The sequence below is a fragment of the Camarhynchus parvulus genome, chromosome 7, assembly GCF_901933205.1.
Source record: "Camarhynchus parvulus chromosome 7, STF_HiC, whole genome shotgun sequence".
NCBI lineage: Eukaryota > Metazoa > Chordata > Aves > Passeriformes > Thraupidae > Camarhynchus > Camarhynchus parvulus.
Window position 1 is genome coordinate 21,958,704 of NC_044577.1, and position 131,564 is coordinate 22,090,267.

General features: G+C 60.1%; 8 protein-coding genes across 12 annotated transcripts; 4 read left to right on the forward strand and 4 right to left on the reverse strand.

Moving 5' to 3' along the window:
* Positions 1–5,626: 5,626 nt before the first annotated feature.
* Positions 5,627–10,776, forward strand: LOC115905989 (gap junction gamma-1 protein-like). Of its 3 annotated transcripts, none has more exons than XM_030952777.1 (3): positions 5,627–5,680; positions 8,485–9,680; positions 9,809–10,776. In XM_030952777.1, exons 2-3 carry the CDS (start codon positions 8,510–8,512, stop codon positions 9,814–9,816), a joined length of 1,179 nt encoding a protein of 392 aa, XP_030808637.1. In that variant the 5' UTR covers positions 5,627–5,680; positions 8,485–8,509; the 3' UTR covers positions 9,817–10,776. The 3 variants fall into 3 exon arrangements, with proteins under 3 accessions (XP_030808637.1, XP_030808634.1, XP_030808636.1); XM_030952774.1 differs by lacking the exon at positions 5,627–5,680 and adding an exon at positions 6,160–6,266; XM_030952776.1 differs by lacking the exon at positions 5,627–5,680 and adding an exon at positions 6,164–6,259.
* A 1,070-nt stretch (positions 10,777–11,846) lies between these two features.
* On the reverse strand, positions 11,847–13,862 carry INHA (inhibin subunit alpha). The gene is given in 3 exon segments (XM_030952621.1): positions 11,847–12,580; positions 13,489–13,762; positions 13,764–13,862. Coding segments are annotated over 3 exon segments (1,107 nt in total).
* A 1,203-nt stretch (positions 13,863–15,065) lies between these two features.
* On the forward strand, positions 15,066–31,598 carry OBSL1 (obscurin like cytoskeletal adaptor 1). The gene is made up of 26 exons (XM_030952657.1): positions 15,066–15,191; positions 16,452–17,548; positions 18,313–18,582; positions 18,774–19,034; positions 19,365–19,670; positions 19,756–20,034; positions 20,131–20,406; positions 20,534–20,806; positions 23,253–23,525; positions 24,257–24,529; positions 24,822–25,097; positions 25,245–25,520; positions 25,603–25,878; positions 26,124–26,405; positions 27,114–27,389; positions 27,526–27,801; positions 27,887–28,153; positions 28,304–28,573; positions 28,656–28,922; positions 29,185–29,451; positions 29,810–29,922; positions 30,069–30,222; positions 30,324–30,485; positions 30,636–30,740; positions 30,869–31,135; positions 31,377–31,598. The coding sequence occupies exons 2-22, from the start codon at positions 16,510–16,512 to the stop codon at positions 30,147–30,149; spliced, it is 6,177 nt and encodes a 2,058-aa protein (XP_030808517.1). The 5' UTR covers positions 15,066–15,191; positions 16,452–16,509; the 3' UTR covers positions 30,150–30,222; positions 30,324–30,485; positions 30,636–30,740; positions 30,869–31,135; positions 31,377–31,598.
* Positions 31,599–31,689: 91 nt separating this feature from the next.
* On the reverse strand, positions 31,690–36,778 carry TMEM198 (transmembrane protein 198). The gene is given in 6 exon segments (XM_030952658.1): positions 31,690–33,048; positions 33,501–33,570; positions 33,572–33,692; positions 33,926–34,501; positions 34,608–34,858; positions 36,732–36,778. Coding segments are annotated over 5 exon segments (1,104 nt in total). The 5' UTR covers positions 34,798–34,858; positions 36,732–36,778; the 3' UTR covers positions 31,690–32,901.
* A 2,960-nt stretch (positions 36,779–39,738) lies between these two features.
* Positions 39,739–44,913, forward strand: CHPF (chondroitin polymerizing factor). Its single transcript, XM_030952817.1, is given in 5 exon segments — positions 39,739–39,974; positions 39,977–40,103; positions 41,275–41,839; positions 42,025–42,207; positions 42,634–44,913. Coding segments are annotated over 5 exon segments (2,313 nt in total). The 5' UTR covers positions 39,739–39,799; the 3' UTR covers positions 43,897–44,913.
* Positions 44,914–48,233: 3,320 nt separating this feature from the next.
* On the reverse strand, positions 48,234–111,799 carry ASIC4 (acid sensing ion channel subunit family member 4). 2 transcript variants are annotated; one of them, XM_030952334.1, is made up of 10 exons: positions 111,090–111,799; positions 53,201–53,345; positions 52,909–53,036; positions 52,659–52,818; positions 52,203–52,259; positions 51,954–52,107; positions 51,466–51,557; positions 51,069–51,148; positions 50,645–50,749; positions 48,234–50,378 (listed from the first exon to the last, which is right to left on the reverse strand). In XM_030952334.1, the coding sequence occupies exons 1-10, from the start codon at positions 111,735–111,737 to the stop codon at positions 50,259–50,261; spliced, it is 1,689 nt and encodes a 562-aa protein (XP_030808194.1). In that variant the 5' UTR covers positions 111,738–111,799; the 3' UTR covers positions 48,234–50,258. The 2 variants fall into 2 exon arrangements, with proteins under 2 accessions (XP_030808194.1, XP_030808196.1); XM_030952336.1 differs by lacking the exon at positions 111,090–111,799 and adding an exon at positions 75,804–77,038.
* A 7,619-nt stretch (positions 111,800–119,418) lies between these two features.
* On the forward strand, positions 119,419–124,396 carry LOC115905721 (rac GTPase-activating protein 1-like). Of its 2 annotated transcripts, none has more exons than XM_030952348.1 (16): positions 119,419–119,665; positions 119,790–119,992; positions 120,076–120,212; positions 120,406–120,484; positions 120,672–120,725; positions 121,353–121,430; positions 121,776–121,896; positions 122,121–122,311; positions 122,521–122,682; positions 122,826–122,921; positions 122,993–123,194; positions 123,270–123,375; positions 123,523–123,655; positions 123,730–123,832; positions 123,940–124,057; positions 124,131–124,396. In XM_030952348.1, the coding sequence occupies exons 1-16, from the start codon at positions 119,581–119,583 to the stop codon at positions 124,180–124,182; spliced, it is 1,920 nt and encodes a 639-aa protein (XP_030808208.1). In that variant the 5' UTR covers positions 119,419–119,580; the 3' UTR covers positions 124,183–124,396. The 2 variants fall into 2 exon arrangements, with proteins under 2 accessions (XP_030808208.1, XP_030808209.1); XM_030952349.1 differs by having other exon boundaries at positions 122,151–122,311.
* A 705-nt stretch (positions 124,397–125,101) lies between these two features.
* On the reverse strand, positions 125,102–129,891 carry GMPPA (GDP-mannose pyrophosphorylase A). Its single transcript, XM_030952318.1, has 12 exons — positions 129,759–129,891; positions 129,593–129,690; positions 129,403–129,506; positions 128,821–129,013; positions 128,594–128,653; positions 128,322–128,452; positions 127,455–127,589; positions 127,168–127,265; positions 127,000–127,046; positions 126,810–126,902; positions 126,557–126,725; positions 125,102–126,468 (listed from the first exon to the last, which is right to left on the reverse strand). The coding sequence occupies exons 1-12, from the start codon at positions 129,799–129,801 to the stop codon at positions 126,368–126,370; spliced, it is 1,272 nt and encodes a 423-aa protein (XP_030808178.1). The 5' UTR covers positions 129,802–129,891; the 3' UTR covers positions 125,102–126,367.
* Between the last annotated feature and the right edge of the window lie 1,673 nt (positions 129,892–131,564).

The following is a 131,564-nucleotide window of genomic DNA, read 5'->3' on the forward strand; positions in this document are numbered from 1 at the left end:
TAAACAGGATTAAACTGACACCAGGTACAGGTCGTGGTGTTCTCCTCTGACTGTTGCCCTTATGTGGGCATCCTGTGGCCTTTCAGCCCCAGCTGCTTACTGGCTGCACAGGCTCTCAGAGGCTTGCCTGTCTCAGGAGCTGTTGTTGGTGTGGCTGTAGAGGTGGGAGTGCCTGCCTCTAGGTTCTTCCCTAAGTAGAGCTTTACCTTGTCTCAACTTCTCCTACAGAGTTAAATGCGGCTCAGAAACTGCTGCTGCTTGGCCAGGGCTTTGCTAATTTCATAGTCTCTGCCCCTGCCCCATGAAGAGCGAAGATAGAACTGTGTGTGATGTTTTCATGCAGTTGAAGCTCCCTGTGGGGGTGGGCAGAAATGGACCTGTTACATTAGGTGCTGATAGTGGGATCTGATACCCTAAGTAGGGACCTTTACTGATGCCAGCTTTTCCCAGAACAGCATCTCTGTTTTCCTATGAATGTTCAGTCTGCAGCTTCAGGGCAAGTTTTCTGACTGTTCAGTCCTTAGTGACAAACCTGCATTTTATGTCAATGTGGTCTTGATTTTTATAAAGATGTGCATTTGATGTTCAGTGACCTGATGCCTGTTTTCTTTGGATGTTGAATATGGCAGCTATTCACAGTAGTCTCTATGACATTTAAACTTTCTACATGCCCAAAGTTGGTGTCAGTGGCATCAGTTTTTGTCATCAAGAAAACAGCAGGGACTTGGCCCCACTGCATCCTGCTGCTTCCCTGAAAAGATGCAATAAAGTTTCCCTTCCTGCTCAAACCCATCTATGCCATTCTTATAGCCTTAGGACAGCATGAAGTTCAGTTTCCATCCTGGGTCTGAAGGCCACTCTTGCTTGGGGTCACTGTACTATTGGACATTCTTCTGTCACTTCCAGAGGCAGTTGAGTTGCTGAAGGCCCACAGTGGCCAATATTTTTATCTAGCCATCTACAGACTTGATAAGATCTGTACTGTCTGGAGGCAGATGTCACAATTCATCCCTTTCTCCCCTCTTCCTCAAGAGGCATATGGCTGCTGCTCTCTGTTCCTTTGGGGATCTCAGACTGAGTGAGCTCAGTCCCCAGCTTTGTCTGGGGCAAGGACTCTGAGAGAGCTGAGCCAGTAAACACCAGTAGGATTTTATGTCTTCATCTTGCCATTTAAGGAGCTTGTGTAATTTCTGCCTTCACCTTCTATAGTTGCGTTTTTCACAAAGCAAGAGTCAAATTTGGAGTTACTGGACCAGCTCATTGACGTCTCTTCTGCTCAAGTTGATTCCCTGAGAAAACTCATCCCTGGAACTTGCTTTTCTGGTCCTAGCCAAACTGCACCTTTGCTCCAGTATCAGGGTTGAGGGGCCTGACAAAGTGTGGACTGCCAGAACCAAAGGTTTTGGTTGTGTGCCTGTCCGCAGCTCTTCTCAAGCTTTTCCTGCTTTTTATTTCAGAGGTGATTACTCATTTGCTTCTCTTCTTTGCCATGTCTCTGGTGGTCTGTGCTCCCAGCTCAGCACCAGACTCTCGGTCTTGTTAACAGCGCCCTGCTTTTCTGCATTCCTTTGGCTGCTGCACTGACAGGAAAGCTCACATGCACTGCTGCAACCTGTCTCCCGTCTCTTCATGAAACTCTTGCTTTGTTTTCACTTAGCATTTTCTCCTGATTATTACAGATTAACCCCTTTTTGGTTACTCCATGATCACAAATGCTTTGCTGTAGGGCCTCCTGCACCTGGTGCAGTGATGACATTAACTGGTCTCCTTGCATCAGCTGGATGTGTGCAAGGGCTCCCCTAACACATTCCACCATCCAGCACTGCAGGCATCCCACTGATGGCTGTGTGGGAACTGGGGCTGTATAGGACAGCTAGGGTTTGCAGAAAGGTGGAATATATATTGAACCAGCTGCAGATATCTTCTGCCTGTCTCAGTTTTGATTATGCCATCCCTGTGGGGCTGTGCTCTTAAACAATCTGGATTTTCCTCCTTCTCCTTTTCTGGGTGCACTCAGCTGCAGCACTCAGCTGCTAGCACAGACCAAGGCTGGTCTGAGGCTCTGTTTCCCTGCCAGTGCTTGCCTGTAGCAGTCTCTTCTCAAGGTGTATGTAGTTGCAAGGATTCCCAGGCTGGGGTGGCCACAGGTCTCTGGAGACAGGCTGCAGGCAGCCGTGGGCTCAGGCAGGCCATTGCCACGAGCCTGAAGCTACCACCACTGCTCCACGGGCACATACCAGCCCTGCTTCACCGTGCTGTTATCAATGAAAATGATGCCTTCAGTCATGGGCTTGGCTATTTCAGTGCTTCTTGCTGCATCTCTCTGCCCTCTAAAGCAGTGCTGCCTTGAGCATACATAGCTTGTGGGTTAGCTGTCAGCCCCCTTGCACTGTGCCAAACTAGCAAAGCCTGGTGACTGGAATGACTGGTCATTTACTTCGAGCAGAATATCCCTGCTGGCCTCATCTCCAGGGGACGTGAGATATAGCAGCAAAGGGCACATGTTCCTCATGGGTCATGGACCCGTCTGGCCAGCTTCATCTCTCCAAGGTGCCAGTGATCCTTACCCAGCACACACAGCAGTGTCCAGGGCCTGTGTAAAGCCCTTCCCTGTGGGCTGCCTTCCAGTTTGGCAGGCAGGGGAAGAGCAGCCAACATAGGCCGGGCTCCAGTGCTGTGCATGGTGCTGGCAGAAGTCACCAGAAGCATTCAGGAACTGTGAAGGACACCATAGCATGAGAGAGGAGAGAGCAGGGGCTGTGCCCCCACTGTGCTGCATAATCAAGTGGGGGGATTAAAGGGAAGGAAACTATTTTAAAGCCATCTCAGCCTTTGCTCAGCCTCTGGTGGAGGGCATGGTCATTGCCCTTTGTGCTGCTGCAATGGAATGTGCCTCTGCCCCTTATCAGGGGAAGGGATATTAAGCTAGTTATGGAGCTGTACTGCATCAGGACAAACAATCCCTAATAGAATTGTCTGCTCCCTGTCCCAGTGCCAGACAAGTTGTTTAATCTGGGAAGAGTGTGTTTGCTGCCAGGGAGGCATGCTGCCTACCTGCAGTGCTACCTACCTCCAGTGCTGCCTGCTCGGCCCTGCTTGGACAGGGTGGAGCTGGCTTTCTCAGCCTGCTGCCAAGCACCAGCCAGGCACTGTCCATGTCACCCCACAGCTCACACACCCAGGGCACCCTGCCCCACCATCTGCCTTACTGCCACTGTCCCCAAAAGCAGAGGCAGTCATAGCAGGGCCCAGCCCATCCTGCTATATTGATCAGAGCAGAAACTGAGGCTGCTATCAAGAGCCAGACTGGGCCCTGCACCTTGTGTCTGGTGGCCAAGGCAGGGGCTGGCATCCCAGAGGGTGCCTCTCTTGCAGCACTGTACCTAAACAGGGGGGAAGGAGTGCTTGCACAAGCTCTTGCCAATGTCCATCCTGAGCTCCAGCACTTGTGCAAGAAGTGGATGTTCTTCTTATCCCTCTGCTTACACTCCCCCTCAGCCACTATCTCCTCTTTTGCCAGCTCCCCTTGCTCTCGCTGAGCTGTGCAGCTGCCCTTCCGTGGCTCTGCCCCACAGACTCATTGGTTTGGGGCTGATCCTGGTTTTTGCGGTTGGTGACAGTGCCCCTGTTTCCTCTGCAAAGCTGGTCTTTGATCAGAGCCCACAAGACTGCTGGTCTGCACATCCTTCCTGCCCACTACGCTGTCAGCCTCAGCTGATGTGGGCAACACCCTTCGTCCCCCGTCTTCCTTTCCCGGATGATGTGGGTTTTCCCTCTGCCCCAAGCTGAAAGAATGATGCCTCTGCAGGCATTTGGATTATGCAAGATTAAGAAAAGGGCAGAGGGCAGGAACACCCAGGGCAACATCACAGGGGAAGCTGGAGGGCTCTGACGCCAGTGGTCGGATGCTGACAAGCACAGTAATGCCTGTCCGCGGGCTGTGTGACACCAGCCCCAGGCCTGGCCTGCCAAGGCCATCCCCACCCTGCAGCCCAGGCTTGAGCTGAGCTGTGCTGTACAAAAATGCTGCAGCCGTGGTGCCTGACCCCAGTGCAACAAGCACCTTCTTTCTGGGCACAAGGGCTTCATTTTGCAGTGCCTTGGAGGTCACACTCCCGGTTTAACGTGAGGCTGGTGAAACAGGGGCTTGTTCTTAATGCACTGAGCACCAGAGTCAAGGGGTCACATAGGTCCCTTAGCCCTGGCAAAGTGCACAGCAGCCTGGGGTTGAAGCCAGGCTGGAGGCAAGCTTTCCAGGCTGGAAACATTAGAAAACAAGTGGTTACTGTGGAGAACGCCACAAGTCGCTTCAACTGCCAGGCAAGAGCAGGAGGTTAAACATGTGCTGCTTGACCTCCCCAGCATGCTGGAATGCTGTCTTCATGCTGGCAGCCCACTGCCCTGTTCCCACCTCTCCATGCTGCACTGCAGGTGTCACTTCCCTGCAGCTCTGGGTTTCATTTCTGGAGCTGAAAACTTCCCCACATCCTTCAAAAAAAAAAAAAAAAAAGCTTGAGTTTCCATGCTCAGCTTGCTGTCTCCTTGCATCCACCTCTTCCTGTTTCTCCTGGCCTGGGATGGACACTGTGACCAGAGTGTGTGTGCTGAATCTGGAACGCACTTTTCCCTTACAGAAATGTTAATGCCACAGTTGCATGCATGAGAATGGGATTCAATGGAAACTATTTCTTCGTGTCCTGGTCAAATTCCCCTCCATTTGCTGCAGCTCTCCCTCCATAGAACTTAATGTGTTACCTGGGACTGACCCATCCATGAGCTGGGGAGAAGGAAGGAGTGAGCAAGAGCCCAAAGCAGGGCCCTTTTCCCCAGCCTGTGGCGCACACACCTGTATCTCTGTCAGGGTACAGAACACTGCTCTGGGAGGTTCCAGTTGCCCTCCCATGTAAGAGCACTAAGCCTGTGTCCAGGCTCTGTGGGTGCTGATGCAATGCCCTGGTGGTTTTGCTGATTTAGGGAAGCGGCATGGCTGCTGCAGAATAACCAAGACCCCACATGTGATGGCCACAGTCCCCATAGCTCTCCTTGCCCCAGCCTCCTGGCCTTAGCCCTGCCCCAGCCAGCCCCAGTGCTGCACCAGACTGCCAGTTCATAGGAACCCTTCAGCAGAAGGAGCAGGTGTTTCAGTAAGGAGAAGCAGTCCTTCATGAGCTTATGCAGACACCAGCTTTGGCATGACGATTCGGGTTGTGCAAGACTTCTCAGTGTTCCTTCTTGTCCCAGCGCAACGGGGCCCAGGACATCAAGGGTGTGGTTGGCCCAGTGTGGAGACTCAGCCCCAACAAAATTCCCACAGAGTCAATTTTAGCAATGCAGAAATTGAGCGGCCAGGGTCCCTTGGCGAAAGGACAGGGCACGGCTCCAGGGTGGTGACTCAAAGCCGCTGCTGCCACTGTGCTGGCCTTGGCGGCGCAGTAGGTGACTCTAAGGACACATCTCGAGGTGCTGCATGCTTAGCCCGGTCCCGCTGCAGGAACTTGGCCCGGGACACCAGAAGCAGCACGGGGTTCAAAAGGCTTGAGGCACATTACCACCACACAGGCACGTCTTGTTCTGCGTTCCCACCACGTGTGGGGCCACCTCTCCTCTGTGCCGCTAGATCTCTCCTTTCTTCCATCGTCGCTCTCCACTGGGTGGGGAAGAACGCTACAAGGAACAGGAGGTTATTGTGCAGAAGACTCTCAGGCCGTAGCGGGGTCTCCTTCCTCTAACCCTGCGGCCGGACTCACCCCTGAAAAGCCCGCGGGCTGAGCCGCACCCGCGGCTCGGAGCGTACAGCGGGCAGGGAGCCTTCGCTTCGCTCCGGGAGGGAGCGGCCTCCCGGGAGCCCGGGGCGGCGCGGGGGCGCGGAGACAGAGCCGGTCAGCGGCGCCGGACGGAACTGCTGGGGCGGGAGGCGCCTCCGGCAGAGTTTTGGCCGGCGCCGGCCCCTGCCCGTAGCCCAGCGCGGCCTCCCGAGCCGCGGGCGGGCAGGACCGAGGGCGGCACCGCCCGACGGGCGCAGGACGCGCGGAGCGGGGCGGAGCGGGCCGGGGCCGCCGCTCGGGCCGCGTGGCGCGGGCGCTGCCGCTGCGGGAGCGGGGCCCGCGGGGCGGGGATGCGAGCGGGGCGGTCGGTGCGCACCGGCGGGCGGGCGGGCGGGAGCGGGGCGGGGCGGCCCCGGGCCCCTTTGTTCGGCGGGAGGCGGCGGCGCGCCGCCCCACCGCTTTGTCCGCCCTGCCGGCGGGAGCCGCTCGTCCCGGTGCGCCGTGAGTGGGGCCGGGGGGCTGCGGGAGGGAGCGGGGCGGCGGGACAGGGCCAGGCAGGTGGGCAGGGGACGGTGCCCCCGGCGGCGGGAGCCCCGGGCGTGGGCTGGGGCCGCGGGCGGGTGGGATCGCGGGCTGGGGGCTCGGACAGGCGGGGCAGCTGGGCTGGAGGCCCTCGGGGCGCTGGAGTCGGTGGGAGCGGGGACCCGGAGGAGGCTGGGCTTGAGGGCTCGTTCCCAGGGTGGCAGGGGTCAGTGGGACAGCGACCCCGGATGGGCAGGGCCGGTGAGCCCCAGGGGCGATGCCCGCTGCTGTGCCCCTGGGCAGGGGAAACTGGGGGTCTCCAACAGGGCACAGGGGACTGCGAGCCCCTCGCGGGGGGACTGGGGTCGGTAGGACTGAGGGGTGGGCGTAGGGCCCAGCCAAGGTATGTGGTGCTAGTCCTGACTCCCAGCGTGGCCGGGAGGCCCTGGGTGGCTGTGCTGCTTTGAGAACTGGCCTCTGGACACCTGCCCCGGCTGGGGGACAGGCTGCAGGTAGCTCTGCCCTGGCTATGCCCACTGCTGCTGCCATCCCACGTGGCCAGCCATTCCCATGCCATACTTCCATAGTGTGCCATTGCCATCACAGCAATGCCACTCTATGTTTTTGCTTTCCTTGGGCTTGGTACCTGTCGTGGTTTGACAAAGCTTGGGTTTTAGTTCCTGGAACTGTCCTCCTGCCTCGTCCTCTCACCTTGTTCTTCACCCCGGTGCCAGGGTGGTGTGCTGCTAGAGACTAGAGTAAGGGCAGACACAAAGCACCCACTTCCAGGGAGGTGCTGGGGGAGAGGGGCTCACAGCTGGGAGACAGAGCAGCACTGAAACCTTGCAGAGCATATGACCACAGGAAGATGGTGACCCTTATGGGCTGAATTTGGGTCCCTGGTGCCACCAGCCTGTGCCACCTCCTGCAGCAAGAGCATGTCCCCAGCATAGATGCTTGTGCTGGAGGGACTGTTCTGCTTAGGTGAGGTTGGTCGGGAGGCTGGCTGAGCTTAGTGTGAAAGATCCTCTCATTCTGGACAATAGTGGAATCAGTGCAGCATCAATCATCATCTGCAGGGACATGCCCTGGCCAGAGGTGATGGGATGGGGCTGGCAGGGGCTGCTGGAGGCAGACGCATACCTTCTGCTCACCCTGGGCCATCCCTGCCACCTGCTGCCCTGGCTTGCATCATCTCATGCACAAGCTGCTGAAACCAGGGGTGGCAGTGGGTGTGGGTGTCTTGTGCCTTCTTTGGTCGGGAGATGTGACATGGTCCTTGTAATTTCCTCTCCAGTCTCTAGTGTCAGCTGTTTTGCCACGGTTTTGTGCAATTCCTTGGCTACCCCACACTGCCCCTTGCTATCACTGTCCTGTTCTCTGTTCCACCCCCCCACCAGCCCTTTCCGTCAAGATGCAGGGTGCTGCGAGCACTGGCCCCTGCAGGCTTTGGGGGCTGGGGTCCTGCAGGAGAGAGGGCACAGCACGGAGGTTTGGTGGGAGAGTGATGCTGCATCTCTACTGGCCCTCGGAGGAGAGCTCTGTGGAGTGAGGGGGACCTGGCTGATTAGCACGTGGTGGGGGAATGAAGCTCTGGGCACCTGGCCCCTTCAGCCAGGGCTCAGGTCTGGCAGCTGCAGTGGGCCAGGGAGCTGCCATGTGTTGCCTTCCTCGAGTGGCCTGTGGACCCCCGTGGGAGGGTGTGAGTGCTTTCACAGGGTGTGATGCTGGTTAGGGACCTGTTCAGTGCCAGGTGATAAATGGACGTTGTGTCACTAGGGGAGAAGGAAGTGATTCTGCTCCTGCTTGTCCCCTCACAGTCCCCAACTGGTGCTGCCCTACACTGGCATGTTTTCTCTGGTTGTGACTGTGCTCACTCTTCCCCTAGATGTGTCCCTGCAAGCAACCAGGATGTCCCAGCCTTTCCCCATCCCTCCACCCACCTGGCTGGCGGCAGGATGGGAGCAGGATGCAGCCGGGAGCACAGGGAGGCGGTGCTGAGCAGGGAATAAAGTTTTGGGGAATAAAGGCAGCTTCCTGGGGAGGGCTGTGTTTATGGATCTGTGGGTAAGGGAAGGGACACTGGTGCTGGAAGAGGGAGCGGGACAGAGCTGGGCTAGCAGCTGGCAGACTTCAGGGTCCCGGTGAGATGCCTGTGAAATTACTCAGTGCCTCTTTGCCTGCCCCTTCCTTGCAGGATTTGAGTCAACTGCCTGGTCAGGATGAGCTGGAGTTTCCTGACGCGGCTCCTGGAGGAGATCAACAACCACTCGACCTTCGTGGGCAAGATCTGGCTGACCGTCCTCATTGTCTTCCGCATCGTGCTGACGGCCGTGGGGGGAGAGTCCATCTACTACGACGAGCAGAGCAAGTTTGTCTGCAACACGCAGCAGCCGGGCTGTGAGAACGTCTGCTACGACGCCTTCGCGCCCCTGTCCCACGTCCGCTTCTGGATCTTCCAGATCATCATGGTGGCGACGCCGTCGGTGCTCTACCTGGGCTTTGCCATGCACCGCATCGCCCGCATGCCCGAGGCCTCGCGCTGCCGGCCGCCGGCAGCCCGGCGGGCACGCATGCCCGTGGTGCGCCGGGGAGCCGGGCGAGACTATGAGGAGGCGGAAGATGACAATGAAGAAGACCCCATGATCTTTGAGGAGATCGAGGTGGAGAAGGAGAAGAGCCCGGAGGGCGGAGAGAAGCACGATGGCCGGCGCCGTATCAAGCAGGACGGGCTGATGCGTGCCTATGTGCTACACTTGCTGTGCCGCTCCGTGCTGGAGATGGTGTTCCTCTTTGGGCAGTACCTGCTGTACCGCTTTGAGGTGAGCCCCTCCTACGTGTGCAGCCGCAGCCCCTGCCCGCACACTGTCGACTGCTTTGTCTCCCGCCCCACTGAGAAGACCATCTTCCTCCTCATCATGTACGCTGTCAGCGGGCTCTGCCTCTTCCTCAACCTCTGCGAGCTCTTGCATCTTGGTGTGGGGCGTATCCGTGATGCCCTGAGCCAGGCCGATGGCTCCCCACTCCCAGCTGGCGACAGCCCTGCACCACAATACCCCAAGAAAGCCCCCAGCGCCCCCCCTACCTACCACTCCCTGAAGAAGGAGCTGCCGCAAGCCCCACTGACCAACAGCAAGCTGGACTACCGGGAGAGCCTGGCCCAGGGGCGCTTCGCCCTGGCTGGAGCTCCCCCGGTGCATGAGCTGGACCGGCTGCGTGAGCACCTGCGCCTGGCCCAGGAGCACCTGGAGGTGGCCTTCCACCTGCAGCCCCCGCCACGGCCCCCCAGCCCTGCCCGCAGCAGCAGCCCCGAGGCCAACGGCATCGCCGCCGAGCAGAACCGCCTCAACCTGGCGCATGAGAAGGGGACCGCCGCCTGCGACAGGACCACGGGTGAGCCGGGACGGGGGATGGATCCCGCCCACTGGGGTGGAGGCATGGGGGGCTGCCCCGAAGCTCCCCTGGAGAGAGGATGCCCTTCCCCCTGGGGTGGATGCTAACCTGCTTTTTGCTCCCCACAGGGCTGTGAGTGTCGCCAGAGATGACAGCGGTGTCTGCCGGAGTGGCTGCCACTGCTGCAGTGGGATAGGCGTCCTGCCAGGAGCACAGGGCAAAGAATGCCACATGCCTGCCCAGCGGGGCAGTCTGGGCAGCCCTGTCCCAGTGGGCAGCAGAAGGGTCAGGGGCCATGGGGTTCATTCCTACTTAATTTTCAAAAAGGGAATATCTTATTTTTGTACATTTTTATAAACTCATCAACATGTGCACCCTGGCATTTTTATACTCCATCTCAATCTCCACTCTGGGCCTGTGCTCCCCCCATCTCTTGTTTCACCCACTTTTCCTCCTCCCGCTCCCATTTTCCCCAGCATGTTGTCTTCACACCTCCCTGTGCCCCCCATGCCCTCTGTGGCAGCACTGGCTGGTGCTGTGCATATGCCAGTGATTTTGGTACTGCTCCCTGAGGTGTGGGGGACTTCGGGGAGCAAGCTGGGGGTCTGGCTGGCCGGGCCAAGCTGTGGGACAGAGAGCTGGGCTGGCATTACTTTTGGAGGGGTTGGGAGAGGTCGTGGTGGCACTGCACTGCCAGAAAGTGACTTTGTAGCCGGGGGGCTGTGCTGCACAGCATCCTGGCACGGGGCTGTGAGTTGCGTGGCTGGCCTGCTTGGAAATGTCTGTGCAGAGGTCAGGGGCTGTTGTTCCCACTGCCTCCGCCCTGTCCTGGCAGGCGGCCCTTGGACCAAACCTTGTCTCCTCCCACTCTGGCTGCAGGGCTGGGACCCCCTGCACGGAGCCAGACCCTGGCCTCACAGTGTGGGGACGTGGTGCCCCAAGCTGGGCTCAGCCAGGAGCCAGTGGAGCATTCCTCATCATCTCAGCCTGGGTCACATGGGGACTTTTGTAGCGTTGTTTTTTACTCGGAAATTATTGTCACTCTGTTTTTCTTTTTTTTTTTTTTATATCTATATTAGTAAAGGCTGAAGACGTTTTGTACTGAACTGCTGCATCCGCTCATTTGGATGGAAGGGGTGGGAAGGGAATCCTGTGTGTCTGGGCTGGCGCTGCCGTGTGTGCATTGGGACCTCCCTGCTGCCCAGGGTGACTCAGTTGTTCCTGCTGTGAGGAGGCGGCTGCGGCCGGCCGGGGCAGCCATCATCATCCTGCTGGAGAGGGATTGCACTGGCCACGTTCCTATTTGGCCCTATCACTGTCAAGGGGCCAGGCGAGGGGCTTTCCTCTGCCTGCCCATCCTCCCACCATTCCCGTGTCTCCCCAGCCCTCCGCTGCCCCCATTCCTGCACAACCTGTTGCCCAGAGCAGAAGGGATGTTGCTCTGCTCTGCACACCCCTGCCTGGGGCAGGATCAAAACCCAGCCACACCGTGCCCATTTTGGCCAGTGTACTCCAGTCCCCTCTCTGGTACCCCAAATAAGAGCTGGATGTCTCTCACAGTATTTGCCCATCCCCTCATTTCTCCATCTAGATAGAAGCTGGCATTTCCAGGCTGCTTTAGTAAAGGGAACAGATTTATTTCAATCATCCCATTAAGCTTTCCAACAAGCTGTGCTGCTAGGAGAGGGCTCTCTTGTGGTGCCATGTGTGCTACCAGCCCTGCCACCAGTGTGAGGTTCATGGGCTCACCCAGGCACCTCCTGATCCTGCTGCAGCAGCCTGGCCCTGCCTGGAGCACAGGGGAAGCTGTTGAACAGCAGGAGGAAGACACCGATCTTTGTGGGGGTGCAGAATTGCAGGAGGGAAGCAGGTGGGGAGAGATGAGGGCTAATCCAGTTGCAGACAGCAGCCTGGCTTTGGCAGGGCAGCGATGCCTTCGCCATAGGCTGTGCCTATCTATGCCCAGCCATGCCCTGATTTGCTCTGAGCTGGGACTGGCCCTAGGGCAAGTCTGGCAGTGTGATGGTACCAGGGCCAGCCCAAAAATCTGGCTTGTGCAGGGGAGGGTGGTACAGCCAAACTGCCCCATCCCAGTGGCCAGGGTTCCACTGGGAAAGCAACTCCTCCTGGGTGGGCTCACGGTCCGGGGCTGGGCTGCAGGATGCCCTAGACACAAGTGCAGTCCTGGGCCAGGATGTTGGGCACCGTCTCGTACTTGAAGGAGTAGCCGCCGTCGGAGGTGGTGCGGACGCGCAGGGAGCGCATGGTGCCGGGCAGGGCAGCGCAGCAGAGCTGCACGCCCAGCCGGTGGCTCAGCCCGTGGCCTGCGGCGCAGCTCCCGTGGCAGTAATGGAAAACAAAGCTGCTGGGATGCACGATCCACTTGTCCCAGCCCAGCTCCTCGAAGGAGATGTTGAGGGAAGCCCGGCGGCAGTTGGTGTGGGCAGCTAGCTCCTCGGATGGACGCTGCAGCAGGCTCAGGGCGGCTGGGGACCAGGGCATGGCAGAGCGACGAGCCCTCTCGCTGCCCTTGGCCCGGGTGGTGGCCACCAGGAAAGGCATCTTGTCCCCCTCAGCCAGGCAGGGGCAGCCAGGGCAGCGCACCAGGAGCACAAAGAGCGGCTCCCAGAGCTGGGGCAGCAGCACTGGGGCCAAGTGAAACACGGTCCAGTGCTCGGGTGTCCGCTCCACCATGGCCGGCACCGACACCCGGCCCTGAGGTGACAGGGTCAGCACGTCAGGGGTGGAGTGGTTGGGGGCAGCCGAGGGGCCCGTGTAAAACCAGAGCTGGGCAGAAGTCACCACACGGTTCAGAGTGTGTGCCGAGGGCTGGAAGAGGTAGGTGAAAATCCCTTCTTCCTCCAGCAGCTTGTCTGGCTGTGTGGGCTCACAGGGAACATCTGTGGGGGGGAAAAGATGATCAGGGTGTGCACCCAAACCTGGGGAGAATCCCCAATGCCAGATGGCAAGTGGGATGTTGCAGAGGTCCCTGGAGTGCTGGCAGGGCACCTGGCTGCTGGCATAGGCTGTGGCAGGGAGCAGGGCAGCTGATGTGCTGTGCAGCAGCTTCTGCGCTGTGCCCCACAGCTGATCCCTGCTATGCCCTAGGCTGGTCCATTACTGTCACCCGTGCCCCCTAGTATCCTGCCCCATAGCTGGCTATCTTGCCCCTTTCCCCCAGAGTCCATATCATGCCCTGTCCCCCAGCATTCAGCCCCCATAGCATTCAGCCCCATTCAGCCCCATAGCTGGTCATCCTGTCCCCTCCTCCTATCCTCTGCATCCTGACCATCTCCCCAGCATGCTGGCTCATCTCCCTGTCCAGGATGTCCCATAATTGGTCATCCTGCTCCTTTCCCCCAGTATGTACATCCCATCCATCCCCCAGCATTCTGCCCCATCTCCTGCTGTTATAGCTGGTCATCCTGCCCCATGCTTCAGCATCCTGCCCTGTCCATTAGTATCCCAACCCACCTTCCAGTATCCTGCCCCATTCCCTAGCATCCCACCCTATTCCACCCTGCTCCTCAGCCTTCCCCATGTCTCTGCATCCTGCCTGGCCAGCTGTTTCCCAGCCTCTCAGCACCCTCTTGTGCTGCCTGTCCCTCTGCTGTCTGTCCTGAACTGTTCTGCGTGTCCCTGCCTGCCATACCTTTTCATCTCCTGGCTCTCCACCATGCCCATGTCCCAGCCTGGCGTACCTTCTTCCCCTTCTCCCACAGAGCACCACATCAGCCTCTCCATCCTTCAGCATCTGCATTGCTCCAACCCCCCACCCTGCTTCACCCTTTCATCAGGATGTTCTCACCTGTGGCAGGGAATAAGATCACCTGGGAGGTGTCCTCCAGCTCCTCTGGCTCCACTTCGGTGCTTTCAAGGACGTCTCTCCGGTGCACCCTCCTTGCTTCCATCTGTGGCTCCTCCGGGAACAGGGGGGGACTCAGGTGTTCCAGCACCCGGGCCCGCACCTTGGCCAGGATGAGCTGCCGGTCGGGGCCGGCCGCGGTGCAGCTGGCCAGGGCGGCGCCGGGCAGCATGGCAGGCAGCAGGTGCAGCAGCAGCAGCATGACCGTGGGGCACACGGGTAGCAGGGTGGCAGCTCGGGGGGCTCCTCTGCCGCGGGCTTCTGCCTGCCTGCCCGGCCCGTCTGCCCGCGGCGCTCCCCCCGGGGCAGGGTGGCATTGAGATCTATCTGACACTGACGCAAACGTCTGCTCGCCGTGAATATTATCTCTGAGCTGTGAAAGCGCTGAGACGTCTGGAATGCGAGGACTGCAAGGACAGTGTGGTCTGGGGGGGGCCGGCGCCCGGGCAGGGGGTGTGTGCGGGGGATGCTGCCGGCAGCAGTGGGTGCGCGGGGCTGGGGTGGTGCCAGCAGCCCAAGCTGGCAGGGATGCAGGGGGGTACCTTGGGTGAGCTTTGCAGCTGCTGATGCTGGGTGCCCCCCATGGCGGAGGAGTTGAAGGTCTAGGGCTTCTGGGGAGCTAGTGGGAAACTAGCTAGTTGTGCACAGCAGGGAAATCGGGGCAAGGACCTGGTGGGGATCAGAGGCCTGTGAGGATCTGGCATGGGGAAGGCACTTTGCAGGTGGCAGTCCCCAGGGCAGCCAAAATGTGAGGATGGGGCCTTGGAAAGGGCAAGGTGAGGGGCATGGTGGTTGTGGCATCTCCATGACAGTCTGGTGGTTGGCAAGGTCCTGGGGGCGTGAAGCAGGAGGGATGGCAAAATGTTCCTGCTCTTCCTGGGGCTGCGGAAGGCTGGCCCAGCTTCAGGGGGAGAAGAACAGATGAGACAGAGGCAGGCCAGCTGGAGACCTTGCAGCAGGTACAGGAGAAGGATCCTAGGGTGCTGTTTGGTCTGTCTAGCCATGGGCTGGCTCACAGGGTGGGAGTTGCAGGAGAGGCATGGGCTGTAAGGAGACCCAGTTCCCTTCCTCTCGCCGCTGCCTGAGGGGACAGTACCAGGCGTTCCCTATCCACTAACCCTGCCTGCCCTGTGGATGGTGGGCAGCATGTGCATGCCCTCTGTGCCTCTGGCAGCTCAGTGTCCTGCACATCCCATCCAGTACAGCCTGGCATCTCATGCAGCACCCAGTGCAGCACATCCCCCCATGCAGCATGTCCCATGTGACACGTCCTGTCTCACTGCAGTCTGGTGTCCAGCTCAGGGTACAGCACACCCTGCACCCCATGCCATGCTCTCCACAGGGCACGCTGGCCCTCGCTGCTGGCTGAGCCAGCACAGAGGCGCGGCCAGGCCTGCAGCACCCCTGCAGCTCTCTGGGGTGGCTGCTATACATAGGTAGGCCAGCCCAGCCTCGGCGAGGCGCTGAACGGAGCAGGCTCACTCTTATCAACCCCGCGTGTCATCAGAGGGTATTTTTGGGGACAGCAGCTGCAGGCATTTGTAACATTTGGTCCCTGCGCACTGACACCCCGGAGGGGAGCTGGGAGAAGCAGCGGGAGCTGGGTGCCGGCACTGAGAGACGCAGGGGAGAGGCAGCACAGCGAGGTACCTGAGTGGGGCAGGGGCTGGGCTGGGGGCTGCCTGGGGCAGGGTGGCTGGGGAAGGGAGGGGTTGAAGGGTGCAATGGTATGGCCGAGCCATCAGAGCTGTCCCTTTGTGTCCAAAGGAGCTGCTGTGGGGTGGCCCACGGGTCAGGGCCGTGTGGATGGAGAGATGGCTCTGGATGGGTGCAGTGTCCCGGGGGTAGGGCTCTGGGAGGAGAAGCTGGCCGCAGTCTCTGTTGCTCCTTGGGGACCAGCCCGCAGTCCCTGTTGCTCCTTGGGGACCAGCCCTCTCCTACCCTCTGGCTCATCCAAGAAGTATTTTTGTTTCCCCTCCCCCTGCCTGAGCCAGTCAGAGACGACCCTGCCCCAGTCCCGGGTGCGGGCAGAGGGTGGGGTGCACTCACCGGGGGGTGGCACAGAGCACCTTGCCCCACTCCTGCCCCTGATGGTGGGCACGGTTACCCACAAAGCCGGGATGGAGGCAGTGCCCTGCAGAAGCAGGACCCACCTCCCTGGCTTTCATTTTTTTCCCCTGGGACTGATGATTTCCAGCTGTAGTTTTGAGTGCACAAGGGCTGGATCCTGCCTGTGGGACTACTCTCTGGAAGGGGACCCCTTCCCCAGAGCCCCATTTTGCCCCAGGGCACTGCCTTGTGGGGGGGTGGCCGCCCGGCACAGGGGGTCCCCTGCCCACCCAGGTCTGGGAGGAACTCCCAGCCCGGGTCCAGCCGGGGCCTCGGGCCGTGACAGCCCTGTGTCAGCACCTGCCCGCTGAGCCGGCCCAGATGCTGCAGGAATGCGGCTCTGCCACCACCCGATACTGCAGGAATGTGAATGCCCGGCGGGTGGGGAAGGGGCGGGCAGGGGCCCTTTTTCCTCTGCTATCCCCCAGCCCCAGCACCCAGCAAGCAGCTGCCCATGCTCCCTGTCTAGGCAGGGGTCCCCCACCTCTGGAACTGGAGTCCCCTCTGCAACCCTGGGATAAGCTCCAAGTGTCTCAGCCCCCTGGGGTACAAAGAGCCACTTTTTGTCACCTCTCCTATTGCCTTGGGCTGGGAAATGCTTGATTTGGGTGACTCGGGGGCAAATCCAGTGGGGCTGTGCTGCTCCGAATGAGGGTGATGCTCCTGAAGCAGGGCAGGGTGTCCGTGCTGGGGACTTGGCTCCAGGTGTGGGTCCCTCCTGATTGGGGGCTCCACACTGGTCCATCTCTTTGATGAAGCCCAAGCCCCCACTCTAGTCTGTCTGTACATCCCCCCAGGCTGATGGTCCCCACTGCTGCTCCAGCCAGCTGCCTGCCGTGACCCTGGGAGCTGGTGATGGAGGGGTTCGGGGGAGCCCCCAGGTTCCTGGCCTATCCACGTGCCTTCACGGTCCAAAGTGGCACTGATGCTGTCCTGAGCTGCCAGATCATGGGTGATCCCCAGCCAAGCATCCTCTGGGAAAAGGACAAGAATGCCATCGAGCCCTCAGGCCGTTTCCATATGGAGTCCAAAGGGGACCTGTACAGCCTGCTGGTGTCCTGTGCCACCCCCAAGGACAGTGGACTCTACGTCTGCAGGGCCAAGAATAGCGTTGGCGAGACTTATGCTGCCACCATGCTCAGGGTGGAGCCAGCGGAGCGGCGAGAGGAGGAGGGATGCTCAGGCAGTGTCGCACCTGCCTTCCTCATTGCCCCCTCATCCATGCGGGTGTGCCGGGGGGAGGATGTGATGTTCACCTGCAGGGTGTCTGGGCAGCCCTGCCCTGTGCTGGAGTGGGAGAAGGACGGGCACAAGCTCTCCGAACTCTTTGAGAGCAGCCACTTTGCAGTGGGGCAGAAACCAGAGGACTGGCACTTCCTGAAGCTATTCAGTGCCCGGCCCCAGGATGGGGGAGTGTATGTCTGCCGGGCACGCAGCGGCTCCCAGGAGGCCCTGGCTGCTGCCGTGCTCCTGGTTGAGCCCCAGGCACTGCCGGACAGGCTCCCCAATGGCTGCCCTGCCGATGGTCCCGAGGCACTGGCGGAGCGGCAGCGGTGGCGGCGGCACGGAGCGGGACGGCGCATGGCATCGGAGACCTGGGTGCCCAATGGCGTAGTGCCGGCCAGGGTGCCAGGGGCCAAGGCATTTGCCGTGAGCGCAGGGAAGCACGCCAAGTTTCGCTGTTACGTTACTGGCAAGCCCAAGCCAGAGATCATCTGGCAGAAAGATGGTGAACCCCTCGCCCCCGGCCGCAGGCATCTCATCTACGAGGACCGGGAGGGCTACTTCATCCTCAAGGTGCTGTACTGCAAACCTCAGGACCAGGGGCTGTACATGTGCACCGCTTCCAACACTGCTGGCCAGACCCTCAGCGCAGTGCAGCTCCAGGTGAAAGGTAGGAACACGTCCAAGGAGTGTCAGAGGTAGCCGGGCCCTGGGGGGCTCAGGGAAGTTTGTCTGGCAGGGGTGTGTCTGTGTGGGAACCCAGCATCTCTGGGCTCCTTCCTGCCCTGTGCAGCCAGGGTCACCCCAGGCTCCTTGGGACAGAGCTGTGGGCTGGAAGCAGGGAATGCTGGGCTTCTCCAGGAGCTGTGTCCTGCTCCATGTCTCTCTCCTTGCAAACAGAGGTGTGGCTTCTCGGGATGACTGCAGGTGTCCAGCCACAAACAGGGAAGAGGGACAGTGCCTTGGTGACAAATTCCCCTGGAAGTGCTGAGTGATTTTGGCAGCCAGCCCTGCAGGGCACGGCTCCAAGAGTCTGCGCTGGCGGCTGCCCACTTCCCCCCGAGCCATCCAGCCAGCTGGGGACAGCCCATGGCTGGGGTTACCCAGGAACTGGTGAAGCCCCTGCCTACACCCCACTGCTCCCCTCTACTGAGACGCCTGCTGCAGCATACTGGCTTCCATGCTCCTGCATCCCCCAGAACTCCCTGCTGAGATACTGGAGGCATCCCTATGTCTCCCCAGGCTGTGCCCTGGTCCTCCCTGCTCTGGGGGATGTCCTTGTCAGGGCAATGTCTGTCTCATGCAAGCCAAAGCAGAGGGCAAAGCAGGGACAAGGGTTTGCAGCTCTTTGTGAGCTGGGAGCACCTTGAGCGAAGGGCTGAGAGTGGATGCTGTACCCCACATGCCCTAAGCTCCTGTCTCTTCCTGTGGCAGAGCACCGGCTGCGGTTCCAGGTGCAGCTGGCAGATGTGGAGGTAGCAGAGCGGGAGGATGCAGTGCTGGAGTGTCAGGTGCCATTGGAGACCATCCCCACCTCCTGGTACCTGGAGGACAGGGAGCTGCAGCCCAGCCACAAGTATGTGATGGAGGAGCAGGGGGTGGTGCGGCGCCTGACCATCCGCGATGCCCGCATCGATGACGACGGCATCTACCTCTGCCAGATGAAGGACAAAGGACGCAGCATCGCCGAGGTCTCTGTCCGAGGTGGGCTCAGGTCTCCGGTAGCACAGCTTTGCCTTCCTATTCTCCTCCTTGCCCGGGTCCCCACTGCCCCCTGCATTTGCTTTCCCTCCATTTGGCTGGTGCCTGCTGCTGCCCCTCCTCCTCCTCCTCTCCCACCTCAAAGAGCCCATCCTAGTCCCCAGAATTCCTGCCTCATATATCTCTGCCCATAGGGGTGATTGCGAAGCGGCTGCCACGGAAGCTGGATGTGATGGAGGGGGAGAATGCAGTTTTCTGTGTGGAGACACGGGATGTGGTGGAGGGCAGCTGCTGGAGCCGGGACGCGCTGCAGCTGCGGGAGTCACCCCGTACGGTGCTCAAGAGCTTCGGCAGGACACACCTCCTGGTGCTGGTGCACGTCACCCGCCAGGATGCGGGCATCATCTCCTTCACTGTCGGGGAGTCGCAGACATCCTCCCAGCTCCGAGTCAAGTGTAAGCTCCAGCCTTGAAGGGGTCCTGTGTCCTCTCTCCTGCCTGTTCAAGAGGGGTGATACAGAAGGGGGGATGGAATAGGCACCCAATATGCTGGGAGTGTGATGCTGCAATATGTTTTCTGGGAAGGGGGCTTTGAGCAGGGCTCCAGGATCCCAGCTTCACGGGCACTCACAAACCCCTGTAGCCAGCAGCATGCTACATGGGAGCAAGATCATCCTCTCCATCAGAGAGAGAATCCCCAAAGAACTAGGCTGTGTATCCCCACTTAGCCCTTCTGCCACCCCACCTAGAGCCTCCCCATCAGGCAACCTGGGCTGTGACTTGCAGGTGTGAAGCACGACCCTCCGAGCGCACCGGTGGCAGCTGAGATGAGCGTGGTGGAGACTAACACGGCTCTGCTGACTTGGTGTCCCGCGCCTGACTCCCACCTCCGCCCCGTCAGCCACTACCTGCTGGAGCGTCGGGAGGCAGCGGGAGGGGACTGGGTGCAGTGCCTTGCCACCGACCTGCCCAGCTGTGTGCGGGTGCTGGGCGACAGCGTGCCCCGCGAGGCCGACTACTGCTTCCGCATCTCTGCCGCCAACAAGCACGGCAGGAGCAGCCCCGTGGAGTTCCCTGGATCTGTGCATCTTGGTGAGGAGACAGGCTAAAGCTGGGATGTCGTGCCACAGCGTGCTGGCGGTCAGTGCCGCTGGGGCTGAGTCCCACTGTGCTCCAGCCCCAGCAGCTCGTCTGGAGAGGGGTCTGCAGGATTCATGGGTGAGGGATGGTGAGGATGCACAGTTCTCCCTGGAGCTGTCGGCTGCGGTGCATGGGTCCTGGTTCCTCAACGGCGTCAGGCTGGCTGAGGAGGAGGAGGCAGGCGGCCGGTGCAGTGTACAGCGCCGTGGGACGGAGCACTTGCTGCTGATCCGAGGAGCACGACTGGTTGACAGTGGGGCCCAGGTCACCTTTGTGTCCGGTGATGTGCGGGACTCAGCTATCCTGCATGTGCAAGGTGATCAGGGCACTCACCCTGGGGTCCTACTGGGACCCCAGCAGCAGGGGCTGTCATGCTGGAGGATGCTTCTCACCACTTCTCAATGTCTCTCAGCCCCACAGGTCCTCATTGGCCCAGTGTCTGAGGCTGAACGGCTCCGAAAAGTGCCAGCAGGGATGCCTGTGCTGCTGGAATGCCAGGTGTCCAGCCCGGATGCCCCTGTCTGCTGGCTGAAGGATGGCAAGGCTGTGCCCCTGGATGATGTTATCGCAGTGCAGGCAGAAGGCTGCGTGCGGAGGCTGCTGCTCCGCTCAGCATGTCCCTCAGACACTGGGGTGTACACCTGTGACACTGGGGATGACGCCGTGAGCTTTGTGGTGACAGTGACCGGTGAGCTGGGGACTGTGTGCGGGAGCCTGGCCCCTACCTCCTGATAGTGCTCCTGCCCTGCTTCTTGCCCCATCATGCGGCTGAAAGCTGCAGCCAGTCATGCTGAGGCCCACATTATCCCTGGCAGAGGTGCCGGTGAGGATCATCAGCTCCAACGAGGAAGCCCCCCACACCTACATGGCCGGACAGCGTGTGGAGCTGTGGTGCCAGCTGTCCCGCCCAGCAGCCCCCGTGCGCTGGTACAAGGATGGAGAGGAGGTGGAGGTGGGTGAGAGCCTGGTGCTGGAGCAGGAGGGGCCACGGTGCAAGCTGGTGCTGCCCTGCGCTCAGACACAGGACACGGGGGAGTTCGTCTGTGATGCTGGTGGGGACTCTGCCTTCTACACCATCACTGTGGCAGGTGAGTGTGATGCAGGAGGGCTGGTAGGGTCTCAGGGGGCTTTCTTTGCCAGTGCAGGATGCCACAATGCATGTGCTGGTGTCAGTATTGCTGTCACCTGCTGCGATGGGATACTTGTCAGACATGCTCTTGCCAGGTGCTCACCAGCAGTTTGGTTGGTTGCTTAGTTGGGGTCCTTGTGGGACTCAGACCAGCTGCCAGAGGGAACAGCTCACTCAGCCTGTCTGAAACACTAGAGCACACGAGAGCACCCAGCACCTGCAGGCCAGGGTGTTTTCCGGACTTCTTCCATGCCTAGTAACCAAGCCATCCTCCAAGGTCCTAAAAATAGTGGTCCTGGCACCTGGCATGGGGTGACTCATGGTTGGTCATTGCTCTGATGGACAGTGTTAATTGCTGACCTGAAAATTAGCAGTTGCCTGGGGACCGATGGCTGGGAGGTGTTTGCTGGATGGGAGCAGGGCTCAGCACCCTGGGGCGGCTGCCCCGGCTGCGGAGCGGCTGCTGGCATCACCGGCTGGCAGAGCATAATGAAAGCTGAAAGCAAGTGAGAGGCTTCCCCTTGCTGGCCCCAAAACCCACAGCCCACAACCACAGGAAGGCAAGTAGGGGCAGAGCTCAAGCCCAGCTGAAAGGTGATGTGACCACAGTGATAAAGCCTCGCTGTGGTGTTAACACACGGCAAAGGGCCAAAGTTGATGGCCAAGGACGTAGGAGTGAAGATAGGATGAGTGATAAGAGATGCTGAAGAGTCAATGGAGTGGTGGCTGCTGGGAGGGTGAGGAAGGGAGGGGTTTTTAGTGAGATAAAGGCAAAACTGCCAGTGGGAAGGACAGGCAGCATGGGCTTTGGGAAGAGGCAGGAGTCGTGTGCTGTGTGGGAGTGTGGGGCATGGAGAGCTCTGCTTCCATAGGCTGGGAGAGGGAACACCATCTGCCGAAGCTCAGCCTTTTGGCTGAGCAGCTTTGCATAACTTTGACAGAAGGGTCTTAGGGAGGCTGTCTTGGTTCAATCAGGATTTGGACATCAATGTCACCGGCAGGGCTGGGGGTGGGTGCCTGGAGGCTCAGGCTGACACCTCGCTGGCACAAGTGCCAGGCTGGCTGCTGTGGCATGCTTGGGTTTCCCTGAGGCATCTCAGCTATCCTCCATCGGGCTGTTGTGGCATGTAGCCTGCCTGCCTCAAGCTCAGCCATCCCCAGCATCTTCTGAGTTTTCTGTCAGCTGTTGAGCACTGGAGCTCCCTCAGAACTAGTGAGAGGCTGAGGCCAGAGCAATGCTGCCCGCTGAGGGCTGGCACATTATCCATCCCCTCACTTCAGTGCTGCTCAACATCTCCAGGTGCACTTCAGCAATGTGATTGCTTTTAGCAGGTCCAGGGAGAGAGGCGGCCGGCAGTCCTTTGATCGGGGGTTGTGCGGATGCAGGCTCAGCGTGCGGCAGGTTAATCGCTGCAAACCGGCGCCGCACCGCTCTGCACGCTGCGGGGCAGCGCTGTGCTGCTGCGCCTGGGCAGCACAGCTGGGAGCTGTCTGGGAAGCTTCCACCCGGACACTCGGCACGGAGCAGCTGCGGGCTGTGGAAGGGCAGGTTGTGCTTGTCCACCATTGCGGCCCAGAGCTGGCTGTGCCTTGCGCCCGCATGGAGCCGCGGGCTCTGTGAGCACCAGAGTTCAGGCCAACTATGGCTGGCTGCAATGTGCACAGCCAGGCAGGCAGTGTTGGCTCTAGGTGGCATCCTGAACTTTCCCAGGAGAGAGGAGGGTTGGTCAGCTAAAATTTGTGCTGGGAGCCCCTCTGTCTTTAGAGCTGTGACTCAATTCAGAGGGGCGGTGTGAGCAGTGGCACTATTTTCTGTAGCAAATTAATGGTGATTTTAGTGATGACTGCAATCTGGAATTGGCTCCTGGGTCCTGGTAAGCTGGAGGAATGGGCCTCTGGCTGCAAGAAAACCACATGCCTGCACCACAGTATAAGCAAATGTCAAGGCTGAGCCAGGACAGAAGCGCTGGCTGGCACCTGGTGGCATCTGAAACGGGGAGATAGGCAGAGGGGAGGGCACCCACTGGAAGAGCAGCTGCAGGGGCTGGTGCTGGCACCACAGACGGTGGTTATCAACGCTGGGGCTTGCCTATATGCATCTTCCCTCCAAACCCTTCAGCTTCACCACAGGGCAAAGCAGGGCAGGTACCATGGGAGCAAGGGCACTGCAGCAATTCCCAGCCATTTCAAAGCCTGGTGCTCCTCCTGGTTGTAATGTGTGAGAAGAGGGAGACCCAGGCACGATGGTCCAGAAGCTTGTGCTATGTAGAATGTGGATGATGTGGTGCCTTCCAGCCTTAAAGCCAACAAGTGGTGAAGCCATCACTCCACACAGGGCTGTGATGGCCACCATCACTGGCTCTGGTCCTTATGTCCTGGCTGAGCCCCATGTCTCTCCATGACAGAGGAGCCGGTGAGGATTGTCAGCTCCAACGAGGGGGCCTCCCACGCCTACATGGCCGGACAGCGTGTGGAGCTGTGGTGCCAGCTGTCCCGCCTGGCAGCCCCCGTGCGCTGGTACAAGGACGGGGAGGAGGTGGAGGCAGGTGAGAGCCTGGTGCTGGAGCAGGAGGGGCTGCAGTGCCGGCTGGTGCTGCCCTGTGCCCAGCCACAGGACACAGGGGAATTCGTCTGTGATGCTGGTGGGGACTCTGTCTTCTACACAGTCACCGTGGCAGGTGGGTACAACAGACACCTACATCTCTCTCCCCCTTCTCCCTCTGCCCTAGCTCCTTGCTCACACTGTGGCTTCAGCGCCTCTGCTGCTTCTCGCCTCCTTGAGAGCAGTTCCTTGCCCATGCCCTTGGCTTGGAAGGGGATGTGGGCAGGAGCATACAAGCTGGTCTGTCTCCTCCCAGAGCTCTGTGTCACACTGCCCCCTTACACTCCAGAGCACAACCAGCTGCCTGCCTCTGGGTGATGCCACCTCACACCCCAGCCCTGCTGTTCCCTCAGCTTGCAGCTACCAGCACTGCAGGGCTGGGATACCCACGGCCACTGCTGCCAGGGCAGGTAGGATGGGAGGCCAAGTGACACAAGGTCTTGGTCCTCTCAGCCCTGAAGGTCTGCCTCACCCCAGTGCTGGAGGCAGAGCAGCTCTAGGAAGTGCTGGCAGGGCTGCCCTTGGTGTAGGAGTGCCAGGTGTCCTCTGCAGATGCCCCTGTCCACTGGCTGAAGGACAGGGAGGCTGTAGTCCCAACGCAGGTCCTGGCCATCTGCTCAGAGGGACGCTCACAGAGGCTGCACATTGCTGCAGCTGCACTGCCTGACTCAGGGGTGTACATGTGCCATGCCGGGGATGGTGCTGCCAGCTTCAGGGTGACCGTGAGCAGTGAGCTGCCCAGGGGATTCCTGTCCTCACATGGGACTCACCCAGCAACACAGCTGAGCCCTGCCATGTCCCCAGCAGAGGTACCAGTGAGGATTGTCAGTTCCAACAAGGAGGCCTCTCACTCCTACGTGGTCGGGCAGCGTGTGGAGCTGTGGTGCCAGCTGTCCCGCCCAGTGTCCCCAGTGCGCTGGTACAAGGATGGCGAAGAAGTGGAGGTGGGCGAGAGCCTGGTGCTGGAGCAGGAAGGGCTGCAGTACCGCCTGGTGCTGCCCTGTGCCCGGACACAGGACACAGGGGAGTTCCTCTGCAATGCCAGCGATGCATCTGTCTCCTACTCCATCTTGGTGGCAGGTTGGTGGCACAGCAGGGACATCCTGGAAAGGGTAGCACTATTGCACCTCTGTACTCTGGGGTCCCCAGCCCTGCTCCCTACCCTCAGCATTGTGGAGGAGGATGTGCAGTTGTACCTCTGTGCCTGCTGCCCCTGCCCTGAGCAGTTCTGACCTCTTTGCCCTGGGGTGAGAGGACGTAGCTTCTATATAGCCCCATGGGGACAGGGACACAGGTGACAGTAAATAGACACAGCAGAGCCAGGAGCAGAGAACTGAACGGGTCTCACACTCTTCCTCTACATCCCCAACAGAGCCACCAGTGAGGATCCTGCAGCCTCCACAGCGCTCACTGGAGCTGCTGGTTCAGGCACCGGGGTGTGTGGAACTGCGGTGCCAGCTCTCCGTGCCAGATGCTCCGGTGCACTGGTTCAAGGATGGGTTGGAGGTGGATGAGACTGATAACCTGCAGCTGCTGGTCGAGGGGGCCTGGCGCTGCCTCATCATCCCCAAGAGCAGTGCAGAGGATGCAGGCGAGTACATCTGCGAGACCAAGGATGAGGCCGTCTCCTTCGATGTCAAGGTGTCAGGTCAGTGCTGATGTGGTTCTGGCCACAGTGGGTGCCCATCCTCTGGGCCACCCAGCACAGGAGCTTACCCGGGGCTGGCAGCAGAGGAGTGCCCAGGGCTGCATTGTCCCTGCGCTGCTTTGTATCTCAGATATGCCATACCTGCAGAGCCTCCGGTGAGGATCCTGCAGCCCTGCAGACCTGTCCCTGTCATGATGGTGTCCCCGGGGGAGACGGTGACACTGTGCTGTGAGCTGTCCCGTGCGGATACACCCGTGTGCTGGGCAAAGGAGGGTGTCAGGCTCGAGGCTGGGGGCGGCCTGGTCCTGGAGGAGGAGGGTGTCCATCGCCGGCTGCTCATCCCCGCTGCCCAAGCTGAGCACTCTGGAAAATACACCTGTGACACTGCCAGTGACACGGTGACTTTCACCATCCAAGTGTTGGGTGAGCATGAGGGTAGGGAAGAGCCTGGTGTGGGGTGTTGGGTGCACAAACCCCAGAGACCTCAGCTCTGTTGGTGCTGCAGATCCGCTGGTCAGGATCCTGGAGAAAGATGTCCTGCCGACCCACCAGCGTTGCCAGGCCATGGAGGACCTGGTGCTGGAAGTGCAGCTCTCACATACCCATGGGGAAGTGAAGTGGTACAAGGACGGGGAGAAGCTGCAGGACACGGGGCGTGTGCGGCTGGAGGAGGACGGGGTGCGCCGATCCCTTGTGATCCTGGGTGCTACAGGCAAGGATGCTGGGGAGTATCTCTGTGATACTGGTGATGACAGCATCGTCTTCTTCATCACTGTAGAAGGTGAGCAGAAGGTCCTGGTGGGGATGACCAGAGGAACAGGAGTAAGGGAGTGAGGTGGGTCTGTGGCTGCTGCCAGGGTGGTGTGAGGCTGGGCTGGGTGGCAGTGAGCACAGGGAACCTGGTGGGGGGCACATGGGGAGTGGGCTGCATCTGTGTGGTGGCTGCAGCCAGAGGAGTCTGGACAGGGTCTGGCCATTGTGCTACCCAGCACAGGCTGCTTTTGTGGTGACAGCCCATCTCTCCAGTCCCAGAGCCACCGGTGACCATTGTGGGCAGCACGGGCGCCATGGCACATCGCTGCCTGGTGGCTGGGGAAGACCTGGTGCTGGCTTGTGAGCTCTCTCGGCCCGATGCCATTGTGCACTGGCTCCGGAACGGCCAGGAGGTGCATCCGGGTGAGCGGGTGCAGGTGGAGGCACGTGGGGTGCTGCGGCAGCTCACCATCACTGGGGCACAGCCCAGCGACGCGGGGTGCTACATCTGTGACGCTGCCAGCGATCGCATGGTGACAAATGTGGAGGTGTCGGGTGAGCTGGCTCAGAACCCAGGGACCCCCAGAATGGTGGGGTTGTGCCACAGACACAAGGGGAGGGGAAGCCTCTGTGACCCTGCTGATGCAGAGGCCAGGGTGGCAGCTTGGCAGGGAGGGTGGGAGCCCTGTCCCCAACTCTACAGGAGCCGTTGGTTAGAAAGAGACACGTCAGGGTCGTGGCGAGACATGTCCCTGCTGCCTCCCCCAGCCAGGGGCTGTTTAAATTTAGCCTTGGCTGGCTCCCAGGCGCCGCTCCTCCTGCTTCGGCTGCCAAAGGCTGAGCTCAGCCTGGACCCTTATCAGCTGGAGATGGAGGGCTGTGCAGGGTGGGAGGGAGCCTGTTGCAGGCGGGTGTCCTGGCTCCCCAGCAAGGTGTTCTGGGTGGGGGGGTACAATGAAATTAATGGTCTCAACATGGCAGCTGTGCTGCCTGTACAGGGAGCGATGGGGGAGTGATGGGCTCTGCTGCCGTCCCTTCCCTGAGTGAACCCTGAGCTGCCAGACCTCTCCATCCTGCATGTCTGGGCTCTTCCTCTTCGGACCCTTGTCTAGTCCCACCATGACCCCCAGACAACCTCACAGCCCTTCTGCCCCATGGTGACTCACTGAGGGATCTCCTCTCCACTTGAAGCAGTCCTATCCCTGCACTGCCCCACAGTGTGGGGACATCCCTGAACCCTGCCTTGTCCCCTGCACCCCTCAGCCCGGCCTGTGTGCATTGTCAACAAGGAGGAGGCGCAGAGCCCGCTGGAGGTGCAGGAGGGGGACAGTGTGACACTGGTGGCTCGGCTGTCCCCGGAGACAGCGGCAGTGCAGTGGCAGAAGGATGGACAGACGCTGTGCTCAGGTGGGCGGCTGCTGGTGTGCAGCGAGGGTCCCACACGCAGCCTCACCATCAAGCAAGCAGAGCTGGGTGACGGTGGCATCTTCCTCTGCGACGCCGGTGATGATGAGGTGCATTTCACACTGCATGTGAAAGGTGAGCCTGGAGGTGTCCCTCGCCCATGCCAGGGGCAGGAGCAGTCTCATCCTGCCTCACACCGGGACGCTTGGCACCCCCATGCCACGCTGTGCCGCTGGCAGGGCCACAGCTGAGCGCAGTGCTCCTCCGGCAGAGGCACCCGTGCTGTTCGTGAACAAACGAGAGGAGCAGGAGAAGCTGCTGGTGCTGGAGGGCGGCAGTGCCGTGCTCTCTGCCATCACCTCCACGGAGCGCTCCGATGTCACCTGGCTGGGCCCGCGGCAGGCGGCAGTGGCCGGCGAGCGCTGCGAGCTGCGCCGGGACGGCCGCGTGCACAGCCTCATCATCCACAACGTGGCCATGGAGGACGCCGGCACCTACACCTGCCTCTCCCCCCACGACCAGATGCAGTTCGACGTGAACGTCCGAGGTGGGCGCCAGGGGGGCAGTGGGCGTGCCCGGGGATCCCCCTGCAGTGGCAGCGAGTGCTGATTTGGGGGGGTTTGACTGCGCAGAGCTGCGGGTGAAGTTCCTGCGCGGGCTGTCGGACGTGCGAGCGCGGCAGGGCGAGCGGGTGGTGCTGTGGTGCGAGCTTTGCAAGGCGCGGGGCGACGTGGTGTGGCGGAAGGACGGGCGGGTGCTGGCGCCTGGCCCCCGCCGGCAGATGACGGCAGAGGGACGGGAGCGGTCGCTGGTGCTGAGCCGCGTGGAGCCCGGGGATGCCGGCGAGTACTGCTGCGAGTCCAACGACGACCAGACCCTGGCGACGCTGACGGTACAGGGTGAGCCCAAGGCATCCCCACCACCTGGGGGACGCCTATTCCATGGGGGTGGTGGGGATGCTGGCACAGTGATGTCAGGATTGCAGGAATGCTCAGCATCTCTACATGACAGGGGGTCCCTTATGCTGTGCCCTGACAATCTGGCTGTAGTCCCCAGGGTGGTGGAGATCATAATGGAGCTGCAGAACCTGACAGTGCTGGAGGGCGAGGATGCCACCTTCAAGTGCCTGGTATCCCCCGAAGATGTGGCTGTGACATGGCAGCTGAATGGCCAGCCCGTGGTCCCCAATGAGCGTCTGCTGATGACAAGGAGTGGGCTGTGCCACAGCCTCACCCTACGGCAGTGCCAGACAGGTGATGCAGGCACTGTGACAGCCAATGCCGAGGGGCTGGTGAGCACAGCTCGGCTGAGTGTACAAGGTGAGGGGGAAGGACAAAGCTGGGGCTCAGCCCAAGACACAGCCCTGGGGCTGGCTGCTGACCCAGCACATGGGCCATGCAGAGGCACAGGTGCTGTTTGTGCGGAAGCTGCAGGATATGGTAGCAGAGGAGCAGGGGGACGTGTGCCTGGAGGTGGAGGTGAGCCACGAGGCTGCCGAGGTGCAGTGGCTGAAGCAGGGCATCCTCCTTCAGCCGGGCAGCAAGTACCAGCTGCAGGAGTCGGGGTGCCGGCGCACCCTCACCATCTGCTGCCTTGGCCCTGCTGACCGCGGCACCTACCGCTGCGAGAGCCTGCACGACCGCACGCAGGCCAAGCTCCACGTGGAGCGTGAGTACCAGGCTGGGGATGGGGATGGAAGGCAGCAGGGCACGGGATGGGGACAGGGAGAGCACCCAGCTGCTGCAATGGGAGCACGTGGGCAGAGCTGGTACGTGCTGGAAGGGGTACTCAGAGAGGTGGGTGCATGGGCAGGGGTGGGAGTCTGGTACAAACAACTGGATTTAGATGATCACTCCAGCAAGCACAGACTGGGAAGCCAGGGACTCTGCGGTGGAGCAGACACCTACTCACAGACATGGGTCCCTCACAGCCCGGAAGGTGTCGATCCGGACACCACTGAGAGATGTGGAGACCTTTGAGAAGGAGACAGCCACCTTTCACCTGGAACTGTCTCACCCTGGTGTGACCGGGGTCTGGACACGGGACGGCATCCGGGTGAAGCCCAGCAGTACGTGCCGGATCAGTGCCACAGGCTGCGGGCACAGCCTGACACTGGAGAGGCTTGCACTGGAAGACTCAGGCACCGTCACCTTCACTGCTGACACTCTGCGCTGCAGCGCCCACCTGCGTGTAAGGGGTACGGTCCCTGGGGCAGGCTGGGGGTGGGTGGCACTGGCGCTGTCTGACTGCTGCTGTTCTGTACCAGGAGACACCGAGGCTGAGCTGGGCCACCCTGGGCACATGTGTTCCCCTGTCCTCAGCAGGGGTGATAGAGTGCTGGCAAGTGTCCCCCTGTCCTCAGGGAGGAGATGTGAACTGAGCATTGGGACACCCGGCCAGGGTCTGGGTCCAGAGCCAGCTGGAACACCACTGATGAGTGCTTGCCCATGGGTGGTGCCACTCTCACCCCATGCTGAAATGCCCCAGCCACAGCTACTCTTCCCTGCAGCCCCAAGTCCATGTCTTTGTCCAATCAAGCCTTCCTGCCTCCTCAGAGCCTCCAGTCACCATGGTGAGGGTCCCACGAGACCTGGGAGTCCCAGAGACAGGGGTCGCCAGCTTTGAGTGTGAGCTGTCTCGCCCCAATGCAGAGGTGAAATGGTTCAAGGTGAGGGCTCACCCTTAGCCCCTCCAGCAGCACCTGGCCGTGTCCTCCTCCTTGTTTTGTCCCCTGGCCGCTGCCCTCCCTGCCAGGGCTGCAGACAGAGCAAAGGGGCCAAAGCAGTGGGGTGCTGCCTGTTTGCTTCTGTGCAGGATGGGCAGGAGCTGCGGCCAGGGCCCAACTGCCGCATCTACTCGGCGGGACGGCGCCGCATCCTGCAGCTGAGCCGCTGAGAGCTGACCGACACCGGCAGCTACACCTGCGATGCAGGTGACTGCCAGGCCTCTGCCGTGCTGCACGTACAGGGTACGGTCACCCAGCTCCCAGCAGGCTGTACACCCCCAAACCCTACACTGTCTGCTCCCCCTCATCCTTGGCTGCCCTGGCACCCTGTCAATTACTTGCAGAGCGCCAGGTCCACATTGTGCAGGAGCTGCAGGACGTCCAGGTCCGGGAGGGTGACAACGCAGTCTTCACCTGTGAGGTGTCACATGGGGATGTGAAGGGCGAGTGGTTTCGGGACGGGGAGAAGATCAAGGTCTCCAGCACAGTGAAGATACGGCAAGAAGGTGGGGATGCAGGTGGCTCCACACCCATTTTGGGGCTGGGCTAGGGCAAATTCAAGCAAGGGAAGTTTGTGTAGACAAAGGGGGGTCCCTGCCCCCCCTGCTTACTATGGGTGTGCATTGCTGTCGCCTTGAGCCAGCCTCCCTCCCCAGGGACCCGGCATTTCCTGCTGTTCTGTGGTGTATGCCCTGAGGACAAGGGACTCATCCGCTTCACAGCCAGGACAGTCACCTCAGAGGCCAGTCTGCAGGTGGAAGGTACCAGTGCGGGCTGCGAGGTCTGGCTGGGCTCCAGCACCAGGGCTGGGGTGTACCAGGTCAGCTTGCGGTGTCCCCAAGGAAGCCTGCTCACCCCATGGTGCTGACACCCTGCCCTCACCTACCAGCACTGCCAATCCGGATTGTGAAGCCACTACGGGACAAGACGGTGCTGGCGAGGCACAAGGCGACACTGGAGTGCACCGTGTCCCATGCCCGGGGCCGTGTGCGCTGGCTCCGTGGGGACACCGAGATCTTTGCTGGTGACAAGTATGAGATCTGCAACCTGGACTGCTACCGCACGCTCATCATTCACCGCGTGGGACCCGAGGACGAGGACTCGTACACCTGCGACGCCTTCGATGACCGCTCCACTGCCCGGCTCCTTGTGGAGGGTGAGTGGGCACCTAGAGGGGCACCGCTGGCAGCTGCCAGTGCTGCTGTGCCTTGCAGTAGAGGGACACCAGAACCCATGTCCCTGTTCCCTGTTGCTAGCAAGAGTCTGAGTGCTGGGCTGGAGGCAGCAGGTTGATACAGGGCCAGGGGTCTGTTCTTCCTTGTCTGTGACACAACTTTTGGGTGGCCCAGCTGCTCTGGCAATGCCCCAGCTCACTCTGACTCCTGTTGTTCCCACAGGGAGCTAGAAGCCAGAATGCAGTTCTCAGGGCCTGCATGCAAACTGACAGATGCCACTGCTGAGAGATGGGGTCATGCTCCCCCTGGCACTGACAGACACACGGACACCATCCCCAGCCTGCTCCAGCCTCAGGGCTCTGCATTAAACAGCCTTTTTTTCTGACACGGCTTCTTCCACACCAGCAAGCTGGGGTCTCGTTAAGAGAAAAGCTGGTGGCACCACTCTACATCCTGCTCAGCCCCCCTGGAAGCCCGGCCCTCTGGGCCCCCCTCACCCCTGCCCCCCCACAGTCCTTGGCTTTGCACGCCAGACTCCGAAAGGCTCTTTACTGTGTGGCCGAGGCCTCAACAGCGTTTGGCACATTTACAAAAGAGACTGAAAAGGGGGATGGCAGCACAATGCTGCGGGAAGGGGGTGCCTGGCAGAAACATGCAGTTCCTGGGGCAGCGGGGCCAGCTGGGCTGGGCTGGGGGGGCTCCCAAAGCCGAGGGCTCCCCAGTCCAGTCTCACCACCATCCTGCCTGCCTGGCCATGGGGAAATCCTGGCTCACTCCGTAATAAGTTAATACAAATCACAGCAAGAGAAATATATACAAGGCGTGAGCCTCTGCCAGCAGCAGTGCTCTGGGCAGGGGCTCCTGCCCTGCCCTGCCCCAGGGTCCCCCGGCCACTATAAAAATCCAGTCGCCAGCAAAACAGCGACGGTCTCTGATGCAGGGGTCCCCGCATCCCTGAGGCAGCCCAGCCTTTGCCCAAAGGCTGGAGCCAATGTCCTGTCTCCCATCAAAATATTTTGTGGGGGATGCACCCTGCCAGCGCAGCTCCTGCTGGACAGGCACTGATTGCCAGCATCACCTTGGGAACCACCTGGCCGTGGCAGTCTCTGCCCCAGGACCACCCCGGTCCAGCTTGGGAAAAAGGAGTGGCAAGCTGCTCTGGGGTGTAGGGAGGGTGGCTAGGGCAGGAGGATCTTCTGAGGAGGCAGGTTTTGGGAAGCACTGCCTGGGAGCTGCTCTTGGGAACAGGGTGGGACAGGGCTCACATGCTCAGGGGATTCCCTGCTGGGAAAAGGGCCATGGGACCTGCTCTTTGAGGAAGGGACATTAGGGGACAGGCACTTGGGGAGTTGCTGGGGGTGCAGTGGGGTGGGGAGCTGCTCCTGGGAAGGGGGGGACTCAAATACGGGGAAACGTTAAGATGCAGGATGAGCGTGCCCGGGCCATAGGGTAATGCACAGCAGTGGGGGCTCGGGGACCCACCACCCCAGCAGAGCCACTCGCACTGCACGTCCATGGGTTCTGGTCCTTGGGCTGAGTCCCTGCCAAAGGGCTTCCCCAGCACCTTTGGGCCCCACTGGCAGCTGGGGCTTCCCCAGACAAGTCCCATGTGTCTCCAAGAAGGGTTTCCATCTGCAGCCCCAAGCTGCATGTGGCCACTTGGGGCCAAGGACAAAGCCCTGCCTGTCTCAGGGGTTCTGTCAGAGCAGGCTGGGGTGCTGGTGTTGCTCGAGGTCACTGGGTTGGCTTATACCCTCACAGCAGGGCCAGAGCCCGAGGTGAGGGGCACGGTGGAGCTGCAGTCATAGTCCAGGTCCACCACGGCATGGGAGCTGGCGATGAGGCTGTTCAGCGACGGTCCTGTCTGCCGCTCTCGGAAACTCTGGATGTAGCTCTGTGAGAGAGGAACAGAAAGTGAGGGGGGCTCTGCTCCTGGACCACTCCACCCCATCCTGAATGCTGCTGCAGCCCCTCCCTGCCCCCCCCTCTCAAAAACAGCCCAGTGAAATCCCCAGCACCTGGGCCCTCCAGTGACTGGCCACAGCAGGGAGCACAGCCTTATCCCTCCCCTGGGCATTTTGCACCTTGCCTACTGATTATTTCTGCTATGCCAACAGTGCTCTTGGCCAGCAGTTTTCATTTGCTTGCAAAGGCTGAAGTGCTCCGTGGTAGGAATGACCCATTCCAACTTGAGTTGCTCAGTCCCTGGGACACCCCAGTCTCAGCCCTCAAGAAGCTCAGATGTTAGCTGGTGCCTGGGCGCCTCTCCATGCCCCAGCCCCCCGATGTGGAGAAGGAATGAGTGTGGAGACTGGGGGAGATCTCTACCCTGGCTGCGGGACTCACAGGGGAGAGCACGTCCCCATCGAAGCGGCGCACAGGGTTGGGCTTGCGGCGGTAAGCAGGCTCGGGGGGGTGGGCTTTGTGCTGGTGGGGTGGGGGGGTGGTGGGGTCTCCGCTTCTTCTTCTTCTCCTTTCGGTCTTCCCGCTGCTTGATGCGCATCAGCTGCACGCGGCGCTGCTGCCGGCTGATGATCACTGTGGAGTAAAGCGGCCTGTGAGCACTGGGGAGCACATCCAAACAATTCCCAAAGCCAAACCAGCACCACCTTTGTGCAACCAGGCCTCCCTTGGGTGGTGTGCCACCAGAGAGTCCTGAACCCCGTATCTGATTTTGTGAACCCCATGCTGGAAACATCCACCCCAGTCACCTGGTTCCCAGTTCCTACACTCACCCTGTGCCATGCCCATCTGCCCCACTCCCCACACACCTTCTGTATGCGAGTAGCCCTCGGCTGTGACCTTCCACTGGACCAGGACACCCAGTGTGGTGAGGAGCGGCCAGATGCCCAGGATGACCCAGCTGTACCAGCACACGGGGCGAGCAGGGGCCACCTTGATGCGCTCATAGATGTACTGCACCAGGAGGAAGAGCTCGATGAAGTAGTCGACAGTGACGGTCATGATGGCGCTGCCGAAGACGGCGGTGGAGAGGGTGGTGAAGAAGCGCTGCCACTGCAGTGTGAGGACAGCAAAGAGCATGCCCACACCCAAGAGCAGTGCAATGGGGATCCACACTGTTGGTGGGTGGTAGAATTGCTCCATCACCACCAGCGTGGCCACCGCCAGCAGCAGCCCCAGGAGCAGCCCCACCATGAAGAGGCCAACACTGCGCACCAGCATGGTGACCAGCCCACACAGGACTCCAATGCCCAACCCTATGCCCACTGAGGCCTCCACGCTCAGCTGTGTGTCCAGCACCCGCTCCTTGTAGCACAGCATGAAGATGATGATAGAGCCAAACATCAGCCCTGTCAGGAACATGACAGCCTTGAAGCAGCGGTAGCCTGTGGAGAGACCACCAAAGTCAGGGAGTGCATGGCCAGCACCCCCCAGCTCCCCTCTGTCCTCCTCCCCACTTGCCCCACCAGCAGTTGGGCTGGCCTGGCTCACCAAAGAAGCAGTAGATGATGCCAAAAAGGCAGCACATGGCGCACACCACTGAGGGCACCACCTGGTAGCGACGCTCAATTTCCTGCTGGCAGCTGTGCCCCCACTCCTGGCCTGGCTCATGCGGCAGCAGCTTGAACCGCAGCGTCTGCACAGTTGCAGTCATGGCTCTGGGGATTCCTGGGAGAGGCATCAAAATCTCCACTCCTGCCTCATAGCCCGCCGGCAGAACTGTGTCCTGGCACCCGCCCCACCTGGTGGGAGAGAGACAAGGAGAATGGAGGAACTGATAGCACACGCCCAGCAGCCATCCCACCACTCAGTACTTGGCTACCAGAAATCCTGCTCTGTCTCCCCCCTATGTGCGTAGGAACGGAGGGAATGAGGGAACAGCCTCATCAGTGGGGGTGCAGACAGTCACCCAACCTGTGGCTGAAGGGATGTGCTGTTCCCAGAGAGTCTGCCTGTGTCCCTGGGAGCTTCGTGTCACTTAATAATTTGTCTGTGAGTTCAGTTTCCTGCCCATGCCTCTCCGGCACCCTTTCCCTGTTCAATTAACAGGAGACTTCCACAACTTGGTATTTTCTGCCTGTGAAGTAATTATGCTCAGTAATTAAGTCACCCCTCAGTCTTCTATTTTTATAGGCTAAACAGATTGAGCTCTTTAAGCTTGTACTCCAAGGCATTTTCTCCAATCCTCTAATCATATTTCTGGCTATTTTTCATCTCTGCTCCAGCTCCTACTGTCCTTGTAAAAACAAATCGGGCCTTCCCACTAGATCCAGCCCTCCCATGCCAATTCATGGGGCTGGAAGGGCACCAGCTGTACCTGGCACTGCCCCTTACCCAAGGGCTCACCCGTAACGCTGTGGCTATGCCGGGATGCTGAGCAAACAGTTACTGGCCCCCCTGCAGCGCCTACACAGATGGAGGGGTCATAATCCCCTGCAAAGACTGATCCAGCTTCAGTTTAAACCTAATTACAGTGTCTGTCTGCCTGCTCCCACCTGGAGCCAGTTCCATCACCCCTTCACTCCCCTAGTCCCTTTAGAGGCTCAGTTGGTTTAGAATGGGTTTATTGTCACAAATTGTCCCCAGGCCAGCATCACTCCTTTCAAGTGCCAAGTTTATGCGGCCAGTTCAGGACAGCTCACAAAAACAGCGCTCTGCGAAGGAGCTGGGAAGAGGGCAAAGGCTGCGGGCATGGCTTCTTGTTGCCCAGCATCTTGCTGCTGCCCAGACGGGCTCCACTGGCATCTCATCCCTTGCAGACAACCTCCTTCCTCCCTTTGGCTGGAGAAGGCAACACCAGCCACGGCAAATCCCCGTGGGGAAGCCGAGCACAGAGCCTAATCCCAAGGAAGCAGGCGGGTAGGGAGTGGGCAGCCAAGCGCTGGGCCCCTTCTGGAGCCCGCGGGGGGACGCTAAGCAGGATTGGACTTTACCCGCAGAGCCCAGGCGCGACGCTCCGGCCCTGCTGGGGATGGGCGATGGTGTGAGGAGGGCGAGCAGGGCTCTGCCGGCCCGGGGGCCCGGGGATGCGGCATGGCACGGCTGGCCGGCCGGTGCGGGGATGGCACGGGCCGGCACGGGCTGCGGGGCAGGGCTGCGGGCAGCGGTGCGGGCGGCTCGCGGCGCCCATTGGCGCGGGCACTGTTGCTAGGGGAGCCCAGCGCCTGCTCATTGGCGCCGGGACTTACCCACCTGCTGCCGCCCGCCCCGGGCCCCCGAACCCCCTCCCTTCCCCGCAGGCCACAGCGCGGCGGGGCCCGGGAGCAGCGCCCGGGGCAGAGTCCCGCCGCGGCGCCCCCATCGCCGCCCCCCGGCCGGGCCCCGCTGCACCCGCCGGGCTGCCGGGCCCCGGGCCGGGCGCGGCGTTGCCGAGCGACGGCCGCAAAGGCCGCCGGGGCGCGGAGCCGCTCCGCCCCTCTCTTTGTTCGGGGCGGGGGTCCCGGGGGCGCTACGGCGGGTTCCCCGCGCGCCCATCCTGGGTTCCGCGCTCACTCCGCTGGACGACGGAAAGATCGGGAACCTGGTGCCCCAGCCCTTCCCCCGAGGGGTACGGCGCGTCACCCGCCGGCCGGATCCCCTCGTGCTGCCCCCCTCTGCCGCTCCGCCCGCTCCCACCTGCGCTCCCGGCGCGGCAGCGGCGGCGGCCCCGCGGCGCCCGGCGCTCCCGGCGCTCCCGGCGCTCCCGGCCGCGGACCCCGCGCATGGTGGCGGCGCGGCCGCCGCGCGGTGCTGAGCGGACAGCTCCGCTGACGTCACCGCGCCGTCACCGCGCGCCGGGGGCGGGGCCGCGGGGGCCGGGGCGGGGCCTCTGCATGGGGCGGGGCTGAGGTGGGGTAAATTGGGGGTGCCCCGGGGTGCCATGCCTTGTGCCGAGGCCGCAGCCCGAGGCTGTGTGTGCAGCACACCCCAGGCTGAGCCATGTGTGCCATGTGCTCGGCGTGCAGCGGCTGCCAGGGCTGCAGGCCCCTCGGCACTATGTGCGGGGACAGAGCAGTACAGGGTGCCGGGGTGTGGATGTGGGAATTGCAGGATAATCTTGTGTCAGGTGGGACCTGACAGTGCAGTGTGCCAGGGCCCTGGGGACTGGAGTGCCTGCGTTCAAGAGCGGCAAAGGCACGCGTCAGGGGCATCTAGAGCAGCTGCCCGCGTGTCCCACATGAGTGGATGGGAGATACAGCCATGGCAAGCAGGTGGGGGGACACAGTGCTCTGCAGAGGCAGAGTTCTCTGGAGCTGGCACCTCCTGGCTGTAGCGCCTAGGGACCCCCTGGAAATCCTGGCACACAGAAGACTGTTGGCAGCAGCTGCTGTTCCCTCTGGCAGCCCCTTCTCAGCCCCTGCCAACACTGGGGAAACAAAGGCGGGAGCTGCAGCTGGCAGGGGGCTGAGAAGGGGCTGCTGGAGGAACGGCACTGCTGCCTTCCTGCTGCTTCCCTACAGAACCTTCCAAAGCCGCCAGGCATGGGGGCCCTGGGCTCAGCCACTGCCAGGCAAGCCCTGGGGAGGTGTGTGCTCTGCCCTCAGCTTCCCACGCATGTTTCCTGAGCTCAGACTCTGGAAACTTAATTACTTTCTCTGATCTGCACCTCTATCTGAATATAAGTTCAGATCAACAGGGTCATATTCAGAATGAAACCTCTCATCACTCACATAAAATGATCTGGGTTTGTGTAAGGTGGCTAAAGTTAAATATTCCAACTGATAAAAGAAATCAAGTACATCTATTTCTAATGCATTCTGCTATGTACAGAAAACAGGACACTTTTTTTTATCATCACGACTGTGTTTTGACCTCTGTGTGTGGAAGATCTCTGTTTCTTTCTTAGCTCTGCACCGTTTTTTCCTTGTGGTATCTCCTCATCCCATTGCATTTTCTCTGATTCTACTTTTTATATGTTCTTCATTAAACTGCCATCCACGTGACTGCTTTTGCCTATTGCTTGTCTTGGTCTATTCAAGAGTAAAAAGGCCTATGAAAAGCAGCCGGGCTTGGATGATGGTCTAGTATCTCAGGGGGGTGGGATGCTGCCAACTGCTTTCCGATGAAAACAGGCTGCTTTGTTTTAGAAAATGAAAGAGATCCTGGAGCTGAGCGGGCCCCCACATGCCCTCAGTGCCCTGCAGTGCTCTGTGGCTGCTGGTGCTCCCCAGGGCAAGCGGGCTGTGTTTCATGGGGAGGGTGGAATGGACTGTCCACCCAGAGTAAATCCAGAGGCACTTGAGAGTCCCAACGGCTGAAAGGCTGTGGAAGTGAAGCCATGGGCTGGGAATGGGCAGAAAGGCCAGGTCCTCCTTCTTGCCCTTATTCAGCAATGCCTGGCACTGAGCAGCCGTGTAGGGCTGCTTGCCTTGCAGCTTCTGGGTTGGATCATTCCTGTGCTGGAAGCTCCGTTTGTGCAGTAAACTCTGCCCTGATATGGTTCTTTCAGCTCTGTCTGCCCCGGGTGCTCTTTCTGGCAGCCAGTGCGATGGTGCATCTATGCTGCAAGACAGCTCACAGTGGGATGGTGACCCGACCCCACCTGGAGGAGCTCCCTTTGCTCCCGTTTGAAACACATGATAAAGGCCCCTGCTGCTGGGATCTCCTGGTGTCTGCCTGCCCTCTGACTGCCCGGGATGGTTTGGTTCTGTGCATCCAAAGGTCTTCCAGCCACCGTTTCTCTCCTGCTATGCCTGCTCTCCAGGCACCCGGCGTGCCCAGCTGCCTCCTACAGCCTGCAGCCCACACTGTGCTGCTCTGACCTCAAACACTCAGCCCCCACTAGTCCTCCCAACGACCCAGCCACCAGCCACACCGAGGGGACGACCCTCGGGCAGCGGTTTTGGGGAGCGTGGCGGTTCAAGCCCACCATGAATTCACCAGCGCCGTGGTTTGGGCTGTCCCGGGGAGGGTACACACGGCCCCGCGGAGGTCCTCGTGGCCCGGGCACAAAAGGCCGGGGAAATGCACTCTAAAGCCCTCTCAGGTGCCGGTCCCCGGCAGATGCGCTTTCCGCTCTGTGAGCCGGCAGCCGGGGCCTGAGGCGCTGCCCTGCTGGCCCGCATCGCCGGGGGCGCTCCCGGCGGCCCAGCCGGCGCCGCTGCGGGGCGCGGGGCGCGAGGTGCGGGATGCGGGGTGCGAGGCGTGGGATGCGGGGTACAGGGTGCGGAGTACGGGATGCGGGGTGCGGGGCACGGAGCAGCCCCGCGGGATGTGGGGTGCGGGGCACGGAGCAGCCCTGCGGGGTACGGGGTGCGGGGCACGGGGTGCGGGGCACAGAGCAGCCCCACGGGGTGCGGGGCACGGGGTGCGGGGCACAGAGCAGTCCCGCGGGGTACGGGGCGCGGGGCACGGGGTGCGGGGTGCGGGGAACGGGGTGCGGGGAACGGGGTGCGGGGCACGGGGTGCGGGTGCGGGTGCAGGGTGCGGGTGCAGGGTGCGGGTGCAGGGTGCGGAGCACGGAGCAGCCCCGCGCACCGCCCCCGGCCCGGCCGCTGCCCCGCGGTCTCCCAGCAACCTGACCCCGCCCCCACGCTTGCCCCCTCCCCCGATTGGCCGCCCCGCCCCGTGACGCGTCGGTCGCTGCGCGGGCCATTGGTCGGGGCGGGTGACGCGCGGCAGGGCGGGGCCCGCGGGTGACACGTCGGACGGCGGCGCCGCCAGCGGCAGCGGCAGCCGGCCCCGGTCGCGGTCCCGTCCCGGCCATGCGGCTGTCGCTGGTGTTGTCGGTGCTGCGGCCCGCCGGGCCCGTCGCCATCGGCGTCTCGCTGGGCTTCACCCTCAGCCTGCTCAGCGTCACTTGGGTGGAGGAGCCCTGCGGGCCGCCGCCGCGCCCCGCCACCCGCCCGCACCCCGACGGCGGCCCCGCGCCGCCCCCGGCCCCGCCAATGGCAACGCGGCGCGCAGGCCCAACGCCGTGCCCGCCGCGCTGGGCGCTGACAACTGGGAGCCCCGCGTCGTGCCCTACCGGCCGCCCAGCCCCGGCAGGGCCGCCAAGAAGGCCGTCAGGTGCGGGGGGGCCGGGCCGGGCTGGGGGACTTGGGCCGCCGCTCACCGGGGTTTATCTGGGGGTAACTGCGGGCGAGCCACCTGCCTTGGCGGGGCTGGGCGGCTTCAAAGGGGGCTTTACAGAAGGCTTAGTGGTATGCTGTGCCCTCCATTCAGCGACCTAGGGCTGCAGACGGGTTTTTCTCACTGAGAGTGCCTTTCCCAGCTGCTTCCTTTCCTCCCCTGTATCCGACTTCACGTTAACCCCAGCCCGCAGCGAAGAGCCTCCTGCCCGTGCTGGTGCCCGCTGTGCGAAGGTTGCCTGCTGCAGCACGTGCTGCCGCGCACCCTGCGACGGTCCCCTCCTGTCTGAGCAGGGACCCCTGCCGTGGTGGCGCGTCCCCACCTAGTGCTGCAAACGCCAGCCCGCTCCGGAGTCGGCTGCAGCCCCATCCCAGCGTCCCCTGGATGACAGGGAGCAGGCAGTGAAAGGGCCTCCTTGTCCTGGCGAGGTGGTGGGCGGATGAAGGGGGCTGAATGGGGCCACTATGTACCAGGCGGCGGTGGGGGGATGTGCTGGGGGGGGGTCGCTTCCTGCTACTGCACCAGACTGGGAGAATTAAACCTGAAAGTCATTGTGAGCGCGACAGCTGGGGGCCGTGCTGGGGAGGGGCACCCAACCGGCCCCCTTGCTGGCTCCAGCAGCCTGTGTGGGGCCTGGCTTCCCCAGGGAGGGCAGCACAGGATCTCCTGCCTCCTTTTGAGTAGTATGACTGGCAGGGGTGGCAGGAAGGTGCTTCCCAGTTCAGACCTGTCTGGGGCTAGCCTCATGGTTGGGGTGTCTGGTGGGTCATGTCTATGCTACAGCTGGGTTGTACAGTCCTGTTTCCTGCTTTTAGCTGTGCTCAGCCTTTTGAGAGCATCTGTTTTGAGCTGGACTGGCCAGCTTATGGGAAAGTAGGGTCCCCTTTGATGTCATGTTGACGGGGGACCTCAGCAAAGTGCTCTGCAGTGCCTCTGAGACAGGTGTAGTGGCAGCTGGTGACACTGGGTGATGTCTTTTGTGCATTTCTGAAGCCTGGGAGCAGTTCCTGCAGAGGAACCGAGGTCAGTGCCATTGGTTACAAGAGCGAGGTGCAGGCTGGGGTGGGTTGCAGTGCCCTAGGGGCCATACATTGTCTTCTTCTTGCAGGACCCGGTACATTAGCACCGAGCTGGGGATGCGGCAGCGGCTCTTTGTGGGCGTGCTGACCTCCAAGAGCACACTGAACACGCTGGGGGTGGCTGTCAACCGCACGCTGGCCCACCGCCTGGAGCGCCTGGTGTACTTCACCGGGACACGGGGCCGCAAGGTGCCCCATGGCATGACGGTGGTGACGCACAGCGACGAGCGGCCCATCTGGAACATGTACCAGACCATCAGGTACCTTCTGGACCACTACGTGAACGATTTCGACTGGTTCTTCCTGGTGCAGGATGATACGTACACGGAGGCGCACCGCATCAGCCGCCTGGTTGCCCACCTCAGCATTGACACCCACCTCTACCTGGGTCGTCCTGAGGAGTTCATCGGTGGGGACACTGAGGGACGTTATTGCTATGGAGGGTTTGGCTACTTGCTGTCCCACAGCCTCCTCCTGCTCCTGCAGCAGCACCTGGAGAGCTGCCGCAATGACATCCTCAGTGCCCGGCCTGATGAGTGGCTGGGCCGCTGCATCATTGACTACACAGGTGTCAACTGTGTTGAGGAACACGAGGTAGGTCCTGAAGCAGAGATGTCTGAATCCATTCCCAGTGTTTTCCCTCTTCCCTGTGGGCTCTCTCAATCCTGGGAGGACTAGCTGTTGCACCCTGACATCCTTTGAGCTTGCTGTGCTGGCATCTGGTGGTGTGGGAGTACATGTTGGGGCTGGCTGTGACCTATCTTTCCTGGCTGGCACAGGGTCTGCATTACCACTATTTCGAGCTGGGGAAGAACGCAGACCCTGAACGGGAGACTGACCTCCGCTTCCAGAGCGCCTTCACTGTCCACCCTGTGCTGGATCCCCTCCAGATGTACCGGCTGCACAAGTACTTTGCACAGGTGGAGCTCGAGAGAACCTATCAGGAGATCCAGCAGCTCCAGGTGAGACCTGAGTTGGCTGGGAGGGTCTTGGTTCTGTTTGTCATCCCTGTGGGCTTTCTGGTTTCTCTGTGTGTTTCTCACCTGATCCTGCTGTTGGACAGGATCTTCTGAGCTCATGTGGCTGCAGAGGCAGTGGTGCTGTCTGGAAAGCAGCTTTGGACCTAGATGGGTCCTGGAGATGTAGTGGTGGTTCAGGGTGATGAAGACAGAAGGGTGCAGAGGTCTGTCACAAAGGCCAGGTAGGGTAGAGGAGAAAACCTGAGGTGCTGGACTGGAGTCCGGTTGAGGGCAGAGTTTTTCTGGCACTGCTTTTTGAGCCAGCTCTGGTTAATCTCTGTGTATCAGAAATCAGCTTGAATGCTGCCCCAGCTGGAAGACCTACTTGTGCCTGTCTTGGCTTTCACTTGTCCATCTCTTGTCTTGCAGATGGAGATCCAGAATGCCAGCAGCCTGTCTGCGGATGGGGACCACATCGCCACATGGCCCATTGGCATCCCACCCCCATTCCAGCCCAAAACTCGCTTTGAGGTGCTGCGCTGGGACTACTTCACAGAGGAGCAGGTCTATGCCTGTGTGGATGGCTCCCCCAAGTGTGAGCTGCATGGTGCAGATCTGGCGGACGTGGCCGATGTGGTGGCCACGGCCATGGAGGAGCTGAACCGCAAGTACCAGCCAGTGCTCCATGTCCGCAAGCAGCAGCTGGTGAACGGCTACCGGCGCTTCGACCCCACACGTGGCATGGAGTACACGCTGGACCTTCAGGTGGAGGTGGTCACCCAGAAGGGACACAGCCGGTCTGTCACTAAGCGAGTGCACCTGGTGCGGCCCCTCAGCGAGGTGGAGATCATCCCCATGCCCTATGTGACAGAGGCCAGTCGCATCAATGTCATCCTGCCGCTGACGGCCCATGACCGGGACTACGCCGCCCGCTTTCTGGAGGCTTATGCAGCAGCCGCTTTTGAGAGCAGTGAGAATGCAGTGCTCACCTTCCTCTTCATCTATGACCCCTTTGAGGCCCAGCAGGTCACCCAGAATGATATCTTTGCCTCTGTGAAGTCCCAGATCACCGAGTATGAGCGCAAGTATGCAGAGGTAAAGATCCCCTGGATCAGTGTTAAGACAGACGCGCCCTCCCAAATCAAGGTCATGGACATTATCTCCAAGAAGCATCCTGTGGACACACTTTTCTTTGTGGCTGGCGTGGGGACAGAGGTCACCATTGACTTCCTTAACCGCTGCCGGATGAACACCATAAACAACTGGCAGGTTTTCTTCCCCATCCACTTCCAGGGCTACAACCCAGCTATTGCTTACCACAACCAGGTGCCGCCCACCACACTGGACCTGCTGAGGGACATGGGGCACTTTGACCGTGACGTCTTCCATGAAGCCTGCTTCTACAACGCTGACTACATGGCAGCACGCACCCGCATGGCGGGGGACGTGCAGGAGAATGAGGACATCCTGGAGACCCTGGACATCTACGACATGTTCATCAAGTACTCCAACCTCCACGTCTTCCGGGCTGTGGAGCCTGCCCTGCTGCAGCGCTACCGGCACCAGGCCTGCAACCCCCGGCTCAGCGAGGACATCTACCACCGCTGTGTGCAAAGCAGCCTGGAGGGCGTAGGCTCTCGCTCCCAGCTGGCCATGGTCCTTTTTGAGCAGGAGCAGGGGAACAGCACCTGAACCCTGGATGGTGGAGGGGCTGGCCCTGCCATGTTATGCCTGCCTGCCCATTCCACTTCTTCTTCTGCCCTAATCTGTCTTCCTTCTGCAGCGGCTGCAGAGATTGCTGGTGTCCAAGTTCATGACTTGCCCCACTGGGGCTCCCCAGGCCGGGGTCTGCCAGCCCAGGGTGCCTGGGTCTTTCTCAAGCAGCCATGGCTGTGCAGACCCCAGGCAAGATGGGGTCAGAGTCACTGAGCTGCAAGCTGGAACATCTGGCTCCTCACTCAGAGCTGGTGGCTGCTGGCCCCATCCTTCTGTCCTGGCCCTGCTGCTGAGCACTGGGGAGATGGGCTACTGTGTCTCTTGCTGTCCCCTCTTAACTGGGGGAATGTAGAGCCCAAAGTCCCCCTTCTGCAGGGCTGTGACTGCCACAGGGCCTGGAGTGATCCCTCGTAGTTCTCCCAGTGTCCTAGGACAGGAATGTGCTCCTTGCTCCTTTGGAGCATTGGCCTGGTTGTACAGGGAGGATCATGTCCCTGTGCCCGCCACAAGCTTGGACAGTGGAATGGGGCACATCCCATCCCAAAAGAGCAATAAGGATGTTGGTTTTGGGGTTTTGCCCCTTGGCAATGAGCTGGAGTGCTCCTGGCTGGTTGGGGTGTGAGGAACGTGGGCCCCTGAGGCCTGTGGGTGTAGGGGGTGCCGGAGGGGATCCTGCTGATTTCATGTACCGTGAACTGCTCCCCATGGGAACCATGACCCAGGCCGCTTCGGCCTTCGCAGTATTGATAGGACGTCGGAGGTCACAGCCCTCAGACGAGAGCCTCCTGACAGAGGTGGGATCCCTCCCCGCTGTGGGGCTGCCCTCAGGGTCGAGGGACATTGTGCCTGACACTGATGGGCATGGCAGAGGGTTTGGCTGTGCATCTCCTAAGGAGAAAGCGACTGAGGAGCCGCTCACTGCTCCTGGTTTGTATTTAATAGGGGGAAAGAAGGGGGGATGGGGTGCATTTACACTAATAAAATGGAGAGATGTACTTGTGGGTCTGGCTGATTCTCTCACGAGGCAACTATGGGGAGTCTTTGTGGTGGTAGATGCTAGCTGCTTGTATAAGTTCTGTCTGCAGCTGGCTGGACAGATTCCTTACAGAGATGCTTCTTTCCCCGAGCACCTGCAACATCCTTTACGTGGGCAGGGAGATGCCTGCTTCTTAAGGAGGCTGTGGGAGCCCATTGCCTTATGGACAGGCTGGCAGATGTGCCAAGCAGACACTTGGAAATACCTGCTTGAACCCCTGCAGCTTGCAGCAGGAGTCCTGCACTTCCTCTGATGCTCATGGTCTCTAGTGCTGTCCTGCTGTAGCTGCCTGTTGCCATCACTGGTGGTGTGGCAGGATGCTGAGCCCCTTGTGGGAAGTCCAGTGCAATGTCCAATGCCCTGTCTTTCCTGTTGCTGTAAACCTTGTGGTCCCACTGACCAGTCCTCCTCAGCCCTGTCTGTGGGTGGAAAAGCACCAGTAAAGGGCGGGTGGAGCTGTGTGTCCTCCCATATCTGCTATCTCTGTAACAGCCTTCATGGTCTGTATGTGAGTCATGGGGGACTCCTGGCCCATGTCAGAGCAGACTGAGCTGGCTGCTCAAGTGAGGTGAACTCTGCCCTCCAGGATCTGGGATCAGCTCTGAAGGAAGCTCCCAGGCTAGAAACTTGATCTGAGCACTGTGTTGGATTACTGGTGCTGAATCTGCTCTCTCTGCATCATTCTCACTCTTTTTTGAGCTGTTTTACATCTCAGGGCTTCTCAGCACTTGTGTTTTCCAGTTCTTAGTTGGGTAGAGCACTGTGGTGCTGTCCTGGACTTTTTCATCACCTAACACTCCTGTTTGCATTATGAGGTGTGGGGACTGTGTCCCCTGCCTGTGCTTCCTGCTCCTGGCATGATTTTCATAACTCCGTGTGCCCTTCCCACCAGCCCTTTACTCATCATGTTTTACTGCTTCATGAAACACACGTATCAAAGAGACACCCTCAAGAAAATTAACTGAACCTACTCACTATTACTTATCAAGGCTGCTAATGCTCAGCAAAACTCATGGAGGCCCCTGGGCTGTGTGGTATGCCTTTTCCAAGGATACCTCATTCATCTCTTCCTGCTCCAGTCTCTGTATCCATGGTGTAGGAGGGTATATGTTTAAATATAATTTTATTATATTTCAGACAGTAACTGTTAGCTTGTTCTGAGTATTTCTATTTTTGATCTTCCCTGAGCACATCCTTAATTCCCTTCAAGTGGAAATCTGGGGCAGAGGGAGCGAGGCAGATGCAGGTGTGTTAGAGATACATTTATCCTTTGAAAAGTGGACCGAGTAGTAAGATGTGATTAGGCATTAGAAGAGTATCCAAATGGTAATAAAGCAGCTTCAAATCAAGTTGTCTGTGAAAAGAAACCCAGAATTGTCATTTAATTATCATGAGACTGTCAAGATAAAGTTGCTGTTGCCTCACTGCTGTTTGCCCAGACGAGTTAGAGGTGTTTGCATACTTAACACTGATTGGCACCACTAGTCCATTTTTCCAGCAAGGGGGTCATGGGCAAATGATCAAAGAGCGAAGCAGTGAGCTTGGCATTTGCACGTCATACAGACATGCTGAGAGTCACTCCTTTCTCCAGGTGCTGCCTGTCACCATCAGCATCTCCATGCTTGGGGAGGAGGTGACAGCAGTGAGGCCACATGTCCCATTGCATTTCAGGGCTTACTTTCAAACCCTCTCCTCCCAAGCTGCATGTTTTTTCTTTCATTGAAATGCAGCTGTTCTATGAGAACAGCTGTAATTACTGCTTGTGGCAGTGGAGGCATGTTGGAAAGTGCCCAGAGGAGATGCCTGCCCCATAGACAGAGGAGATCCTTGCTGCCTGCTCCATCCTGGTGCCTACTCCCTACTGCCACTCCTGCTGTGTCTTCTGGAGTTGTCACCTCTACGGTGACAGAAGCTGTTGCCAGTACAGCCGGTCCTGCTGTGATCAGGTACTTGGCATTTGTCCAGAGCACTGTGCTCATTAAAATTAAGGGCCTGTTTCACTGTAGTGGATCTCCTTCTAATTATGCCCCAGCTATTTCATGTGGTTCATTACAGGTGTTTCAAGCAGTGCTGTGCTGGGTGAGCCCCAGGTGGCAACATCTCCATCTCTGGGCAGGACTAAGCCCCTGCTGGCCCTTGAACAGGCACAGCATGGGAGGGGTTACCCAGGAGCCAAAGCACTGGGGTTTGTGGTTGACCCTGGGGTACTAAACCTGGCTTGTCTTACTGGCTCTCCTCAGCCCAGTGCCATCTGTGCTGGGACATGAGGCCTATCACAGGTGGGAGGTGGTGCTGGGTTCATGTCGTCTGCCTGTCCTGTTTGGAGAAGTGGAAGTGACAGGAGCTGTCACTTCCAGATAGCACCTGGAAGTTGTCAAATTAAAGAATAAAGGTGCTGAGAGCAACAGAGAAAAATACATGTCAAATCTTCGTTAGGTCATCACTACAGGGCTCCTGGGAATGGTCCTGAGGCTGCTTTGTTGGCATAGAAGCCGGGATGGGCCATGCATGAAGCTCAGCCTTTCCTTCAGCCATGCTTCACTCCTGTGCGTGGTGCTGGACGAGCTGGAGGACATCATGAGGAAGGACCTTGTGGGCCCACCACACAATCCTGCTCTCCTTACTCAGCTCCTGTGACACATCTTCACTGTAGAACAGGAAGCACTATGAGCTCCCAGTTACTGTCTTGGTGCAGGTGAAATGATGGGGCATTGTGGAGGGGCAGATGGGTCAGAATCTGGTGGCAGGGACAGTCTCATCCCAAAGGGATCCAGTCTTCTTACTTGATGATAACAAGATGTGGAACATGTAGCTATTTCCCTGCTTTTCCCTCTAGCACCCAAGCTCAATGCTTTTCTCACAGGGCATGGTGTGATCTGTGGGATGTGGCCCTGTGTACCAGCTGCACCCAGTTAACTCAGGCTTATTCAACCCTCACTGCTTTAGAGGGAGACCTGTGGTGCTTGGTGCTGGCAGCCTTCTCCAAGAGGTCAGCTTCTGTTTCCTCCTGTGTCCCCTTTGTGCTGCAGGGTAGCTGGGGCAGATGCATAAAGTTTTGGAGAAGGCAGGAACTGGAAGAGCATTTCTGCCAGGGAAAGCCCCAGCAGGGCCCCCCCTTCCCCTCCACCCATCCTCTGTCTCCCCTGTTTCGGTTTCACCCTGCACCCCTTGTACATGAGCACAAGACTGTGAAGTGTTCCCTGGGTCCCCCCACCACGTCTCCTCTAGGATGGTGTCTCACCCATCTCTCTGCCCCATTAGCCCTCACAGGCATCTCTGGACCTACTTGTGCCTCTTTATTAGGGAGCATTTGTACATTTATAAAACAGTGACGCACATCTCTCACGTTCACCAGCACAAGCACGCTTTGTGCTGGCCTTCCCACCATGGTGTCCGTGCCCACCCCGCTCAGGGCCTGCTGCTCCCACTGGCAAGAAGGGGACACATCCTGCACCCCCCCTTTTCGTAGGAGACCTTGGTGTAAGGCTGGCTGGCATGGCCGTGGCACATTCCTGGGATAACACGTGGCACCCCTGTGGGAACCCTCCTGCTTGCAGGTTTGTGTATGGGAACCCCACAGGGAGCTGGCACGGGGTGCTCTGGAGGGCTCCCTGGGGAGCACCAGTGTGGCTGGCCTGCTGGGAGGCTCGCTGTGGATCCCCCACACAGGGAAACGTGGAACACCACACAGCTGGGTGCTTGCACCCATGGGACCATGCTTACTGTGGGTGCATACTTCAGGGCAGCTGTTGGACCATGCAGACCCAGAGCCAGGGCTGCTGGTGCCCTGGTCCCTGCCCTGCACCTCCCATCTGTGGGGCCTTGAGGGCTGCAGGGATGATGGCTCCTCCTGCATCTATGGCTTTGGGCATGGCACAACATGGCCGTGATCCATCTAATGGGCACCAGGGATGGGGACCAAACCAGCAGGGCCAGAGGCTGCCTGGCTCAGCCCCAGCCTTCCCCCAGAGGTCCCAAATTCCTGCCCTGGGGTCCCCCTCTGCCAAGTATGTGTGTTGAGGGGGCTTTGCCAGCTCGCCCCCCCTCCTGAGATATTTTGGGGCAGTTTGCCCTGCGCTGGTGTCTGCTGCTACAGTGGAGGGGGTGGAGGCAATGTAGAACAGGACAGAGGAAGTGCTGCGGGTCCTGCCGTGTGTCCTGCCGTGCATCCTGCCATCTCAGGGCAGGCAGGAGGACTGTGGGTGCCAGTTTTGGCCAAGGCTCTGGCCAGTGGGCTGGACTGTGGCTGTCTGGAAAGGGCTGGGCACGGAGCACCCTCCTAACCATGTGCAGTCTGGGGGAGGCACAGAGGGTGCTCAGCACCTGGGGCTGGGAGCGTGGCAAGGGGTACGTGCACGGTGCAAAAGAGCAGTGACAGGCAGGGGAGTGAGGGCAGGACCCGCCACGCTGCCTGGGCTGTGCCAGGCAGCTACACCAAGGGATGAGCCACTCTGGGCAATAGCTGGGCAAGGAGAGGATGGGTTCACAACAGATTGGGGCAGGAGACAGGGGAGGCAGTAGGTTTGCAGTGCTGAAATGACTGGGGTATATTGGGGGCCAACACTGGAGTGGCAGGGGGAGTCACAGTGCAGGGGTCTGGCTGGGAACAGTGATGGAGGGGCTGCAGCCCTGAGAGACTGCATGAGGTTGGGCAAGGGTGGGCAGATGTTTAGGGGTGTTTCACAGTGGTGGTGGTGGTGCCAGGGGTCAGGGTGGTGCCATGCAGGTCTGGCTGCAGCTGGGGTCTCCCTGGGCTGGCCACGGGGGCTATGCTGCTCAGAGGGATGCCCTGCAATGCTGCCCTGCCCTGCAGCAGGAAGGGGAGGAGGTGGTTCCCGGGCAGAGGAAAGCTGTTCCAGGCATGTCTCTCTCCTAGGGAAAACCATGCAGGGCAGAGACCACCATCCAGGAGGGGTAAGCAAGGGAGGGCTTGGAGGGGCTCACAGGAACCTCAGCTTACCCCCTTCATGCTCTGCAGCACCAGGGCCTCTCTGGCCCACATCTGCTGCTCCCCCAAACCCCCTGGCATGCCCATCCCCCTCCACGCTGTGTGCTTGAAACTGGGCTGAGCCCACGTGCTAGGGGCAAGCAGAGGGGACAGGCAAAAGGGCCAGGGGGCTGCTCCAGTGCCGGTGCTGAGGCAGCTCCAGTGGCATCACTGGGGGCGAACGGTGTGGCTGGTCCTGGCAGCGGGGTGGGGGAGGCAGGGGCCTGTGCCCACCGCACCCAGTGCCACAGTCCCTCTCCATGAGAATGCTGGGGAGGGGGGTGACAGGGGGCTGCCCCCCAAACCCAGTCTTGCCTAGCAGGCGAAGTCCTCGAAGACTCCCTGGTGAGGGTAGTGGTGGCGGTGGTGGTGGTTGGGCAGGATGCTCGTGTTGTAGGCGCCCTCCACATGCCGGCCCAGTGTCTCACAGGGGCTCTGTGGGGATGGCAGTCAATAGGGTGGGCACAGATTCCATGCATCCTGCCACCTCCCTAGTCCTCCCACCCATCACAGCCTGTCTGCAGGAGCTCCCCAGGGGACACCCAGCTCCCTGCCACCCTGGGACTGCCCTGACTCTGCTGCCTGAAGGCACCAAATGCAGAACCACACAGACCCTCGATCTTGGGATAATGTCCCCTCCCTGTGGAGTGGGGGCAGACACAGCCTCACAGCCTCCAGGCAGCCAAGCCCTGCAGGGTTACCTGGTCCTTCATCTCCTCCAATCCCAGTGTGGCGATGCTGCCCGAGGGCTTCTTCAGAGGTGGCTTGGAGCGGCGCAGGACCCGGCTCACCTTATCTCGGATCACCTAGGTGCAGATGGGGGGTCAGACCTAGACCCGCACACAGGTAGCACCCTGTGTGTGCACACCCCAGTCTACACAGAACTGCTGCCTGCTCCCCTTCTCACCCAGGGATAGTGGGACAGTACCTTGGCCCACCACCCTCCCTGTCCTCGGATCACTGAGGAATGCAGGGAAACCCATTCTCCTCCCACTGCCTTCCTCTGGGTGTTCCTTAATTTGGGGGCTCCTATAGCCCTCTGGGGTGGCCACACATTTTATGCCCTCCCCAGGAAGCCTGTCTCTGTACCCACTGCCAAGACACATCCCTGAAGGCTAAACACACCTCATAGATGTAGTCCAGGATCTCCAAGATGGTGAGGATGCTGGCACCGATGAACAGGCCCATTTGCCCCCCGATGTCCCCTGGGGAGGAGGAGGGGAAGAGGGTCACCAGGAGATGCTGTGCAGCCCACTGAAAGCCTGGGGTGGGCCAGCAGGGCAGTGGGCAGTGCCAAGGCTGCCAGATGGTGGGGCACAAAGCAGTCATGGGGGCAAGGTCAGCAGACCAAGGGCGTGAGGGACATGCAGGACAGGGGACAGTCAGCAGCGTTCCACCCTTCATCCAGCCTGTGTCTGGCTGCTGCTCTGTGTGATCCCCTCCCCTCCAGACCGTCATCTTCCCAGGGCTGGGACCCCAAGCTCCACGCCTTAGGGCCCCAGAGGAAGGTGAGGGGAGTCACCGAGAAGCCCAGCAAGGTCATAGGCTTTCTTCTGCTCAATGGCTTCGTAGTTGAGTGCCTCAAAGAAGATGTCCAGCACCAGGAAGTTCTCCCTGTGGAAACACCATTGTGCTGAGCAAAAAGGGCTGTTCTGGACCCTCCTGCACCACTTCCCACAAACCTCCTGTGTCCCCCAGCCCTCCAGCTCTCAGGTGCCTCCCAGATGCTCCCAGGGCCCTCGTGAATATTTGGGCTGGTGCAGTGGGGACATGGATGGGGCATGTCCCAGGCCAAGAGAGACAGTGGGGTGGACAAGTGCTGGCAGGAAGGCTGGGAAGGTTGGACAAGTTGGGTAGAAGCTCTAGTGAAAACACTCATGCACAGAGGATGCTGCAGAAACCAAGTATGCCAGGACCCTTTCTCTGCATGCTGCCAGGAGTGGAGTGGAAGTTCCCCAGGTCCCCAGCCCCCTGCCCACCCCCTGGAATACCCCAGTGCTGGCAACTCACCGAATGTAGGTCTCGTTCTTGTTGTACTTGCGGGCAAGGTAGCGCGCTGAGCCCTTGTTGGGGATGCGGACCATGGAGATCTCCTTGCCATAGCGTGTCAGGTTGCACGGTGTGGGGCAGCTGCAGCGCTCCTGGCTGTCCTCCACTGCTGCGTCTGGGGGCAGACACCCATTGGCACAGGCAAAATCTCCAGCCCCCTCCCTGGGGCACTCGGCCGGCCCCTAGATGCCCAGCCATGGCCGCACCTACCCAGCGTGTGGTCAGCACACTCGATGTACACATTAGGGGAGCAGATGGACTCATTGCCTGTGGAGAAGCAGGTGGTTGGGAGGGGGGGAGTCTGGCCAGATTCTGCCCCCCACTCTTAACTCACTCCCTTGGAGGTAGTGCAGAGGGCAGGGTGCAGAGAGAATGGGGATGAGTGACCATTGGGTGCAGGTTGGTTGGGGCAGATGTGGCCCAGGTACAAGGCAAACAGGGAAGGTGCTGACCTGGGGTGTAAGGAGGGTAGGACAGGGGCTGACCTAGCATGTGGAGAGGATGGGGTTGTCCCTGGGTGGAGAGAGATGGGGCCAGAGGAATCCTTGGGTACAGAGTGTTGGGGCAGAGGTGATCTTTGGGTGCAGACTGCAGGGAGTTGGAGCAATCCCAGCAGGACTGTTAGGGCAGTGGGGCGCCCCTCACACCATCATGCACACCCCTCACCTGGCATATGGACCATGCGGCAGTGGCAGCTCTGCACCACGGCCTCCTTCTCACACTGGAGGCGGCAGGCAGCGATGCTGTAGGTGTCATAGCCAGGCAGCAGCTGCTCCCCCTGCATGCTGGCCCGGCAGTTCCCCCACGGCTGTGGCAGGTAGGTGAGCTGTTGGGGTGAGAATGGCATTGCTATAGGGCTGTGCTGGGCTGAGTGCCAGCAGGCACTTCCCCGGGGCTGTGGGGCATCCCGCCTTACCCGCTGCTCCTGGCAGGACACAAAGGTCTGGAAGCCAGGTGAGACACCAAATCCCAGCTGATGGATATAGGGTGGCTCGTCCTGGCTGTGGATCTGGACCCGGATGCCAGCTTCAAATGATGTCTCATCTGTGGGAGTACAGAGGTGTTGCATGCCTGCACTGACCCAGCCCCTGCACCCCTCTGATGCCCTGCTTCATCCATAGTCCCCTCACAGGGTGCTCTGCTTGCCCAGCAACCCTGAATCCTAGCACCCATCATCTGTGCCCTGCCTGAGCCATAGCTCCACTTACTGGTCTCTCTCCAGATGGGCAGGTACTCTTCCTGCTGGATGTCCAGCATGATCTCCAGCCCGTTGCCCATGCCACCTTGGCGGGTCACACGTGGATTCCTCCGATCCCCATTGAAGGTGTAGCACTTCCCATAGCGTGTGTAGACCTGGGGATGGAGAGAGCAGTGGTAAGGGAGCAGGCAGGGATCTGGTCGAGTATTCTGCAAGCAGGATGAGGTCCAGAAACTGCTTTTTGATTCCATGGAGGTATTGGAAGGAAGGTACAGTCTTTCATGACCTTTGGAAAGGCTCATCTCAGCCTGACTCCCTACTGTACCACTCCTCCACCCTTGCTGGGGTGGGGGTGAAGCATCATTCCCAGTACCCATGGGGCAGCCCAGCTGTCTTGCTCCTTCCAGGAGGGAACTCACGGGAGTGAAGTGCTGGGGGCCACAGCGCTCTCCCTGAAAGCGACACTCCACCAGCATGTCCTCGATCTGGTGGCCCAGGCGGTGAAAGAAGCTCTGCATGGTGCGTTCAGAGCGGCGCGGTGGCAGGAAGCGCGAGTAGTTGGCCAGACGCGTCAGCCAGGCACGCTGGTCCTCCCCCAGCACGGCCAGCATCTCGGGCACCAGCGAGTGGTTCTCTCGGGCCAGCCCCAGCCACTCTCCCACGGAGTAGAGGTCGGGTTTGGTGAGGTGCAGGAAGCGTGCCCGGTTGGGGTTGCAGAGGGTGACAGCCGGGAAGCGGAGCTGGGGTGCCCAGGCGAGGCGTGCGCGGGTGTGCACGGGGCGCGAGAGCAGGTGGTGCAGGCGGTCGGCGGTGCCGGTGGCCAGCAGCCCGGCGGAGGCCAGGAAGGCCAGGCTCCAGAGCAGGCGGCGCAGGCGGGACTGGGGCCGGGTACACATGTAGTGCAGCCCGGGGATCCGGGTGGCTCGCAGGATGCCAACAACGAGCTGGGGCGCGCTGCTGTCCTGGGGTCGGGTCAGAACTTCCCCGTCCTGGCAGCAGGCAAGGGGCAGCGGCATGGCTGCATTCAGGGTGGCTCCTCTGGAAAGTTGGCTGCAGGCTGCCCCTGAAGCTGCCCAGGGTCCTTGCTCCCCTCCAGGGATCTCTCTCCTGGGAGGCTTTTGCTCTGCACCTTCCTGGAGATGAACAAGGCAGGCGCCTTCCCGAGCTGCTTTGGTGATGGGTGAGGGGAGGGAGAGGAGGGGGTTGCTGCAAACACGCCTTTCCCCAACCTGCATTCAGGAATGGAAAATTCCTTCTCGAGCTGGGCTGGGACAGGGGTGTGTGTTGTCTTACCCCAGGCAAGCTGAACTGGCAGCCCCCAGTGTCCCGGCATGGTGGGCATCTGTGTCTGGATAGCGATGACCTGTCTCAGGCACAGCGTGTGAACCCTGTGCCTAGGAATGTCATGCTTCAGCTCTTCCTCCTTGTCCCTTGCCACGCATTTCACTGCAGTCACCACAAAACATTGCCTGGACCTCAAGGGTTCCCAGTTGTGTCTGCTCTGCAGCTGGGGACTCTGCCCCACAGAGGCAGGACAGTGACAGCACTGGGAGGCCATCACCTACTGCCAGTGCTGCCTGGGACCTTGACTACCTTGTACCTTGGTATCCCTGTCCCTGGAGTTGGGTACCTCAGTGCATCTGGGCCACATGGGGTGGGAGAAGCGAGACTGTGGGTCAGGAGGAGTGGAACCATGGGGTGGGAGGCTGCATGACAACCCACCTGAGCCTGGCGGGTGCTTTGAAGTGACGGCGAGGCTGTGATCAGAGTGCAGCAGTGGAGGGGGGTGGGTGTCTGTACCTGGCTGTCAGCGTGGCTGGCAGCACCCCGACAGCCTGTCAGATGCCTTCAAAGCTCAGCACTGTACTCTCCTCAGCCTCTCATCTCCTGCTGCTGCTGCTTCCAGGCACCCAGCTTTGGTGCTCACCCAGTGTGGGCTGGCATGGGGAGGGGGTGTCCCTCATGCTCCACAGCTCCAGGACAAGTCAGCCTTCTGGGCCCAGTGAAAAGCAGCATCAGGGCAGGAAAAGGCCAGTGGTGGCAGAAGAGATTGGAACAAAGGGAACTCCTGATGACCTCAGCAGTGACTCCCCAGCACCATCCCTGCCGCAGGCCTTGATGCCTGAGCAACACGTAACTATAGCCACGATGGGGACACGGCCAGGATCCCATCTGGCAGCTTGGTTACAGGTGCAGGAGGACTTCAGGCCAGTCAGAAGCAGGACAGGCCCCGAGGGGGGCCAGCGGAGGCAGCGGGCAGGACCCAAGGGCGGCAGGGCCGTGCCCGCCGTCCCTCGCAGGCCGTGCCGGCCGTCCCTCGCAAGCCGTGCCCGCCGTCCCTCGCACGCCGTGCCCGCCGTCCCTCGCACGCCGTGCCCGCCGTCCCTCGCAGGCCGCGCCCGCGGCGCCGGGTTCTCGGCGGGCGCTGCCCGGCAGGGGGCAGCAGCGCCCCGCGCTCCGCGGCCTCGCGCCCCCGTCGCCTCAGGCCCGGCCTGTGAGGGCAGCCCCTGAGCCGCACCGGGCGGCCGCTGAGCTCTCCGGCTCCTGCTGTAGCCCCGCCGCCGCCCAGTCCAGCGCTGGCACCATCCCCGGCGCGGACTCCCCGCTCCCTGCATGCTCGGAACCCTGTGGGTCACCCCACGGTACCCGCCCTGAGCTGTCCCCTCAGCGCTGTATCGCCGCAGCAGCGCCAGGACACGGCTCAGCCCCTCTCTGTGGGGCGGCTGCAGCCGGCTCGGCTATTCTCTGAGATTTATCGCGGCTGTGAGCGCCGGCGGCTGCCAGCCTGATACCATCAGCCACGGCACACCAGGGCAGCTTCTATATTAGTTTTCTTTAAACGGAGGATAAGCTCCCCAGGCTGGAGAAAATGTCATTTCTGTGAACGCTTCCATCTCGTGTCAGTTCAGACATCTCCGGGCGGCATGGCAATCACCCTGGAGGGGGGTGAGGGATGGGGATGGGATGCAGAGGCTGGGGCATATGGGGACAGATCTTAGGACACGGACCAGCGTTGGGCAGGATTGGAGGCCCAGGTCCAGCTGTGGTGGTGGCTGTGTTCCAGGCAGGTGGGCACGGCTGTGGGGGAGCATGGGGAGCAGGGTGCCCATGGTGTCCAGCTGAGTTACTCACTTGTCGGCTACTGGGGTGCTGAGGCCAGCTGTGAAATCACACTGGCGAGAGCACAGCGCAGTCCTGAAGGGCTTTGCCTTTCCAGCATGACAAATCCAATTAGATAACAGGGAGCGCATGAGGAGGAGGAGGAGGAAGAAGAGCAGAGGAGAGCCTGCCTGCACCAGGAACAGGATTTTCTCCCCGCAGCTGACCCAGAAAAATACCTTGCAGGACTGAAGCGCACATGTCCAGCCAAGGATAGCAACTGAGATACGGGCCCTTGGGCACCCAGCTCTGCCTGCTGGGCACCCATGCATGTTGCAGTCTTAGGGCCAGAGACACAGCATTCCTGTGTTATGTGCCAGTCTCCTTGCTCAGCCAGTGCATACCGGCATCCCCACGCCATGCTCTCATGCAGGGGAGACCCCATTAGGGAGGTAATTTCTTGACGTGATTCCTCATTTTCTTCTCTTTCCCATGGAGACACGCTGACCTTGACAGAAATAGCTGCCTGCGCCTTGGCAGGCAGATCTCAGTCAGATAATGTTGGGGCCCTCGGCATCTTCTTCTCCAACCCACACAATTCTGGGGCCCCCCCAAGTGCCCCCCATGCTCCCAAGACTTGCCTCCCAGCCCCCCTGCTGTGGGGAGCCTTTTGGGAGCAAGATGCTGACCGCCAGCATCCTCATCCTGGCTCATGTCAGCCCACCTGTGAGCACTGGGGGCACAAAGACCAACATCAGGCATTCCCAGTCCCCCATCCCCAGTGCTGCCAGCCCATTGTGCCAGCCTCGGGCTGATCCCAGCTCATGCAGGTATTTCCACGGCTTACACGGCTCCCCATGGTATTTAGCCTCTGGAAGACGACGTTAAACATTGCAGGCAGTGACAAATCCTGATTGCTCTGAGGAGACAAGAGGCCGCACTAAGCTTCCAGCCAAACGTTTTCATGCAAGGGGAATGAGCTGCAACATGTGTGGTGCCAGCGGGGCCTGCTGCTGCGTGCCTGGGCCACCCAGCCCTGCTCCCACATCCCCACTGGGACAGCCAGCCCTGTTCCCACACACCTGCAGGGGCATCCGGCCCTGCTCCCACATCCCCACAGGGACATGCAGCTCATGGGCAGGCCCTGGGCAGGGGCACACCACACAGGAGTGATCACCCCAGCATAGAAGCACCCTTGAGAACAGTCATCACTGGGGCATAGTGGGGATGGGAACAGGAATGGGAAGACACCAGAGTGCTGCCCACCTGGACTTGGTGGGGGTGCCAGCCCAGGGGCAACCTTGAGGATCATGTCCAGGTACCTAAGCCCAGAGAGCAAATTAGCATGAGCAAGGCTGTGGCACAAAGGAAAGCAGCCTCCAGAACTGGAAATGCTGTTTCCTGCATGCGTGCAGGCAGCTGGAGCACAGGGATGTTCCTGGACAGGAGACATGGCACAGGAGCTAGGGCCAAACTGGGATGACACTGGTAGAGCTGGGGCAATGTCACACTCACGCACCCTGCCTCCTGCTCTGCTCCTGCCCCACACTGTGGCCATCCCAGCTCTGCTGGAGCCCCTCCCCATGCCAGAGGGTCCCCCCGAGGCAGCCCCCCATCCCCACCAGCCCGCTCCCCCCGCACAGCACAGCCAGCCCCGCCTGGGTGCCCCGGGAGGGAAGCCGCAGCGCTGACGCCAGCATTACAACTGCCCGGGATATGAGATCCGCTTGGATTCAGCAATTTCAACTCATTTCAAGCCCGATTCTGCAGCAATTTTCTGAGCCAGTGGGATGTTTTTGCCACTGCAAACGTCCCTTCTCATGCATGGTCGCACCATTTCCTTTCCCCGCTCCCAGGAGGATTTGGGGAACGGTGCCAGTTTGGCTCAACCCCAGCTCTGGCAGTAGCACAACCATCTCCCACACTAGCAGCCCCTCAGTGCAGCCTCCTGCCCCACACGGAGCTGCTGGGGTGCCTCCTGCAGGACACACAGCCCTGCATATGGGGTCTGGGGCTGCTGCCTCCATGGGGCACCAGGCTCTGCATCCTCAGCCCAAACAGAGTGGGGCACCTTAGGCACAGCACACACAACTGATGGTTTTGGCTTCTTGTTTCCCCCATCCTGTGATGGACTAAGCTCTGGAATATCTCCTGCAGCTCCCTGATCTACCTCCAAAGGAAGAGGGAAAACAGTGGGGGGCAAGGGGGCCAGAGGCTGCTGCAGGCATATCCCAGAAAGGCCAGGACCCCTCCTGGCACTGCAGCTGTGCCTCTCTCTGTGCTACAGGACAGCTCTTGCCAGCTGAGTCTCCTTGGCTAGGCCTGAGCCAGCAGTGGAGATGTGGGCGTGTGGGGCTGGCAGAGCCCCTTTCATGCCAAGCAGGCTCGCTGCTGGAATACCAATAGCTCAGCTGTGCTGCAGGCTGTGCTGCTGGCCAGCCAGAGCAGGGGGAGACACCCGAGCCCCGGCACTGGGCAGGGCAAGCATGCCACAACCAGGCTGCTGCATCAGGGACAGCGTGTAACCCATGTCCCCAGGAACAGGTAGGATCTAGACCAGGGCTTCCTGTTCCTGGTGGCTCAGGAGCACAGGGATGCAATGCAAGGCAGAGGGGTGCACCATGCACATGGGCAAGGACACCCTCCCAGAATATCTGCCCATTACTGCCAGTGGCTGTTAAAGCAGGGGGACGTTGGCACCATCCAGCTTTCAGGATCAGCATCTGTGACAGCATGCCTAAACTCGTGTGCCAGAGAAAGACTTTTCCCTGCAAACCATTGCCCCAGGAGTCCTGCACTGGCCAAGCCGGAAGCTGGAGAAAGCTGTGCTCTTCGTGGCACTTGGAGCCAGGGTGGCTGTGACACAGAGGGGAGTAGCTGGGGACCCCAGCTCCTCACCTTTGGACTTCACTGCACAGGCATGGCAGCACACTGCACACACATGAGAGCCTGTTGTAGCAGAGAAAAGTGCCATCATGTGGTTGTGCTTTCTACTCCTGCTGCTCCTGGGGGGAATTTGTCCCAGAATCTCACTAATTTCCAACTTAAATTTATTCACGGCCAGTTTTTACCATTTGTTCTCATGCCAGCATTGTCCCTTAGCTTAAATAGCTCTCTTTCCTCCCTTGTGTTTACTCCCTTGATGTATTTATAAACAGCAATCCTATCCCCTCGCAGTCTGCAGCCTGCCAGCCTTCACGTGCCAATTGCTTCTGGTTTCCTCTCCTGATTCAGCCTCTGCCTGCCTGCACAGCCCGGCTGCCCAGCACAGCATCAGCTCCAGCTCCTCAGCCCTGCCTGCCCAGGGCTCACACACAGCTCTGCCCCTCATTCCACAGCAGCCACGGGGCACCATCCCAAGCCATTCAGGACTGCTCCTCCAGCCAGGGGTAACCTGCTCCGTGCAGATCTCCTGGCAGCTTGTGCTTTCATACAGCTTGTTTTCATTTTTAAGAATCCACCAAAAGCAACACCTGGGCAGGTGAAGGAGCCAACATCAAGGGAATTGCAGAAGATGAAGTGCCAGTAGCCAAGGCATGCTGCAGTGCAGGGCAGGGATACGAGGAGGAGCAGGAGCAGTGAAATGAGGGGGCAGGAGCTGGGGAAGTCCAGTTCATCCTGTTGGCAGCCAGAAAACCCCTCTGAGTTGCTGAGCATGCTGCCCACCTACCCTGGTCTCTCCCTTAGTATGAGTGGGGTGCTGGAGCTGCAGAAGGTTTCTGCCACATGTTTCTGCCTCCTGCTTCAGGAGGGGCTCAGGGTCCCCACGGGAAAGACTGCACGAAAGCTGCACCCCCAAAAATGCCACAACGAGTTTGTCGAGCTGCCAAGATACTCCCTAGCTTGGGTTTGGAGTGTGCTGAGCAGCAATCCTGCCATCCCTCTGTGCACCCTCTGGCGCTCTCCAACCGGCTTCCCACCCTCAGACACCCCCGCGCCGGGCACGCCGCTCCCGGGCACACAGCACAGCACAGCACGCTAGGGATAAGCACTGGGATGGGCTGCAGCTCAGCCTCCCTGCTGCAAACCCAACAAAACACTCACATACACGGACAGCAATAATGATGGGTTTGGGTAGCGGGCTCCCCTTAGCAGTTGGAGGAAATCAGCACCATGCACGGTACTGTGCAGACACAGCTGGCCCGTGCCACTTGTCCTCAGGACCAGAGAAGGATCCCCATCCCTGGGGTTTCACAGAAGTGTAGCACTGAGCCCACACGTCTTGCAGGCTGGAGGAAGCAGGGAACATCAAGGCTACCCGAAAGCGGGGTATGCAATGTCCCCGGGGCTCCTTTGTGGAGCTTAGGCAGCCTCTGTTCTTCGACTGTCGTCACCCTGCAGGAACCCCAGTGCCTCTGCACGGTGCTGGTTGGGCGCTTGTGGCTTTTGCCTGCAGATCCTGGGCACCCCCGGCCCTGTCTTGCTCTCCTTCGCATGCGGGGCCCTGCGGGGATGTGGCCCCGCATCCCCCCTTGGCTCCGCGGGCAGCGCATCCCCCAGGGACCGCTTCTCTTTGAAAGCAGCCGTACAGGGAGCTCTGCCGCCCGTCCCCAAAGGGTTAACAAGCAATTTCCTTTGCTGACAGCTCGGAGACCGTTCTCTATCGACTGCGGGAGAATAAGAGGGGAGAAGCAGCGAGATAAAAAGGCAGCAGAGCTGGCACCGCCTGCTTAATCCCAGCGTTTAATCTGCTGGGGCAGCGCAGGCAGCCTTATCTCGCCGTCCTTCTGCTGCTCCATCTCATTACTGCTCCCACGGCTGCCGGGAGATGGGGGAGCTGAGCCGAGGAGCGGGGCCCGGGGCAGGGATGCCGCCTGCCGTCCCGCTCAGCAGCCCCCGCTCCTGGCACCGCCGCGCCCCTCGGAGCCCGGCCGGAGCGGGGGGAGCACACGCGGTGATGGGCACACAGCCTGCACCCACAAAGCATGCTGCTCGCGCCAGGCGCTGTCACACGGCCTCGGGGACACACTGCCGGTGTCACACGCTCAATCACACGTTTCCCAATCCCTGAGCTCCGGTGGTCCAGCCAGCACGATGCTCAAGCCCCCATGGGCCCATGAAGGATGCAGGGCTCCATGGGACAGTGCGTGTAGAGCACCCTAGGGTTAGGACAGCAGCCAGGGCAATGCCATCTTGTTCTGCATGTGCTCTTCCCTCCACCCTCACCTATCCAGGTATCCCCCTGCCGAGTCCCAGACCAGGCCTGCTCTTCCCACCAGGCACAGCGTGGCCATTGTCCCTGGGACACACCGGCCTGGACCTGGCAGCTCCCGCAGCCTCAGGGCAGGTTTAGGCGGGAGGGGAGAGGGTCCCTCCAGCCGTGGCATTTATCTGTAAATCCACAGCACTGACACGGTGAAGATGAAGCTTCTGCTCTTGCCGGGTTGTCACGGGGGTTATCCTCCTGCCTACGGATGGGTTTGCACTGATAAGATTTATTGTCACCCTGGCGGAGGTGCCAGCACCTCACTGCCTGCTGCTCTCACAAGGCTGTGCTGCCTGCCGGGGGGTGTTGTGAGGGGCATGAGCAGCACCTCAGTGAGCAGCTGCCAGTAGAGTGGGTCCCCAAACAAAAGGAGAGCCAGACATGACCCTCTGCTCCCTGCTGCCAGGGCTGATGGGCTCCCTGCCCACCTGTCGCAAGGTGCCTCACACATTCTCTGACCATTTCAGCAGGATACAGGGGATACTGGTCCCTGAGCTGGACCATGCAGAGCAGAGTACACATCTGTGCTGCCACAGATCTGCTGACAGTGCTGGCATTGCAGCTCCTGTCACAGCTCAGCAGCTTCGCGGCGCTCCTGCATACTGTGGGGTGACCGGGACTCGTGGGGCTGCTGGGGCAGCCATGTGTGCAGCCACCATAGGCAATATGGCCTGGGTGTGGAGTGGGGGACAGAAAGCATCCTGCAGCCTGAATTCAGCACCAGAGGCTGGCAGGGTGGCGATAGGAACAAGGGCTTCATGCACCCCCGTGCTCCAGGGTGACGTGGGACAAGCAGGAATACCCTCAAAAGGGGAAATTGGCTCCAAAACATTCTGCTGTGCCATGACCCCTCACCTGCTCCCTGCTGCCTGCCCCCAGGCCACGGTCCCCACCACTGATTTCCCTGGGGCCAGCAGGGATTGCCCTGAGCCACCTGGTGCAACCAGGCAGGGGCTGAACCAGGCTAAATCCTCAAGCAGCAGGAGGGGTAGCCGCCTGCCAGCATCTTCCCCATCTCTGAAGGCACCACATAAGCCCTGCACAGCTCTCCCACCACCCTGCCCCATCCAAACTCCCACCTCTTCCCTTTCTCCTCCCCTCCAGCTGCTGACCCCGACACTGCTGTGGGCTTTGCTCTCTCTGACAACACGAATTTGACTCCAATATGTCAGAACTGAAGGAAACAACATGCATGCAAACAGCCTGAGTGAGCCCTGGATGCACCCTCCTCCTCCTCAGGGCCAGGGATGCACCCTCTCCTGGGGCCAGGAGGCCAGTCGGGATGATGGTGCAACCCGACAGCACACAGGGAGTCCTAGTGAAGTGGGGTGATCACAGCTCAGTGGGAAAGGGCTCCTTAATAGCTGAGCCCTTTTAGCAGAGATTAGGGAGCTGCACGGCTTTGATCTTTGATTGCCAATTTGCATCTTGAAGGCGCTGGGACCTCATCCAGCCTCAGCACAGCCCTTTGTGGTTATCTCGTGGCTAATGGATTTGTTCTTAATGCCGGAGCGTGCAGGCTAAAGGCTGATTAAACCCTCTCCGCGGTGCTAAATCAATGGAACAAACATGATAGGGGTTGGCTTTCCCCAGCCTGGGCGCTCCCGGACAGAGGGGCTGATGGAGAGAGCCCCTGCACCCGGGCACTGACAGGGCATCCCTCCTTGGGGCTGCCGGGAAGGGGAAGTGCTGTGGGTACTGGCAGGCAGGGACAGCCCTGCAGCCCATGTCCTTCTGTCCCTATTGTGCCCATTGTCTGCTCTCCATGGAGGTGATGGGCTGGGTGTCTCAGGACTCCCAAGGCATCTGCTTCTCCTGCATGTTTGGGCCACATTGCCCGTGTGCTGGTCCTTGGCACCTGCAGGAGCTCCTCGGTTGTCCTCTTCAGCTCCTCCTAGCTCCCAGGTACTGCTGTGGGAGCAGGGACAGGAATGGGGTAAGGCAACCTGCCCCTGCAGCTGGGGACCTCCTTCTCCCCTCTTTATACCCCTTTGCCTCCCACACAAAGGGGAGCAGCACAGGCAGCTCCCACCTCCTCTCTTCAGACCATTTCCCCTTGCTCCTGCTTGGATCCAGTGCCTCATTCCCCGGACTGTATGCATCTCCCAGCATTCCATATATCACAGGCTGGGAGCAGGTATATCTGTGCACATTTTCCATAATGCCTGAGGTGTCCACTGCACGGCCAGCTTCAGAAAAATACAATTCCCATTGTGTATGCAGGCAGCATGAACAGAGGGGTCAAAATGCACCCTGCTCACTCATGCCCCAGGAACAGTTGGTCCTTCCTCCTAATCGCTGCCTGGGCTGTGGGCCTGGGGATGGGAGCTGAGCACCTGAGACAGGCAGGACTAAAGTTTTAGGGACTAGGAGCTATGGGGAATAGGAGTGAAGATGAGGGTTGTGTGGCTGCAAGCTGGGAGGAGACTGAGAGCATTTTCTAACTTTTGCTTTTTGCAGGGCTCATTGCATTGGCCCGGCTGCTACCAGGTCAAAGCTACCTGCAGGTGACAGGAGCCCTGATCAGGGACCTTACTCCAGGGCCCTGCTCCCATGCTGGATGATGACACATGATCTGCAACACAGGTAAGCTCAGAACAGCACCCTGCTGGCAACCAGTCCATGGGGAAAAGGCGTTGGAAGCCCCCCATGGGCCCCAGACTGTGCCCATGCCAGACTCAGTCCTGGTGACCAGCTGCCTCAGAGGCAGCTGAGTACAGCATGGAGCTAGTGGGATCACACACTGAGATTCCCATTGGCAAAGCTCACTATTGAAACATCTCCTCTTTGCCAATATTTGCCAAGTACGGGAGATAAAGTGGCTACAAGTCATCAATGCCGGCATTTCAGTCCACTAAGGCTGGCAGTGGAGGGGCAGCCGAGCAGTCAGGGAGCTCCCAGAGTGGGGGGTCCTGCCAGCTCAGCCCCCAAGTCCCCTGCAGCAGTGCAAGGAGAGCCAGGATCCCTCAACACTGGTGCACAGCAGCTCTGGAGCCTGGGATGGATGCTGCTGCCATGGGCACCACTGCCTCTGCCACCCTGCCCTGGGCATCAGCACAGCTCCTCCTCCTGCCAGAACCCCCACCTCTGCACCATGGCAGCCATCTCCACCAAGTCAGCATCTCCCTGAAAGTCTCTCTGCAGCACCCATGCCCTGGCTCCAGAGCTGGGCATCCACTCCATGTAATCCCAGTGACCCCAGTATCACTGCCCTGCCCTGCCTGCACCACACATCCTTTCTCCCCCTTGCTCCAGGCTGCCTGTGCAGTCTCTGCAGTGGTCCATAAGAGGATGAGACAGGACACAATGCTGAGATACAGCTCCTGGAGGAGAAGCCCAGAGCATTATCAGCACAGGGAGTTAATTAAGGTCATATCAAGCGATAAGGAAACAGGATGTCAGAGCAGCAGCAGCAGCACAGGGGGGTCAGAGCCTGAAAAACTCCTTCTGAAAAGCAGCTCCACTGAGATGTGATCAGCCAGGTGCCTGGGGACAGAGCAGCTGTCATGGCCACACAGGCAGGGCTCCATGTATGGCACTGTACATGCTGTACCATGCCTAGTACAGGATAGAATGGGATGGGCTGAAATGGTATGGGGATGAGGATGGAGTGGAGTGGGGTGGGAATGGGGATGAGGATGGGCAGGAGACCTGGTAATACACCATTTCCTGGGCCAGGAGAGCCTGCTGAACAGTCCTGGTTACTTCCACCTGTCCTTATAAAGAAGCAATGCATCTTGGTGTGACCAGTGTCATGCCAGCAGGGCAGGAATTACTGTGAACCCCTGCCCATAATTAGCACATGTAATTGCAGACACTCTCTAATTAGCAGGATCTCAGAGCTGGGTATGGCAGACTGCTTGACAGTGCTTGCATTGCTCCCGCCTCAGACTGTTCACCCTCCTGCTCAGTGATGACTTCACCCCCGAGCCAGGCAGTGCCATGGGGCTGGGAGAGCCAGGCTGAACTGGCATGGCACACCACAGTCACAGCAGGGTGGTGGGAGCAGGCTGTGGACAGGGGGACAGGCATGGGGGACACACTGCCAGTGCAAATCCATCTTTCCTGCACAAATTGCAGCACGACCTGTTGCCCTGCCTTGCTGGGCAAGAGCTGAGCTGATGGGACATAATTAATACTTGCATCAATCTCAGCTGGATTTGCATAGTGCCCTCAGTCCTGTGCTGCTCAGTAGGGCAGGCTGCTCCCAGCCTTTCCTAGGGGCAGCAGCATCAGATGCTGGGCTGGTCCTGCCTCCTCTGCAGGAGTCACAGCCCCGCATGTCCCCTGACTTGCCCCCACAGGTACCTTAGCCCTCCTTGCCCCACTGCAGTGGGGACACCTGCAGGCCCCTTCCCTGCCCTGCTCCAGCCACTGGAGCATTGAAGACAGATGGAGAGGCTTCTCTCTTCTGTGGTCTCTCCCTCACTCCTTGTGCTATGAAGAAATTGTGGAGACAGCAGCTTGGGAGTGAAGGACACAGCAAGCTTTGGAGGACAAAGGGATAAGGCTGAGTTGCAAACACCCCCAGGCAGCTGGGAGGCACGGCAGTGCCCACCTCTGCATGCCCAGATGGAGTTTAAGGTCCATGAGAGAAAGGCAGCATCCACAGACAGTGCCTCTTTCCTGGAACACTCAGTTCCCTCCTGCCCCAGTGCTGCTCCCATGGCCCAGGTGAATCCCCCCATCCCATCAGTAAAGGGGTCTGGGAGGAAGAAGATCCAGGGGAGAAAAGAACCTGGGGTGGTGGCAGGAACACCAGGATGCAGGCAGGGACCACAGCCCTCACCTTGCTGCCCTGTGGGTGCACATGCAGGGGGGTAGAGGGATGGGGCAGTACAGGGATGTGCAGGGTGTCACTGACCCCAGAGATGACAGGCTGGTGACATGTCCTCGTGCAGCTGAGCACAGTGCCTCTGCATGGCTGCTGACACCACTGACAGCTGCTCCCAGCCCCGTGACACCGCAGGGACCGCCACACTCCAGGCACAGCCAGACTATCGATGGATACAGGGCGAGACACGGGCACATCTCCAGCCCCTGGCCCTGCTCACAAGCTCTCTGCAGCCCCTGCCACCGATGTGCTCCACCCCTGCCTGACCAGAGGACCCACAGCATCGGCAGCACCTGCAGCACCTGCAGCACCTGCAGCACCTGCAGCACCTGCATCACCTGCAGCACCTGCTATCCAGCCCACCCTGGACATGGGGGACGTGGCCACTGACTGTGACTGTGACCAGAGTGGGGGTCACACTGATTGCAGCTGCCCAGATGAGTGCATCCAGCTCAATCAGAGCTGCACAGCCCTCCTGCATGCCGGGCACTGGGAATTAAACTGCTAATGAGCTGCTGGCTGGAGGGCTGGCAGTTAGTCATTAATCAGAGGCTCTACTCTGACAAGGCTGTGCCTCTTCTCCCTTCCTGCCCTGCACATCCAAGAGCAAGTGGCCAGCAGTGACCAGTGTGTCCCTCAGACCCTGCTCCCTGCCTGACTCAGCTCTCCAACACAAAGAGGGGTCCCCAACCCCCGTGCCACTGGTACACAGGTCCTTCCAGCCACTGGCTTTCCTGTTCCCCAGCTCCTCCTGCACTCACCTCCCCCAGGCTGCTATCAGGTGAGAACCTTTTGTTCTGCTGGAAGAAAACCTGTTGAGCCCAGCTGAGCTCAGCTGATGCTCGTCATGTGCAGAGTGTGCTCAGGCTTCTGTCTGAGAGCCCAGAGATGAGCCAAGTGATCTGGAGAGCATCTGCAGAGGGGCTTCACGAGGGTGGCAGGGGAGGAGCAGCCATGCAGCCAGTGACATCTCCTGGGGACAGAGCAGGCACATGCCGCAGCCCTGAGTCCCAGTGCACCAGGGTGGAGGTCCAGTCCCCTGACCCAACCCAGCAGGGCCATTTGCCACCCTCACCTCCTGCCTTCTGCTGGGACAATGGTGGCATGGTGGGTGATGGGGCTGGCAGAGCCCAGCCTGTGCCTGGCACAGCACACTGGGGCATGGGGGAAGGCTTTGCAGTATGAGCAGGGGACAGCCATCCACAGAACAGTGCAGGGAGCTGCAGGGAAGCTACTTGACCTTGAGCTTGCCTGCTCCCTGCTGGAGCCCTTCATGGTCATGGCAGAGTCAGGACAGGGCAGGACATGGAAGAGGTGTCAGCACCCTCCTCTCCTCGCACCCTCCCTTGGCTGCATGTCGGGGCAGTGCCTGGGAGAAAAGGCCAGGAACTGGCAAGGAGCAGGTTAGAGATGCACGTTTTCCTCTATTGCACAATTAATCATGAGAAGTTTTTCCTCCTTTCATGCATGAAACAGAATTTGGCAAGGCGCTCTGACCACAGGGACTGGCTGCATGCTCTCCAGTAAAAACCCAGACACATCTGGCTAAGAAATAACCTCAGAGCATCCCTGTGTGTGCAGGTAGAGAGAGACAACGCTGGCCCAGGCAGAAAAATCCAGCAGGGTTTGGTTCACAGCCCCTCATGTAGTAAGCATCTTCAGCTCCTGGTGTTTGTCCCCTCTCCTCGTCCCCCAGCACACGCATGGCCATGTTGAGTTGTTGGTGCCTTCATCCCTGCCTGCAGGCCCTGTTATTCCAGTCGTGGACATAAAAATGCCTAGGCAGGGACATCCACCCTGTGGCAGCATCCCCTGTCTGAGCTCTCATCCCACCCTGTCTGCCTCCCCCTGCCCACTCCATCCACTAGCCCGACTGGAGCCTCAGCCCATCCTTTCCCAGAGGGAAAGCGAGCTGAAGCCTCCCCAACAGCGTTCCAGTTATTTGTTATTGGAAAAAGGGGGAAATACGTTTTTCTACAATTATTGTTTTTTCCACCTGACTGGCTGCAAACTTGTTAATTTTTTTCTTTAATGTGTGAACAGTGTCGACAGCAGCTGCATGTCAAATGACTCTACGCCCTATCTGCGGGTCCCTGGCTGGCTTTCAGCACTCGCACCGCAAACATTGCCTTCTATAAATAAAGGCCTATATCTCATCAATGGCAGAACAGCAGAGCTTTATATAGTCGTCTTACATAAAACCGTCTCTCTTTATGGGCTTCAAACCATTTGCGTCACTTAGTGCAGCTCCGTAAACCTCCTTCTCCAGACACTCCCTCATGGAGGGAGACCCAGCAGGCTGCCCCATGCCCCAGGGAGGTGCTGGGATCCCCTCTGTGCCTGGGGCTGTCCCCTGGTGCCTTCGCAGGGCCAGGTGGCAGCTGGGTCCTTGTTCCCCTGCCCCACAGCCTTGGCATGTGCCTCCCTCCAGCCCGCCCAGCCTTGGCACCAAGTGCCAGGATGGCAGCTGGCACTGCCAGGCACTCCAGAGCTTGGGGATGGTTGGCCAAGGGCCAACATCACTCACCCTGCCCTTGTGACCCTGTCCCTGACACCTGTCCTGGGGCAGCACAGTCATGGATGCTGGGAGGTGCTGTTCTGCCCTCCACCACTTGGGAATCAGGGACCTGAGGGAGCAGGGTGACTGGGGACACGGTGCCAGGCTGGGGGGACAGACCAGCTCACAGCAGCTCTAACTCTGACATGCAGAGAGCCCAAGTCTGGCCAGGGGCTTTCAACCCCACTGCCCAGTGAGCGTCTGTAGTGCAGGATCCTGGGGGCTGCCCCCATGGCCACAGGTCCCAGCCCCAGGCTCCTGCAGTCCCCAGGGTCCCTGGCTCCATATGGCAGAGCCTTCCCTCCGGCTCGCCGCAGGCGCCCGTCTGCACGCAGCGATGGATCATGGCGGAGTGGCAAGGGGGGTGGCCGTGCAGAGACTTCTACTGGGGCTGCAGCAATGCCGGCCTGCAGGAGGCAGCCCACACCCCTTCTGGGACTCCAGGAGCTGGGGGGTGTACGGGGGGAGTGACAGAGCTGCAGAGACCGTGGTGACAAGCCTTGCTTTACCTCCATGACATCCCAGCTGATTACCCCAGGTGGCTGGAGCCAGGAGACAGGGATCTAACAGCATCATGGCACGGGAGCCTGTGGTGCACTCTGACCCTTGGCTGTCCCCAGTGCTGTTCATGGGGCCCCTGCCACAGCTGGCACTGGCAGAAAGGACGGGGCCACAGCAATACCCTTCAGCAGCGGGGCCACATGGCATCCAGCCATGCCACTGGCACAGGGCACCTGCACCCAGCCAGACCTGCCCCATGCCCAGCCAGCCATGCAGCACCCCATGAATTCCCCTGCCCCATCTGCCACCTGCCCCCTGTCAGCCCCACTGCTCTGTGCTCCCGCTGCCCCATGGTCCCACAGCCCTGTGGCCCCAGGCACCAGCCAGCACCAGCTCCTGGAGCCAATCCCCTCTGCTATCTTGTCCCCATTCCTGTCGCAGCCATCCGAGGTGCCCAGCCCCCTCTGCAGCCAGAAGTGCCCCACAGTCACCCCACGGGTGCCCCGGCCCCAGGGGGCGGCAGTGTCCCCCTCCACTCAGCCTGGCACGTGGGCCCAGCCTCACGGCACGCCCCACATCCCTGGGGAGACACACCAGGCGCGGGCGTCCTGGCCGCTGGCTCCCCCCGTATCAGAGACAGGCTTATTAAGTGTGTGATATTAAATTACCCAGATAAGAGCATAAGAGCTTTTAAAGTCAATTCATTAAATATAATTATGAAGAGAGCTTTTTTATGCTCACGGTGATCCGATCTCAATCAGGGAGACGGTGGGAAAGCCGTCGGCTCCTCCAGCATCTCTGCTCCCCCGCTGCGTCGCCTCCGCACCCCCCTGCTCCCCCGCCTCGCCCCCCTCCTGCAGGGAGCTGGCACCCACCACCATGGCCCTTGATGCCTGCCCCACTGCCCTGGCACCCTCTCTGCAGTGCTGCTGCTGGTGTCAGTGCCACCCCACTTGGATGGAGGCATGGGGGGATGATGGCATGGGGGTTTGCTAACCAAAGGGGTGGGGAAGGGGAGGCAATGGGTGGGAGATGGCTGGGGCAGTGGCAGTGGGGTGGAGGGCATCAGGGTGTGGAGATGCTCAAGCACAAGAGGCAGGGGTCTGGGAGCTCAGTATGGGTTCTCCCAGCCATGGATCCCCTTGTTCCCATGATCCAGCCCCCTCGCTGTCCCCTGCAGACCAGCCTCCTCACAGACCTAATGATGCATCCCCACCCCCCAGGCAGGAGGGGTGCATGCTTGCCTCCCAACCCACATTCATTAATGACACTTTGTTACCAATTAGTACCTGCCAACCAGGTGGCACCTGCCTTGACCCACGGCTGGATCCCTCATGTGCAGCCCAGGTGGCTGCATGCCAGGCCTTTGCACCAGGCACTCCTCTTGCTCCATGCACCCCTAGCCACAGCACAGGGTGCAGCTGCACTTGGGGCTGTTCCTGGATTTATTGGGGGAATCCATGAGGAAGCAGTGGTCCCAAAGACACCTCATGACCCTCACACCAATAACGTTTCCCCAGCCATCTGAAAGAGAGTCAGATTGCCAAGACACCTGCTTGTCCCTCTGCCACCCTGCCCCACTGTCATGAGAGGCTTTGCAGTGACATCCCTAGGTGCAGCCAACCCCTTGTTCTCCCACCAGAGTGTCCCAAAATCCCACTATCCCCAAATCCACACACTTGCTGCCAGAGCCCGAGCACCTGGGACAAGGAGCAGCAGCGTGACTGGCAGGGAGCGAGGTGGGCTCCACACTGGGGTCCCTGCAGAAGGCTTCGGTGGGGGCTGGTGGGAGCAGCTACCCGCTGCTGGGAGCTGCTGGACTGACATTTATTTTTAGACGTGAATTGTATAAATTAGCATTTCTCAGCGGATTAAGCAGCAGGAATTGTGTAAAATTAAATGGCAACTAATTGCATTAAAGTCCCCTGTTTTCTGGCACAAACAGCGCCTCAAGCCGTGCCCAGGCGGTTCATGTGTAACAGCACCGGAGATGGCGCTGCGCTGCTCCGGACAGGAGCACGGCGTGCCTGAGCTGCCCGGGACATAGGGCTGGAAAGGCACAAGCACAGTGGCCAGGCTGCGAGGATGGAGGGCTCCAGATGGGCTGTGAGCCCCTGAGTAGCTGGCTCAGGAGCTGGGCTGGGGCTGCAGGACGTGGATGCAGTGAGTGGAGTGCTGTGACCCAAACGGGCACAGATGGGCTCAGCTGAGCAGCTCATGGGCATGGGATCCGTGAGGGATGCTCCAGCCTCTCCTGGGCACTGACACCACCAGCCCCAGCCCAGCCAGTCCCTGCCAGGCATGGCAGGACACCCATCACAGTTACAGCCATGTCACCCTCCAAAGGAGATGATGCTGTGCTGGAACCCATATAGCACTGCCTGGCCTAAGAGCCACTCTGTTCCACTCTGTATCTGGAGCCCACTGAGCAGCTGGGGGGGACCCAATCCTGCACAGGAGTACAGGGAAAATGGAGTGGCTGAATGCCAGGGGCTGAGCAGGCAGCAGGCAGGGCAGGGCAGGTGAAAAACAATCAGTCCATCTCTTTTACCCAGTAAAAATAGGTCGAAAATGTGACATTTATTAAGTACGATTCTGGTGGAAAGGTCAGAGAGTTCCCATGTCGGGAACAGTGGGAGAGCCTTGCTGGGAGGAGGCGACAGCCTGCTGCCCCCACCCACCCCCTGAACCAGGATCTCCTGTGTGCATGTGGAATGCAGCTGAGGATGTTGCCCATCTCAGCACAGGGCTTCCCCCTCTGGGGTCTGCATGGGGTGCTGGGGAGATCCCTCTCACAGCCCAAATCCTGGGCAGGCAGGAGGCCTAGCATGGAGAGCCGGGGCCGCTGCCAGCTCCGAGAGGCACTGCCAGCTCTCAGCAACCTCCCTGCTCCCCCCCAGCTTCCAGCCCCGGCACAACTGGCTTCGGCAGCCACACATCACAAACAAAAGGCTTTTGACAACGAATGAGGTTTTGAGAAAGGCACTGGGCTCCTTCCCGGCCGCGAGAGCGGAGGCTCCTGCTGCAGCTACTGCCGGCAAACAGGCGGGATGCTGCTGCCAACTGAGGGGGGCCCCTCCATGCGCTTCTTCCCACAGCCCCCAAACTCCTGCACACCCCATCTGGCTGTACCCCCATCTCCAGAGCACTGTCGGGAAGGCTCCCTCTTGCCTCAGTGCCACCTGACATGGCCAGAACTGGCCTCTGGTTGTGTCTGTAGCAGGGTGCCAGGCAGGGAGCTTAGGGGGATGCAAGCCACCCACAGCAGCTCAGCCCCAGCCCCATGGGGACATTTCCCAACCTCCTGCTGAATGGCATGTAAAGAGTACCATGGATTTCCTGCACCAGCACCCTCAGCTCTGCAGCTGCACTGCCCAGCCAGGAGTGCTCCCCACCAAGGCACCCATCAGACAGCGTGCTAGCGGGCACTGGGCAGTGCCCCGAGCACTGCAGGGACTGGGGGTTGTGCAGCACGGTGGGCACAGCTCAGTGGGTCACAAGAGGCTTTGCCAAGGCTCCAGCACGGCCCTCCAGCAGCCGGCACGGGGGCACATTTGTCAGCGGGGCTGCAGGGAGCCTTGCTGCGGCTCAGGGTTGTCCCTGCCGCTGGGGAGATTTACAGCCCAGCCGGGCTTTATTACATGGAAGATGCTTACGCTGGGGATTTTTTTTTTCCCGATAGTTTCTTAATTTGCTGTCCCATAAAGAATGTGGATTTGTGACGTTGAATAGGGGAAGATCATTTAGCACTCACGGCTCTTACTTAAAGGATCCGCACGAGTTATTTATTGCATGAGCACGGGCTGCAAGCAGCAGTGTGAGGGGACATGCTCCAGCCCTGGCGCTGCTCCTGCTCCTGGACAGGCAGTCGGTGGCAGCCCCACAGCTTGGCCACTCTCGTGCTGAAAAACTTCCAGCCTCTGGACAAAGTCCACCTCATGCCCAGAGGGAAGGAAACACTCCAGCACTCCTGCAAGCATGGCTGCAGGGAAAGCTCCTTCCCTTCTCCGGTATCACTGGGGGACAGCCTCTGCTACAGAGGCTGCTCACTGTGGGCTCAGTGCCCTGGGACCCCAAGCCATTTGCCCTACTGGGATGTGCTGCAGTCTGGGAGCCCTCCATCACTGCTAGGACATGCTGTGACTCACACACTCGCCCACAGCAGAGCAGGTACAGAAGCCTTCTGAATATGAAGGTTCACATGGGGACCCAGAAGTGGGACCAACAAAGCTTGGAGCTCCCCACCACATGAGCAGCCTTCACTGGGGCCACAGCTACGAGGCACAGGAGAACCCAAGCCCACACAGCACAGCTGGGACTCAACCTGCCTGCCAAGAAGCCTGTGTTGTGTTTCAGTCATTCCCAGGAGGCACAGGGGACCGATTTGGCTTAGAGAATGGGAGTAGAAGGTTCCAGCTGCAAATGGTGTGATGCCTTGACAGGTCCCACTGTTGCCTGGCAAGGTTTTGGGGCATGTTATGTGGCAGAGAGTTGTATCACATCTTCACCATCCCTCCCCACACCCATCTCAGCAGCGTCTCCTGCCCCAGGTTCACCCCTTTGCTGCAGGCAAATGAGAGGTGACATGTATACCCCTTTCTGCTGACAGCCCCTGATGCCTCAAAGGCCAGAAATGTTGAGCTGTGGACAGGGTGGGTGGAGGCTTTAGGAGCCCTATACTCTCCTCCTTTGGCCATAAGCCCACGGGTCAGCTGGCACTAGCCATTCCCACACCTGAAACCTGCTCCAGTGCAGGGTGCCAGCACACCAGAGCCTGGCTGCCTGGGCATCCCCAGGGCATCCTCATAAGCAGATGAGGTAGGCAGGCCAGCTGGTCCTGCACAGCCACATGCTGAGAAACTGGGTCCCAGTGACTGTCCTGGTGGTCACCCTTCACTGCCACACAGCACAGCACATGTCACACACTGTGTCCATGCTGTGGGAAGCCTGTACCGCTCCATCCACCTGAGCTCTGCCCTGCCAACATCACAGCGCGGCTCAGCACACACCAAATCCCATTGCTACGCTGTGCCTCTGCCCAGCACAAGGCTGGGCTTGCTGCCTCCCCCGCAAACCAAAGCTGTGCAGGATCCTCCAGGAGGATCCCAGGGCTGGAGTCAGCATGGCCAAGCCACGTGCAGGACGGTCCAGCACCAGAGCTTCCTGCTCCAAGCCCTGCTGAACCACACTGCTCCCCGGCAAACTCCAGCAGCTGGCGTAGAGCAGGCACAGAGCCCAGCAAATCCCCAGGAGAAGGAGTGGGGCTGCCCGCCCGCTGTCCCCCGCTCCTTCTTCCCCCTCCTCTGCAGTGTCCCCTGCCACCACCAACCCCCGCACAGGGCAGCCCCCCCCTCCCCCCGCAAAGTCTCTTTCCCAGGGACAGCATCACTCTGCACATTGAGCAGGCATTGTACCGATGGGCACGAAGTGAAACGGAACATGCTGCATCAGCCATTTCCAGCCCCACGGAGCCTCCTCTCTTCCCCAGCATCCTGCACAGCCCATGGCATCACACCCCGCTCCCCGGCACGAGCGGGGTCCGGCTGGCAGCTCAGCTCCTGAGAAGGCGGGAGCCAGCTGAGCAGTAGCCCCTGGCAGCCGTAGGAGAGAGGCGGCTCATTTCCAGAGTCATTAAGGTCTGAAAAGGGTCCCATCAGGTATTCCGCCCGTTCAGCACATTTATTTTCCCAAACCACAGCGGGGATTTATGATTCCAGGCTCAATATTGGTGAGAGCTGCACACTGGCGGCGGTCGGCCAGGGGCTCTGTGCCTGGGCAGACTGGGCGCTGCTTGGAAGAGGCCGTGCTGCCAGTCCCGGGCAGTGAGTGGGCAGCCCCGGGCAGCCCCCGCCCGTGCCTCCGGAGCGGAGCGGCTCGGCATTTGTGCTCGGCATGGGCACACGTGCGTGTGCAATGCCTGCAGTCCCCACATTTACACACATCCCAGTGCTAATCCCGCAAAGGCAGAAAGGTTCCCCTGTGTGCAAAGGGTCTCTGCCTGCCCCCCTGTTCTAGCCCCTCTCGCTGAGTGAAGCACCCCGTGTCAGGGCACTTCGATCCGGGGGAAGAGCAGGCTGGAGCAGGACTCTGTGCCACAGCTTTCCCCCTGGCCGCCGCACACCCACCCTGGGGACCGCTGAACCCTGCTGCTCACCCAGCGCGGCTCCTGCCCGTGAGCCCCTCAGTCACAGACCTGCGACAGCCCAGTCCTGTGGCGCAGAGCCCTGCTGAGAGCTCCCACGGAGGATCCTCTCCCTCTCTCCATGTGAAACTTGGAGGGAAACTCAAACAGAGAGAGATGCAAACTTCAGCAGCCGGAGTGAGCCAGGGAGCCCCGCTCCGGTGCTACGCGGCCGGGTGGGTGCCCCCCGTGCCGGTAGGGGCCCCTAGGGAAGCTGAGCCAGGTGTGCACTCACCACAGTGAAATCGCGGGATGAGCAGTTCTCGCCGCTGAAGTTGCAGCTCTTGAGCATGTCGTCGAGTTGGTGGCCGGTGCGGTTGACAATGTCAGCCATGTCGGGGTCAGGGTAGAGCAAGTCCGTGGCCTTGTGACCATCCCGGTCCTTGGGGGGCAGCCCGGTCATGTTGGCCAAGTGAAAGATGTCGGCGTCAGTGAGTGCCGAGTGGCGGTAGCGGTTGATGTTGCAGATGGTGATGGCCGGGAACACCATCTCACGGATGGCCTCCTCGTCCAGGGCCATGACGTGGGGGTGCTCCAGGTAGAGCAGCGCCGACTTGGCCGCCTGGTAGAGGAAGAAGGCGAGGGAGGCCAGGAAGGCAAATGCCCAGAGGGTCTGGCGCACGCCCAGCCGTCCCGACCGGCAGATGTGTCCCAAGCCGTGCAGCGTGCTGGTGCTGGCAAAGGTGGCCAGATCCCGGGAGCGGGGCCGGGCAGGCTCCTCGATCAGGCTCTCCTTGTCCCCTTCTTCTTTCTCCTTCTGCTTCTCATCCTCTTCAGCAAATTTGATTTTACACACGATCTCAATCGGCATCTGCCCCGTGCAGCTGGTGTGCCCAGCCAGCGAGCTGCCCCCTGGCACAGGCACCGGCCGAGAGCCCGGCCAGGCGCTGGGAGGGGGTTCGGGTCCCCCCCAAGCCCCAGCACGGCACCGGGAGGGCCGAGCCGTCTCGGGAGGGAAGCGCAGCCCCTCTCAGCAGCTCCGAGCCGCCGCTTCCCTCTTGTCTCACTAGTCGATCGTCTCCTTGTGCCTTCGCTTATCAGCACAAATACAGCTGTCAAAAACCCCTCTCTCTCCTCTCTCTCGCTCTGTCTCTCTGCCTCTCTCCTTCGCTCCTCTCTGGTTAAGACCCCAGCAGATACAGGCAGCATTTAGGCATCATGTGCTAATAAAATCCAGGGAATACTTAATAATTCAAGACATGTCAACATTATTTCATCGTCAAATAAAGAGCAAGCGTCAGAGAAAAGAGGCAGTGTGAAGGGCCCGGCGCCTCCGGGGCAGGGAGCCACGCTGCGCCCTCTCCCCAGCTCCGGCCCGAAGTGCTGCCGGAGCCACTTGTTTGAATGGCTCGGGAGCCGCCGAAGCCGAGCCGTGCCGAGCGGAACCGAGCCGTGCCGTGCGATGCCGAGTCGTTCGTGCCGCGCCGCGCCGTGCGATGCCGAGCCGTGCCGAGCCGTGCCGTGGCGGGCGGGGCACGGAGCCTGTCCCCCGCCGTCTCCGCTGCCGCCGCGCTCTCCGCCTGGCCCCGCCGTGCCCCGCCGGCCCGTGCGCCCCGGGGCAGAGCGCGGCGCGGCTCGGCGGGGGCGGGCAGCCTGCGGGCAGCTCGCCCGGCGGCCCCTCCTGCTCGCCCGCCTGCGGACTCCTCCTGCCTCGGCGGCTCCCTGGCCGTTAACCGCCTCCCTGCCGCGGCCCGCCGCGACCCACGGCGGCCAGCGCCGAGTCACGGCCGTCCCGGCCCCGGCCCCGGCTGTCCCGGCGGGATCCGGCCGGCGAGACGCCGCCGGAGCGGGGCCGAACACGGGGCGCCAGGCTGAACACGGGGCGCCAGGGGTGCACTTTCCCGTGCCTCCCCCCGGCCCCGCCGTGCTCCTCGGTGCCCCGGAGCCAGGAGGGCGGCAGTATCGCCTCCCGCGCCCCGTGTCCGCCGGCCCCCTCTCCACTGCACTCGCTGTGCACCCGGGATGGGCTGCTCCGGCTTCATTTCTGCCCCCCTTCCCTCCCTCCCTCGCTGCTCCTCATTGTTCCACGGCAGCGCTCAAGAACTGGGGGGCACCACAGGCAGGGACCAACTCTGCTAGAAAGGCTGAGCCGGGGTAGCCCTCACCCTGTCCTGCCCTGCCGAACCCTTGCTCCTCCCGGGGTCTGCTCCCTCCAGGGCACGCTGCCGTCGACCCTCGCACAGCCCCCAGCAGCACCCAGCCCCGAGGCAGCATGGCCCTGAAGGCAGCGTGACAAGCAGGGTGCCCTCCTGCACCGTCCTGCCCGCGGCAGTGGGGCTCGCTAGCCTGGCTCGGTCATGAGGTGATGGGTTCAGCCTTGAGGCACCAACCACATGGCACCTGGGTCTGTCTCTTCCCAATGTACAACACCTCTGCCAGCAAGTTTTGATTTCTCCCAGCTTCCTGCCTTGGTTTCACCAGCTGGTGATGGAGGGTTTGCTGAACCAACCCACTCACTCACAAGTCAAGCAACCCTCCGTGACACTGCCTTGTGGCACAGTGGTGGGGGAAACACCATCTCCCTGTCCCCAGAGCAAGCCCAGCACTGGGTACCCCCCCCAGCAGACAGGGCTCTGCTGAGAAGGTGCGTGCCTGGCAGGGAATCCAGGGTCTCCGGAGGACAAGTGATGAGACAGCCGACGGGAGGCCTCGCCTCTCCTCGGGGACTGCGCCGCAGGTCAGTGTGACCTTCACTGCGCTGCCAATGCCAACGGCAAAGCTTTCCCCAGCCGTCCGGCAAGCGCACATGCATCTTCAATCTTCCCATCGATCTGTGCATGGCACACATGTTTCTGCCTCTCTGTGGGTCAATACAGCATGATAGGCTGCCTCCGGCAAGGAGCACGCACAGCCCCAGCCGCCTGTTTCTCCCTGCCCAGGGGATGCAGCACGCACGTGCCAGCCCTGCACTTCCAGCTCCGAAGGACGTGGTAGGGGTAGGCTGGGCAGGTGACCCAAGCACTGCTGCCACCACAGGTGTCCCAGCCACATAGCCACCAGAGCCCAGGTGCTTCCTTAGAGACCCTTGGCCCCCTGGGGGATGCTTGGCCCAGCAGGGACCATGGGCGGAAAGAGCCTGATCCTGTGGAAGGAGTTTCCATAGAGCCAGCAATGGCCAGCCCTGCGTCTTTGGTCTGCAGCTCTGGATGTGTAGTCCCTGCCTGCATCTCTCAGGTGCTGTGGTGCTGAGGGACATGAGGGCATGGAGGGTCTGCCAGGCAGGTCACCCCATAAGCACAGACCCTGACGCAGAGGGCAAACTGAGCTGAGTGAGTGTGGGACCAGCTGGAGCCCAGTGTCCTGTGTGCTGGACAGTCATGGCATAAGGGAGCAGGACTGTCCCTTGGCTCCCCACGGGAGCCTGTTCCCCATACCAGGGGGATCACACACCCCTGCTTTCTCTGTTCCCCATACCAAGGGGATCACACACCCCTGCTTTCTCTGTTCCCCATACCAAGGGGATCACACACCTCTGCTTTCTCTGTTCCCCATACCAGGGGGATCACACACCCCTGCTTTCTCTGCCCCCCATACCAGGGGGATCACATACCCTGGCTTTCTCTGCCCCCCACACCAGGGGGATCACATACCCCGGCTTTCTCTGGGTGTATTCAGCTCCATTATTAACTGCCACCTGGACTGGGGATGTGTTTCACCACCATCCCCACAGCATGAACCCCTCCTGTGTGGCCGAAGAGGTAAGTCCTCTCCCATCTCCTTTCCTGGCTCTCCTTTCCTGTCCACCTAGCAAGGGCAAAGAGGTGTTGGGGACTCACCCCCTTGCAGGATTACCCAAGGCTAGAGTGCAGCCAGGGTGGGTTGGGATCAAGCTGTGCCCCAGTGAGTGGTACCCATAGCACGAGCCCCATGCCCAGCTGCAGCTGCAGGCCTTTTACAAGCCATGGAGAGGGGAGGACTGTGGCTTCATAGCCAGGGAGCTCTGGGAGAGAGAGCACGCTGGGAGAGACAGTGGGATGGAGGTGCAGGGAGCGGGGAAGAAGCATGGTTTGGGAAGCTGGGCAGTAGGGCTTAGGGACTGCTTTCTACCCAGACAAGGCAAAGAACAAAGCATGAGCTAGGAATGGCTGGTGCTGTCTGCAGTGTGTCAGTGTTTGCTGATACGTCTGCATGTCCCCAAGGTTCCACACTGGAGCCTCTCACCTGTGACTGAGTGCCTGCACATGGAGGCATGAGGCCACATGGGGGGACTCTGTGGTGTGTAGTGGGGCTCATCTGCCCCTTCACCTGGCCACACGCAGCTACAGAGTCTGTTCACCCCCTGATGGTCCCTCATCCAGTGCTTGGATATGATGCTAACAGTCGGGAGAAGCACAATGCCCTGGGCTCCTGTGCTGACTTCATTAGCCACCGTGCAAGCCAACAGGATGGGAGAGCCAGCCAAGGGCTTGCCAGCAGACTGGGAGAGTGGAGTCTCTCCTGGTTACCCCTGTGCCCCCCAGCCAGGGAAATGCTGATCATCAGGGACTTGGCACAGGGCCCATGTACTACACTCAGATGATGGGGGGAGGCTGCGGGTGCCAGGGAAGACAAGACTGGAATTCGAAATGATGTTGACAAATCGGAGAAATGGCCTGAAAACAATCAGATACAATTCAAAAGGACAAGAGCTGGGCTGGGGTGGGAAGCAAATCTGCCCGGAAAGCAGAGGGCGAGCGGCTGGAGGGCAGGGCTGCCAAGTGGGCAGGAGGGCAGGACAGAGCCTGGCTCAGCAGTGGGCAGCAACATCAGCTTGTCTGAGTTTAACACCAGATCCCAGGACAATCCCAGGTGGATAAACAAGGCATGCAGAGGGGTGGAACCCTCAGGCAGGACATGTTCTGCAGGTGCAGTTATCTGTGTGAGCAGGAGCTGTTTCCAGATGCCCAGCAGCCAGGCAGATGCTTGGAAAAGCAGCTGGGAGTTAGGGGAAAATAGGAGAAACCTCCTTCATTTGGGATATGGGATCTATCAGTTTAATATGGGATCTCTGGCAGCCCTGCAACTGCACTGAGCTCAGTGAAAAGGACAATGTTGCTCAGGGCTGCGTGAGAAGGAGAATCATCGTGAGGCATCTGAGGCATTTGCTGGCAGCAAGGCCTTACTGGGAGCCCTGTGTCAGGTCTGGGACACACATCAAGAAAAATCCAAACTAATTGTAAAGAGTTTAGAGGATGGCAGTAACAGAGAGCAGTGATGGAGACTGGCTGGAGACACTGGAGCTTTGGGTGAGAGCAGAGGAGGTCAAGAGGCTGTATCCATGGACAAAATAACAGCACAGAAGGAGGGGGCTTTCTACAACATCAGGGCTCTGACACACCCGCAGAACACAGCAGGAGACAGGTGAAGCCTACACATAGGAGAAGCTAGCCCCACAGTCTGCAGGGATCCTTGGTGAACCTAACCCTGCTGTGGTGCCCTCCAGCACCCTCATGGTGATTCATCCCCTCCAAGACACAGGCACTGGCTGTTTCTATTCTTAGCCCAGTCCAGATGAGAGTTTGGATGTGATTTCCCTTTCTTGTCACCCAGCCAAGGGATTGACTCTTCCACACCAAGACCCAAACTCCCACTGCACTCCAGCCCTGGTGCTGCGCCACTGCAGGGAGCTCACCCTCCCAGCCAGCCTGCAGGACTGCAGCTCCTCAGGAGGGATGCAGGGGATCAGCTCAGGGCACCAAGAGTGACGAGGCAGGGGCAGCCCTGGAGGTTGGGGGACATGGGTGACTGGACAGTCACAGACCTGGTGGTCAGCAGGCAGGTGTCCAATGAGAGACCCCCATCAGGGAGCTCCCACCTGACACTCTGCTGGCCAAACTGGCCAGGATATGGATGCAGCTTGCTGAGTGCTTTACTGCCAGCCCAAGCCATGAGCTGGCTGCTACATCTTCCTCGCCAGCTTCTCACACTCCAGAGCTGGTGCTGGCCACGGCCCCACGCCCAGAGGGAAGTGGATCTGGGGCAATCATTACTTTTGATCTAATTGAAGGGAACGTGACTGCGGAGCCCAGCTGGCCGCAGCACTCAGCTCTGCCTCATGCAAGTTGCATCCTCTGAGACCCTTGCAAACACGTTGGCTTAACAAGAACAGCCTCCTTCCGTGGCCTCCCCGGCACGCTGCCGGCGCCTGCCCAGCAGGTCAGTCTATGCAGCAAGGACGGCAAGTGCCTCGGCTGTGGGGAGATGTGGGATGACAAGATGTCCACTCCAATTACAGGAGAGCAGGGCTGGCGACAGTGTGATGAGCATGCCAGGCATCAGTGCCTGCTGTGGATCTGGCTGGGGGGAGGCACAGGAGCAGTAATGCAGCCCGCACCCCACTTGCTGAAGCCTCTGCAGCATCCTCCTGCACCCACTGGGAGTGGTGGGAAGGAGCTGGACGCACCAGGGTGGGAGCGGAACCATTGATGTGAGCGCTGTTACCAGCTGCATCGTGCTGGGATGGAGAAGATGGCAGCTCCAGTGCTGCACACCAGCCTCATCGGTGGCCCTGGTCCCCAGTTTGGCCCACTGTGACAGATGAAAGGTATGCCAGGGTCAGCAGACACATGGAAGATGCAACACCCCATTAATGCACTGACCCTATTTATGTAAACTACCCTGGTAGTTAAACACAATACTTTATTAAATGCTTTACCCCAATTAAGTGCAATACCTTAATTAATGCAACACCCCAATTAAAGACAACACTCCCATTCAATTTATTCCTTCATTAAGCACAAAACCTCAATTACAAAGTCTCTTTTGTAAGCTGTGTGCATGAGCTCGCACAAGGTGCCCTGGACACCTTTTGCTGCTGCCAGGAAAGCGACGCTGAGTTTATGTGGCTTTTGAGGTCCTGCCTCTGGAAATTTAAGGAGTGGGTTTCAGTAGGATCTGGGTGTAGGAGCTTCTGTTTGATGGCTGACAGGACAATGCCTACATCAGAGCTGGGTTAAATCCCATGGACACTCAGTGGGATGATGGGTCCAATCCCTGCCTAATCATGGGAAAAAAGGGTTGAGCCCAGGCTGATTCCATGGTATTTAACCCTGGTGAGTGGTGAGATCTCACTTGTCACCCCCCTGAATTCCTCTTCCCAGAAATGCTCACCCAGCCAGCTCTTGCCCCTGTGCCCGGGAAGAGGCAGCAGGCAGTGAACACTGCGGAGTTCCCACCCATGTGCAGCAGCTCCTGCTTCTGGTCTCCACCTGAGATACCCCACATGCCACAGACCCACGCTGCCCTGGCTCTGCCAGGCTGAAAGCCAGCACCCTCTGTCCATGTTTTTATTTGACCCTGTCAGTACAAACCACCCCCAAACTGAGCCAGCCACTTGATCACATTGCACAAATATTCTCACAGAGAGAAAACAAATCTAAAAGTCTCCCAAATGTATGCAGAGGAACAAAACAGAGTATCGTCCCCAGGAGGATGCCCAGATGTCAGCACAGAGGATGTTCAGCTTCCCCAGGAGGATGCTCAACCCGGCACCCATCTCCTGACTCCGGATGTGGCAATGCTCGCTGGCCCGTGACCAGCAGGAGGTGAGGCTCGGCTGACGCTGCCCTCCAATCCTGCGTGGGAGGAGTGAGGAAATGGCCTCACCACCCTCAGAGCAGCCCCCACGGCTGGAAAGGCTGTGGCAGACGTGACCAGCGAGCGGCTGCATGGCAGCAGGAGCCCTGGCTCTGTGCATGGGCAATGGGATGTGCACATTCCCTCCTGCCCTCAGCACTGTTAGGAAGGGGAAGACACCCTGGGAGCCATCACTGCAGTGTGCAGAGACAGCCATTTGGTTTTATAGCCTTTTATTGCTGCAGCTGGTTGGTGCTCCCTTCTCCCTGCCATCTTGAGGAGGGCAGCGGGGCAGGCTGGCACAGGGCCACACTGTGCTCAGCAGCTCAGCAGTGGTGCACCCTCCTGGCGTGCCACTGGGCCTCCACTGCTAGCAAAACCACCAACACAGCCGGGAAACAATCTCAGCACCTTGCTGGGACAGTCCCCAGCACTATTTCCCTCACAGCCCCTCTGTCCACAGCCTGAGACCCCCACCTCCACCACTTGTCACCTGCCTGGTGGTTTATAAAATTTTAAAGTTAATGGTGTAATAAAAGCCAATAATTATATTGCAGCTGCAGCGGGGCATCCTGGGATGAATACATTATGGGAGCTGCAGCAGTTGGGCAGAGAGGGCAGCACTGGGAGATGCTCCAGCCAGGCAGCCAGAGATGGACAAGCTTCACCCAGGTCCTGCTGTGGGCAGGACAACCCCTTGCTTAACTCCCTCCCAAGTGACAGCTGAGCAAGAGTGACTGGAGGCTGGGCAGAGTGGAAGGGTGATCAACACTGCAGGGCTGGAGGCCAACACAGCAGTGTCAGGAAGCCCAGCGCCAGGTTCTTCACTGCAGAAGTGCAGCTTGCAAGTAGCCCCAGGGCAGGGCACAGGAAATGCTGGCACTCCAGGAGCACTCACACTGGGCAGCAGGGCTGGTACCCATACACCCCACTCCTCCATCCCATCTCTGGCCCTGAGGAATGAGAGAAGCTGGATGGGAGCATGCCCAGCCAGCAGAGCATGCGGATCTGCCCTGAGAGACATCATTCAGCTGCTCCCTCACACTCAGCTGTGCCCGCAGGCCCCATCCTGCCCCAGCTCCTGCAGTCATTGGTACTCAGTGCTGGGTCAAGCACCCTGTGGCTCCTCCTGGCCCTGGACTGCTCCTCCTGCACCATCTGCTGTACTTCACCAAGGCAGCTCCTGCTTCCCATTTGGCTTTCCTAAAAACAACAGAGTCATAAACTGCCAGCAGAGCTGCCTCAGCACAGCAATAGGGCTGAGGTTTTAAATGCACCCAAGTCAGGAGGCTGGGAGTTATGGTTCCCCAGACAGCCATAGCTCAGCTGCATGGTGCCCATGACGGTCCTGCGTGTGCACAGCCGTGCGCCACGGGCAAGGGGCAGAGTTAGTGTTACCATGGGAACCATCGCTCCCCATTTTCCAACATTTGTGTGATTAAAACCTCAACCTTAATGCCAGAGCTCCGCTGATGGCATATATGGTGGGAGCACCCTGCCTGCCCTCTCCAGGCTGCTGGGCAAAGGGGATGCGAGCCCAGGAGTGCCCCTGCCCCTGATGGCTGATGGAGATGTGGTGGGCAGACTGGGTCTGCAAGGTGAGTGGGAAGCTGGAGACAGACCCTGGGAAGGGGACCCTGGACTGAGTACAGCATAGGCACAGCACACATGTGGCCACTGAGCACAGTATGTGGGCCCCTACATTGGTCATGAGCGCTGAGGGCAAGGCAAGTGCCCACCTGGCTATAGAGCACATGGCAAACATGGCACAGGCACTGTGCCAGGGACTGAGGAACTGGTGCCTTCATCATCCAGTGTGCTCCAAACCCCAGGCACACTGCTGGCACCAACTGCATGTTGCAAACTCCAAACATCTCACTGGTCTTCATCTACAGCATAATGCAAACAGGAAAAACATCCAACTGTGGAGCATCCTGGAAATATTGACCTCAAAGGTGAGCTGGGCCATTGCAAACATGTCACCATCAGGCACCAAGCGCCATCTCCCTGCAGACTGGCAGCTGGCTCTGACCACAGAGGACATTGCTGGTGCCACACGTGCCACAGACACCAAAACCTGTGCTGTGAGCATGGGATGCGTGACGGACTGTGAGCTCTGAGTGCACTGGAGTGAGTCCCAACAGGGACAGCACAGGCTGCTGGCACTGCTAATGCAAGAGCTGGTGCTAGCAGTGCCCACAGACTGTGCAGCTGCTCCAAAGTGGGCCAGTATCCAGCACCAAGCACAGGCTGGACAGCAGCAGCACTTCTAACACTTGCAGCAAGCTCTGTACATGGCAAAAGCATCAGGAACCTTGTGCTGACCACATCATGGGCTGCACTTACAGAGCACACTGTGAGTGAGCAGTACACTGGGCACTGGGGAGGGATGCAGGGCACGAGCTCACACCTGCTGGAGTGAGTGGGAGTGTGCAGGCAGTGGCATGCTGTGGGCACCCCGCTGCGGGCACCAGGGCTGAGCCCACTGCGGGCACCAGGGCTGAGCCCAGTGCAAGCACTGCACATGCACTGGTGCTGGGCACCAAGCTCAGTGCCAGCAGTGTGCTGTGAGCACTGATTACACCACAGGAACCAAAACACTGAGCACAGCACAGAGAGCTGGCTGGTGTGAGCACGGGCTATGCTGCAAATGCCAAATCGAACAGACGCAGGGCACACCTTGAATGGAGAGATTGCTGAGCGCTTGGCAAACACAAACCACGGCTGACACCAGATACTGAAGGTGCTGCAAACATCATCAGCGGCGGGGTGCACACCCTGAGCACACTGTGTATGCCGAGTGCTGCTGACACTGAGTGCAAGGGCTGTGTAAATAACAATGATGCCACAGGTATTAAGTGCTGAGCACTCTGCAATTATCAAGCAAACTGTGGGCATCAAGCGCTGCACACGCCATGACTGCAAACACACTGCAGGCACCAATTTGACAAATACACTCCTGATAACAAGCATGTGGCTGGTGCTGAGGGCACCGAAGGGCGTGTGAGTGTGGGTACAGAGTGCCATGGGCTATTGCAAACACCAAATCTGGCACAGGCAGAATGCCTGGGAATGCTGCACACATCAGCTCAGGCATTGTGTGCGTTGCAAATACCCAATATAGCACGGGCACTGAATGCCAACCAAATCCTTCACTGGCTCCCAGGCTATAAGAAACATGCCAAGTCACCACCCTCTAAATGCTAATGCAAACACCAAGTGGATGCAGACACCACGCAGTCTCATGCTGACCATCAAGAACTGGTCATGCTGCTGCTAGCCCTCTTCCTGTGCCAGCCTCAATGCCCACTGAAAGGAGCAGCTTCTCCAGGTGCTGCGAACATCAGAGTTGGTGGCACCTAGTGCTGACACAGCACAAGTCACAAACCCACCCCAGGTGAGCCCCAGAAACTACGGTGAGGGCAGCTCAGCCAGCCTCGTGGTTCTCCCACGCCAGGGTGCGTGGGGTCCTGCCTGTCTCTTGGGGAGCGACAGCCATGCATTAGTGCCAACAGTGCGGCGTGTGCCGGTGTGCTCAGGGCCTGTTATTTCATTTTCACTTGTCCCATCCCATTAGCACAGCTGTCTGCCACCAGAGAAGGGAAAATTGATGCTAAACGGGATATCAATTTATCATGGAGTGTGTCACCCGCCGCACGGCTCTGCCAGCCGAGCAGCAGAGACGCGCTGCACCAGCCAAGCAGCACCTGTAATTAACAGCTCGTCAGCCTCCCCCACTCCTGCATCCTGGGCACCAGCTGGCGGGTGTGGTACGGGGAAATCCCAGCTGTGGTGCCACCCTCCAGCCCTGCCAGGACCCTGGCATCACTCCCCAGGGCCACGTGTGCCCACCTCCCAGCCAGGGACAGAGGCAGTCAGCAGGTTGCATGTGGGTGTACCAGGGATGCCAGCCTGAGGAATGGCTTGGAGAGCCGGCTTAGAGAGAGAGGTTTGCCCCTGCCCCAGCCCTGCCCCGGCCGTTTTCACCCCTGCCCTGATCCCTCCCAGCTGAGGTGTCCCAGCACGAGGCAGAGCTGCAACTCAAGCGGTGACAGTGCCCAGTGAGTAACGAGCCGGGAGCCCAGCTCCGCGGCATGAGTTACAGCCGCTGCCTGTGCTCAGTGAGACATCAATCCCGTCGGGTGGCGGGGACAGAAATGGAGAGTTCAGTGTGCCGGGAAGGGGCAGCAGGATGGGCCATCAATCCTGGGCAGGAGGGTGAGATGCCAGCACAGGCAAGGCAGGAGGGCACCCACTGAAACAGCCCCTGCCCACATCCCCATGTTTACCCCTGGTGCCCTTGGGTGCCCCCAGCCCCAGGAGAATGCAGGCTGTTGTGCCTAGTCCACACTGCCCAGCTGAGGGGCCACAGCAGGAGGGATGGGCCAGATGTGGCTTCCCCAAACCCTGGGATGCCAGTGTCATACTGTGAGAACAGAAAGGAGGGACAGCCTAGTATAGAGTCAGAAATAGGTCCCAACCTGGTGCCAGAAAAATCTCTAGGTGTTTTTGTATGAGCAAAACCATCTCCATTCCTGCTACTCCAGGCTGCTCAGCTGTGCTCCCACCTCCCCTCAATGCCCCTGCCATACAGGGGTGCTGCAATCACACAGCCCCTTCCCCACTGGAGATGGCAGGAGCAGGACCGAACCCCACCCATCCTCAGCTGGGCACTACCACCCCTGCCCTGCACCCCTCATGCCCGAGTGGTGCAGCAGTGGCAGTGGCAGTGGCAGTGGCAGTGGCCATGGCAGTGGCTGTGGCCATGGCAGTGGCTGTGGCAGTGGCCGTGGCAGGGGCAGTGGCAGTGGCTGTGGCTGTGGCAGTGGCCGTGGCAGTGGCTGTGGCTGTGGCAGTGGCTGTGGCAGTGGCAGTGGCAGTGGCCATGGCAGGGGCAGTGGCAGTGGCTGTGGCAGTGGCCATGGCAGGGGCAGTGGCAGTGGCAGTGGCAGTGGCTGTGGCAGTGGCTGTGGCAGGGGCAGTGGCTGTGGCAGTGGCAGTGGCCGTGGCAGTGGCTGTGGCAGGGGCAGTGGCAGTGGCATTGGCCATGGCCGTGGCAGGGGCCATGGCTGTGGCAGTGGCAGTGGCAGTGGCAGCGGCAGTGGCACGGTGGGAGGCAGCAGGGGAGCACGGAGGCCAGCTGAGCGGAGGCTGTTTGCAGCTTTGATGTTAAACAGCCAGAGATGAAATGCATGGCCCGGGGCTGGGTCCCATGCAGCCAGCCGCTGGCCAGCCTCTGGCTGCGGAGCCGCGCCAGCAGCGCTGGGGCCGATAATTGGATGCATGTTTCTTCCAATGAGTTTGTATCATTTTTATGTAAATTTGACATTTTCCTGATGTTCTGTAATGTGCACAAAGCAAGTGCCGCTCCTGCCGTCGGCAAAGCCTATTTCCTTCCTGTCTGAAGTGCTGTGTTGATTTAAGGGCCTGCTAATACGCACAGCCAGCCCCCCCCCGCCCCGTGCACACACACGTGCTCACACGTGGCTCGCTGGCTCCGATCTGTCTCCACCAGTCTCACGTGCTGCTCCCAAGTACCTTGTCCAGCCCAGGGCTGTCCTGCACCAGGACACCATGGAGCTGGGCTCCCCAGGAAAGCAAAGCACCTTCTTTATCCATCTCACGTGCCACCAAATGATGCTGCTTGGCATCATGAGCTGCTCAGCTCATCCTGATGGAGGGAAAGAGGTTCCCCCATGCCCTGCATGGAAGGAATGCCACCAGCAGTCCCTCAGGGGTCCTTCATCTCCTCTTGGAAAGTAGGAGGAGTTCAGAGCCCAGGAGCCAGAGCAGGAGGAGAGGAAACAGTGACCAAGAGTCACCTTTCTGGCAGCACAGGAAGGTGCTGCCAATCAACCACTTTCAGGGGACTGTGCAGTGGGAGCTTTGGAATTGTTGCCTGGGAGCTGCCAGAGGGCTGGGTGCATCTGCCCAGGCACCCCGTGGCACTTCTGGGCAGGGCTGCCATGTCCTGGCCACAGACCACGTGCCTATGGACACTGGGGTGCCTTCCTCGGGGTGGGAGCACCCCAGCTCCCACATCCCCGGTTTCTCGCGCCGCACGCCTTTCCCAGGCTCTGTCTGTGGCGCAGGCGAGTGGGTTTCAAAGGCAGTGCTGCTATTTAAAGCCCTTATTGTTCGCGTCCTTGACACCGACAGCTACATCCTGCTGTCGTTCGATGTGAGCGCATCCTGGCCCGGCCAGCCAGAGGAAGGCAGCTAATGAAGAGCAAGTGCAAAGACGCCTCTTCTTTGTCCTGTTCACAAAGCAGCTTCCCAAACAGTCCCCCTCCGCCCTTCACTGAGCAGCTATTTATAGTTCCCCTTCCCCAGGGCATGCTGGGAGTTTCCTCCAGACAGTGATGCCCTGGGATCCCTTCAACGGGCCACAGGGATGAAGGCTTTGTGACCCCTCAGCCCTGAGAGCTGATAGCAAATCCCATCCCATCCTTGCAAGCTCCCCTTCCAGAGGCAGCCATGAGGACAGCTGGGTCAGCCAGGGCCAGGGGGAGAGTGGGCTTCCCACAGGGTCATCTCCCTACCCAGCCCTGGCAGCCAGTGGTCCTGGGGGAGCTTCTCCATCTGGGCAGCATAGCTGCCTCTCTCCTCTTCATTCCTGCAGGCAAGCACACATCTGCTGCTGCTGCTCCCTTGCCTGCCTCGGGCACAGGGCTGCGCAGCTGTGGGACGCAGCGGAGGGCTGAGTGCCCCATCTGAACCCTGCGTGCCCGGGGCAGCCTGTCTCCTGGCCCCCCATCACAGCGGGCATCTGCTGTACCCCCGTGCCAGGTGCTGCTCTCTCCAGCGAGAGGCTCTGACAGGAAATTAAAGATTAATGTTCCCCACGGCACCTGTGCCAGCGGCGCCCATGGTGCTGAGGACGTGCCCAGCATGGCAACCTGGGGGCTGGGGGGGCGGTGGGCAGGCAGGGGTCCCTGGGGCATTTGACCAGAGAGCAGGGGGGCTATGCAGGGGGCAGAGGTGGCATGAGGAGGGAAAGGATGTGCCCTGTGCCCTGTCACTGCATTGGGTATCCAGTGCCAGGCAGGGAAATGCCCCTCTGCAGCCAGGGCAGCATAGGGGTTGAAAGGGCTAAAGAGGCAGCTGCAGAGGATCACAGGTCTGGAAGTTCTGTGCAGAGCCATCAGCTCCTTCCCTACCTCCTTCAGGGTGGGGAGCCACCAGTCCCTTGAGGGGACACCTCAGGGCAGGCCAGGGGATCCAGCATGTGGCTAACTGGCCACCTGGCACAGTGAGCAGGCCATGCAGCTGAGCAGGCAGCACCATGCCAGGAGCATTTCCTCCCTCCCACTGGGAGGGGATTAAGCTCAGCCAAGCTCAGGCTGGCAGTGGCCATGCCCACACAGCTGCATGTGTGGCTGCAGCTGCCTCCTCCACTCCCGGTGCAGCCGGGTATTGCATCCTGCTGCACCCACTGCCTGTTCCTGGGGCAAGCCCCCCTGCTCCCAAGGCACGGGTCTGTGCCAGATCCCATTGCACCCTGTACCAACTCCCATGGGCACATACTGAGGCCCACGAGGGTGGTGGCACCTGGTCCCCCACTGCCTGCCCTGGACAGGCACCCACCACGACCATGGGTCCCTCCCCACAAACACCGGGCACCTTGGTGTGCAGGGCTATGGTTTTGTGAAATATGGCCCCTATAAATCCCATCGTGTGCGTGCCATAATTCTCAATATATTTTCAAATATAGTTCAATTATTTTTCCCATATATCATGGGGAAATTGCATTGGCGAGTGGCGGCACTAAGCAGGGAGCGCGTGGCGGGGCGGCATTAATAGGATTGTGCATGCTATTATGCATGAGGTCGTTCAGGACACAGTGGGGAACCTCCCGTGCTCCAGAGAGACGGGAAGGAATAAATCAGGCTATTAGCCCAGCACCTTGCTCAGGTCTGCAGGGGATTAATCTCTACAGCGTGTAGAGATCCCAGCTGGGCTCTCTCCCTGGGAAGTCTCCCTGGGCTGCTCTCAGAAGCTCTGTCCCACTCTCTGCCCAAAGCACCAGGGAGCAGAGGCAGTGCTGAACGTGCCAGACTCACCAAAGTGGATGTGACATCTCTCTGGGGAGCCGTTTACCATGACCATATGCAGGGCAGTCCCTGGGCTGTGTGTGGAGACACTCTGGGAAAACCCTGGGTATCTTGGGACTTCTCTGGAAAAGCCTCATCCTTGGCTCGAGCTCGCAGCCCTCGTTCCACCCTGTGTGAGGCCCTAGCAGCCTCGTGCCCCACGCTGCAGGTGGGCACCATGGGCACCCTTGCTGTATCTCGCTGTGAGACAGCAGCTGGGCCAGCAGCACCTGAGAGAAGCTGCAGCCCTCAGGACAGGCGCGTATAATCAGCCAGGACAGTCACATTTCCTTCAGCTCGCCATGAATATTTATGCAATTTGTGCAGAGCTGCCAGAGCCGATCTGCTGAGCCAGAGGGGAGATGGCAGCCTGGGTGCCCAGCTTCCCTGGGGAGCTCCCTGGGTCTGGTCCCTCTTGTCTGGGCTGCTGCACACCCCTCCAGGACACCACTGCCAGCAGTGAGATGGGAAGTGAGGGTCCTGGGAGCAGTGACCTTGGGAATGGATGTAAGGGACCTCAGTGTCCAAGGTGGGGCTGGACACTGCTGTGTTGGGTTTGCAGAGGGAACACTGGAACTAGACAACCCCATGAACAGCACCAGAAGCAGGTCCTGGAAACTGGGCTTGTGGACTACTCGCCTCCTGCCTGTTCATCTGGGAGAGCCTGGAAGCATTAGCACCACGCGAGCTGCTGCCAGCTGAGGGGGAGCCCAGCATGCAAGCAGCAGGAGAACTTGGTTCTATCTCTGCAGGGTGTTTCTGTGTGAGGACAGCTGGAATTCCTACAGAGGCCAGACATCCAGGGCTGCTGTACTCTGGTAGCACGCAGCATATTCATTCCCATGCATAGGGCTTGGCCCTCTAAGAGCAATGAAGAGGTTCCTGGTGCTTGGCAGATGCCGCCCTGGCTGGGTCCTGGGGCGTGCCTGGCCCTGCAGTGGTGTCCCAGAGCAGGCAGGGGGGTGAAGGACCTGCAGGGCCAGGGCATGGGTGCTTCCCAGCAGTGGCAGAGCTGGCAGTGCCAGAGCAAGCAGCGAGTGCAGGTGAGGTTTACAGTAAAGGGAAAAACAAATTATTAATCATGAGAGCAGCCCCAGCCGGGCTGTCAGGGCCGCATGGGCTCATGAATATTCAGCATCGGGCTGAGCACTAAATCTCATTTAAATGTCAGGGACCATTAGGCAGACAGTGAGGGGGCTGGGATGGCAGCTCCCCACTCTGTGCCAAGCCCTGCATCAGACAGAGGGGCTGGGACTGGGGTGCTGGCACCCTGCTGGCATGGCTCACACTAGTGCTCTGTGTATCCTTAGTCCAGCACCTGGCTGCTCCTTGGGGGTGTCTGAGACCCCCTGACACCTCTGTTTACCCCAAATATCTTCTGATTTCTGGTGGGGGCTGAAAACCCTCACCAAACACCCTACAGATGCAGACACTGTGAACTGCATGTTCTGCTCCCTTCTGGCAGAGGAACAAACCCTAAAGGATCATCAACCCAGTCAGGTTCAGCCTGGCAGGACAGTTTCCTGGCCTCTGGCATCCCAGCCAATCCTCCTTACTCCTCAAAGCACATACAGGAGCAGTTCCATGTTCTTTCCTGGACACAGAGCTGGAGGGATGCCAGAAGGGCATCCAGAGGGATGTCTGGGAGGACTGAGGCCATGCCAGAGAGGTGCAGGCAGCACACTCAGGGCTCTGCACTCTTGAAATTCCTCTTTGGAGCCCATTCTTGGTCAGTGCCTGGGCACCATGTCTCTCGAGCTGCCTGCCATCCATGCTTAGGGTGGTTGGTGGCCCTCGGGGGTGCCCGCAGCAGGGCAATGGCAGAAGGCAGCAGCAGGCAGCAGGAAGGAGCAAGCACGCCTGGGCACTGCCTCCCCGTGCTGGCACTCACACTCTCTCCAGCTCAGCAGGGGCCTGGCAATTACACGGATACGTTTAAGCTCTTAATCCTACTGAAGATTATTCCAAGGTCGGGGCACCAGACAGGTCCCCATGCACTGCAGGCTGTGGTGCATCCTTGCTGCCATCTGCCGGGACAGCCCAGCTCAGGGCATGCTGGCACCTGGCACACAGCAGCCCTTCCCACGCCTGGGCCACCAGCATCCCTCCATCCATGGAGCTGGCCAAAGCCTTCAGCCTGCTGGCATCTCCTGGAGGCTGGGGTGGGTGACCCTGCTGGCAGGCTCTCCCAGGTACCACTGGTACCTCTCCTGGCTCTCCAGCCTCCCAGCTCCATCAGCTACCTGGTTTTGTCTCATGGTGCTCCATGGGAAGCATGGGTGGCCTGAAGAAGAGATCACTCCATCAGGGCACAGGAAACATCTCGGACTTGTCATGGGTGTGGCTGGGGATCCAGAGCTCCTGTGTGCCCATCCAGGGTAACACTAAAGCTCAGAGCTGCAGAACAGTGCCTTAGCCTGGGTCTGGAGAACCTTGGCAGCCAAAGAAATGGCTCACAAGTTCTAAAACTTTTACAACTGCTGGCATTGGCAGGTGATGATCTGAGAGCAACAAGTGGCTCGAAGATGATGCAAACCAACCTGGGAGTAGATCTGAAGCCCACTGCAGAGCAGGGCCATTAACTGCAGCAGCTCATGCCCTGGGCCATGCTGGGGTCTCCCCCAGACCCCTCCAGATGAGCAGCTATGCTTTATGAGGCCATGGCCCCAGCCCCAGGCAGGTAGTGACTGATTATAACTAAAAGGAGGGAACAGGCCCAAGACAGGCAATAGGTGCTCAGCCTGGGCAGTGGCACACGGGATTCACCCTCCTGCCCTCTGCATTGCTCATTGGAAATCAGCACCCACTCCTCAGCATGGCCTCGGTTCCTCCCTGCCCGCTGCTGACAGCTGATGGAGCCCTGCAGGACCTGGCATTTCCTCCCTGGGAAGATGTGTAAATGCTGCAATCCATCACTGTCCCATCTCCTGTGGCAGGCCAGCTGGCCAAGGACGGGGCTCTGGGATGGGTATGGTGTCTGGCATTACCAGCTGGAGACAGTGGGACTCCCAGGAGACAGGGAGAGAATGATGCACTGTGTCTTTGGGTGCTGTGTGTGACCACACCGCATCATTTGGATCCACAGCTGACATCAGGCTCACCCTGCTGGGCAGGGGCAGAGCCCAGAGCACCATTTTGTCCAATCATCACCTCCAAAATCCCCAAATCCCCTCAGCAAGGCACTTCTCCAGCACGGCACCTGGTCCCTCCCGCTGCGGCGTGTGCTGGTGGCCAGCGCTGGGCTGCCCTGCTCTCCCCTCCCAGCAGTGCAGCCATCCCACAGAGCACACACAGACACAGCATGGCACACACACTGCCCCCCTCCTCCCACACCCCCAGCCCCTGCAGCTGCTGCGCCCCAAACCCCTGCATCTCCTCCTACTGCTGCTTGGGAAGGTAAAAGAAAATATTAATGATTATTAGGAAGAGCTAAAGCAGAATTGCAAATGTTATTTCTCTGGTAGATGGATGATAGCAGGATGGATGATAGATAGCTGGATGGATGGATCTCTTTCCCTCCAAGCTGTAACCCCCTTCCAATCGCTCCCTCCGGAGCGCTGCTGTCACCTTGTCTCTGCTCAGAAGGGCTTTTACTGGCTCACTGGGGGATGCACGAGAACAGGTTATTAATACATGGAGAGGGGGATGGAATCCATTTGACTTGAAAATAGCTGAGAAACTGAACGGCACTTCTAAAATCTGCTTTTAATCAGAAGGAAAAGAAGAGAAGTTTGAACAATTAGGGAGTAATGAAGAGCTTTGGAAAAAAAAAAAAGCAGCTCTCTGAAGATTAGCTAAGATTTTTACAGCACTTCAAGCATTTAAAGAGCTATGCTGGTATTGAGCAAAACGATGTGCAAATATTCCCTGTGAAAATCAGAGGTGGTGGGATTGACAGCGAGTGCCAGAGCCTGGATGTCCACAGGCAGGCACAGCTCTGGTTTGCTGCAAGCAGCGATGTTGTGCTGTCTGCAGGGCACCCAGGGCAGGCCAGCAGCAGGTGACAGCAGCAGGGCTCACCTGTGCCACTGCCCGTGAGAGGATAATGGGAGCCTGGCCAGGAGCCGGCCCCAGCTTGGCCGTGGTGGAGAGCCATGGTGGAGTCTCAAGTAGAAGTGCAGCCACCATGCAAGGCTGGAGCCATCCCAAGCCCTTGGCAAGAGAAGGAGGGGTGATCCCCCTATGGGTTTGGCTTTTGTGAGTCCAAGGATGCCCAGCATGGGCAGGGACTGCTGACAGCACATCCCTGAAGGACAGCACATGGAAAAGCTTCCTCAGATGCTCCCTGAGGCTCAGAGAGGGGATGGGCAGCCGTGACACCGGCATTCCCTGCCCTGAGCCAAGCCTTGGCCTCCGGCAGGCGGGGCAGCCGCCAGGCAGTCCGTCCGTCCATCCCGGCCGAGCTGGCGGCTGCTCCGTGCCAGTACCTGCCAAGGGCCCGTCACCAGGAGGTGAGCGCGGGGGCTGCACAGCCGTGCACAGCAGCAGCTGGGTAATTTTCATGCTAAGTGAAAAGTAAAGTGCACAGACTCTTTATTAGAGCGAGCACGGTGCGGGGAACAATGAAGGCAGTGATGATCGTTAACTTTCTAATCGGAGGAGAAAAGTCCTCAATGCAATTTTTATGGTAATAACATCGACACTAAAGATAATTGCTCCCCGCGTCGCGCTTAGCGCCAGGAAACTGTTTGGGAAAAAAACATTAATTTGCAGGAACTGAGCCAAAGTTTCCTTAAGGCAGCTGTTCCCTGTGCCACCCCGTCCCCAGCCTATGCCGGCACTGGCCGCTGGCCGACCCCTTGCCCTTCCAGCTCTGCCCACCCCTCATCCCTTGCGCCAGGCAGGCTGGGTTTGCACCGTGCCGGGGCCGCCTTTCACAGCATCGGCTCCTGGGGCTCAGCTCAGCAGGAAATGCTGGAGACGGTGCAGCCCACCTCTGCGGTGGTGGAAGAGGGCCAGAAACATTTTGGGTAATGTGATCGAGCAGCGCTCATGCTGCAGTGAAGGGGACGGGCAGGGCTGCCCCGTGCGCCGGGACCACCGCGAGCAAGGAGGAATGGGAGCTCGCCCTCCCTGGGGAATAATAAACACAGGAGAAATTACAGCCAGGTGACATTTTAACGAGCTGGCGTCCTGTGTGGCATTAATATTCCAGGGGCTGCAATTCCCTCGTGGGTGTTTGAGAGATGAAAAAAAAATCCCAGCCCAGTAAAATCAAATAAATAAATCTCTGCCTAAGCGTGGCGTCTCCCCCGCCCCCGGCACGGAGCGGGTGGCACGCGGTGTGATTTCCCCTGTGATCCCCTGCCGCCGAGCAAGCAATCGTCTCATCTTTGAGCGTGGCGGCAGGATGGATGATTTATCCCGGCTCCCGGCGCCCCGGCTGGGGCGAGAGCGCGGGGCCGGGGATGATGCATCGGGCAGGAGCAGAGGTGGCGGCGGGGGGAAGGCAGGGGAGCAGGGTGCGCACACAGGCCACCGCTCAGTTCTAAATTAATTTTAATATTTGACAAATCAAATCTACTTAGGTGAGCCGTGGGCCATGCAAAGGAGATTTATGAGGGTTTGGGGCGGTCGGTTGCACGTGCAGCCCTTATTGGCCGCTGCCTGATGGGGTTCCAGCGCTCACAGCATCACCGGCTCCCCCCTCCCCAGGAGCAGGGATGCACACAGTGAAACAGCACAGCCGTGGCAAGAAAAATGTCCCAGAATCTAAGTCCTGGTTATTAGGCTGGCAAGAGTGACAGACCCTTTGCCTGCCCCAGCTCTAAGCCCACTGGCAGAGCTGGCAGCCAGGGCACAGTGCTGGCTATAGCTCGATGTGGTACCTGATGCCCAGGATGTCCCAGGGAACTCCAGCCACCCTAGAGAAGAGCAGCCAGTTCCAGCCTGCTGGGGACGATGCTGGAGCAGTTTCCCGTGGGTTGGGGGGGATTATAGGTCTGTGGAGGGAAGAGGCATGCAGGGGAGCAGGTGGTGGTGTGCAGGGTGTGCAGAGCCATTTGCCTGCAGGACCATTTCAGTCCCAGCTACATCAGGCCCACAGATTCATGGGCCCTGGGAGGTGACAGGAAACCTGATAGGTTTTAAGACAGCAACATGCCCTGAATCTGCAAGGTGCCTGAGCAGGCGAGGCAGGGAATCCAAAATGTTTACAGCCTCAAGGGACTGCGGAGCAGTGAAGGCAGGCTGGGCTGCCTGGGATGAGATTTCCACGCTGGGGACAGACTGCTGCCATCCCTAATGTGCTGTTGGAAATCTCTCCCTCTGCATGGGCATCCCCTCAGCAGCTCTGCAGAACTGGCACCTGATGTGAGACCAGGGGAGACTCAGAGAAGCCCACTGCCCCTGAGCTGAACCCACTCCTGTGGCAAAGCCCCGGCATGGGGGCTCCCCTGGATTGCAGAGGTCTCTCACAGTGATTCAAGAGAGGGGTCTTTAGTGCTTTCTGCCCCAGTGCCCCTCACACCTGCCCGTGGGTGAGGACCAGCCTATACTTGTTTCTTCTTGCTGATTACTTGGCACAGTCAGGCAGCCATGCCCCAGTGCTCAGGCAGGGAGACCAGGGCTGCCCTCCACCAGCTCTCTCCCGCAGGATGCTATTACAGAGATGCAGCACTGGGCTCTGTGCTGCAGACCAGCCCCATGTCTGGCTGCAGCCTCAAGCTGGGACCTACAGCATATCCCTGTATTGAGGGACACACAGTGGTCCAGAGCCCGTGGCAGGGCAGGCAGCCTTTCCAGCTCCTCCAGCAGCAAAGAGGCATGTGGTGCACAAAGCTCAGGCCAGCCCAGAACCTCGGGTGCCTCCATCTCCTGTTCTGCCTGAGTTTCCCCCAGCTCCCACTCTAACAATGGCAGAGCCCTCCAACTGCCCCAGGTCTGCCAGAGAACAGCCAAGGGCCAGGGCAGAGATGTGAGGTAGAGCAGAGACAGCCTATATGCAGGGATGACATGTACACCTACCCCTTGCAAGCCTTACAATGTAAAACAGAGACCACAAAGGTCTCAGAGGACTTTAAGAAATCTCTGCAAGTTGCCCGGACCAGTAGGGACCAGCTTTCAGAGGTGATGGATGTAAGGAGAAGGCAGTTTCCAGCCCCTGCCTGGCCATGTGCTTGGTCAGGCTCCCAGCTGGGCATGGGTGGCAGCTGCTGCATCCCAGCATATCCCTGCACAGTGGGATGAAGAAGGATGGATGGAGGACCATGCCTCTAGGGCTGTGAGCTTCATCCCCACAATGGCACACAGTTCCTGATCGCCCTCTCCAGCCCACCTCCAGCCCTACAGCTGCCCCATCCACAGCAAACAGTGCCAGCCCTGGTGATGCACAGCCCATGGGAAAATGGGCCCTGTGTTACAGCTCCAGCTCTTACAGAAGCGTATGTTCCCATAAAATATCTACATTTGGATGCAGAGTTTTTCGGGGATTGGAGAATGCTGTGCTGATAATTAAACATCTGCTCTGCATTTGTCTGTCTTCCTGCCACGATGTCGCTCCAGCCCTCATTCTCCCCTCCCTGTCCTCTGGCAATCAGTCTGGACAGCATTCCCTGCTCAGTGCTCTGTGCTGGCCCTGAGCCACAGCATCCTGGGCCATGGGTGCTGGAAGAGAGATGGCAACTCTGGGCACCCTCGGAGCAAACAGCAGCTTCACTGCCAGCACCCACAGCCTTTGAGAGGCTGCAGAGCCAACAGCCTTCTCTGTGGCTTGCACCAGCCCAAACAGTTCCTCCGAGCCCCACCAAGCATTGCCAGCCAGTGCTTGTCCATGCACTGTCCCCTGGGCTGAGCAGGCAGCTGCCACCACCATGCTGCAACAGGAGAGCATCAAAACAAGCTCCAAATTGATCCCAGAGACACTCCTGCAAGCCCCAGTCATGTCCTGCTAGGAGCAAGCGTCTGCTCTAGTTACTGTCTCCTAGGAGAGCACCGAGGCCTTCAGGCTGTCACAGGAGGAGCAGACCCAAACATGACATCTCCATGGAGCCCGGCTATGGCAGGCAGGGCCACAGCACCACGGAGCAGATGGCACCAGGACCTGGATCAATGGGAGCTGGCTGGGGCCCATGGGGGCTCTACCAGCTCCTCCAGGGCTGGGCTGGTGCTAGGATGAGCTCGGGAAAGGGCTGGGTCCCTTTCCTAGCTGTGGTACCTGACCCCAGCTGTGCCCCTGCTGCTGCCCAAATACCCAGCAGGGCTGAGCTGGGGCAGCCGTCCCTGCCCACACTGCCTGCCCTGAGAGCTGCATTCCTGCCTGCCCTGAGAGCTGCATCCTGCCTGCCCTGAGAGCTGCACTCCCTGCCTGCCCTGAGAGCTGCATTCCCTGCCTGCCCTGAGAGCTGCCCTCCCTGCCTGCCCTGAGAGCTGCACTCCCTGCCTGCCCTAAGGAGCTGCACTCCCTGCCTGCCCTGAGAGCTGCCCTCCCTGCCTGCCCTGAGAGCTGCACTCCCTGCCTGCCCTAAGGAGCTGCACTCCCTGCCTGCCCTGAGGAGCTGCACTCCCTGCCTGTCCTGAGAGCTGCCCTCCCTGCCTGCCCTAAGGAGCTGCACTCCCTGCCTGCCCTGAGGAGCTGCACTCCCTGCCTGACCACAGAGGCAAGCTGGGGCACTGTGCCATGTGGGCACTGCCAGCAGCCACACCACCACCTCTGCCCTGGGACCCAGAGCCCCACGGGGTGCCAGCATCCATGGGGACAGCACCCTGCTCAGAGTGGGGTTCCAGAGCAGAGCTGGGCACTAGGATGGGGGAGGCTGTGTGGGGAGCACGGCAGGGCACCAGGTGCAGCACTCCAGCCTGTGCCAGCAACATGCCCCCCTTCACCAGGGCTGCCCTTCCTGCCATCCCTTGTCCCCTGCCTGCTCCCTGCCCTGCCTCCCGGCCCACACGCTGTTTGTCACACTTGTCACCATGGCAAGGGAGAGATTAGCCGTAGACCCTCCGTTCCTGCCCCAAGCCACTGATTCATATTCATGAGACTTCAAAGCATCTCTCTGGCTCTCCTGCACCAAACCTAATCCTCTACTGCAGCACTGTGCCAGCAGCCCCAGCCCTCCTCACTCTCAGCTCCAGGCTGGGAGCTGGCAGCCCCACAGCCCTCCTGCCCTGCCTGGCCATGGCCATGGCCCACACCCACCAGCCACAGTCATGGGGAATGCTCTGCACCATGGGGTGGCTGCCGTGGGAGCCACAAAAACAGGGGTTAGGAGCACAGAGGCGATGGCTTTTGTGTCCTCACCTGCACCTGCCCATCCCTCCAGCCCTCAGGGCTGTCCCTGCAGTACCCTGGCTGGACTGCCAGCCCAGCAGCAGCTGGGCAGCTCCATCAGGAATCCCCAGCCCAATCCCTGCAAGGATTGCAGTCATGTCAACAGTCCTCTGTAGGGGATGGTTGATGCAGGTGCCCCACAGCCCCCTACAAACCTGCCACAATCAGCAGCCAGCAGGCCTTGGAGGGGCAGCGCTGAGGGGCAGCTGGGTATTCAGAGCACAGCATTGCTGGGCAGCCTTCCTGTGCCCACATGTGACAAATCCTGCAGCACTGTACCCGCAGAGGAGTGGCAGGGAACGTGCTGGAAGCATTTGGAGGTGCAGGCAGGACCACAGTGAGTACCTGCTCCCAGCCTGCCCCTGCAGGGCTGTGGGGCAGAGGATGGGAGGAAAAGGCCCCCAGGAGTGCTCTCCTCCACCCCTCTGCAGTGTGGGGGCAAGCAGGGCTGCAGGGCCACCCCAGGGCCACCCGCAGGTACAGCTCAGTGCTCCACAGCAGGATCACATCGGGGTCAAACACAGGCAGCCCCACACAGAGCCAGTGGTACCGTGCCACCTGCAGGTGCTGGCAGCCCCGTGCCAGCCCTGGTGCTGGTGCTGGGAAGGTTCTGGTTCTGCGTGCTGGTCCTGGCCGTGGGCGGGCAGCGGGCGGCAGGTCCCCCACGGAGCCATCTCCTCCAGATGGTGAAGGCCATTAGAGCCGCTCTCATGCGCGTGGAGCCATAAAGTTTATGGGGCTCATCATTTAGCTGTAATGGAAATAGTTAAATCTGTCTCTGTTTAAGCAAACTCTGCCCTCGTGGGAGCGCTCGGCGCAGGCAGGCAGGAGCCTCCAGTGGCCAGCGGGTGCCTCCGCTCGCCATGTGTCACCAACACACCTGGCACATCCAACCATGGCACTCCGACCTGGGACATCCAACCCTGGCACTCCCACCTGGGACATCCAACCCTGGCATTCCCACTCCCACCTGGGACATCTAACCCTGGCACTCCCACCTGGGACATCCAACCCTGGCACTCCCACCTGGCACCTGGGATTTCCCTGCCATGTCAGAATGGGGACAGGCAGTGATCGCTGCACTACCAGCCCCGGTGCCTCAGTTTCTCCTCAGTGCAGACAATGCTAGAACCAAATTTGGGGTGACCAGGCAAGATTTGGGACTGCATAAATTTCCTGAGAGCAGAGGCTGAGAGGTAATGTGCACAGAGGCAGGCAGAGAGGGCGGGGAGCTGCAAGAAGGATGGTGCCTGTCTGCTTCAGGCAGGGCACCTGCAGCTGTGTAGGGGTGAGGATTTGGTCAATGGATTTGGCCAATGCAGAGCTGCCCTACAGGGCTTTGGCCCAGCAGCCCCCAGCAGGACTCAGAGCCTGTCAGAGCACACAGAAGAGCAGGTGACACACCAAAAGCCACTTTTCATTCCTCACAGACACCCGCAGAGTGGGCAAGGAGACATGATCCCAGCACAGCCCAGGTTGTGAGCCTTGCAGCAGGATCTGGTCAGGGAGAAGGGTGAGAGCAGCCCCTCAGTGCCTCACAGCACCCCTCAGCCCTGGCCTGGGGCTGTGGGGCTGGGTGCCCAAATGTAAGCTGCCACTGTGTTTATGGAGGGCCAGATTCCCCCATGGGGTGGGTGGGGGTGCTGACCTGGGATGGGGTGAGACCCTGGGGCTGCTGCCACTGCTGGAGACACCCATACTTAGCCAAGGTGGTGCTGGGAGCTGCCCCCCCCCAGCATGCAAAACATGATTAATTACAGAGTAAGTCATTAATATTCACAGCTAATTAAAGATCCTTATCATGAATAATGGAAATCACTCTCCAAATTATGGGACAAAGATGGAGGAGGGGGGAAAAAGCCCTTTGAGAGGGGTCTACAGAGGGGCAAAGCTCTCGGGCTGGGACATAGAGGGTCCTTCACACCCTCCTTGTGGGATGCGTGGGTCTGGCAGTGCCCTGGTTGGGATGCAGTGGGGGGCAGAAGCCAAGGCAGTGGGCACTGGAGCTGGCAGAGGATGCAGCCACACTGGAAGAGGGCCCAGGAGGCCCCAGGGGCACCAGGCAACCCTGCCTGTGGGTCTCTAACCTGCCGCCCCCAGGACCCAGTCTCGCACACTTCGCGCTGGCCCAGTGCTGCACATCTCCTCCTGGAGCAGGGATTGCCCTAATCCTGTGTCACACAGTCTCCAATCCTGCTGGCCCCAGCAGCCGCCCAGAGTGAAGCTGGGATGGGGCTGCCTGGTCCTGGAGGGGCAGGTGGGAAGGGAGGGCACCAGCACTTTGCCTGAGCTCCTGTTATACAAATGAAAGGTTTTTAGTGGGAAAGTCTCTGGGAGAGTAATACATCTCCCATATTGATCGCAGGCCAGGGACCAAGGCACGGCTTAAACAGTAATTGATTTCTAGCCGCCGAGATGTGTTGGGGAGCATTGATTTAACAGCACTGCAGACACACTGCTACTAATCTGATTAAAGTATTTAGCAGAAATGTTATTCTTTTAAAAAAAAACAGAGGGAGGTGACGGTGCTGCCTGGGGCTGAGGCAGGCCTGTGGAGCAGGGACAGCCCAGCACCCTGCCAGCGGGGAGCTGGGGACAGCTCTGTGCCTGGTGGGGGTGGCACTGCCTCGGCACACATCCCCAGCCAGTTGTGCTTGCAGCCATTCCTGATGGTGCTGCCAAGGATTCCTGTGAGCCTGGCAGGATGCAGGCAAGGCAGAGCCAAGGATGTGTGCTGGGAGTGTGGACAACACGTGGAGGAGTTCCAAGCCAGTGACCCTGCCAGTGCAGCCACCAGCTGTGCTGGGGACAGGGCAGCAGTGGAGGCAGCCTGCAGAGGTAGCCCTGGGTGCAGGCATGCTTGGCTGGTGGAGCAAACACATGGGCCACCCCAGAGCTGCAGCAGCCAGGGAGGTGCAGGAGCCAAGGCCTAGCAGTGCCTGGGCTTGGAGGGAATGCTGAGCAAGGGGGCCCACGCAGGGACCATGTGCACTGCTGGCCTACTGGCCATGCAGCCCCGCCATGTTCAGCCTTTCCCCACAGTATGCCCTGCCACAGCTGGCCAGGCCATCACCAAGAGCTCTGGCACGCTGTCCCCTCCTGCCCCTGTCCTGCCCCACTGCTGAGGGTGGGGATGGATGCTGGGCTACTGAGAATGGAACTCTCCCATGCCATTCCCAGCCCTTGTGGAAAGGTACCAAATGAGCAGGTGGAAGGGTTCCTGCCACTCCCCATCACACTCATCAGCCCAGTTAATTAACAGGCGATGTCAAACAAATAAATTATTCCTGCTTCCTATTGATTCTAATTTACTGGCCCCTGGAGAACCCAGGATCGTTTATCCCACCTGTCACCCCTGCACAGCAGCTGCACTAACATCTGCCCTGCTCCCTTCACCTCTCCTGCCCATCTACCTCCAGGGCAGAGCTGGGCACAGCCATGGGGCCCACAGTGCCCCACATCACTGCCTTTGTACCCCAGAATGCAGCTGAAGCCAGGTCTGCTTCTTCTGCTGGGAATGGCAGATACACTGCTGCCAGCAGCACAGGAGAGAAACTGTCTGCCCATTGTTGTGGCACTCCTGCTTGCCTGGGGTTCAGCTTCATCCAGGGGTTCCCTGGCTCCTGCTAGCCCTTTCCCCTCCCCAGCAGCACCAGAAGAGGTGTGGGTGTGAGTTGTGGCTACCTGAGCATCCAGGCCCCCAGCCCAGGCCATGCCCACCAAGACAAAATCCGGATTTCCCCGTTGTCCCAGAGCAGGGCCCCTGCTGCCCACTCATCAGCCTTTGATGCCTGTCTCCTCTGCAGGAGGCTGATCAAAGCCTGAGCCCCTCCCAGCTGCCACCCCTATGGATGCTGGATCAATAAATCAATGCCAGCTCAGCTGCTGACTGCACAGTAAGCTCGGTTGGGAGATCCTGGTGAGGAACCTCCTGGCATCCACCCCTGCCTGCTCCAGGGCCTCAGCTCATGGCTGATGTCACACTGGGCTAGTGATGCACCACACCAATCCAGGCAGGATGGGGACGGCTGCCAGCCCTCGGCAGCCAATCCTGTCTCCTGCTGGGGTCTGGGCAGCACCCAGTGACACGTCCTGCTCCTGCCCTGGCCAGGGACCGCTGCCCAGTGCTGCCTGCACTGCAGGCTGGAGGCTGCAGGAGCCTCTGGGCTCACAGGCACTGGTGCAGGTGACAGCATATATGCCCTCCTGTGGCCATGGGGTCATCAGCTGGCTCAGCTGAGGGATGCTCCGGGCTGTAGCCTGCCAGCACACAGCAGCCCTGGCCTCACCACAGCTCCCATAAATGACAGACCATGCCGTACTGGGGCAGCTGGAGCCTGGCCAGGGTCATGGAATGGGGCTGTGGGTGCAGCCTGCCTACCTGCCCACCTGCCTGCCTGCTGCTCCAGGCACTGGTGCTTTCCGGATCCGGATGAGCTGGATTTCCTTGGATCGGAGAGATTAAATTGATCCCGGCCAGATGCCAGTAGCAGGCTGCTTGCCACATGCCTGTAGTCCGAGCCTGCCTGGAGCATTTGCTGCTTGGACGGGGGTCACCTGGCATCTGGCTTGGAAGGGGACACACAGGGCACTGGAATCACTATTGGCAACCCTGCCATGTGTCTTGTGCTGCCTGTTCTTCCACAAACCCTCGGACATCTCCTCGCAGCTCCTCCCTTGCAGAAAGGGGAGCAGCAGGAGCCCTGCTGCTGTGCCAAGCGGAGGGTGAGGAAGAGCAGTGGGTGCTGCTGCCAGGCCCTGCTGCCAGCGGGGCCAGCAGGTGACTCACTCGCCCTGGGGGGATTCATCCCAGGTGGCTGGCAGGAGCAGCCAGAGAGCCAGGGTGGCTTCAGCTGTTTCAGGATGTCTGCCCAGAGCCGGTCCATCATCCTGGCCTCCAGCCCTCGTCTGAATCCGCATGCCTGCTCCCACAAAAGTGCTCCTCATGGATGCAACCGGGCTGTGCCGACCCTGGGAGGTGCCAGCCTCCCCACCCTGACCCAGCCCTCACCCTGCGAGGACCGTGGGGTGCCTGGTGGGGCGGGGACGCAGCTCCCACCCGGCCGGCTGTGCTCCCCCGGCAGCCCCGCAGCCAGGAGATGAGCTCCCTGCTCATCCTCATCGCATGTGACGGGAGCGAGATTTATGGCTCCGAGCCGCGATTTGTGCGCGGCTCCAGCACACCGTATTGATCTCTCGTGGTGGCTCCTGCTGCTCCCTCACCTCGCAGCCCCTGCCTGTTAACTCTTGCGGACCTGCGGGCCCCCGGGGCCAGGCACCCTTCTGTGCTGCAGCAGCTGGTGCAGCAAGGAGCACCCCGGCTCCAGGCGGGCTGGGATGCCAGGGCCCATCTCCTGGGAAAAAGGCAGAGTTTTTCCTGTCTGGGCTCCGAGCAGAGCGGGCAGGGGGAGTCTGGCTGGGCTGGCACTTAGGAGCGCCCCTTGGAAAGGAGAAGGGCCAAGGGGGCAGAGAGGGGCTGGAGGAGCCAAGGGCACGAGGATGGCAGTCAGTGATAAGGGAGCAGTGCGGAGGGGATGAGGCATCGTGCCAAGGATTAGTGCTGAGCATAGGGGACGGCAGGTGGTGACAAAGGAGCGGGTCCCAGGGGACAGCGTGCGATGGCCATGGGCAGTGCCAAGGGCACACGGACAGCAGCGTGCAGCAAGCAGTCCCAGGGCCAGCTGGGGGCTGATGCCAAGGGGATGAGGATGGGGGCAGCCGTGGGGGGACGGGGATGGGGCTGCAGGTGGCTCTGCAGCAGCAGCAGGAAATGATGTGTGAAATGAAGAGTTCCTGCCCAGTGCCCAGAGGGAGCGTGCAGCATACTGAGCAGGGCTGGGGCTGGGGAGGGGGCTGCAGGGGGGCGCACGGCTGAGGGGGTCCCCAGCCTTGTGGGGACAGAGAGGACTGACAAGGGGGCTGCTCTGCAGCACGGGGCTGCGTCCTTCCTCCAGGAGAAGCGGGAAGGGGGCTCCTGGCACGGGGCTGCAGAGAAGCTGCTGTGGGGCTGGAGGCTGCGTGGGGCACAGCCCGGCTAGATCGAGCCCTCACTGCTCCCCTGCTGCGGCGCCCCAGCGCCGTGTCCCCGCCACCCCTTCCCTGCTCGCTGGTTTCCCGCTGCTCCGCGGAGATAATTAAATCCGCTATTTCGGCAGGTTCCGCATCCCCTGCCAGGCGGATCTGCAATCAGCCTCGAGAGGGCCGGGGGCCACCACCTGCGCCCCTCCACCTCACCGCCCCCACGCTGGGGCACCTTGGCTGGCCCTGACACCTCTGCCTGCCCCGGATCCCTGTCTGCGCCCTTGGGGACAATCCTGGGTGCTGCGGGAGGGGTAACACATGCCTCTCCTGTGTTGTCATATGTCCTCTCCAGCTCCAGGGTCGCAGTCCCATGCCAGCTGCTCTCGAGGGGTGAGTCCTGTCCCCAAGGCCAGCCTGGCTGCAGAGGGACGCTTCCAGGGCTGCCACCAGCTGCCCAATGCCTCCAGCTTTCCATTCTTCCCCAGTTCCGATGTTATCATCTTCCTGCAGCACCCGGAGAAGCTGTAAATAATTCACGGAGGTGAGCTGGGGCACAGGTGCTCCCGCAGGCACGGCTGGGTGGCAGAGATAGCGGTGCTGTCCCCGCCGACTGCCCAGGGCCTGCTGGCACCTGCCAGCTGGGAGGGAAGGGCTTGGGCTGCTCACAGAGGAGAAGCACTGAGCACATCATTCTGAGAGAGTTTAGCAGAGTCAGGAGGTGAGCAGGGCTCCCAGGCGGCCCCACACCGTGCTGCCCCCCTGCCCAGCCCCACGCCATGCCCCCTGCCTGCCCAGCTGTCCCTTCTGCCTCCCTTCTGCCCCCAATCCACTCTGCAGGATGCCACATTGATCCCTGAAGTGGGCAGCTCTGGCTGTAAATTTTGATCAATAATTTAAGGGGGTAAAACTATTAATAGAATATTAAACTATCTGCTCTTGTGTGATGCATAAAGGTGGGAGGGAAGCTGAGGCTACCTGATGACCCGCACAGCTACCTCTGCTCCAGCCAAAACCCCGCCAGTACCTTTCCAGTGCAGAGGGGAGAGTGGCAAGCATTGCTGTAGCTAATTGTGGGCTGTGCCAGGAGAGGAGAGGGCGGCATCCATCAGAGAGTGCAGTTATTGATGGACTCCTAGGCTGCTATTACCTGCCAGCCCTGCTATTACACACGCCATCACTCAGAGCGGGGCTCGGCCGCCACGCCCGCCCCTTGGTGGTGCCTTGCACCGTGCTGGCCGGGAAAACCACGGGAAGCAGCTATAATTACACAGACAGTGCCCACCAGGAGTGTTCCAGCTGCAGCTCCACTACCTGTGCTGCTGGCTACACGATGCATTGATGCCGTTCAGTGCTGCCCGAGTTTTCCTCTAGGCCTTTTGTGCCCAGCCCCACAACAAACCGGCGCTGTGCAAATCTCATGGCACATATCTGCCCCACCCCAGTGCCTTCTCCACCTTTTGCAACCAGGTTGGCCCCACACAGGCTGGCTGAGCCGCGGAAAGGAGGCAGCCCTGCCATCCTGGAGCGGGGAGCTGGCCGGCACCACCAGCAGGTGATGCCCTTGGGAGCCACCGTGCTGTGATGCCGAGAGCCCACCGCAGCCTGACTCATTCCGGGAGGATTAGTCCCTGATCCCCCGCTGCCCAGACCCAGGGAGGGCAGCTCCAGGAAGCGTGGAACTGAAATGAGGGAGATAACCTTGTTCCCCGTGGGATGGAAAATGGAGCCACATCTGCTCATCTGGATGGAAGGAACAGCTGCCCTATGGGGGAGCAGATAAAAATAGGCTGACATTTACCTGCCAGCCCCAAGCAGGGCAGGCAGAGGGCACCACGACCAGCCTGTGTCCACACAGGGATGCAGGCATCCACTCGAGTGCCAGGCACTTGTCACCCTCCGTCCTGCTCAGGCTGCAGTGTCCCAGAAACATTTTATGAAAAATCCTTTCCTTAGGATTTTTTCTCCTGAGAAGCTGAGAGGCCTCAGGAACAAAATGTAAGCAATGGTTATCTGCTGCTGTGGAATGCAACAGCTGCATCTTCAGTTGGTCCATGTTGGTTGTTTCTAATTAATGGCCAATCACAGTCAGCTGGCTCGAACTCTCTGAGAGTCACGAGGTTTTGTCATTCCATTTCTTTCCTTTCAAGCCCTCTGATGAAATCCTTTCTTCTATTCTTTTAGTATAGTTTTAATGTAATATATATCATAAAATAATAAATCAACCTTCAGAAACCTGGAGTCAGATTCTCCTCTCTTCCCTTGTCCTGTGGTGGACCCCTGCAAACCACCACACTGCAGAGACAGCCTGGGGCATTCAGCAGTGTGGCTGTGTGACAGCAGGACAGTGTCCTAGGGCAGCACTGGTGACAAGGTCAGGGGCACACACAAGCACGGATGCTGGGCAATGGCACAGCAGTTGTGTGAAAGGGATTTGGCGTGTTCGGGGCTGCCTGTGTGGAGGTGGGCAGCAGGGCAGCTGGCAGTGAGGTGGGAAGCATGGGAAGGGCAGGGAGCTCAGACTGGGCTGGTGCCTGAGCCTGGAGCCAGTTGGGTGCTATTGCTCCTAGAGGGGTGGTGGTGAGAAGGGCAGGCAGAGCTGAGATCCACAGTAGAGGTGCTCAGGCAGTTGCTCGAGGATGTCGAAAGAAACCTTTTACCTGGGCATCCTTCCCTACAACCAGCAGGAAGAAACCTTTTCACCTGCCCAAACCCTACAGTCTGGGCTGCCAAGAAGGGCTGATGGCACTCTCTGCTCTCCTAAGCACCCAGGGGATGCTACAGCAGCTCTGAGCACCTCTGCACTCGCCTGCAGCAGCCCTGTGTTCCCATGCACAGACCAGAGCTGGGCATCCTTCTGCAGTGGCTTTAACATTTCCCAGCAGTGCTGGAAGCATTTCCTTGGGATGACACTTGCCTCTTCACAGCCATCTCCAAGCAGCAGGGCCCAGCCACTCTACAGCCATAGAGGTCAGGCTGCCTCCTCCAGGATTGCCAGCTTGGCATCACACCTCTGACAGGGTTTACCTTGCTGTGTGCCCAGAGGCTGAGTGCCAAGGCACCATCCAGCCCAGCCACAGTGATCCCAGCCGAGGCACCAAGAAGCCAGCGCACAAGTGGGAAGGGTTAATGCTGTGAGAGCAGAGCCTCCCCTTCCTCCCCCTGCGCTGTGTTTTACAGGCCAGAGCTATTACCAGGAAATGTTCCCATCAGCACCATTGATCCCCTTGTTTACAGCCCAGTAATCCTCCGATGTTGACTCAGGAGCAAAAAGGAAAGAAGGGAAGGGATGGCTCCCACTGGGGCATTGCCCCTGCCCTGCCTGCATCCCACCCAAGCCCTTCTGACACCCTGGGCTGACCCAGCCACAGCCGGCAGGGCACCGGAGTGTCTCAGCCAGTGGAGGGTGGCACAGTGGCAGGAGTGCTGTGGCAGCAGCCATGGCCCCCATGGCTCACACAGGTCCCCCCTGCCCAGCCCTGCCCTCCTGGCACACGGCTGTGTCCCCGCTAGCCGCCTGACACCTGGTGGAAGGGCCCCGTGTGACAGCCCCGCTTTGTTCTCATCAGGGTGATGAGCAGAGGCGTCATGCTAGATTAGAGACTCTCCCAGCTCACAGCTCTGCGTATGCCAAGCTGGAGCAGCTGCCAGCTGGGAGAGCCAGTGGCAGAGGGCACTCCTGCAGTGCCAGAGAGCCTGCAGCCCCCAGGCTGCCCAGCGGGCAGTGGGATGGCAGGGCTGGCAGGACTCTTGGTGTGGGCACTGGCGTTGCACAGTCCTGCCTGCTACTCCCCCGTGTGTCAGCTGTCCCCAGCCCAGGAGGGCTCAGAGCCCTGGGCCAGGGCTGTAGCTCTCCCTCACCCTCGGTCCCACCGAGATCCCACAAACCTGTGCCAAGAGCACTTGTGTGGTGTCCATCAGTGGGACTTCCATGAGCTTTTTACTTCTTCTGGCTCTGATAACACCAGGGGCTCAGCCAGCTCCCTGTGCCCACATCCCAGGCCCGTCCCCATTCTGACTGGAAGGGCAGGATTGTGCCATCCTCTGCTCACTTACACGACTGCCTGGATTCAGCCCATCTCCTGGTACCTGCTCTGCCAGGAGGGGATATGCTTTGCTCCCTTCTAAAACCCTCCAGGCCCGGATTTACCTCCCCTCCCTCTGCAAGCCCTCAGGAGCCAGGCTCTCCCCCAGAGCCCACAGCAGAGGTAAGGAGCCAGGCTTGCCAGGCAGGCTGGTGAAGGCTGCGGGTCACAGCCTGCCTCTGCTGGGGCTGATCCAGTTTGTGCTAATCCCAAGGCTGGGCCCCCAGCCCACCCTTTCTCGGTGCCTCTCAGCCTGGCTGCACAGCACAAGCACTGCCAGAGCCCCCCAGCCCAGCCTGGTGCACCCCAGCTCTGCCTGGGCTCTGCCCCAGCCCCAGCAAAGCCAAGGCCCACCAAAACTGATGCCTTTCATCTTTCCCTTCCCTGATCCCCGGTCACTGGGGGCTAGGATCTCCTTATCAGCACCACAGCAGTGCACCAGGCTGTGGTGCCAGCCCAGGGGCCATGCCTAGCCCTCCCTGCCCCCAGAATGTCCCACTCACTGTCTGGAAGTTGCTGCTGTTGCAGTCCTCCTTGGCGAACGTGCAGCGGACAAGCATCTCGCCCAGCTCCAGCTGGTGGCCCGCACGCTCATAAAGCTCCTCCAGGTGGAAGGGACGGCTCTTCTCACTCACAGCCAGTGTCCCCAGCAGAGCCTCCAGCCTGCGCCTCTCAGGGCCTTCTGGCACCAGGGGCCGGCCAGCGCTATCCAGGAGCCCCAGCATCTCCCCTGCCCAGTACAGGTCGTGGCTGGAGAGCTGCGAGAAGCGGGCAGGGTTGAGGTTGCAGATTGTTACAGCGGGGAAGATCTTGTTGCGCTCCGTCTCCTCCTCCAGCTGGGTGCTGTGGGGATACTGGAAGTACAGGCCCACACACTTGGCATAGGCGTGAATCAGGAGGCCTAGCGAGCCCAGGAAGGCCAGCAGCCACAGCAAGTTGCGGACGGTGTAGCGCCGGTGCCGGAAGATGTGATGGATGCCGTGGAGGGTGGAACGGCTGGCAAACTCCTCCAGGCTGCACGGGGGCTGCCGTGGGGCTGGGGCACGGCGTGCTGGCTGCCTGTCAGGGCAGTCCCCCGCGGGAAGGGCTGCAGAGGCCCAGGGGTGACCCCAGGTGCGTGCGGGAGGCCTCTGAGCCTCCTCCAGCCACATGCTGCCGGCCGGCTCTGCCCTCCGCGCTGAGTGCAAGGTGCCGGAGCAGGTTCCAGGGGTGGGTGACCGTCCCAGCCCCGGGCGGAGCGGCTGTGATGTGCAGCAGAGCCGGGGCGGGACTGGTGCCGCCCGCACCCTGCCCCGAGCGGGAAGCTCGCCGAGTGCCGAGATCGCAGATGTACTTAGCGATCACCACATCCTGCAGGAACTGCAGCCAGAGGCTGAAACATCCTGGAAAGCTCAGGGCACTCTCACTGCCTGTCCCCCGGGGTTGTGGGCAATTACTTGGAGTCCTGCTCACTTCCACCCCCTCCGTGCACTTAGTGTGGGTTCCCCAGGGAAGGGGGAGACAGGCAAATTCCTCATTTTCCCCTGCCAGGACATGTAGATGCCACCTGGGCAGGGCTGCATGGCCCCGGGCTCAGGAGAGATGCCTGGTCAGGCTTGTGTTGGGGGTCAGCCTGGCTTTGGCCGTGGAGATGTGGGGGAACCCCAGGCTCTGCACCAGCTCTGAAGCACAGCTCGTGGGGCTGGCCAAGGAGTCAAGATGTCAGGTGTCACTCTTGCCACAGCTCCTGTGCCCTTGGACTCACACACCTCCTCTGGGATCCCCAAAAGCTGAAAGAGCCCAGGCTGCCACAAGCACAGGCAAGAGTGAGGGGTGGCAGAGCACATGGGAGCAGTGACACAGACTTCAGGGGAGTGCCAGGTGCTGGCACCACCTGCATGCCACCACGGGGATGATGCTAGGCTCTCTAGTATGGTGCTACCTCGAGGCCAGGACATCTGACATTGTTGAGGGGCCAGCACCACTCAGCATCCCTCACCTTCACAGTGCACAGGAAGATGCAAAATCTTTTATGAGGCCAGCGTTGAAGCTGAAAGAAACAGTTGCGTGTGAGTGCTGAGAAGCCTTGTGTACCCCAAAGCTTGTGTCCCTTTCTGAACAATCTCAATTGCTTTGGTAAAAGATGCAGCTTTCTCTTACTGGGCTCACCACTCATGGAGCTGTGTGAGCAGATCCCCCAGGCCCAGTTTGCTGACAGGGAGCAGAGCAGAGGCACAGAGCAGAGCCGTGTCTGTGAGGCCAGGGAGGGCACACAGGCTGGGACAGCAGGCTGTGCTCTCCAGCCTCCCAGGAGAGGTGGTGGGGAAATCAGAGGTAAGGATGCTCAGGCACAGGGAAGAGGTGTTTCCCAGGCCCAGTGGGGCTGGAGGGGAGCAGGAGGACTGGGCTCTCTCCTGCAGATGTTTGGCCCTGGCTGGGCACCCACAGAGCCTCAGAGTGCAGCAAAAGGCACTGCAAGACTCTGGCGGTGTCTGTAGCCACAGGCTGGTGACACTGGCCCTGCCCAGCTGTGCTCCCCTGGCCTGTGCTCCCCAGCACAGCTTTAAATCCATTAGCTTTGCATAATTAGATTTTTCTCAATTACCAGATTATGATAATTAACAGCTCATTTGTAGGAGGCAGTGCCTAATCCCGGCATCATGCCTGGCTGGATGCCAGCCTGGCTCTTGGCTGCTGGTGCTGGGACAGTGGGCAGCAAAGCAAACACCAGGACAGAGGAGCCTCAGGAATGCTCCCAGGACCCCCCAAAACCTCTCAACCACTGCTGACCTAGACCTCCCCTTCACTGTCTGGATAGCACAGCCTGCATGGAGGGATTGGTCCCCAAAAACAAGGGGAATGAGAGCCCAGGCAGGAGCAGCATCCTCTGGCAAAGGGAGTCAGCAGGGTTTTAGAAATGGCTCAGGCACCCACATGGCTCCAAAGATGCAGAAAACATCTAGAAAACATCCTGCAATGCCTCCTCCTACAAGCAGCCACCAAGGCAAAACATGGGAGAGGTTAGCATTGTGGGCTGGGCAGGCACAGCCGCAGTCATTAGGAGTCTCATTAATGAACTTTCCTAGTCAATAATGTTGTGATGAAGGACAGGAGAGCAGGGAGGCAGCTGCTGGTAAGGTACCAATCTTCATCACAGGAAGGCAGGGTAGTTCAGGCAATTACTGCCCATCAACAGAGCTTCATCCCTGGTAACATAATAGAGCAAATATTAAGAGAAAAATGCTGCTGAGGACCTCGAGGCCAAGGGAACAGGGAGCAATAAAGATATGCTTGGAGCTCACACAGAATAAATCTACCCAGTCCATCTTCATAGCATTTTTTGGGTAAAATTGCTAAATAAATAGATAGTGAAGAGACAAGAGGTATGAAATATCAGGCTTTTATTAAAGCATTTGATATAGCATCTCAGGGAACTAATTCCAGTTGGTGGGGACAGACACCCCCCACCTGGGCTGGGCACAGCTGAGAAGGCGAGGGAGATGGGGTGGCCCTGGGCACAAGGGGAGCATAGTGGCATTAATCCTGTGCCACCAGAAATTGCAGTGCCAGCAGGGCAGCCCCTCTTCTCCCACCCTGGTGAATGTGCTGCAGCTTCTGCTCCATGGACTGCCTCCAGGGGTTGCTGCGACAGGAGCACTAGTGTTACATATGGATAATCTGGATGCATCCCTATGGGACAGTGCCCATAGCCAGCCCAGTGTCCCCATTGCACTTGTTTGGGGCCACCATTTCCCCACGCCTGAGGCTGGTTCAGGGCTCGTCCGCCCCTGCCATGGGCTCTGCTTGCAGAGCTCTGGCTGGGAGGAGGCACTGAGCGTGGGTAGCAGTCATGCCCAGCCAGGCATGACTGGATGGGATGTCTCAAGCTGTTCCCATGTGTCTACTATGTGTGGCATTTCTGCTGTTCTGCAATGAGCCTCTCTAGGCAGGGGATCTGGTCCTGCCTCTCCCCCCAGCATGGACTGCAATTTTGGCTCATGCAGGCAATAAATCAGCCTGCTTGCCCTGAGGTGGCTATGTGGTCCCTGCTGCTTCAGCTCACATTTACCAGCCTCAAATTACCCCAGGCTGCCAGAGTTGGATGATTTTGTACCGCTCCTTCAAACACCCCCTGCTCTGTTTTTATTGCCAGATTTTGCCAAAGCCCCTCGAGTATGTGCATGTCCAGGCACAGCGTATTCCAGCACAGGATCCCAACTGGCAGCTCTTCTGGGGAGCAGAGCAGCACCAGCCCCGACTGCTCAACACCACGGGGAGTAAGATGAGCCTCGGCAAGGCAGCTTCATTCAACCACAACGGCATTTGCTTCTCGACTAGATCAGGGTCAGAGGTCTCCTGCCAAATTTTGACATGTTTTTCTCAGTGGGGGAGCAGCCCAGAGCTCGATTTTTGCTGGAAACCACCTGGAGCTTTTCTTCTTTAAGATAGTTTTTCTCAATGGGGTTCCTTTGATGCTCACACTGGGAGCACCACATGCAGCAGTTACACTCCCAGCTGGAGTCTCCTCTCCCCTCACTGAGGATGGGAAGCGATGGCAGGCTCTCTGATGGAAAAAGCCCTGCCATGAGCAGCGAGTGAGGGAGCCCTTCTGCTGGCAGCATTCACAAAGTGTTGGGGATCATGAGATGCTGGGGTAAGCTTGCAGAGAAGGGGCTCATGACAGCACAGCTCACCCCAGTGTCAGGCTGCCCCATAAGAAAAGCATTAAATCCATGAAACTAGTCAGACATCTCAAGTGGGTGTGATGAACAAAGCACAGTGATTCAGGGGCCAAGCAGAGAGAGGAGATCTGTGTTTGTGCAGCATCAGCAGATTTCCTCACAGCCCCCATTTTTGGGGCAACAGAGGAAGCTATTAAATGAGGCGAATCCACAGTGGTCCCAGCAGGATCTGCTCCCCTGCATGCTATCTCCTCTCTCTCTACAGCCTGGCCTCTTCCCACACCAGCCTCTTTCCAGCTCCTTGCACTGGTGCTAATCCCCTAATCTGTGCAAAGCAATAATTTTCTGCATGGCACAGTGGCTGCTTTTAGATCTGCACTCCTCCTCCTGCAACAGCCAGTTCTCTTATCAGGAGCAGGTATCAGGTGAGCCAGGCACCATCTACTTCCGATAAACCCATGTTGTATTTTGCCCTATTTCCATTTATCTCCAAGCTCGTAATTATCCCTCATCTCGCAGCGCGTTGTGCTGCCTTGCGTGCCGAGGCGCGGAGGCGACGCCTGCTCTGCCGGGCAGCCCTGAGCCAGAGCCTCCTGCCAGCGGGGTGCAAGGACCCCGTGGGATGATACAGGGGGATGGGACCTGCCCACCATGCTGGCTGCAGAGCTGTGCTTCCTTTTCTCTGCTCCTGAGCTGCGTTGCCTTTAATCTCGCGCAGCGGTGGAGATGGATTTTCTCCCCGTGAGCCAGATGTGTTGCACGGAGCATAAACACCCGCGACAGTTGTTGTGCTCCTCGGTGCGAAGGCATCAGATGTCTGCATTAAAACAAAGCTCTCCACTTAATTACTCAGGCTGATAATTCAGCGCGTGGAGGCGGCTCTGGCTGAGAGCAGAGGGCTGGATCACAGCTGGGACTGGAGAGCCTTGGAGTGCACATTAATCCTGGCTCTTGCAGCCCTGATTAACGGTGCTGGAAACCTGCCCGCCCCATTCATTCCCAGGGGAAGGGTCTGGTACTGCCCCACCAGAGGGGGCCCAGAGTCGTGCCCAAGAGGTCCTGCTGACCCCTTGCTGGGCCAAGACACTGCCTTCCCAGTGTCTTCAGGGTGAGGTGGCTGAGGATGTGAGGCACCATTGCTCTGAGGGTACTGTGCTGCCCTGGGAACACCAACCCACTACCTCTGAAGGCCAGAGGAGCTGGGTCCAGGACAGTGAAGTTCAGGCAGGACCCAAGGATCACCTTGTGCAGGAACTGCTGCCAGAGCATAGCTGGAGAGAGCTAGAGACAGACCATGGCTGGGCTTAGAGCAAGATCAGGCAGACCACCCAAGGCTTTCTCTTTGCAGCCAAGGCTGCTTGCTCCTGCTAACCGGATTTTGTCCTTCCAAGACCAGCAAACACCTTCTGCAAGTTATCTTTGTTCCCCTCAATGATCACCAGGGCCTAGGGGGACTCCTGGGGGAGTCCTTCACTCAGCCATGTGCCCTTGGCCCATGAACACCCACCTGGCTCTGCCAGTCTGTCGGGATGCGATGCTCCCTTGGACCTCTCTCCCTCCTGCCTGTTTCCCAGCCCAGCCTCTCCCTCCTTCCCTCTCATCATCCCTCTCTCTCAGTGCCTGGACATCCCTCTCCCAGCAGAAAGAGCCCCAATCCCAGAGCACCCTGTGGATCTGCCTGTGGGGTCCTGCCTCTCCAGGGAGACTGATTTCTTCCAGCCCAGCTCCAGCCCTCTTATCTCTCCTCCCTGGTCTGCACACTTTGCTCTATGGCTGGGCTGAGTGGGAGTGACAGACCCCATCCTGCCAGGGCTGAGCACCCACGCTGGCACTGGGCACACAGGGCAGAGCAGCCCAAAGCAGGCAGCAGGCAGCTGCAGGCAGCACGTCCCAGCGGGGCCCCAAGAGTTAAATTGTCATGTATTCAGGGCCACGCGCTGGCCAGGAATTACACTTTTATCGGCATGCGGTGCTGCCGCCACTTGAATTGGGACTGGGAACTCTATTTCCGAGCTCACCCAAATTATTCTCCAAGAGATAAAGCGCGGTGCAGAGCAGCGCCGGCGCTTCATTAACATTCCCCAACCCATTCAGCTTTAAACGAAGATTGCCTGCCTCGGAAAATGATAAAATTGAACATGTGAAGCAGGGCATTATGTTCCATCAGCCGATATTATTTCCCACGCAGGGGCCGAGTGGAGACACAAACAGCTATTTATGCAGTACCTGGCCAAGCCAGGGTGGTTTAGGAGGGGGTAGCAGGCGGTGGTGGGGACACAAGATGGGTGGCAAGTGCCCCCCACCCATCCCTGGGCATTAAGAGGGGATGTCTGCATGTCGCCAAGGCCACTCTGCCCTCCTGGGGGTTCTTGTGCCCAGGGTCAAGGTGGGTCCAGGACCACAGACCTGCTCCATGCATTCGATATGGAAAAGGGTTCAGGGGTGTGTGTGAGCTCCCATGGGCAGCAATGGCAAGGCTGGGGCATCTCCATCTGCTGCCCTGCTCCAGGAATGCATGTCCCCTGCTAGGGCTGAGCAGGTCCAGTGCTGGTTCCATATGCAGGATGGGGTCTTACCCCCCATGGCTGGGTGCTGGGCCAGTGGGATTGAGGAGCATCCACAGAGAGGGAGCACGTGCCTCCCCAGAGGCAGGCAGGGAGGGCTGAGTGGGCAGGAAGGGCTGAGCAGGCAGGCCCCCGGGGCTGCAATTGGATTTTGCTCGGCCATGCTGAGCCTATCGATCCAGTAGTAATTAAAGTCGCTCCAAAACCTGACTCATATTCAACCTTGGGAGGAAGGAGCTTTGCTGAGAAACACCCTCTGTTCCCCATGCCTGGCACAGGATGGAGCAAAGCCTTGCCAGGGTGCTCCCAGCCTGTTGCAGCCCCCAGTGGTCTCTGTCCCAAAGGGGGACCGTGCCTTGGCACTGTCTGGGGCCCAGGCAGCAGCAGCCATCCAGCAGCATCCTGGCCAGTGTCCCCAGTGCCACACAACCTAATCACAATGCTGATTAGGTTCAGCCCTTGGAGTGACACGAGCCCTATAGTTATTTTACAGATCCCAGCTATTTTCTCACCGAGTGCCTGAGACACATCCCTGGCATGCAATAGTACTCTCCCATACCCCTTTCTTGTCACTATCTAGGCTCTGATTGAGGGACTGGCACAGAGAGAGGAGCGTGTTGAGCCCACAGCCACTCCCAAGAGTCACCAAGGTGCTGGGATGGACCTGGTGCTGTGCTGTGCGTCCACAGGGTGCAAAACCTCTTCTCCAGCTCAGTGTTAGCTAGGGAGGTGTGAAGGCCCACGAGGATTCTGCGAGCTGTTCATGAGTATTTGTATGAGTGCGTGTGTGTGTGTGTGTGCGACTGTGTGTCTGTGTGCGCAGGGACTTGCACGCCCAGCCCTGCCGCCGGCCCCGCTGCTATTCCCGGTATTCACAGCAGGTCGGGACAGGCACCGGGGAGGGGGAGCTGCCTTTCACCGGCGCCCCCCGCACCCTGCCCCGGCCCTCCTGCGAGCAAGCAGGGCCGCCAGGGCCCGGGGGCTGCGGCAGGGAGGGGGCACGGGCCGGGGGCAGCCCTGGGCAAGGGCCCCGGGGCAGAGTACGGGCAACGCGCGCAGCGACGGGGCTGTGCTGCGGGGAGGTGGCTCCATCTGCAGGACACGGGCCAGGCCGGGAGAGCCGGCGCGGGGAACCCCGCCGCCCCCGCCCGCCGCTCGGTGTGCGGGACACAGCGCGGGGGCACAGCGGACAAGGACATCGGCTCCTCCGGCATACCCGCGCCGTTCCCGGGATGCGGGCGTGGCAAAGCGGTGCCCTCTCCAGCATCCCTGTGCCCCCAGCGCCTCCCACGCCCCCTGGTCCCCCCGATGCCCCTGCACGGCCCGAGCACCCCGCACCCACTGCCCGTGCAACCCTTAAGTGCTCTCATCAGGTACACCCAGCGCCTCCCCCGCACTTGGGGGGCATCCCCCACCCCGCAAAGGCAACCCTCACCCTGCTCCGCAGCCCTGCAGCCAGTGCTGCCCCCCGCACCCCGGGGCATCCCACGCCCTGGGATCCCGGGAATGCTGCCCCGCGCCGGCAGCCGCCGGGCCGGCGGCTGGGACCCCGGTGGCGGCGGGAGGCGGAGGCGGAGCCGGGACGGGCTCCACCCCGGCCCCCGGCCCACATAGGCCGGCCGGGAGGGCCCCTCGCCCCCTCGCCTGCGCCGTCCCGAGGCCCCACGGAGTATCCCGGCGGAAAGCGTGGGGCAGGAGCTGCGGGTGGAGACGTGGAGAGGGGGTGTCTGGCTGCGGGACCCCGACCCCGTCCCGTCCCGGGCGGCGGGATGCTGCGGCAGCGTTGCGGGCGGCTCCTGGCCCGGCTGGAGCAGGGGCTGCAGCTCCTGGAGCTCGGCGGCAGCGTGGAGGAAGGTGGGTGTGTGTAACCCTTCGGCCCGGGGCACACCGGCACCCTCGTCTCTGCCGCCGGCGTGGTCTGGGGAAGCTGGGGGCTGGCCCCCCGTCCCGGCTGACCACCCGCCGCTGTTGTGCCCAGACTGCATCCGGATCGCTCGGTGCTTTGAGGCGACGCGCCAGAGATGCTGCCGGCTGGAGCAGGATGGGCGTCGTGCCCGTGAGCAGCTGGCCCGTGTGGAGGCCGAGCGGGCAGCGCTGGAGGTGAAGCTCAAACACGCCCGAAACCAGGTGGAGGTGGAGATGAAGAAGCGGCACCGGGCAGAGGCTGAGCTGGAGAAGCAGGTCGGGGGCTGGCCGCAGGGGTACCCTGTGGGGCTGGCTGCGGGGCCCTCAGCCTGCTCACCACCACCCCGTTTCACTTGCAGGAGCGAAAACTTCAGCTGGTCCTTGAGTTGCTGATGCGGGAACCATGGGGCAGTGAGGCACTGAGCAGGGAGCAGTGCTCTGTTCTCAGTGCCCTGGCTGGCCGGCGCCTTGGGGCAGCCTCGGCACCCATCAGGAGGTGAGCAGCTCCTCACCCCAACCCCCCGGGCAGCCCTGGGGTCAGCTGTGTCCCTCTCCCCTTCATCGCTGCTGGGCTTGAGGGGCTGGCTGAGCAAGGAGGTGCCTGGGCTCAGCAGAGGCATCAGCTGTGGGTTCCCACAGGAGTAGGTGCTGGCTGAGGGGGAATTGCTCCAGCTGAGCTCACTCTGCAGGTCATCTGCAGTGGATGAGTCGTGCCAGTCCCTCCTGTCCCACTCGGATATCAGCTATGACCGCACTGAGGATGATGTGGTAAGAAGTGTTTGGCTGTCAGTCTCAGGGCTTACCCCAATAGTGAGGGGGTCGTCTTGCCCCACTTCTGAAGTGGCACAGCTCCTTTGAATATCCATGGTTAGGAGCAGGCTGCTATCAGAGCTGGAGATGAATGCTGGGGATGCCCCTGGCCTGGTGCAGCCCCAGACTCCCTGCTGCCTTTCAGGATGTTGATATGACGGTGGCGTGGACCCTGAAGCGCAAAGCTCCGGACAGGCAGGTATGAGAAAATGCTGGGATGTGGCAGTTTTGGGGGCTGGTGTTGAGGTGGTGTCTGTGCCTCTGTGTGGGTCAGGATCCCCCAGCTCTCATCACACTCCTTCAATGTGGCCTTTGGGTTCCTCTGCCCACCCAGGTCCCAGTGTGCATCCCAGGCTGGGGTGCTGGCCCTGTGCCATGCAAGGTGAGGACACCCAGATACTTCTCCATCCCAGTACAGGAGGCTGCAAGGAGCCTGGCAGGGAATTTAATTTATTGATGCTGTGCTGGGAGCATCGTCTCTCGGCAAACCTCCCACGATCAATAGAAACTCCATTACGCTCCACCGTCGCCCAGCTGGGCTCCTCAATAATTCATCACCATGTGCGGGCATCCTGCACCCCGCCTGCTTGCACCTCTGCATTGCAGGCCTGACCTGGCTTCCCCCAGCCCCAGGGCTGGCTCTCACCTGGTGGGGAAGCCTCAGTCCCCACGACGCCTGCTGTGGGGCAGGCAGTGCTTGGGGAGTAGGCTGAGACTGGGACTTTTTGTTGGGCTCAGGCCACTTGGCTTGGGTACTCTGGGGAGTGGGGAGATGTCAGGGAGGGGAGCATCTCTGCCTGCTCTTCACACTGTCTTCTGTTTCCAGCGTGTGTCCCTGGCCCCTCAGGTTGGCCCTGTGGTGATGGCAAAGCGGCACCGTTCTTCTGTGGTGCCCCATAATGCCGTGAGTAGAGACCCCAGCGTGCCCTGGGCAGGGATGGGGTGCAGGGGCTTTCCCAGTGCCAGAAGGCAATGCTGCAGCCCTCAGCCCTGTGGATGCTGTGGGGACAGTGCTCAGCTGTCTCCTCTGGTGCCTGTGTCCTTCAGCCTGTATCACCTTGGTCCCGGTGGGGACAGCATCCCTGCCTATGCTGCCCCGAAGCCTGCATCCCCCTGTACCCATGGTGGCAGCATCCCTGGCTGTGCAGGAGCACAGGGATGGGGATCAGGTGGACCAGAGGTCCTGTGGGAGATGTTGGAGAACTGTGGGGCTCCAGTCACATGTCTTATTGTCCTCCCATTTTGACAGATGAGTGTCCCCTCTATGCCCCCTCCTGCTGAGGTCCCAGGCCCTGCTGACAACCTCCTGCCTGCTGTTCTGGTGCCTCAACGCCGCTCTCGCCAGGGACATCGTGTCTCTGCACGTGCAGGTCACAGGAAGGGCTGAGGAGGGGTTTGATGGGTGGTATGGGACCAGCCTCAAGGTGCTGCTGTCACAGGAGAGGGAGGGGATGTGTTGGGGATGCTTGTCCCAGCTGTGGAGGTACTGGGGCCCTCTGGACATGCCAAATGCCACTGTGTCATGGAGAGACTCCCTGGGAGGTGGGAAGCTTCCTCACATCCTAGCTGGTAGATGGAGTGGCTTGCCTTTCAGGTCTCCCTCCACGGCCTCCTCCCTCTGCAGAGCTGACCACAGTTTGGGGCACCAGTGAAGATGCGGGTTGCCGTGCTGCGGGGCAAGAGAGCCACACTGAGGGCAGCTCAGTGGGACAGCCAGCACCAGCCCCCTTCCCCTCACCCCCACAGAGTCTCCCAGCAGTCCAGCACAAGTTCACCTCCAAAACGGTGCGTGACCCAGCCTCTCTCTGCTCTGGGGAGGTGGGCAGGGGAGAGAGTTATGGGGTCAGGGCCAAGGCTGTCCTTTATTCCCCAGCCCCTTCGCTCCACCTGCAGGGGAAATGGATGGAGACAGTGGGACCTGGCTGGGGGAAAATAAAGGAGTGTTACTGGGTATCTGCAAGAAGGGGAGCCCCTGATCCTGTCCCCCTTTCCAGGTGATCCGCCCTGAGCCGTGTGGTGTCTGTGGTTCCCGCATCCGCTTTGGGAAGACTGCCATCAAGTGCTGCCAGTGCCAGCTGCTGCTGCACACCAAGTGTCGGGAGCAGAGCCCCAGCCTCTGCACACCCAGGCCTCACCACCACGCCTGGCCCCGGGAGGTGAGGGGGCACAGCAGTGCTTGGGGGCCTCTCCACGTCCTCACGAGGCTTCAGGGCTACTGGCCCTAGGATACTGAGCCTCTCCCACCCTGGCTGCAGGGCTGGCTGGTGGGCACAGCACAGGTTGGCATTGCTCTCCCCAGGGTGTGCTGGCTGACTTCGCGCCCTCCACGCCGCCCCTGGTGCCCACGCTGGTGGTGCAGTGTGTGACCGAGGTGGAGAAACGAGGCTTGACAGAGGTAGGGGCCAGGATGGTGAAGGTGGCAGTGCTGTGGTTCCCAGGGGCTGAGCCCTTTTCCCTGTGCCCCAGACAGGGCTGTACCGGGTGCCAGGTGCAGAGCAGCTGGTGCGGGACTGGAAGCGGAAGCTGCTGCGGGCCGGGGGAGCGCTGCCTGCCCTCAGCAGTGTGACTGACATCCACGTGGTGTGCGGGGTGCTCAAGGATTTTCTGCGGGGACTCAAGGAACCACTGGTCACCTTCAGCCTCCACCCTGCCTTCCTGAAGGCTGCTGGTGAGCGGGGGTCCCAAGGTGAGGGAGGGGAAGGGACTGCTTCTCCCCTGACACTGCTCCCTGGCGCTGCTACAGACATCCCCGATGATGCTGCCAGTGACACGGCCCTGCGCCATGTGGTGAGCAAACTGCCCCCAGCCAACAGGGACACCCTGGCCTTCCTCATGCTGCACCTGCTCAGGTGAGTCCCTCTTCCTGGCATGGATCTGTCCCCATCTCCCCATGTCTCTGCCCCTCACCTAGGGCTTTGTGCCTTAGAGCAGGGAAGCTGTGGATGAGGAGCGCCTGGGCTGGGCAGCATGCTCACACCCTCTGTCCCCCCTTGTAGGGTGTCACACAGTCCTGACTGCAAGATGGATGTGCTCAACCTGTCCCGAGTGTTTGGCCCTACACTGGTGGGATACAGCTCAGCCAACCCCACACCACTCGCCATCATGGAGGACACGCCTCGGCAGTGCAAGGTGAGGGGTCCCTGAGGTGTGGGATGCACCCTGGGCACTGCCAGTGTCCCCATCCTACACCTCTCTCTGCCCAGGTGGTGGCTCGTCTCCTTTCACTGCCACCCAGCTTCTGGAGAGGCTTTGTGGAGACAGAGCAGGAGAACCTGGTGCCAGTGCCAGCCCTGGGAGGTGAACGTGGTGAGCACAGGAGCCCCAGCCCCCACCCAACATGGCCTTTGGCTTCCTTGAAAGGTCTTGGTTGTCCATGGCTGGGGTGAGATAGCTGTCCCCAATCTGTCCTGCAGGACCCTTCTTCCAGCCCATTGGCTCTCCGGAGCCCGAGTCAGGCCAGCTGAGCCCAGCTGGCACCTGCTGCCTCCCCAGCACCCTGAGGAGCTGCGTGGGCAAGGCCAGCCGAGCCCCGTGAGTGCTGTTGGCTGTGGGTGGGGCCCAGGGGAGCTCACTTTGTACCCCTGACTCATCTCTCCCCACGCAGGCAGGGGCCAACCCCGAGGAAGGTGGGCCGGTTCTTCCCTTCTCCTGTGTAGCCTGCAGCAGTGGCTCCCTCGGGACACCGAGCTGGCACTGGAGGAGGAGCAAACACTGCAGGACCAGGCAGCTGCCTGTGGGGTGACAGTGCCGGGCTCAGAGCTCTGCTCTGCTTCCCTGGGGACTGGGGAGCAGAGCTGGCTCTGGCCAGCTGTGGTGGCAGGGACACTACACTAGTCCTTGTACTTTGAATCAGGTTTGTATTAAATGTTTGCAGCAAAACACACCTGGCTGTGGCTGCTGTCTGTCCCGCCCTGCTGCTGCCAGGGGTTGGGCTCACTGGAGCCTGGCTGTGCAGCGGACAGGAGCTGAGCAATGCTCCACAGAACCTGTGCTGTGGGAGGGCAGGCAGAGCCCCCTCCCACGCTGCTGAAGCCCTATTCTTCTGCTCTGGAGCCCTGGATGTGGGAGGCCCCTCTTTGAGCCCAGATGTTGGCCTCAAGTAATTGGAGCTGTTGCCGCTCAGGGCAGGACAACCTTAAAGTGTTTCCAGACTTCCTGGCACCTCGGTGGAGGCCTCTTTAACTCCTTCCTCCCCTCCAGCTCAGGCAGTGCTAGAGGTGCACAAAGCCCAAGCAGGGCTGGGCTGTACAGCTCTTTCCCTCCAAGAGGGGGAAGCAGGATCATGCTGTAATGGAGCAATGTCCCAGGCAGGGCTTGTCCCCCAGATAACTCTGCAGAAGGGGCAACCAGTGCAGAGGGAGTTTAGGGAAAAGAGGCATTACACAACAGGGATAAGAACTCCCCCTCTGCCACATCAAGCAGCCAATAAACCTTTGGCCCTGCTAAAAGCCAGACCAGATGAGGCACATGAGAGAAAATTCATGTGCAATCCTGAAAGCAAGTACTTTGGCTCAGTTTTCTCCAGCGCAGGAGTGTACACCAGAGGGCAAGGAAATTAACACATCCAAGGCAGAGGCAAAACTGAAGAAGTTTAATGTGCTTAAAGCTAGGGAACAGCTAATCCCTGCCCAGGACCACAGGAGAACTGGCACAGGAAGGCACAGGGCTAGGAGCAAGGATTTACTCCAAATCCATCAAACTGGGATGGTACTGGATGGATGGAGAATACCTAATATAGTGCCTTGCTGAAAATGAGAGGCATGATGGTGCCCTTGGTAGAGTGCAGGACTTTAGCACAGAGTTCAAAACCAGGGAGGTAAAAGGATAAAGGACAGCATTGATTACTGTAGACAATCTATGCTAAGCTCAGGAGGAAACTGCCTTCCATAAAATCAGGTTTTTGAGGCAGTGAGGTGCTAAATCTCTGCTACTTGCACACATGTAAGCTGATTGCTCTGGTGCCCAGTGGATGTGGCTGGTGACAAGGGAGATGTGCAGTGAGCCCCCCCAAGCTCCAGCCATGCTGGTGTGAAGGAGGCTGTTGGCCCACCAGGGTAGCAGGGGCTTGCTGCCCTCACTCTGAGCCCTGCCTAGGCAGCAGGCACAGGTCTCAGCCTGCCAAGAGCAGGCTTGGTAGGGCTGGCAGCTCTCCTGGCACGCACTGAGCCCATGGGGCAGAGGTGGTACTGGGGGAAGGGGTGTTCTTGCAGCTCCCTCCAGGGCCAGCAGGCCGCTAGTCTGACCCAGCCCTCGTGTTTGTGCCAGTACCCTTAGGACAGCCTGGCACTGCTGTTTTCCCAGCAGTAGGCAGGAGCCCAGCTCAGGCTGTTGCAATCATGCTGAAATCAAGAGCCTCAATCTGTTCCTGTGGGGTGAGCTGCCTACACATGACAGGCATACTCAAAGCTCCCAGGTCTTAGAGATGGGCCAAGACCTTCCAGGGAGTTGCAGACAGCAAATAGTGCAGGGATAGCCTGGTGAGGAGTGGCAAGGTGGTGCTGGTAGTGCCCTTCGGTGGAGAAACACACACAGTTGGACCCAAGACACTGCAGGCAGGAAGTGCTCCCTGCATATGCACACAGGCTTGTACCAGGGCCATGTACTGTCCCCAGAGCTTTCACCCTGGCCCAGGGCTGGTCCCTGGGCTGCAAGAGAAGCAGCATGCAAGGCTGATGCTCATCAGCTTTAATGTCTGTCTGGAGCAGTAGTCAGGCACTTGCAGGGCTCCTGGCCTGCACCTACCCCTCTGGGGATGCTGAGAACCTCCCAGGATGTGAGGCCTCGGTGCAGGCTCTTGTTGTGGGGCACAGCAGGGAGCAGGGGGCAGGTGCTGCCCACGACTCACAGGATAATCTGGTTTTTGTAGCTTCGGCTCAGCTCCTTGTGAGGAAGGACAATGGAGTTGAGAATAACGACCTCAGCCGGGATGGTGACACTGCAGCCTGGGAGGGGAACGCAAAGGCTTTAGCTGGAGGGGAGCAGCTGCCTCGGTGAGCAGGCCCAGGGTGCTTCCACACAGCAGCAACGTACCCAGGATTGTGATGGACGGCGTGAGGCGCCCGTCCCGGAACAGGGTCTCGCTGTCGATCTTGGCGTAGGGATCGTTGGGGTTGGGGTCGCTGGGCGTCCCCTCAACCCGTGCCCAGCGCCCAATCGTGCTGTCCCAGCCCACAATGGTATTCAGGACACAGGTGTGGTCCTGGGGTGAAGGAGAGGGAAATGCTGCTGTCTCCCTGCATGGGGTGGGGGTCGGCACCGACTCCCTCAGGCAAACCCCACTTACATGGAGTGAGGCGCCGTGCAGGACGATGGACTCTCGCACGCGCACACCAGCGCCCACCGTCACACCCTCCCCAATGGAGACGTTGGGGCCCAGCTGTGAGGACAGAGGCAGGTGATGAGGACAAGCACAGTGGTGCCCTTGGCACCCCTGAGCACGTCCCAGCCCCAGGGCCCCCCCAGCCTGCGCTCACCACTGCAGTGCTGTCGATGGAGGCTGTCGGGTGGATGTACACGTTCCCTGCAACACAAGGCAGTGGATTCAGGGGAAGCAGCCCACAGGAGCACCTGCCTCTCAGATAAAGGGAGGTCCCACTGCCTCCCTAGGCAGCCCCAAAAGCATTAGTGTGTCAGAATGGTACCTCGGATGACAGGGCCTCCAGGTTTGTTCTGGGCCAGTCTCTCTGGGTGGCTTTTGCTGTACTGGTTCAGGTAAAGGCGGCTGGCATAGATAGCAGAGCTGGAGGAGGAAAAGCAGAAGATTGTTATTGTCACTCTGGCACTGCCAGGGCAGAGGAGGATCCAAAATCAGCACCGCCCACCCATCCCCACAGCTCTGAGCACCCTGCACTCCCAGCCGTGATACTGATCACTCCCGTCCCTGGTACAGATCACTTGATGCTCCTGCTACAGCAGCTCCAGCACTTACCCAGCTGATTTGATCTGGCTCCAGAAGCCATCAGTTTTGTAGACGTAGAGTTTGCCACTCCCAGCCAGGGCCGTGAAAACATCCTGCTCTAGCCGGATCACTTCTGCACGCTGCCAGCCATTGGAACTTTCCTCTCTGGAAGCAAGAGTCCTGTTAGACACCCACCCCAGCCATGGTCTCAGCCAAGGACCCCAGTAGACCTACCCTCCCCAAATTCAGAGACTCTGACAGCCCCAGATTCCCACACAGCCATGCACTTCTCCCCGAAATTAGGGAGAGGGCCAGCTACAGGCTAGGTTGGGACAGCCCCACTGAGCCCCAGAGCAGCAGAGGGACAGCCAAAATAAGCTCTGAGCCAGAAGCTGATGGTGCAAGAGCCCCACCTAGTCCAGGTGGGTGTATGATCCTGTCCCCAGTCCAGAGCCTGCACAGCTGGATTTTAACTGGGTGGTGGCAGAGGGGTGAGGTGACAGGCTGGCTGGTGCAAAGAGCTGGAGAGGGGAGGAGAGCATTCCCAGGTGAAAGGCTTGCTCAGCCTCTAGTCCAGAGCTGAATGAGAATGGGGTGGGAAGAGAGGAAGGGAGCGGAAAAGTCTCAAGCTGACCAGGAGCAGAGCAGAGGAAGCAGCAGCCTGGAGAAGGGAGGGAAAGCATGCATTACCACTAGGATCAATCCAGCCCAGAGAGCAGCAAGTGCAGACACAGAGGGAGACTTACCCAAGGTAAGGACAGCTGGTGCAGGACCAGGAAACAAGTGAGTGATGGCAGAGGAGGAGAAAAGACAGAGAAAGTATGGAGGATGAGCGTGCTGCTGCAGCCCCAGGAAGCAGGGGGGTGGGAGGGACACAGAGCAGAGTGAGGCACTCACAGTGCTAGCTCCTGTTGGTTCCTCTGGAAGACTTCACCAATGTGCTGGAAGATTGCAGGTGTGAAGAGGTAGATGCCACAGTTAATGATCTCACTGACAAATGTGCTGGGCTTCTCCACGTAGTGCTGAACCTGGAGGCGAGGGAAGAGACATGAATCCCAGGGTGCAGCCCCTCCATCCAGCACCACACCCTCTGTGGCACCACAGACCCACGCAGGTGACACAGCACCTGCCGCCCACACGGTGCTCCACTCCCCAAGGCCCTCCAGTACCTCCTGTGTGCCTGCATTTGCCACGATACAGCCATAATTCAGTGCCTGTGTCCTGTTGGCCTAAGAAACAAGGACAGTGTTAGCAACGGTGGAGCAGGAGGCACAGGGAGGCAGAGCAGATGAAACCCAGACCTCAGAGTCTGGGACCCACCCACCACAGGAGCTGCTGGCTTCTAAGCCCACGGCAGAGCACTGCAGCTCTTCTGCTCCCCAGCACTGCCACTCACTGTGGTACCCAGAATGACAAAGCTGTGCACGTCCCCATGCTGCTGCCGAAACTCCAGCATCTCCTGTAAGGGGAACTCTGAGCACACGTCTGCGTTGAGGACAAAGAAGGCCTCAGCACCACCTGAAAGGATCTGGTCTCGGAAGTGATAGATGCCACCACCCGTGCCCAGGGCCGCGTACTCCTGCAGATACCTACAAGCCAAGCAGGAAAAAGGGAGGGCTTAGGGAAGCAGGTGTCTAGTGGCACCAACCAGCAGAGGGGTGGGAAGGATTGGAGAGACATAATCCTGCCATCCAGTGATGGGTTTCATGCAGGAATTGCACAGAAGGAGGCTGAGGCAGCTTAGAGCTGTGCTAGAGAGGCATCTCTGGAGCAGGAACCATCCAGAGCAGGGGCCAAGGCAAAGGAAAGGTGGTGAAACTGATGGGGGAACCAGGCTGTGCCCATCCACGGTGGGACGGAGCCCACCCGCCCAATGCCAGAGTGCTGATTGCGGGCTGCCAGGCTGGGGCAGGCAGGTGAGGGCTGAGCCAGGCTGTGCCACCGTGGGTGCCCCAGGGCTGAGAGAGCTCCTGCCCACCTGATGGGAACCTTGAACTCCTGCTGCGCCGATACGAGAAAGCGGCTGAGGGCCTCGTTGGGCTGGTAGAAACCCATCAGCAGGATCTCCTTCATGCCGGGCACCTGGGGAGGGACGGAGGAAGGGATCAGAAAGGGAAGGAATGGCACTTCTCCCCTGGCTCCACGGCCCCAGCCCCCGGGATCCGTACCTTGGCGCAGGCCTCGATGTGGTGCTGCACCATGGGCACTCCGGCCACGGGGAACAGCGGCTTGGGCACCTCGAAGGACAGCGGCCGGAACCGGGTCCCTGCGGAGCACAGCGGGGTCGGCCGGGTACTGCGCCGGCGGGACACTCCGCGGGCCCGGCGCACTTACCCTTCTGCGGGCCCCCGATGAGGATGACGGCCTTGAGCGGCATCGCGGCTCGGCTCCGCTCCGCTCCGGCGGTTCCGCACCGAGCCCCAGCTCCGCCACCGAGCCCCGCAGCCCGGCCCGGCCCCGCCGCCACTTCCGCACACGTGGCTGGGACACGTCAGCGCCGCGCCGGGCCCTGCGTCGCCGCCCGCCCGCCGCCAGGGGGCGGCCGCGCTCGCTGTGAGGCACCGGGGGCTGTGGTGCGGCTGCGGCCGGGCGGGGGCGATGGTCAGTGCGGGGGGTGATGGTCAGTGCGGGGGCCCTGGTCAGTGCGGGGGTGATGGTCAGTGCGCGGCCATGGTCAGTGTGGGGGCCATGGTCAGTGCGGGGGGCCGTGGTCAGTGTGGAGAGCCATGGTCAGTGTGGGGGCCATGGTCAGTGCGCGGCCATGGTCACTGTGGAGCCGATGGTCAGTGCGCGGCCATGGTCAGTGCGGGGGCCATAGTCAGTGCGTTGTGCGATGATCCATTCAGGTATGCGGGGAGCGCCTGTGGCCGTGTGCCTCTCTGCAGGGCAGCGTGAGCGTGCGGGGCAGGTGCTGTGGCTGTGTGTGTGCCCCAGCGCTTCGGCGCGCCGTGCGGGGACACCACGGGCCCTGACACGCCCTTGGACACAGGCCTGCAGCCACGTGTGTGTGAGCGGGAGCGTGTGACTGCCCGCAGGCACCGGGCCGTACGCGTGTGGCCCTGGCCGCCGCGGCGGGCGCCGCACCGAGGGGCTGGGGGGGCAGCGGGCTGTAACCGGAGCGGTCCCTGCCGGCACGGTACGGCCTCTTATGGGTAGCGGATATTTATAGCCAGGCATCAGGTCCCTCAGCGGCACCTGCCATGCCCGCAGCAGGAGCCCTGCCCCTCTGTCCCGCTGTCCCAGCCACCATCGGGCCCTTTGGCACTCCTTATTTTCACTCCATGACGTGAGGGCCATGTGAATCAGCCCCGTTGCGCTCGCCCCAGTGCTTCACAGCTTCTCTTTTTCCACCAAGTTTCCAACATGGAAGCCCAGCCTCAATGGAATCCTTTCTGGACTCGGGTCCTTAGGTTTCGCGGCAAGGACCCTCCCGAGATACCAGGGGCTGCACTTCACACTCGTGCAATTCCCTCCCAGGAAGGCACTGAAACTGGAGGGGCTGCTCAGGGTCTTTATTGCTGCTCTGGCATGTTGCTTGCTCCAAACCATGGGGACATTGGCAACTCCAGAGCCTGGCAGAGAGGAGGGGACAGGAATGGGGACTGGAATGAGCAGACGCCTTCTCCCCAAAACCAATAAATAAAGCCCTATCACTACAGCAGCATGAGGAAGGTGAGTGCCCAGCCGCTGTTCCTGTCCCCCTGCTCAGGGCACCCCGCATCGTGCCACCAGCCGAGGAGGGCTGAAGAGGGGGCACAGGGCAGGACAAGGCACCTCGGGGTCAGGTGAGGGGTCTGGGACAGGCGGGCAGCCTGGTACTGGGGTACAGGGCAAGGTCTGGAGCTGGGTGGGCAGAGCATGAGCAGCGTGGGCCTGAGCAGACACAGGAGGTGTGCATGGCACCTGGGTGCCCCCTGCAAAGAGGGGGTGCCTGCCAGTCCCCCACCCTGGCATGGGGCGCAGCCGACAGCCCCAGGGAAGGCACCGGCATCGGTCCTGGAGCCACAAACCCACTTGCCAGGACCAGGGCTGGGAGGAGCGGAAGGTGGGGGGCTGGCAGCCCCCCCTCCCAGCTGTAAGGACTGGGGCTGTGCTGGCTGACAGGGGCTTGTGAGCAAGCCCCTCTCTGCAGGAACCGCT

Bases quoted from the DNA above. Each gene is read 5' to 3' on its own strand.
- LOC115905989 (XM_030952777.1), top strand. From the start codon at position 8,510: ATGAGCTGGAGTTTCCTGACGCGGCTCCTGGAGGAGATCAACAACCAC.
- OBSL1 (XM_030952657.1), top strand. From the start codon at position 16,510: ATGGAGGGGTTCGGGGGAGCCCCCAGGTTCCTGGCCTATCCACGTGCC. The intron at 26,406-27,113 runs GTGAGCTGGCTC...TGCACCCCTCAG, and splicing joins GACAAATGTGGAGGTGTCGG to CCCGGCCTGTGTGCATTGTC. The intron at 27,802-27,886 runs GTGGGCGCCAGG...TTGACTGCGCAG, and splicing joins GTTCGACGTGAACGTCCGAG to AGCTGCGGGTGAAGTTCCTG.
- ASIC4 (XM_030952334.1), bottom strand. From the start codon at position 111,737: ATGTGGCTGGAGGAGGCTCAGAGGCCTCCCGCACGCACCTGGGGTCAC. The intron at 52,108-52,202 runs GTAGGTGCGGCC...GTCTGCCCCCAG, and splicing joins GTGTGCTGACCACACGCTGG to ACGCAGCAGTGGAGGACAGC. The intron at 50,750-51,068 runs GTGTGTTTAGCC...ATCTGCACCTAG, and splicing joins TCCTGGACTACATCTATGAG to GTGATCCGAGATAAGGTGAG.
- LOC115905721 (XM_030952348.1), top strand. From the start codon at position 119,581: ATGCTGCGGCAGCGTTGCGGGCGGCTCCTGGCCCGGCTGGAGCAGGGG. The intron at 119,666-119,789 runs GTGGGTGTGTGT...TGTTGTGCCCAG, and splicing joins CGGCGGCAGCGTGGAGGAAG to ACTGCATCCGGATCGCTCGG. The intron at 121,431-121,775 runs GTGAGTAGAGAC...CCATTTTGACAG, and splicing joins CTGTGGTGCCCCATAATGCC to ATGAGTGTCCCCTCTATGCC.
- GMPPA (XM_030952318.1), bottom strand. From the start codon at position 129,801: ATGCCGCTCAAGGCCGTCATCCTCATCGGGGGCCCGCAGAAGG. The intron at 129,014-129,402 runs GTGGGCAGGAGC...CTTGGCTTGTAG, and splicing joins GAGTTCAAGGTTCCCATCAG to GTATCTGCAGGAGTACGCGG. The intron at 126,469-126,556 runs GTACGTTGCTGC...TTCCCCTCCCAG, and splicing joins GCCGTCCATCACAATCCTGG to GCTGCAGTGTCACCATCCCG.